This window comes from Bufo gargarizans, chromosome 2 (assembly GCF_014858855.1).
Source record: "Bufo gargarizans isolate SCDJY-AF-19 chromosome 2, ASM1485885v1, whole genome shotgun sequence".
Taxonomy (NCBI): Eukaryota; Metazoa; Chordata; class Amphibia; order Anura; family Bufonidae; genus Bufo; species Bufo gargarizans.
In genome coordinates this window covers 185952528-186077730 of record NC_058081.1, presented here as the reverse complement: position 1 = coordinate 186077730, position 125203 = coordinate 185952528, and the positions used below count along the sequence as shown (strand labels likewise).

The window sequence follows — 125203 nt, the reverse complement described above, 5'->3', positions numbered from 1 at the left end:
TTGTAAAAGAGCACTGGGGCTTTAAAATCAACCAATACAAATATTCTTATACATGTACAGTCACACGTTGTATACATGCATTTAAATATAAACTCATAGAAAACAGATGGTATAAAACCTGAAAACAAATGACAAGTGCAGTAAGATAAGATAAGATGCCTTTATTGTCACTGTACAATACAATGTAATACAATGAAATGTTGTTTGGAGCAATCCTAGATGCCATGGACAGAGGAACAAGAACTGACATTTAAACTAAAGCATTACACTAGAAAAAAAACAAAACATTGCACTAGAAAGCATTACTATTCACAGTTCACAGCATATATATAACAAGAGCAAAGTAGGAAGTGCTTGTGAGTATATATACACACTGATTCAGACACCACTGCAGACAAGAGGTCATCATGGGGACATGAATGCAGCAGTCACTTTCAGTCTGTGGTAGTTTCTATCCTAGGAAGGGGCAATAATCTCCGAACATTTAGGAGACTGATTTCTTTGGGGTAAAAGCTATTCTTCAGCCTAGTGGTGCGGGCATGTAGGGCTCTAAGACGCCTACCAGAGGGTAGGGGGGGTGAAAAGGCTGTGGCTGGGGTGAGTTGGATCCCCGCAGATAATTTTTGCCCTGTTGCTGCAGTAAGCAGTGAAGATGTCATCCAGTGATGGTAACTGAGTACTAGTGATTCTTCCAGCCATTCTGATGATGCGCTTGAGAGTCTTCTTGTCCTCAGAAGAGCAGCCGAGTACCACACTGTGATGCAGTATGTGATAACAGATTCTATGGTGCACCTGCAGAAATTGACTAGCAGCTGTTTTGGGAGTTGTGCTTTCTTCAGACTCCTCAGAAAATATAGCCTCTGAAGGCCTTTTTTGGTAATTTCTGTTGTGTTTTTTATCCATGACAGGTCCTGACTAATATGAACTCCCAAGAATCTGAAACTTTGAACTATCTCCACGTTTCCACCATTAATGCTAATGGATGGTGTCCATTTTGTTTCTTCTTCCTAAAATCCAGAATTAGCTCCTTTGTTTTCTTGGTATTTAGTATGAGGTTGTTGTTCTTACTCCATCTCTCTAGGTTCTCAACCTCTTTCCTATAGGCCTCATGCACACGACCGTTGTGTGCACCCGTGGCCGTTGTTCCGTTTTCCGTGATTTTCTGTGGACCCATTCACTTTCAATGGGTCCTTTGAAAACTCGGAAAATGCACCGTTTGTCATCCGCCTCCGCTATCCGTGTATCCTGTCCGTCAAAAAAATATGACCTGTCCTATTTTTTTGGCGGACAACGGTTCACGGACCCATTCAAGTCAATGGGTCCGTGAAAAAACACGGATGCACACAAGATTGGCATCCGTGTCCGTGATCCGTGGCCGTAGGTTACTTTCATACAGACTGATCCGAAGATCTGTCTGCATAAAAGCTTTTTACAGTATATATATGGGGACACTTCAAGTTAGAATATACTACGAACTGTGTACATGACTGCCCCCTGCTGCCTGGCAGCACCCGATCTCTTACAGGGGGCTGTGATACACACAATTAACCCCTCAGGTGCCGCACCTGAAGGGGTTAATTGTGCGTATCATGGCCCCCTGTAAGCAATGCGCCGCACAGACCTGTCACTTACTAGTAGGAGGAGCTCCCGGCTGGTCACAGACAGCGCAGCAGGTAAGTATGATGCTTCTAATATTGCTAAGTAACCATGGCAACCAGGACTGCAGTAGCGTCCTGGTTGCCATGGTTACCGATCCAATTAAACTGGGACTCCGATCGGAACTCTCCGCTGCCACCAATGATCGGGGGGGGGGAGAGGGGAGGCCGCACACTGTGCCACCAATAATATTAATACAATAGAGGGGGGGGGGGGCCGCACACTGTGCCACCAATGAAAATACAATAGAGGGAGGGCCGGGGGGGGCGCACACTGCCGCCAATGATAATACAATAGATGGAGGGGGGGGGCCGTACACTGTGCCACCAATGATAATACAATAGAGGGAGGGAGGGGGGCCGCACTGGCCACCAATGATATTCAAACTGGGGAGGAAGGGGGTCTGCCCCCTGCTGCCTGGCAGCCCCTGATCTCTTACAGGGGGCTATGATACGCACAATTAACCCCTTCAGGTGCTGCCAGGCAGCAGGGGGCAGTCATGTACACATTTAGTAGTATATTCTAACTTAAAGCGTCCCCGTCACCATGGGAAGGCCTCTGTGTTAGAATATACTGTCGGATATGAGTTTTCACGATGTAACTCAAATTCAATGGTATATTGTAACATAGAGGCGTTCCCATGGTGATGGGGACGCTTCAAGTTAAAATATACCATCGGATTGGAGAAAACTCCGATCCAATGGTATAATAGGGACTCCTGACTTTACATTGAAAGTCAATGCGGGACGGATCCATTTGCAATTGCACCATATTGTGTCAACGTCAAACGGATCCGTCCCCATTGACTTGCATTGTAAGTCAGGACGGATCCGTTTGGCTCCGCACGGCCAGGCGGACACCAAAACGACTTTTTCCTTTATGTCCTTGGATCCTCCAAAAATCAAGGAAGACCCACGGAAGGAAAAACGGATCACGGAACTACGGAACCCGTTTTTGCGGACAGCAAAAAAAAAAAACGGTCGTGTGCATGGGGCCTTAGGTTGTTTCATCATTGTTGGAGATTAGGCCTATCACGGTCGTGTCATCTGCAAATTTTATAATGGTATTGGTATTGTGAATAGGTTTACAGTCATTTGTGAAGAGGGAGTAAAGGAGAGGGCTCAACACACAGCCTTGCGGTACCCCAGTGTTTAGTGTTAAGGATGAAGAAAAGTGCTTGCCCATGCGTATGATTTGTGGTCTTTTTGTAAGAAAATCCAGTATCCAGTTGCACAGGTGTGAGCTGAGACCCAAGTTGTTCAGTTTCGTTGCCAACTTGTTGGGAGGGATGGTGTTAAAGGCCGAGCTGTAATCAATGAACAGCATCCGCACATAGCTGTCTCTCTGCTCCAGGTGTGACTGCGCAGTGTGAAGGGTAAGTGAGACAGCATCCTCAGTTGACCTATGTGCTCTGTAAGTAAACTGGTATTGGTCCATGGAGGTGCAGATCTTGCTCTTCATGTGCCTGAGGACAAGTTGTTCAAAGCACTTCATAGCAATAGGAGTGAGAGCTACCGGGCGATAATCACTTAAGGTCTTCACCCCGGCCTGTTTTGGAATTGGGACAATTGTGGAGGACTTCAGGCAAGTGGGGACAATGGCCTGCTCTAGTGAGCTGTTAAACATACTGGTAAACACTGTTTTCAGCTGTTTAGCACAGTTTTTTAGGACTTTTCCTGGACTTTCATCAGGGCCAGCTTCTTTGTGGGGATTAATGTGGTTTAAGGCCCATTCTACCTCATGTGCTCTCAGCATCAGGGAACATGATGGAGCCTCTTGCTGGGCTAATTTGATGATAGGCAGCTCATTGTCTTTGTCAAATCGTGCAAAAAAATTATTTAGGTCATCAGGAGAGAAAGAATTTCCAGTGTTGATAGAACAGGTGTTGCTCTTATAATTCGTAATGGACTTAATACCCTACCACATGCGTCGGGAATCAGAGCTTGTAAAATGATGTCGTATTTTTGTTTTGTAGCAGTGCTTCGCCTCCTTAATGCCCCTCTTCAGATTGGACCTGGCTGTTTTGTACTCCTCTGGGTCTCCCTTTCGGAAAGCAATGTCACGTGCCTTCAAAAGGTTTTGAACATTTCTGTTTATCCATGGTTTCCCATTCTCCACAGTATATAATACAATGGAGAATGCTTAGACCATAAAGCTGCACCACTATCCTCTATAAATGCATTGTGCTCACGAGGTAAAAGGAAGCAGTGCCGCACCCTCATGTCCAGTTTTGGGATGTTATACTCTACTGTTATGGCTCTTAAGTGCACAGGCTTTCAATACCTGGGAAAAAGTAGGGGAGTGTGCGCTTTTAACTAGTGTTGAAAAAAATTCATACAGAGTTGGCCACTGCGATCTTGATTGAAGATCCAGTCGAAATCTTGTGCACGGTAATGTATTACATCACCATTCTGCCCAGCTTGATGACATCATCATGCACCTTGACAGATTTCGTGCTGAATCTTTAATCAAGATGTCCGTAGCGGATTCTTCGAGAGCAAATAGATAAGGTGACAGCCCTCAATAGTCATCTCAGATGCCGCGATCAGCGATGAACACGGCACCATCGCCATTTCCCATCATTGTGCCTGCTACTCACAAAGAAATGCGCTACAAACTATGTTAACTATCTGCAACCTGACACTGCAGCTGCATGCATACTACCACCCCAACTGCCCTGTATGGTTGGTTGTGTACTTATTTCTATTATTAGAGATGAGCAAATCAATAATAAACTAATCGAATTTAAATTTTGGTGATTAAATTCGGGTGAATTTTGTAGAGAGAGGGAGAAAGAGAAAAAAAGTATAAACAAATTTTCAGGCCACTTTCGATTTGGGTAGAATTGATTCAGGCCCAAATCAAAATGGTAGACGAATCAAATCCAAATTGAATTTTTTGTGATTTACTCATCTCTATATGGAATAAGGGAGAGTTATCAAAACCAGTATTTTGTGTGCCAGCCTTGACTCCCCTTGTGCAGCCAGCTTTGTCGCATCCTTCCGCTGGCCATGCAACAGACTTAAAGGGAACCTGTCATGTGGATATTTGATTATAATCTAACTAATTATATACAATCATTAACTACTAAAAAGTACCTTAGATGTATTCACTTACTGGTGTGACAGATGGTTACCTCATAATATACACACAAAGATGCCGCATGCTGCATGCTAATGAGCTGATTTGAGTCCAGCGTGATGTCATTGAGTCCAGTGTATATTTAATTCAGAGCTATAGCCACTCCCCTGCCCACCTGCTGCTGATTCCTATGGAAAATAACTGTCATTCAGCAGCAGGTAGGCGGGGAGAGTCAGGAGCTCATAAATATTTAGGACTCATCATTATCAGCAGGAGATTTTCAATACAAGATGTTGGCAGATTGACTGGGTCAATTAAAGAAAGTGACCCAGCATTTTGAAGAGAATCAGTCACTTATTTATGTTGCCCTTAGTTAGGACACCATAAAACTGGTGACAGGTTCCCTTTAAATCTATGGCAGCCTCCTGTCCCTCTATTTGTTTTATGACATTATCTCTAAGATTTCTTGGTCATTCAATTCCAAACCTTTTGTTAATCTTTGATGTTCATACTCAGATTCTCCTTTTGCTTTATTAATATACTCATCTAGTTTCTTTATTTTCTTTTTTTGAACGTCCAGATTGTTTTCTGTGCTATATGCATTGTCCTCACTTATAACATTATCTTCGCCCACTGTAATGTCTTCTAATGGTTTATCAGTAACTTCTTCATCTGTTCTTATGTCGTTTCGATTTGTCAATTGTAGACTTTTATCTTTTGATAGTAACATGGGATAGTAAGAATTATTGACTTTCTTAGTCTTACTTTGGTTAGGTTTTTCAGACTTTGAAGTCTCCTTTAGAGCAGGAGGTTTTTCATTACTTCCTGTTTGCTGTTCTTGTATTAGCATATTATTAGATAGGTCTTCTTCATCAGATGTTTCATTATTATTTCTGCCCTCTTCGGCTTGCAATTTAGAGATGTACTTTTCTGCCTGATTCCTTGTGTCCTCCAGTTTCATAATCTCTTCTTCATTATCTCTCATACCATTTGTCTTGTTTAGTTCTGAAAACAATTCTTGTAATTCCTGCATGGCCTTCAGACTTTGTGTTTCATTACCTAGAAGAATGTCCACAAATGTATTATTATAACGTTATCTACAACCTTATTAATAATTGCTATATAAAGCAGTCTTTTCTTAGTAGCTACTTTTTCTCTGAAAAAGAAAATATGTTTTACATTTTGGATAAGAATTTGTACATCTTTTGCTGTGCTACTAGTTTAATGTCTTTATTCTTGCCAGTGACACATCAAAACACATTTATTGAATAACTAGATTGACGATTGATAGATAAATAGAAAGAATTGACATTGAGAAACATTGTGTGATCCCAAAAGGAGTAGTCCCCTCCTTTTGCTTGAATTTTCACAGTATTTTCACATAACTTTGTATAAATCAGTTTTACAGGTGGCTATAAGAAACTTTGCAGTATATGTTAAAGAAAAATGTCTTGTTCTAAAGTTATCAGCTCCACATTTCCTTTTCCAAACTAGCATTGTTTCATTAACTCTTTGAACACCGGAGGTTTTTTAATTTGCGTTTAAATTTTTCTTCTCTAACTTTATCTTATCTGTTCACATACCCCTATGATGGCTTGTTTTTTGCGGGGCATTTATTATGGCATACAATGAAGTGGAAAAAAAATTCTAAATGGGGTGGAATAAAAAAAAAAAAAAACACAATTTGCCACAGTTTCACAGGTTTTGTCTCTACAGCGTCCCCTATGCAGCAAAACTGTGCCCTTTATTCTCTGGGTCAGTACGATTACAATATTTATAGTTTTTCTTGTGTTTTAATACTAAAAAAAAACTATGAAATTTTTTTTTTCTTTTCATTGTCATATTCTGACCCCCATTCATTTTTATAGTAATGTCTACGGAGCTGTATATAGGGTCATTTTTTGCAGGACAATCTGTACTTTTTATTGATACCATTTTGGAGTGTATGTGACTTTTGATAACATTTTGTTAAATTTTTGCGGTATGGGATAAATATTTTTATATTTTAATAGTACGCCTGTTTTGGGACACAGTTATGCCCATGATCATTATGTTTTTTAATTTTTAATTTTCAGTCTGGGGAAAGGGGGTAATTTAGATTTGTATATTTTTTTTATATTTTTGAAAACTTTTTAAAAACTTTTAAAAACTTTTCTTAGCCCCCCCAGGAGGCTACAACATGAAGCATTCTGATTTATTCCAGCTTAGACTGTAATTCAAAAGAACTTCACCTGGAAGTTTGTGAATATGGTCTTTGGGCATTTGGATGGTGGTCATGCTTGACTATGGCATCTAAAAGGTTAAATGTATGCAATTGGCATTATTGTCGGTCGCATACAGTAGCCTCGGGTCTCTGCTGATTGAAGTACCATATTTAAAACATGTACTTCCCCATACATATACGTTGGCAGTAATCAAGAGGTTAAAACAAAAACTGACTACGTGTTCACTGAATGATCAGATTCCATCATCCCATAAAAGTTTATGAAGGGGGAGTAGGAAAGAGAGAACTCTCTTCAGCAACTAATAGTAAGTGTTATATCTCACCCTAAGTTCTTTATTGAAATCTATACAGTTCAGTACTTCCCTGTAATGTCCTATGTGATGATTCTGAGTGAAAAAAAAAAGTTAGGGCTCATGCACGCAACCGCTCACTATTTTGCACTCCGCAAATTGCAGATCTGCAAAACACAAATGCCACCCTTGTGAGTTACGCAATTTGCAGAACATGATGTGTCGCCCATAATAGAAACATGTTCTATTTTTTTGCGGCCCCACGGAACGGAGCAACAGATGTGAAAAAGCACATGGACCCTTATGAAGCATGTATATGTAGTCTATGGGCAGACATGATGAGCAGCTAATCTCTACCCACCAGCTCAGGGACGATAAAAATTATAGCTATAGCAAATATAGAAGAAAACTGTTAAAAATGGCAGATACAAGACATATAATTGTCAAATATGGTGCTATCACTCATGTATGCACATATGGAAGCTTATTCTGAAAAGTTTAGTTAAGCATTCTTTTCAATAAAATATCTTTATATTTCTTCTTTATATGTACGCAGTTGAAATGTTTACACTAGGCTGATCACGATTTAAAGATACGTCAGAGCCATTTTATACTGACACATAATTTAGATGACACACTGCCACCTTGAGGTAAATTACAAGATGAAAATATGGTGCTTAAAAATGCTGGAGGTAACACAGCAAATGTGCGCTAACTTGTACATATCCCTAATGCTTTTACAGGATATGGTAATAAAGGTACTGTATGTAGTGTTTTGCATTAAATGTATATTTCCAGCTTAAGTGAAATGTACATTTAACATTTCCACTACTAGCAATTAGATAGTTTGGCACTATTGAATGCTATACAGCATTTTGATTATTTGTAATATTTATATCTTAATGTCTCTATGGTAGTATTTCTCTGACCTCCATCCTCCATTTTTCATATTTTTTTAACTTTTGACAGAAGTGTATATATTAACCCTTTCAGCCCCAGAGGTTTCTTGTTTTTGCGTTTTCATTTTTCACTCCCTGCCTTTCTGGGGCTATAGCCATATGAGGGCTTGTTTTTTGCGAGACAAGTTGCAATTCTACAACAGTTTTATGGGTTTTGTTTTTATGGCATTTCCTATATGGTAAAACTGACCAGTTACTTTCATTTCATGGGATATTTATTTTTACATTTTAATAGTCGGGGCGTTTTCGCAGGCGGCGATGTCTGTGATGTATTTTATTTATTTTTAATGTTTTTTCATTTTCATTCTGGGGAAACATATATATATTTTTTATACTTTTTATAGTTGCCATAGGAAACTATAACAAACAATCATTAGATTGCTTCTTTCATAGACTCCAATGTATTAGCCTTGGTGTCACAGATGAAGTATAGGAGGAAACACCAAACTGACAACCAGGAGGGAAAGGGAAAGCCACTAGGCCTCAACGCTAGGGAAAGGAAAAGGTCACCTCCTAGTAACCCTACTCCTGGTCCTGACTCCTACCCATATGTGCATCCCTTTAAGGTAGAAATGCCCATACCTTGTGACCTGGGACCCTGGAGACCCTAGAGAGTCCTAAGAATATTGTCAGGGCTGAGGCAACCTGTTCCTTCCCTGATGAAGGAACAGGCTTCTCCCTGAGGCCTAGTAACAACAAGCAAGGAAGGGAAAACAAAACACAAACGCGACACTTCTGTAGTGATGGACGAGCGGGAACACCAGAGATGACCTCACACCAACTCTGCCAAACCCAAATGAAGCTATCTACCGCACAGTAAGAAGGGTGGGGCAACACTAAATAGGGTAGAGTTATGAGTACTACGATGCACCTGAAACAGGGGATGAGGTCACAAACAATCACTGAATAAAGAGTAATCAAAGAGGCTGTTAGATTCCTCCACGCTCCGCCAGTCTCCTTGATCTCCTGACATCTGTCAGAGAAGGGACCGTGACACTTGCAGTCTATGGCGATTATACTATGTTCCTATGTATCCCTGCCACAGGCAGGAGCTCAATAGAAACTAATGTGCAGCAGCCTCCTGTTACACAGGAGGACAGGGCCTGCCTCATTGGGGGGAGCCAGAGCACACCAAGAATCTCGCGCTTCTAGGTTTTAGCGTGTCCAGATGCCGTGGTCATATTTGACAATGGCATATAAAGGGTTAAAAGTCTGCAACCAGCATTACTGTATGAAATAGCAGGCACCCGGTGGCTATGGCAGCATATTGTGCTGTCTAATCAAACAATAATTCAGTATGACGACAAGCGATGGCATTAGCGATCGCTCCTCCCCCTACTGCTGAGGAGATCGCTGCATGTAATAGCCCGGAATGCTTCCCTCCTGACAATTGCCTTGCTGACCTGCTAGTGTAATACTAGCCTTAAATAAGTGTTTATGACTGTTTAGTAATTTAGACATAAGTGTTATTAGATGACTGGCAAAAGTGAAAGTACGATTCATACAGCTAGACAAACAGTTAACTCGTGACAGAACAGCTCAATATTTTAAATAAAGAGTATTTGGAAACATGATTTTTAGCCAAAAATAAATAAAATGCAATCATAAAAAAATTTGCCCCAAAGGTGTACATAGCCTTTAACTATTGATGATAAAAAGTTACTAAATGTATTTCTGGATATGTCTCAAGCAAGTTGCTATTTTATTGCCAAATAAAAATTTGCTTTGTTGGCTTGTTATATTGTAACGAATGACATCACCTTCCACAAAGTGGGCCCTGAAGCAGTTGGATGCAAAGAACCTTTCTTAAACGGTTTGTCCAGCCACATTACATTTTTTAAAACAACTTATAATGCCTTAAATACTTAAATAGCAAAAGGAGTATCAGAACCAATCCCCTGATGCCCCCATACCGATACTTCCCAGATTCTCCACTATGAGAGTGGCAGAAGACCAGCGAGATGAGTTATTTTGTTATTTTATGGCATTTTCAGCTACAGTACAGGCAAAACAAATAATGTGGCTGCACAACCCCGTTAAGATTGTGTTGGCTCCTCATAGGGTCTACAGATTATTACTGAGAGGGAGAGATCATCTATACTACCTCAAGTTTTTGTTATTGTTGAATATATGCCAGAGTATGACCATTCAGGCCATTCAATTCTAAAAGAGAGCAACCTAATGTCAATGTGTAATGACCGGTGTCACGCACAGGGAGGAAAACAGGGAAAGCCCTGCCTAAGGGAAAGGTGGTGACCCCTAACTCACCTTGCGGCTGGCACCTGACTGCCCTGACGTCCCTAGACGGGTTCCTCACCCGTGCGGCGATCACGTGCCTAAACCCTGGCTTTCCCTGAAATGAGCCCTGGATAGTGAACGGGCCGGTGGGATCGCTAGTCCTCACCACTGCACTAAGAGGGAAACACCAGGGAGAGGACAGACAAACACAGACAAACACAAACACCCAGGTGGACGACAACAACTGTCCACAAAGGTCCAACAGGGATCCGGAGGGTAGCGTTCTGAATCAACAGTCAGAGAACGCAGCAACACAGCTCCAGTGGGTCAGGATAGATGTCCAGGCAGGAAGCTCTATCTCTGGCAACCAGAGAAGTGTGAGAGAGGAATATAAGGAGGTTTGGGAGTGCTGGACAAGGAACAGCTGAGGAGAAGGAGCTACGGATCCCTGAGTGAGCCAAAAGGGTTTGCAAAGCAAACCCAGAAAGCTACTATAAGGAAAACAGCCCTATCTTAAATAGAGCGTGCAGCCAACAGCTGCGACTTCCTGACCCCGGGTATAACGGTGTCAGGCGTGGTTCTCGATACCCTCGTGACAGTACCCCCCTCTCTACGAGGGGCCTCCGGACACTCAGGACCAGGTCTCTCAGGATGAGAGGCATGAAAAACCCGAACTAACCTGTCGGCGTTTACCTCAGACGCAGGAACCCACATTCTTTCCTCGGGACCGTAACCTCTCCAATGCACCAGATATTGAAGAGAGCGGCGGACCCGACGAGAATTAACAATTTTGGATATCTGAAATTCTAGATTACCATCCACGACAACAGGAGGGGGTGGCAGCGGTGATGGTTCTAGAGGTGGAACATATTTTTTGAGTAACGACTTATGAAAAACATTATGAATTTTAAAAGTCTGAGGTAACTCCAGGCGAAAAGCCACGGGGTTGATGATGGCTACAATTTTGTAAGGGCCAATAAACCTAGGACCCAGTTTCCAAGAGGGAACCTTCAATTTAATATTCCTAGTAGACAACCACACATAGTCATTCACTCCTAGGTCCGGACCTGGCGACCGTCTCTTATCAGCCATGCATTTGTATTTACCTCCCATATTTTTCAAGTTAGCTTGCACCTTCTGCCATACCGATGAAAGAGATGACGAAAAACGTTCCTCTTCGGGAACCCCAGAAGACCCCCCCTCTTTGAAAGTACAGAATTGGGGATGAAAACCATATGCACCAAGAAATGGTGACTTGCCAGTGGATTCCTGACGACGATTATTTATGGCAAACTCAGCTAACGGTAAATATGATGACCACAACTCTTGGTTTTCAGACACAAAACATCTTAGATATGTCTCAAGGTTTTGGTTGGTTCGCTCAGTCTGTCCATTCGACTGAGGATGGAAAGCTGAGGAAAAGGACAAGTGTACCCCCAAACGGGAACAAAAAGCTTTCCAAAATTTAGAAATAAACTGGGTACCCCGATCCGAAACAACATCGGAGGGGACCCCGTGAAGCTTCACGATTTCACTGACGAATACCTGAGCAAGAGTCTTAGCATTAGGTAGTGCGGGTAACGCAATGAAGTGTACCATTTTGCTAAACCTGTCCACTACTACCAAAATCACTGTTTTACCCGCAGACAAAGGTAAGTCAGTGATAAAATCCATTGACAGATGTGTCCACGGTCTATTGGGAATGACGAGTGGTAATAGAGACCCTGCAGGACGTGTATGTGAAACTTTTGCGCGCGCACAGGTAGAACAAGAAGACACAAAATCCAATACATCCTGACGCAACCTTGGCCACCAAAAACGACGAGACAATAGCTCCAAGGTTGCTTTACTACCCGGGTGCCCAGCAAGTGCCGAATTATGATGTTCCTTTAATAATTCGAAACGTAGGTTCAACGGTACAAACAATTTCTCTGAGGGGCAAGAGACCGGGGCGTCCCCCTGGGCCTCTAACACCTTCCCCTCCAAAACAGAGTGTACCGCAGAGACAACCACTCCTCTTTGTAGAATGGGCACCGGATCACTCACATTACCCCCTCCAGGGAAACAACGAGATAGTGCATCAGCCTTGGTGTTCTTTGCCCCAGGACGATAGGTAATAACAAAGTTAAACCTGGTAAAAAATAGCGACCACCTAGCCTGTCTAGGGGGTAGACGCTTAGCTGATTCGAGGTACAGGAGATTTTTGTGGTCCGTAATCACAGTGACGGGGTGGACTGCCCCCTCTAAGAAGTGGCGCCACTCCTCAAACGCAAGTTTAATAGCTAATAGTTCCCTATTGCCAATATCGTAGTTCTTTTCTGCTGCAGATAGTTTTTTCGAAAAGAAAGCACAAGGACGCCATTTGCCAGGAGACGGACCCTGAGACAGCACCGCCCCCACTCCCACCTCTGACGCATCGACTTCAACAATAAAAGGCTGAGAGACATCAGGTTGGACTAGTACAGGTGCTGAGGTAAACCTCTCTTTTAGAGAGGAAAAAGCAACTTTAGCGGCGTCAGACCATTTAGAAAAATCAGTCCCCTTCCTAGTCATGTCAGTAAGCGGTTTTACAATAAGTGAATAATTTTTAATGAATTTCCTATAGAAATTCGCGAAGCCCAAGAACCGTTGTAGTGCTTTGAGGTTCTCAGGAAGATCCCAATCTAAAATTGCCTGGACCTTCCTAGGATCCATACGGAAACCTGAAGCAGATAAAAAATAACCCAGGAATTGTATTTCCTGAACGGCGAAGACACATTTTTCAATCTTAGCATATAATTCATTCGTCCGTAGGACCTGCAGTACTTGTCTGACATGCTCCTCATGTGTTCTCAGATCAGACGAATAAATTAAAATATCATCTAGGTATATTACCACAAACCTGCCGATTAGATGACTAAAAATGTAATTAACGAAATGTTGAAAGACGGCAGGAGCATTGGTCAGACCGAAAGGCATAACTAGATTTTCATAATGCCCCTCAGGGGTGTTAAACGCTGTCTTCCACTCATCCCCCTCCTTAATACGAATCAGATTGTAGGCCCCCCTAAGATCAAGTTTGGAGAACCACCTAGCACCCGCAATCTGATTAAACAGGTCAGGAATGAGAGGAAGAGGGTATGGGTCTCGGATGGTTATCCGATTTAATTCGCGAAAATCTAAGCAAGGACGCAGGCCCCCATCTTTCTTTTTAACGAAGAAAAACCCTGCAGCCACGGGTGAAGAAGAGGGCCTGATGTGTCCCTTAGCCAAGCTCTCGGAGATATAATCTTTCATGGCTTGTCTCTCTGGACCCGAAAGATTATATAACCTGGTCTTGCGCCGGGAATAAGGTTAACCGGGCAATCATAAGGACGATGAGGTGGTAACTTCTGACAACCCTTTTCAGAAAAAACATCCTCAAAATCCGAAATAAATGTAGGTAGGGTAGTTATGGAGGCAACTAAGCAATTGCTATTTAAGCAATTTTCTCTGCACTGCTCACTCCACTCCAATATCTCCCTGGCCTGCCAATCCACTACTGGATTGTGCGCTACCAACCAGGGAAGACCCAGCACCACCGGAGTGGGAAGCCCCTCCAGAACATAACCTGAAAGCATCTCGTTATGGTGGTCCCCTACCCGAAGGTGTATATTATGAACAATATGGGTGAGGTTTCTCTGAGACAGGGGAGCAGAATCAATAGCAAATATGGGAATGGGTCTCTGTAACGTACAGAGAGACAAACCCGAAAGAAATAGTCTCCGTCTTATCACCAAAAACAATAACCGCTGGCAACACAAATTGCGATGTACGTATGGAGGAGACGTATACCCCCCAGCTGACATCCTCCACACAGCCTGGGGTTAGTAGTTTTTCCGACGGTCTTTTGTTTCTGAGGAAAGAAAGACAGACATTAATGAAATGACCCCTCTCCCCACAAAAAAAACAAACCCCACGCCTACGGCGAGCCTCAGGAGGACGGACCTGACGAGTAGTTCCTCCTAGCTGCATAGGCTCGTCTAAGTCCGTACAGACTAACTGCTGCTTGAGAGGAGTTACCAATTTCTCCGGTTCTTTCAACCTGTCCCTAAGGCGTCTCTCTATACGGATAGAAAGGGACATAACCGCATCAAGGGAAAAGGGGGTCTCATATAATGCAAGCGCATCCTTAACCCTTTCGGATAACCCAGAGCAGAACTGACTCCTGAGAGCCGGGTCGTTCCATTGGGTATCCGTAGCCCACCTACGGAATTCAGAGCAATACTCCTCTACCGGCCGTTCTCCTTGTAAGAGTCTCCGTAATCTTGATTCAGCCAGTGCTACTCGGTCAGGGTCGTCATATATGAGACCCAAGACCCCGAAAAACTCATCCACTGACCGAAGAGCCTGGGAATCAGTAGGTAAAGAGAACGCCCAGGACTGCGGGTCCCCCTGCAGCAGGGAAATAACAACCCCCACCCGCTGATCTTCATTACCAGAGGAGTGAGGGCGCAGTTTAAAATATAACTTACAGGCCTCACGGAATGCCAAAAACTTGTCCCTTCCCCCAGAAAATCTGTCAGGGAGAAGGACCTTGGGTTCCGCAACAACCTGGTTACCAGTAGCAACCGCTGGGCTTGCGGTCAGTTGTAATTGCTGCTGTTGCTGGAGGACCGACGCCTTCAATCCTACCACCTCCAAAGACAGGCCATGAAATTGTTTGGACAGAGCAGCAATTTGATCCATACTGGATTCTAAGTAGGTAAAAAAAAAATAATAATAAATATTTTTATTTTTTTTACCTACACAAAATAAGGGCCAGAGATAATGTAATGACCGGTGTCACGCACAGGGAGGAAAACAGGGAAAGCCCTGCCTAAGGGAGAGGGAAAGGTGGTGACCCCTAACTCACCTTGCGGCTGGCACCTGACTGCCCTGACGTCCCTAGACGGGTTCCTCACCCGTGCGGCGATCACGTGCCTAAACCCTGGCTTTCCCTGAAATGAGCCCTAGATAGTGAACGGGCTGGTGGGATCGCTAGTCCTTACCACTGCACTAAGAGGGAAACACCAGGGAGAGGACAGACAAACACAAACACCCAGGTGGACAACAACAACTGTCCACAAAGGTCCAACAGGGATCCGGAGGGTAGCGTTCTGAATCAACAGTCAGAGAACGCAGCAACACAGCTCCAGTGGGTCAGGATAGATGTCCAGGCAGGAAGCTCTATCTCTGGCAACCAGAGAAGTGTGAGAGAGGAATATAAGGAGGTTTGGGAGTGCTGGACAAGGAACAGCTGAGGAGAAGGAGCTACGGATCCCTGAGTGAGCCAAAAGGGTTTGCAAAGCAAACCCAGAAAGCTACCATAAGGAAAACAGCCCTATCTTAAATAGAGCGTGCAGCCTTCCGCTGCGACTTCCTGACCCCGGGTATAACGGAGTCAGGCGTGGTTCTCGATACCCTCGTGACACAATGATCCTTTAAATGTTAGTAAACACTTTTTTCAAATTTTTCATGGGTAGGTTTAGTAGTTGTGTATTGTCACGTACACACATCCAGCATGTGTATTGTAGGTGTGCCTCTTATATTCACCTCCCCTTAGTTTGCAAATTGAGAACAAATCACACTGTAACACCGTCCACACAACCCAGATATACAACTCCCTGGAACCACTATAAATGATAAGTCCAGACTTGTCACAGTGTTCTCCACTAGTCAAAGGGTTAAGTAGGGTTATGCAAGGGATGTATATTTTTTAAAGCATTCAAGGGTCAAACTTATTGAATTTTTAAGCTTGAAAAGAAATGGTACAGGAGTTACAAAAAAAAGCAGCGTAGATGAGGTACCAAACAATCGAACAGTTCAATAAAGGGTAGAAGGAACATTGGATACACACTTCAGACATCAGAAATTGCCTCAACCATATTTTTATTCCTGCAATTCTGGGTTAGATTTCCACAGCTAACAATAAGTTTTTTAGGCAAATGCATTGTTTATGCCTAAACAGTGAGGTGATAAGGACAAATAAACTGGGATATTAAATAATAAAGTGCGCCGTTTCCCATCATTGTACCCCTGAGATGCTGATCGCGGCATCTGACAGTAATAACACAGTGTAAAATTAAAAAAATAAAATTATAATAACCATTGCCACCATTTTGATTGTAGAACCTGCACGAAATCTTGCATGGCCCGTGATGTCATCACATTGGCTGGCGTGGTGACGTCGAGATTTTGTGCTGGATCTCAAGTCAAGATGGCGGTGGCTGTCTCTCCGTGCTCAAACGGATGAGATAAGTATGATTTAAAAAAAAAATTTTACCGCCATCCAATGAAAATTGATTCGGTATTACGAAGCATGGGGAAATTCGGCTTTGCGGCGAATCAAATTTTCCTTAAAATGCAGATCAAATTCCACTTTGTGGACTTCGATTCACTAGGCAAAGGCTTCTGCCTAGCAGTGATCCCAGTGACGTCACTGCCAATAATGAGTGGTCTATAGCACTACCCTAAGCTGTTTTACCGGCTAGGGCAGCGCTAAGACACTAGTCACCAGCACCCATTAGTGCTGGTGACTAGTGTTGATCGAGCACCAAAGTGCTCAGGTGCTTAAGTAGAACACCTAGGGATGCTCGGGTGCTACCGAGCACAATGGAAGTCAATAAGAGAACCCAAGCATTAAACCAGGCCCCCCCTGCTCTGAAGAGGGGAGGGTGCCTGGTTCACAGGAAAAGGTCAGAAATTGATGGAAACACAACCGAAATGGTTCAGGAACAGCATGGGTAGGATTTCTGGATGCATCTTGGACTCCCAGGTTGCTGCTGGAAATGATGCTGTCCGAGTAGTACGCCAATTATACAGACAGACAATAATACGCACCAAACCGAAGATAAAAAATTTTGGAGGAAAAATTGTTAGGAAATATTTTTTCCTGTATATTTACTTGTATATAAAGGGCAAGTGCTGCCAAAAATTACAAGAGGCACTCCGATACAACCTGTATATCACATAAAGGAGGGCCTCATTCTCATTGTGGTACAATTGTTCAGGTAGTGGGACTCCTACACTCATAAAGCCTATGCACTAAGTGAAACGGCTGCCAAAAATTACAAGGAACCGGCACTCCAATACACCCTTTATTACACATAAAGGAGGGTATTATACACAGCCTTGAACAATTATGATTGATGGCCTCCTGGTGACCCTCAAAAACTATTGGAGCAAGGGCCTGCTGGTGACCCTCTAAAATATTAGGGGAGAGGGCCTGCTGCTGATCTGACTATCTAAAACATTAGGGGAGAGGGGCTGCTGCTGAGCTGACTCTCTAAAATATTAGGAGCAAGGGCAGCCTAATAAGCATGTTGATATGATGGAGGAGGACAAGAAAAGGAAGATTGAACCATATACCCTTTTTTGTGGTGGAAGGGGTGCATGGGAATACAGTGTATTCAATACAGCATAAAAGCCACATTTAAAGTCCCTTTACAGGTGAAACTCGAAAAAATTACAATATCATGCAAAGTTCATTTATTTCAGTAATGCAACTTTAAATGTGAAACTAACATATGAGATATAATCATGGAAGATGTGGGATACGCTAAAATGTAACTTTTATTGGTATATCAATAAAATCGGGAGAGGAACAATGTGACCTAAAAAATCCCTAATAGTAGGCAGGTGGGGTGGCACTAACCAAGTGCTCAAACAATTGTGGCATGTGAACCCACCATGTGTGTAGTGTGGCCACCTCCACTCTGTAGCCAAAGGGATATGAGAATGTGTCCCAAAATCAAATCGTCTCCATAGGCCTGGACAGGTATCCAGGTACAACTATGGAGAGGTGTGATGGGAATCACATGCAAGCTAATCAACCACAGCTGATGCTAAAATAGCAGCATGAGAGCCAGGAGACAAGAGTGTACTTATCTACAATGTCCCAGCGCTCTTAGACCAGCTGTGGTGATTAAATTGGGAAGAACAGGGTTAGGTGCAGATCAGGGTGCCCTGGTAATGCGGCATCCTGATGCACTGTATCAAGCATGGATCACCTCTGTGCTGTATGATTCAGGGTGTAGCAACACAGCTGTAGGTATCCTGCAAGATCGCACCCAATCCTACTTCCCAAGAGGACTGTCATCTAGCTCATGCTATCGCAGTAATACTAGCTCAACGCATTTCTTCTATGTAAGAGTCATCAGGAGCCAAAATAATCTCATTCATTCAGAGCAACAGCATAACAGCATATCCGGCGCTAGTACGGCCGGATGAATCTTAATATAGAGGAAACGCGTTGAGCTAGTATTTCTAGTGTTCGCGCCCCTTCTCATTTTGGTATGGCACAGGTTGCAAATGACAATTCTTTTATCGTCCACACTTTCCTCAAAAAAGTGCAAGGCTGAGGAACACCTACCCCTTGGCAAGGGATATTGTTGCAAAGGGGTGTTAGGGGAACAGTTGCGAGCCTGTTTGGTGTGGCCCGCCTTCTCCATTTTGCCACCCCACTGCCTCTTGCAGCCTGTTGCAGTTCTGTGGATCCATCCCCCTCTGTACTGCTGTCCTCGCTCGGCTTGCCAGGTTGGGTCAGTGATTTTATCATTCACACCTTCTCTTCCACTGCCTCACTCTGGTCATCCTCCTGACTTGTTGGCCTAACAACAACCTCACTTATTGACAACTGTTTCTCATCATTATCATCCACCTCGTGAAACACTAATTGCCGTTCCCCACCGTCATCTTCTTGTGACTGTGGATGCTCAAGAGTTTGGCTATCGGTGCACACAATCGCCTCATGTCCTTCTTCAAGCAGGCTTGGCGAGAGGCCCAAATCAAGGAATAACGATGAAAAGAGCTCTTTGGAATATCTAAGTGTGGGATCACTTGTTTGGCAAGACTCTCCATGGTGGTAGGAAGGAGGATCAGGGTGAGGATTCTGTTGACCAGACTCTTGGCTACTGAGACTGGACTTTGTAGAAGACAGGGTGGTGCTTAACCAACTGGAAGCATTATCTGCTGCAATCCAACCGACCACCTGGTCGCACTGGTATGACTTCGAGAGTGGTGTCCTGCGCCACCCTGCAAACTTGGACATGAAGCTAGGTATCGTAAATGAGTGTGTTTGTTGTGCTCTGGCAGCAGGCACAGTTTCACCGCACCCAGGGCCATGGCCTCTGCGTGCACCATCCGCAGCGCGACCACTTCCCCGTCCCTTACTGCTCGTCTTCTGCATATTAAATGGTATATATACTTGCAAGTATGTTACATGTATACTAGTGCAGGTTTTGTAAGTGTATGTGCAAATAAATTAAACTTAACGTTACTGATATTTAGGTAATGTCGCTGTCACCAGCAGCTAATAAAACATTTCTTGGAATATCACTAATATTTATGATGCGCAAAAGTTATACAGGAGATGTAGCGCAGGTAATGTCGCTGCCACCAGCATTGAAAAAATTAGACTGAATGTCACTGATATTTAGGATGCGTAAACGTTATACAGGAGATGTAGCGCAGGTAATGTAACTGTCCGCAGCGGACACCGTCTACGTAAAAAGTACACTGGATGTCACAGATATTTTTAGAATGCGCACACGTAAAACAGGAGATGTAGAGCAGATAATGTCGCTGTCTGCAGCGTCTATGTAAAAAGTACACTGGATGTCACAGATATTTTTAGGATACGCAAACGTTATACAGGAGATTTATAGCGCAGGTAATGTAACTGTCCGCGGCGGACACCGTCTATGGAAAAAGTACACTGGATGTCACAGATATTGTTAGACTGCGCACACATTACACAGGAGATGTAGCGCAGATAATGTCGATGTCTGCAGCGGCCAAACAATTGCAAGCTATTTAGCGCAGGTTGAGCTAAAAATATATATTGCTGCCAGATACAGCAATAGTCCTTAAACAGACTTTTGGGTCTCTAACAATTGCACGCAATTAAGCGCAGGTTGTGCTAATAATATATATTGCTGCCAGATACAACAGTAGTCCTTAAAAGGACTTTTGGGTCTCTAACCGCAATCAATTTTGCGCAGGTTGCGCTAAAAATATATATTGCTGCCAGATACAACAATAGTCCTTAAAAGGACTTTTGGGTCTCTAACACCAACCCTGCCTAACCAAAAAATAAAATAAATAAAATTGAATTCCCTATCCTTCAATTCAAGTCCCTTCTACAGCACAGCTCTGGCTGAACCACGTGTCATCGCGCTTCGGCCAGCCAATCACTGTAATGCTAGTAACCAACATGGCTACGGCATTACAGTGAGTGGCAGTACTTACCTGAACATTTATTGGCTATGTAGCAGCCAAAAAACGTGCAGAGATGAGACTCGAGCATCACGCTCGAGCACACGTGGTATTCGGCCGTGGTATTGGTCACCGGAAGATGCACAGTTCTCATAGACTTGGTGCATCTTCCTGCTGGCCTTGCAACAGTCTCAGAGCTGCCATATATTTCTTTATTGACACCAGAAAACTGGCATGAATAAAGAAACATGTGGCGGACCTGCTGCAATGTCTCCTTCCTGCCCTCGCTATGCCCCTTTTCTTGCCACTTCTGAAAACTGTCAAGAAGGGGGAAAGTTGCAGCTTTTTTACTCCACTGTTGTGGTGTAAATCACATAGTACATTTCCCCCTAAATGTCTTAGATCACACTCTCTCATCTTCAAATGATAACCCCTGAACTCTGACCTGCCTGGTAACCAGCACAACCACAAATTGCAATTACATGTTGGTCAGACCAAAGGGTTCATTCAATTTACAAAAGTAACTACTGGATGCCAAATGCATATAGTTATGTTTACATTTTTATCAGATAAATGTACAGTTGTGAAATATCAGTGACCTCTAACTCCTACTACTATACTACTTCAACTCCTATTGAAGTTAAATGGAGCAATGCTGCAATAATCAGTTCTATCCATTACATAATGGTACTACTGCAGGAGAGCTGATTGGCAGGGAGTGGGTTGTTGGACCTCTGCCAATCAGATACTGAGGTTAGACCCTCAATATGAAAGTATCTGAAGAACTATTTGTAATAAATTCATCCAACCATGTTACAATTCTAACATGCTTCAACAAGTCTAATTTTCCAAAAGTCTTACCTGAGTCCATTGTGGTGTCCTTTGTAGGTGTAGTGGTATTTAATAGTCCTGTGTTTTTTTTCTTTTCAGTTTTGCTTGATTGTGTTTCATTTTGCTTTGTAACTTGTGCTATTTTTCGGATCACTTTGTCTTTATTACACAGCTTACTTATCATATTAATGACATTCATACACTGAGTCCTACAAGGAAATAAAACATCCTTTTTACTAAAGCAAGACAAAATTTAATTTAAATATATAAAATATATTATACTCAGCCTCTTACTTAACTTCAGCGTATTCAGCGCCACTTCTAAGTGTAAGACAGCTAGGAGGGGCCAGGAGAGTAGAAAACACTTTGTTTTGAAACAGAGAATTTAGCTCCATTGAAGACATCATAACTAGGGATGATTGGACCGCTAGATGTACAGGTTCGAGGGGTTCGGCTTAACTTTGTTTCAAAGTTCGGTCCAGGTTCCGAACTTGACCCCGAACTACAAACCCCATTGAAGTCAATGGTGACCAGAACCTTGGGGCACTAAAATGGCTGAAAGTCATATAAAGGGCTAGATGACTGCAAAAGGCTCCAAAGAGGGCATAAGAGCAGTACAATTGCCCTCAAAACAAATGTGAATAGGAAAATGACTTAAAATAACATAAAATACATTAAAAGTAAAAGATAACAATCTTGAACCAAGAGGCGGAGGTCCAAATGGAGTAGGAAGTTAAGAAGGCTGTGCACTTGGCGGTGTATTTGGAAGAGGTGGAGGAAGAAGCCAACGCTGTCTTTTTTTTTTTTTTTATGTGTCTGTCAATTCTGTGTAGACCTTTTGCCATTTTTGGGGGGGGTGGCCGGCATACGGTATTTCTCTACTCTGCCAAGACACAATCGTGAGCCAGGAAGTGAAGGTCCGAGTGAAGAAGGCGGACGTGGAGGTGTAGGTGGAAGAGGTGGGGAGGAAGCCAACACTGTTTCTGTTAGTTTTCTTTCCATGTGACAGTCAATTCTGTGTCAGATTGCTAAGGGTCACGGCGTAACAGTTTGGAGCTTATATGTCCTAGGTTAAAACTGGGTCAAACATTTCTTCTTTGTTTAAGATCTAATGCGTCCCCTATAAACAATTTTTCTCCTACTACAGTAAGACTGATGCCCAAGGGGTGTTTTAATTTTTTTTTAATTGCCAGAGTGTCACAGACACACTCCACAGAAGAAATTCCTCTCCTACAACAGTTAGACAGATGAAGGGAGTGTTCCTAATTAGAGATGAGCGAACCTCTGTTTTAAGTTCGGCGTCTAAAGTTCGGGTTTGGATTAGCGGAGAATCCCGATCTGGAACCGGATATGGATTCCGACTTCCGTTGTGGTCCGTGGTAGCGGAATCAATAATGGCCGATTATTGATTCCGCTACCACGGACCACAACGGAAGTCGGAATCCATATCCGGTTCCAGATCGGGATTCTCCGCTAATCCAAACCCGAACTTTAGACGCCGAACTTAAAACAGAGGTTCGCTCATCTCTATTCCTAATAAAAATAAATAAAAAAATCATGACTTTCACAGACACACTCGGCAGAAGAATTACGTCTCCTACAACAGTTAGACTGATGAAGGAGGTGTTCCTATATTTTTTTTTTAAACTATGACTTTCACAGACACACTCCACAGAAGAATTTCCTTTCCTACAATAGTTAGACAGATGAAGGGAGTGTACCAATTTTTTTTATTTTTTTAATTCATTACTTTCACAGACACATTCCACAAAAGAATTTCCTCTCCTACAACAGTTTGATGGATAAAGGGGGTGCTCCTAATTTTTTTTTTTAAATCATGACTTTCACAGACACACTCCACAGAAGAATTTTATCTCCCACATTAGTTTGATGGATGCAAAATATCTTATTAAAATTCTTAATTTTTTTGTTTGTTGGTAACTGTCAACAACCAAACATTGGGTGATGGCAAAGAGAACGCACAAACTGCATCGCAGTATAACAATGGCTGGGTATTGCCAGTATACTTCTCTACTTTGCCAGTATAAGACATAATAATATTGAGCCTGGGGGCGGAGGTACCAGTGAAGGAGGAGGTGGATGTGGTGGTGCAGGCGGAGAAAGTCACCAGCTTTTTTTTTCTTTCAATTTTTTATTTTTTGTTTGTTTGTGGAGGCCCCAAAGCATTGGGAAAAGGCAAAGAGAATGCACAAACTGCGCTGGAGTATAACAATGGCTAGGTGCGGCCAGTATACCTCTCTACTCTGGCTAAGGTATGGACAAGTCCTGTGGGATCTATGCCTGATTCTATGCAGTGACAGGTTGAGAGCCAAAAGCATGCACAGGCGGCGCTCACTTTTTGCAGCAGCTCTGAAATATTGGGGTAATTCTTCAGGAACCCCTGTGCCACCAAGTTCAGCACATGCGCCAGGCAAGGGATCTGCGTAAACTGGCCAGGCTTGAGGCTCACTGGCACCAACCACTCATCGGCCTGTTGTTCCATGCCCGTCCACAGCACCTGCGCAGTGTGGGGGTCTTTCTTCCAAACATTTGAGTTTCAGAACAGCATGCTGTCGTTTCCCCCTGGCTATGCTGAAGTTGGTGGTGCGGGTGTTGCGCTGACATGATAGAGAGGTGGTAGACGAGGAACCAGAGGAGGAAGCGAAGTAGGAGGAGGAGGCAACAGGAGGCACCGAGAAATGTCCAGCATTCCTCGGTGGTGGTAGGACATGCGCCAAACCACTGTCAACCTCAGGCCCAGCTGCCACTACATTTACCCAGTCAGCAGTTAGGGAGATATAACGTCTCTGCCCGTACTTACTGGTCCACATGTCGGTGGTTATGTGGACCTTGCCACTAATGGCGTTGTGCAGCGCACACCTGATTTTTTTCTGCCACTTGTTAGTACAGGGCAGGGATTTCATGCCTGGAAAAGTTGTTGCAGCTGGGAACCACGTACCGTCGGACAGCTGCTGGCATGACATTTTTAGGACTCTCCGTCTCCACCAGACAGAATGGCAGCATTTTAAAGGCCAGCAATTTTGAAAGACAGGCATTCAGGACCAGGGCTCACTAGTGGGTAGGGGGTACTTCCTCTTTCTCTCCAGTGTTTGGGCGATGGACAGCTGAACACTTCCATGGGACAGTGTGGAGATGCTCGGTGACAGTGGTGGTGGTGTTGCTGCCACATCCTCTGTTTGCGGGATGGCAGGTCCGACTGTCACTCCAGAGGGGGAGGAAGATACCAAGACCACAGCAGAAGATGGAGCAGGAGGACGGATCCGGTGAAATACCAGATCTATCTCACCTGGTATCATCCGGAATAACAGATCCAATTTTTTTGAAAGATCAAAAGGGAAACCCGCTCCTCCTATATCCCGACGGATGCGCAGACCGGAAAACCGGATCCGGAGATGTGGCAATTTCCGGAACACTTGGTACCGGATCCGCATTTAATGCAACTCTATGGAAATGAATGCCGGATCTGGCAAGTGCGGTATTGTTCTGGGATTTTGTCCAGAAAAAATACTGTACAAGGGACAGAACGAAAGACATCATGATGCATACTGAACAGATCGCTTTCTATTCAGAATGAATTAGGACAAAAATGATGTGTTTTTTTCTGGTATTAAGACCCTTTACCGGATTTCAATAACGGAAAAGAATAGCGCTAGTGTGAAAGTACCCTAACAGGTGTGGATACACTAAGAAACAGAAGATTGTATAAAAATTTGAAGGAGTAAAATGCCCTTTGATTACCATTTCAATTAAAATGTACAGTCTGCTTAGTTATTGATGTTTGTCCAGTGGTTGCTGGTGTCAATAATAGCAGCATTATTATTTTTTTATGTAACATTTTCTAACTTACGACTGAGTTGAAAATTTTTCCAGAAGTCGTGATTGATTCTTTTCAAACTGCGCCATTACAGACTGAAGATGTTCAAAATGCCGCTTCAAATGTTTGTATCCAGCTGGAGCATAAAAAAAAAAAGAAAAAAGCATTATAAATGTAATCTCATGAGAATATCTCCACTCCTGAGTGCCACTGATAGGAGAAAGTATGTCAGTGACAGGGAGGCGGAAGAGCTGGAAACTCCTTGGCGCACGCTGTGTATTGAACAGTTCTGGTGCTGGAGCTCTTCAATACAGATTTTTTAAAAATGACTGGGTCAATTCAAGAAAGTGATCCAGCATTTTGCTAAGGTTATCTATTAGGGATGAGCAAATCGACTTCGGATGAAACATCAGAAGTCGCTTCACATAAAACTTAATTAGAATACTGTACGGAGCGAGCACTCCGTAAAGTATTAGAATGTATTGGCTCTTATGAGCCGAAGTTATTGCTTTGCGAATTCTCGTGAGACTTCGGGTAATAACTTCAGAAATAAATTTCTACTGTAAAAAACCGAAACTTGGAACCGAACCCGAGCTCGGTAAAAGATTTTTAACAGTAGAAACTAATTTATGAAGTTATTACCCGAAGTACCACGAGACTTTGTGAAGTAATAACTTCGGCTCATAGGAGCCAATACATTCTAATACTGTACGGAGCACTCGCTTCGTACAGTATTCTAACGAAGTTTTATGCGACTCGACTTCGGATGTTTCATTCGAAGTCAATTTGCTCATCCCTTATGTTGCCCTCACAGAGCAGAAAACTGGGGACAGGTTTTCTTTAAGTAACATAAGCCTATATATGACTTTTTATTCTTTTTTTTCATCAACACGTCTTTAGCCAAATGTCTATAGATTTGTATAATCTAGCATCAGTTAGAATGTATTCCATATGTGACCACTTGTATTTTTTTTTACATGTGTAAGGCTGTATCATATAGTACTTACTGATCAGTCTTCGAACCTTGAACCTCAGGCCAGGTTCTCTCTTTAAGGGGTTTTGCCGTAAACTCCTTCACTCTTAAATGTATTTTCATTAATTACTCTAGCTCCCATTCCTCTTTGGATAGTTTTTTTTTTTTTTTTCAAATCTACCTCTTGTCTTCCATGTTTGAATTCTACTTCCTGATTTGTCATGTGACTGCTCTCCCATCATTCCTTAGAGCAATGACATGTCTTGATATCAGTAGATCATGTGGCACTAACCACACCCCTTCTTCTTACCAATGAGCAGTTACCTGCATAAAGGAAGGGTCCAAGCCACTTTGTGGACTCTTGCTCTTTCTGTTTCTACTGCTACCCCTCCCTCTACTTCTTGATTGACAAGACCAGGCAAGATGATTATGCAGGAACCTGCTACTGTCATTCAAGAAAGAGAGGAAGGGGTGGTCAGAGGAACCAGTAAGCGCGAAGAATGAGCAGAATGAGTTGGGTCCACCCTCAGTGCACTTAACTGCTCATATGTATATAAATTTAAAGTACTTTTTCTCCAGAAAGAAGCAACTGATTGCTAAGTGAATGGTATCATTACATTCTTCTGAGCTAGCACTGCAAGACATTGTACCTGACATGCTTTAACAGTTAATTTCATGGTGACAGATTCCCTTTAACCCTTAAGCTCCCAGCGCCATATGTGTACGGCACTGGAGGGTCTTTAAATATGGCGCCTGCTCACTCATACAGCGGGTCTCTGCTGTTTCAAACAGGAGAAGCCTGCGGCTCATGTCTGTGACCGGCAAGAATGCTGATTGCAGGCATTTAAGCCTTTATATGGCATGGTCAAGCACGACCACGGCATCCAAATGGTGAAAAATCCAGAAGTGAGCTCTTCCAGGTTAAGACCAGCTCCCCTGCGCAACGATTGAGGAAGTCAGTCATTAATTCTAATTGGCTCTGAAGAGACCCAGCATATTAGAGCGCCAATTCCTATGTTGGCCAACAAAGGATAAAATCTATTTGAGCTTATACTGTAGTTATATGGAAATACAGTATAAGCCATTAAAAAAAAATTGTGAATATTGTAGCATCCTAGAGGGGCTACAAAAAAGGAAACAATTGTAAAAAAAAAAAATTAAATCACCCCCCTTTTCCTAGAATAAAAAAAATAACATAATAAAATATATAAACATCATGGGCATCACCGCATCTCAAAACCCCCATAATAATAAAATAGTAAAATAATTATCCCATACGGTGAATGGTGTAACAGAAAAAATATAAAAATGCCTGATTTGCCATTTTTTCATTGCTTCTCTTACCCACAATTTGGTGTTTATGGTATCAATAAAACTGGTGTTTATGGTATCAATAAAAAATACAGATCTGCCCTGCATAAATGAGCCCCCCACACAGCTCAGTAGACATAACTATCAAAAAGTTATGAAAGATGGTAATGTAAAAAAATATATATTTTCAAATTTTTTTTTTTTTTTCAGTATTTAAACACAAATAAAACCTACAGATATGTGGTATTGTTGTAATAATACTGACCCAGAGAATGAAGGGCATAGGTCAGTTTTTCCACATAGAGAATTTCATTTGGACAAAACCTATAAAACTGTGGCAGAATTTTTTTTATTCCCCTAATTCCACCAAATTTGGATTTTTTCCCCACTTCCCACTACATTGTATGCCATATTAAATGGTGGTATTAGAAAGTACAACTTCTCCCACAAAAAAAACAAGCCCTCGTATGGCTACATGAACGAAAAAAAAAAAAGTTATGGCTCTGGGAAGACAGGGAAGAAAATACAAAAAACAAAAATGCTCCAGTATCCAAAAGGTTAACCCTGTATACTATAGCTGTATAGCCTGATACTTTATCCATTTTTCATATATAGTAGCCGTCAAGAGATATCATGTTATTTAGCTATATTATGGATCATGTTGTACATTTTTTTTTTACAAGAATGAGAAACTGCAAATATGAAAAAGCAGTAAAGGGTTAAACCACTATGACATAGATTGTATTCATTTATGGTCACAAATACAGCAGCTGAGTCAATATATTGAGATGTCAGTAAGGATAGGCTTTTGCTTTTAAATAGATAGAATTTGTTCTCAAGCAGAAATATCTTTATATAAATAGCAACAAATGAGCACTGTCTACTATGATTAGATAACTGGGGTTTTAGACTGGACGTACAGTCATGTTTATCCTGTAAATGCAATATGGTTCTAATTGCAGAAAGCAAAATCTGGGTGACTAGGTGATATCTTACTCTCTGTGTTAGGGTCGCTTCACACAGCTTTTTCTGTCAGTTTTTGATACAATTCTTTGAGCCAATTTCACAAGTGGGTTGAAAGTGAATGAAAAATATAAATGAAGTTCTTGTGCTTCTCCTTCCTTCTCGCTCAATAAAAGCAATAAAAAACTGTCACAAAAGCTGCATGATATCAGCCTTAGAAGTATTTATTCCAGTTCCCACAAGAGTATTGTTCTTTAGCAATAAGCAATGCTTATAAGAAAGAAGACACATTTCTATGTCTAATATTTGGGAAGACTAAAGCTCTTCCCATTTCTACTGCTTTTTCTTTATTCAAGAAATGTAGATTTTTAGTTACTGTCTATTTCCATTACAGGTCAAGAAAATATTGACTTCGACCCTAGTTATTAAAGTCTGATGTTTGTACAGCTTGCAGAACATTCATGTGAATGCAAAGTAAGCTAGGAAATTCAAAGTGCTCTGAGTAATAAAATATTTATACATCTGTAATTATTGTGGTGATACAAATGGGACCCTCAGCCCTATTTTAAAAGCTTTCATCAATGTGATTTGAAACTTAAAAAGGAATTACACCTTAGTATATTTCCTGAGGTGTCAAATACTTATGTCAGGAGATAACATCACTGAGCCAATTCTCCACAGATCCTAATGTATTGGGTCTCATGGCTTGAAAGGGAGGCTGAACCATGCCTTTTCCCAGTCCTCAAGAGCCACCAGACTATGCCAGCATGGAAGATGTTATTTGGCTTTGCAGAGAATAGTTATTTCCTTACAACTGGTTTTCTGGAAGTCTTGGAACAAGTCTTTTGTTGCATTGGAAACTGGAGGAGGGCCCTCACACCAGCAGTTCAGTGCTGGTCATCGGGTGCTTTCACATCTAAAAAATGTACTGTCTTTTTGACATGTGGTAAATTACCATTTGGCACAGCACAAATTGTGGTTTTGCAATTCTTTTTTTGCTTACTTTACTTTTTGACAAAAAACCTTGTTTCATCTGTCGCCAAGAAATGCATTACTAAACCTCAAGAATTCATGGTAAACGTGCGCAGTTTTGCCGAGCAGTAGTTGGCTGTGCATTCAAAAAAACTAAGCCATTTGCCTGTTAAATAGGTGCAATTACATTCCAGGAGCACCCTTGTTTACATTATCATCCTTTAAAATACAAATTTATGAGGTGTGACAACTCTGGGTCACTTAGCTCTCTTGTCACAGGTAATGGGGAGGGGATAACACCAAATGACACATGGAAGGAATAGACCAGAGTCTAGGCCTCAAAGCTAAGGGAGAGGGTTGGTGACCCTAGGAATCCCTAGACCTCTTCCTGACTCCTGCCAGTATGAGTAGACCCTGGAAATACTCATACACCGGAACCTAGGCCCTGAAGACCCTGGAAGGCCCTAGGAAGGAACCAGCATCTCCCTGAGGCCTAGACAACAACACACACAAGTGAACAACAAAATGCAAGACAAAATGCACTTAGCTTAAAGTAGAATGGAGGAGCAGGAGATCCAAAGGAACAACACACTAGCTCAACCAACTCCAGCAGGAAATATCAACCGCATGTTAAGCAGTGTGTCATAACTAAATAGTAAGCTGCATCTGACAAGATGTGTGGTCATTACCCAACACAACACTGAAAGGAGAAAACAGATAGACTGTCAGATATCCTCATATGCGCCAGTCTCTCCGATCTTCTCACCTCTGTCATGGGAAGGAATGTGACATCTCCAGGATCACAGTCTTCTCACCTTGGTGAGATGGTTGGCACACCTCAAGAAGCCACTTCAACACTGCAGATTTGGGTGCAAACTGGCCGCAACCAGCTTTTACAGGCATCAAACCATAATACATTAACATAAATCTTTGGCCGTCTGGCCACTGACTACACAGTGTTTTTCCCTCTCTATCGGGATCTGGGTCTACCACCCAGCTCCTCAAAACACCACACAGGTTTATAGGGTCCCGCCTCACACAGGCCTTGGCACAGCCTGTTTCTTCCCCAGACGGGAAGCCCCGATTGAGGAGCCCAGCCCATACTTCACCAAGCTCCTCAGATGGCTGCTAATTTCCTCTTATTATCAGCCTGGCTGATACAGAGGTGGAAAGACACTATTTTCCCAGCCTTTCTTCTTCTTATCCAGCTTCCTCTGGGTGAGATACACCATTTTAATGGCCCTCATCTGGCCCTCTGGCTGCTCCACTGCCACAGAAGGTAGCATTAATTTTGTAATTTATTTATTTTACCTTTATTACTCCTATCTTCTGTTCTGGGCTGTAGTCACGTGACCATGTCCATTAAGCTTTCTCTTATTCCTGTGATGTTATGTCCATGGGCATGTCAAAGCAGCAATAGGGGCAGTGATAGTGGAGTGTCTATATAACTAGCCTGGTGAGAGAAGCTATAAACTAGCTAGCCATTCTTAGGGGCAGAGCTTCAGCTGTGGCAGAGAAAGGAGACGTGCATTATGGGTTTGGCTGGATGCAGCAACAGGAAGTGTTATATTCAGGATTTAAAGAAGGCAATAACCTTTGTAAATAATGTAGTAGTAGTGTAAAATAAAGCAAACTCCGGTACATCCATCAATGGCATACAATTGTGTTTAGTGATGAAAGCAGGTTCTGCCTTGGTACTATTGATGGACACATCAGAATTTGCAAGAGTAATGGAGAGCTCCTACTGTCATCATGCATAGCGTGGAGGCACACAGGAACAACACCAGGTGTCATATTGTGGGGTCCATGATAATGCCTGCCTACATATTGCCTGTGCTACATAATGTGCTCTTCAGGGTATTCAGCAGGTTCCCTAGACAGCTTGATCACCAGGTCTCTCCCCCATCGAGAATGTTTGGAATGGATGGGGTGATGGATCTTTCATGCACAGCAGCCAACAACCACTTTTGCTGAACTATGTGCACAAGTTAAAAGACATACCACAGGAGGATATTCAGCATCTGTATTATCATTATCATTACTGTGCCAGAGTGGCAGCCTGTATTAATATGACCCTGCCTCATCATATACCCTGCTGCAAATCCCAAAATAAAGGGTGCACCATCTTGGTTGTGTGATCATTGATCAAATATCAATAGCACTTTATACTCTGCCAATCTCAGCTCAATCACATTACATTTTTTAGGTGTTTTCCTTCATTTTCCAGTATTTAATTTAGAATATTGCATCTGAATTTACTTTGTATATCCGTGGCCTGTATGCAAGCACTTGATCTGCTTGATATAGTTGCTCCATAGATATTTGCATCATTTACAGTAGAAAACTATATTTATAACAATCACATATAAACATAAGCTGACATTAGAAATATGCAAATATGTATAATGTATCACAGACTTCACAAATGAGTTAGATGTAAAATTATCTTTAGTGCCTAAAATAAATAAATACAATGCATTCGCAAAGTCTTAAAGCCTCTTCACTTTTTCACATTTTGTTGTTTTACAGACATGTGCTAAAATAAAAATAAAAATAAAAATGTTCTCCCCAACATAGAAAAAGGTCTGAATAATTATGCCCTTTCAATTTTAGTTTTTTCTTTTTTAATAAATTTGCAAACATTTCTAAAAATCAGTTTTCACTTTTATTTTATTTTATTTTAGCAGAAGGCGGCAACGTAACAAAATGTGAAAAAAATGAAAGGGTCTGAAAACTTTCTCTTTGCATTCTATCTTTATGTGAAAGAATAAAAGATCATTTGCAAAAAATCTTACTTTGCACTTCAGTTAATGTATAATTCTTTGATGAAATAGTCTGTAGTAGATTGTTCTGCAAGAATAAAAGGAATAAGACAAGGTTGATATATTGGCATGTTTAATCTACTGATTTTGCCAGCTAATCTAGATGCTGAAAATACAAAACAAAATACACTTTAGAACAGGGCCTCCAAAGTGAACAAGGTTGCACCACACAAACTTGACCACCCTCCGTGGATTTCTATGGGAGCGCCAACTATCCTAGCGATATGCCACCAATGTTTGAGATGGGCCAACCCCTTTAAGAAACACAGCAGCATTTTGAACCTGTTCAAATAAAACAGACAAGACAAAACAAAATAGTGAACACTGACTTTAACCCCTTCCTGACCATCAATGCACATGTTTGGCGCAGCTACGCAGGTCTCCATCTTTAAAGATGGCATCTGCTCCTATAGTTCAATGCATTCTATGTAAGCAGTGATCAGATGATCACATGTTCAAGTCCTCTAAGGGAACTTAAAGAAAAGTAAAAAAAATAATAATAATTTTTTAAAAATATATTTTTTAAAATCTTAAAATTCAAAATCACCTCTCAAATCAATCTCTTTCCCATATTAAAAATTTTAAAAAAGATTTTTTGCAACATGTCCCAAAACGCCAGAACTCTAAAAACATAAACATAGTTATACCATCAAAATGAATGATTTGGCACTTTTTCAACCCCCCTAAAAAATGTAATAAAAATTGATCTAAAAGCATTTCACACACCTAAATGGTATCAATAGTACTGATTACCCTGCGAAAAATGAACCCTCACACAGCTCTATAGACATAATTACAAAAAAGTTTAGTTTTTTTGTCTTTTTTAAAAAAAATATTACACAAGAAGGGGCACACATCTGGGCATAACTATTATGAAGGGGCACATGTGGGCATAATTACTGTGAAGAAGTCACATATATGGGCATAGCTACTCTGAAGGGGGCACATATCTGGGCATAGCTACTGTTTAGGGGCATAGGTACTTGAAAGGGCACCTCAGCATAGCAAATGTGAAAGGAGCACATCTGAGCATAGCTACTGTGAAAGGGGTACCTGTAAGTATTACTAATGTGAAGGCGGCACATTTGGACATAACTACTGTGAAGGGGCACAGTGAGGGCATTACTACTGCTGCTGGGGAGTGGCGGCAACTGAGCTGTGAGCACTGGAGGAACCAGGTAAGTATTAACTGTTTGGGTTTTTTTGTTTTTTTTTTTCTTGTGAAGGGGGAACATATCTGGGCATAAAAACTGTAATGGGTGCACATATCTGGGAATAACTACTGTGAAGGGGCTCATATCTGGGCATAACTACTTTGAAGGGGGCACATCTAGATTTAATTACTGTGAAAGGGGCACATATTTGGGCATAAGTACTGTGGAGGGGCACATCTGGGCATAACTACTGCTGCTAGGGAGTGCCGGCAACTGAGCTGCAAGCATCGGTGGTACATGTGAGCATTACTAATGTGAAGGCAGCACATATGGGCATAACTACTGTGAAGGGGCACAGTGTGGGCATTAGTACTGTGTGCCGGTACTAAGGGGGAATAATTACTATGTGGGGTGTAGGAGAGTACCTGGGGTGGTGGTAGACGGGAAGTACGTGCCACCGGGGGTCCTGGCTCCGGTGGAGTAAAAGCCGGAAAAGTGCATTTTGCAGCGGTTATGCTGTTAACACAGCGGATCCGGGCCGGCTCTTACTGGGAGCAGGCAGAAATACGGGTGGGTGCCTGTCTCCCCACGGTCCAGGCCAGGTTTTGCAGGGAAGGGTTAAAACCCGGCCAGCAACAAGGGTGTGTTGTGCAATGTGGAGGTTTTTGTTCTCTGGCTGTGAGAGTGAGAGGTAGAGGTGAGCTGGGCTGTGTGCTGAGGCCTGTAAAGGACTGTGCGGGGAACCGCAGCTGAAGCCAGGAGGGATCCGTGTTCCGTGGCTAGAAGCCAAACCCAGGGACTTACTTCACCAAGGAGAAAAAGGTGACATTACTCCTGGCTTTAAATAGATTTCGCTTTATGTGACGGAAACAGGCCTCAAGTAGCCTGCAGCAGGTTTGGGGCCAATTCAGGGACTTGCTGTGATTGAACTATTATTTTGCTATTGTGTGTGAACACCCTCCCTATGAACTGCACCGCCTTTAACTTGTATGCACCATGTGAATAAACAAAGCACCGTGTTTTACACCAAGACCAGTCTGTGTAGCCTCTATACTGCACTCGCTACCACTGCCTACCAGAGCGGATCCCCACAGGGGGCATTAAGGGGACGGTGTATAGTTATGCTTTGGGCAGAGTAACGGAGTGGCCTAGTTTGAGAAAAATTGATACACGCACCACACACATTATCCCTCTTTGTGATTTTCAAAAGTTTTAAGGTTGGTATGGTTAAAAGAGATAGGATAAGGGATAGGATAGGAGATAGGGGTTAACTGTGAGATCTATGGGGATCCTACCGCTGGGACCCCCACCAACTACAAGAACGGGCACCTCGTACCCCCTGCAGCCCCCTGAAATGAACAGAGCACCCCATCGGCCATGTGTGCACCCTCTCGTTTCATTTGTATGGGCATTCCGGAGATAGTGGAGCGCTGTACTCTGCTATCTCTAGATCTCCCATTGAAATTAATGGACCGACCAGACCAGTTCATTTCAGGGAGCTGCAGGGGGTACAGGACCGAAGTTATTGTGATCAATCGAGGTCCCAGTGGTAGTACCCCCGCCAATCTAATAGTTACCCCCTATCCTGTGGATAGGGGATAACTTAATGTAACCCCATTAAGGCTTCTTTAACATGGCCGCAATATACAGTTGCAAGAAAAAGTATGTGAACCCTTTGGAATGATATGGATTTCTGCACAAATTGGTCATGAAATGTGATCTGATCTTCATCTAAGTCACAAAAATAGACAATCACAGTCTGCTTAAACTAATAACACACAAAGAGTTAAATGTTACCATGTTTTTATTGAACACACCATGTAAACATTCGCAGTTCAGGTGGGAAAAGTATGTGAACCTTTGGAATTAATAACTGTTTGAACCTTCTTTGGCAACAATAACTTCAACCAAATGTTTCCTGTAGTTGCAGATCAGATGTGCACAACGGTCAGGAGTAATTCTTGACCATTCCTCTTTACAGAACTGTTTCAGTTAAGCAATATTTTTGGGATGTCTGGTGTGAATCGCTTTCTTGAGGTCATGCCACAGCATCTCAATCGGGTTGAGGTCAGGACTCTGACTGGGCCACTCCAGAAGGCGTATTTTCTTCTGTTTAAGCCATTCTGTTGTTGATTTACTTCTATGCTTTGGGTCGTTGTCCTGTTGCAACACCCATCTTCTGTTGAGCTTCAGCTGGTCGACAGATGGTCTTAAAGGGAACCTGTCACCCGGATTTTGTGTATACAGCTGAGGACATGGGTTGCTAGATGGCCGCTAGCACATCCTCAATACCCAGTCCCCATAGCTCTGTGTGCTTTTATTGTGTAAGAAAACAGATTTCATACATATGCAAATTAACCTGAGATGAGTCCTGTCCCTGACTCATCTCACGTACAGGACTCATCTCAGGTTAATTTGCATATGTATCAAATTGATTTTTTTTAAGCAATAAAAGCACACAGAGTTATGGGGACTGGATATTGCGGATGTGCTAGCGGACATCTAGAAACCCATGTCCTCAGCTCTATACACAAAATCCCGGTGACAGGTTCCCTTTAAGTTCTCCTGCAAAATGTCTTGATAAACTTTGGAATTCATTTTTCCTTCGATGATAGCAATCCGTCCAGGCCCTGATGCAGCAAAGCCGCCCTAAACCATGATGCCCCCACCACCATACTTCACAGTTGGAATGAGGTTTTGATGTTGGTGTGCTGTGCCTTTTTTTCTCTACAACTTTGGTTTTATCTATCCACAGAATATTTTACCAGTACTGCTGTGGAGCATCCAGGTGCTCTTGTGCAAATTGTAAACGTGCAGCAATGGTTTTTTTTGGACAGCAGTGGCTTCCTCTGTGGTATCCTCCCATGAAATCCATTCTTGTTTCGTGTTTTATGTATCGTAGATTCGCTAACAGGGATGTTAGCACATGCCAGAGACTTTTGTAAGTCTTTAGCTGACACTCTAGGATTCTTCTTCACCTCATTGAGCAGTCTGCGCTTTGCTCTTGCAGTCATCTTTACAGGACGGCCACTCCTAGGGAGAGTAGCAGCAGTGCTGAACTTTCTCCATTTATAGACAATTTGTCTTACCGTGGACTGATGAACAGCAAGGCTTTTAGAGAAACTTTTATAACCCTTTTTCAGCTTTATACAAGTCAACAATTCTTAATTGTAGGTCTTCTGAGAGCTCTTTTGTGCGAAGCATCATTCACATCAGGCAATGCTTCTTGTGAAAAGCAAACCCAGAACTAGGGCAGGGCAGCTGTAACCAACACCTCCAATCTCATCTCATTGATTGGACTCCAGTTGGCTGACACCTCACTCCAATGAGCTCTTGGAGATGTCATTAGTCTAGGGGTTCACATACATTTTACACCTGCACTGTGAATGTTTACATGGTGTGTTCAATAAAAACATGGTAACATTTAATTATTTGTGTGTTATTAGTTTAAGCAGACTGTGATTGTCTATTGTTGTGACTTAGATGAAGATCAGATCACATTTTATGACCAATTTGTGCGGAAATCCATATCATTCCAAAGGGTTCACATACTTTTTCTTGCAACTGTAGTTGCAGTTTTAGCTCCCACTGGTTCCTTGAGGAGTTAGCTCAACAAGGCAACATTTCTTGTTAGGGATTTCCTGATGTTTTGACCAGAGGAAGCAGCCAGCATGTCCACATATAACATAGTTGTCCCATCTGGACGAGTCAGTATTTGTGACAACTACTTACACACACACACACACACACACACACACACACATATATATATATATATTTCCCTCTTTATTACCCTTTCTTGTTCACAGATTGAATTTTGCTTCTCTAGTTGAAATGCATGCACATCTTTCAGCCTCTTCATCTCGTTATTCCTATTTTCTATGTGTGCTTGTAATAGAGTTGCCTTGTGTTCTATAATCGATCTCTCTGCTTCAATATGTTTTGCTTGTCTTTCCATCATTTCCTGAAATAAAAAGGATGAAAACAAAATGTCATTAACTTATGTAGCTTATGAAGACTAGGGCTATAGCCAAATTTTTATCCTGTTTACCAGTCCATAAGATTGCACTTCGCCATTAGACTACCTCTTATTCATGTGACTAGACTAGTGCAACTGGATTTTTCCAGTCACGTGACAAAATATCACTTTGTATAAAAATCTCACCCAAATCTCTTGAGATAGACGTGTATGTCTGATGTGTTACAATTAGAGATGAGTGAAGTTTTCGATTCGGCTAATTCGCCAAACTTCGACAAGAAATTTGATTACTTACGAATTAATTCCTCATGAATCACTATTAATCAGGTATACCCAGGCCTCTCAGTGTGAACGGTTGGAAGTTAACCCTTTCCCAACCACCGACAGTATATTTACGTCAGTGACATTTAAAAATGGGGCCCACTGGCATGTGCAGTGGGCTCCATGGCCGCCAGGTGTCTGCTGTTTTAAAGAGAAGACACCCGACACTAATGTCCAGGTCCAGTGGTAATGGCGGTCGTGGATTTTTAACTCTTCTGATGCCGTTAACCCATACCAGCAACAGCCCCTGTTTGGTTACCATATTATATGGCAGCTACTAGTTTTCAGGCTCCCGTCCCTTATGGAAATAATCCAGCGACCGTGTTTCATCCAACCGCTATGTTCTGCCCATCAAATTTCAATTCTAATACATTTTGAAAGCAAATTTCGCTAACAGAACGTGTTAGCTAGGTATGATGAATTTGGGTCCAGTTGGTGGAGCGATTTGTTATAGTTCCGACCATAAACAATTACAATAACGATGCAGACTCATTTTTTCGCAAAAGAACTTATTAGCTACGATGAATTTGGGTCGAGTTGGTGGAGTGATTTGTTCATTCCGATAACCAACGAGACTCCTCGTGCTAAGTAGTTATTTGTGGTGTTCAGAAATAACCGGTCTGTGATTCCCTTAGATGTACGGGGCTGCATGTGCGCTACACTGAAGGGATCACCGTGTGTCTATCCTTTGCCAACAGGTGCGGGTAATCCACTCAACGCCGTTCGTCATAGGGATCAGGGATTGCAAAATGGATGCAGAATAATTTTTTTGCTAACAGATCGTATTAGTAGCGATGAATTTGGGTCCACTGCACACTTTTTTTTAAATTGATTATCTTTATTAATTAATATATCAAAAACACTACAAATAGAAATAGAAAAAAGGATGCAATTCCCCCCCAACCCCGATTCCCTAACCCCTCCCCTCCTACCTGTGATGCGTCAAAAAAAAAAAATAGAAATAAAAATATCGCAGCTGGTCAGGTCCTCCAACCAGCCCATATCTTAATCCACTTCTCCTCAGCTTCCCTCTGTCTATACATGATTTTCTCATAATTTTTTACCTTATTAATTAAATTTATCCATGTATTTATATCTGGAGTATATCGAGCAAACCAGGTCCGACTGATCAGCACTCTGGCCAACATCAGTATCCTACTCAGGAGGATCTTTTGATAGTTATGATTATTTAGTTTGGAAAGATCATTAAGCACAAGTACTTGTAATTCAAAGGGGATTCAAATTTTTAGTTTATACATAATACAATTATTTATAGCATTCCAATATTTTATGAGTTCTGGACAAGTCCATATCATATGAAGAAAATCCGCTCCTGCAGTGTCACATTTAGGGCAGTTAGACGTGTCTCTTAATCCACACTTATTCATCCATAAAGGAGTGATATATAATCTATGGCAGATATAGAATTGTACTAAGACATGGTTAAAGTTCTGGGATAGTGAAGCTAAGTTCCCAAAAATATTCTCCCACCCTTCTAATTGTAAATTCGGACAATCCGCCTCCCACGTTCTTTGTCCTGGTGACTGTGTATCACTAAACCGTGCCTTAAGTAATAACATATATATTTGAAATTTTTATTCTAGACAGTGTGCCCCCTACCCAATCATTCAAAAAGGATAAATTATCTATATCCAACACCAGTTTATCGTCCAGACTGGATAGTACTGAGCGCAATTGAAAATACCTAAACCAGGAAAGGTTTTCTATATTATGTGTCATCTCTATAAATGGTTTAATATCTCTATCCTTAACTACCTGTGAAATATACAGAATTTTATTCTTCTGCCAAAATGTGTCGGCTGCAATATCATCCAGCCTTTGTAGATGCACATTATACCAAAGAGGCGTAAATGTAAGTGAACCCTTAACCTTCACCCATGTCCTAGTTGTGGCCCACGCCTTCAGGAGTAATTTTATAGCCTCTCTATAGCCTCGCTCATAGCTCTTCAATAGCCCAGATTCCAACAGGGTAAAAATATTATTATGGGCGTGACTAGATACCAACTTCCCCAGCAGTGCGCTGTTCTCTGATTCATAACACCTCAATAACTGGGCTGCAATAAAATACCCTTTGAAGTAAGGGAGATTTAGGCCCCCGCACTCCACTGATTTGTACAAATATTTCAACTTTATTCGAACTCGCTTTCTTCCCCATATCAAATCATTAATTATTCTTTCCATGAGTTTAAAATACTTATCTTGTATCCAAATAGGTGTATTCCTGAGCACATAAAGAAATTGTGGTAGTATCACCATTTTAACCAGTGAAACTCGGTCAGCTCTGGATAGGGGAAGTCTCAGCCAAATCCCTATTTTAGCTCTACTCCTTACCATTATGGGAATCAAGTTAAGTTGTACAAAATTTTCAACCCGAGGTGATATAGTCAAACCCAAGTATTGAAAGGTGTCAACAATGTCCAACTGTGTCACAGGAACCTCTTTCTGTGGCAGGGGGTCTATTGGCATCAAACTAGTCTTTGCCCAATTTATAAGAAGACCGGAAACCTCACCAAATGCTTTAACTATTTGAATAATCCTAGGAAGAGTAGTTTCCGTATGGTCTATAAAAAAAAGAACATCATCCGCATATAAGGAGATACGGTCTTGTGATCCTAGCGTACCAAATCCTTTAACCTGATCATCCTGCCTGATAGCCATCGCAAGGGGTTCGATATAAATATCGAATAACAGGGGAGATAATGGACAGCCCTGCCGCGTGCCTCTATATAAATCAATACTACTACTCAGGATTCCATTAAGACTCAATTTTGCCCTTGGAGATCTATACAACAGCCTGAGAGTACCTATAAACTTTTCCCTAAAGCCCATCCTTGCCAGGACCTTCCAGAGGAAGCGCCACTCCACCCCGTCAAAGGCCTTGGAGGCATCCAATGACAGGATGGAGCGAGCGGTCCCCCCAGGGGCCTGAATATTAGAAAAAAGTCGATGTAGATTATGATGTGTGCCCTTGTTTTGAATAAAGCCACTCTGATCCGGATGGACAATAGAGGAAATAACCCTAGAAAGCCTTGTAGCCAGGACCCTCGCAAGAAGCTTTACATCTGCATTAAGCAGTGAGATTGGTCTATAGGATTCTAGATCTAAAGGGTCCTTGCCTTTTTTTGGAATTAATGTTATTACAGCTTCCATCATTGAGTCTGGCAGCTTCCCTTCCTCCATTGATTCAGAGAAGACTTCCAACAATCTAGGGAGAATACAGTCCCCATATTTCCTATAAAATTCATATGGGAGTCCATCTGAACCAGGAGTGGAGTTGGCTGAGCATAATTTAATAGCTCCCTCAAGCTCCTGAATTGAGATCTCTAATTCAAGTGTTTTCTTTTGCGCCTCAGTAATAGTTGGAAAGACGATCCCATCAAGGTAGAAATCTATCTTATCATCTGTAATCTTAGATTCGGCTTTATATAAATCAAGGAAATAGTCAACAAAGGCCTTCTCTACCGGACCCTGTCTAGTGACCGTCCTACCATCAGTCAGTCGAACCTTATCTATATATTTTTTGGATTGTTGGTTTGAGATTACTCTGGACAAAAACCTACCGGGTCGACCTGCCTCCGTGAAGTATTTTTGCCCTTTAAAAAAAAGGATCTGTTGGGCCTTGTCCAATAGAAAATTAGAGTATATTTGTGTTGCTCTTTGCATATTTTCCCTATTCTCCTCCGTCCTATTCATATAAAAGGATTCTGTCGCCAGTGATACACGTTCTTCTAGATTTTTCTGTTTTTTCCCATACTCCTTTCTAAGGTTCGCGATGTTACTAACCATCAATCCCCTCATATATGCCTTGAAAGTGTCCCACACCACTTGTATTTTTGCTGAGCCATAGTTATTATCCCAAAATCGGCCAATTTCATTTTGGATTGTTTCATGTGTCTTTATAACTGATAGCCAATAAGGATTTAGTCTAAAAGGAGGTTTTTGTATGTATCTTTCCTGGGATAAGCAGAGTTCAAGTAGTAACGGAGAATGATCCGATATTGACCTCGTTTCATATTTCATTCGCTTTACCAGTTTCACATGTTTACTACTTATCAGTGCAAGATCTATTCTAGACATCGATTTACCTGCTTTACTAAAACATGAAAAAGCCCTTTTCCCCTGTCCTAGATATTCCCAAACATCTTCAAAACCAGCCTCCAGACAAAACCGTGCCAGGGGAGACCCCTGAACCAGACTATCACTCCTGACACTCGTAGAGACTAGAGTTGAGCGAACACCTGGATGTTCGGGTTCGAGAAGTTCGGCCGAACATCCCGGAAATGTTCGGGTTCGGGATCCGAACCCGATCCGAACTTCGTCCCGAACCCGAACCCCATTGAAGTCAATGGGGACCCGAACTTTTCGGCACTAAAAAGGCTGTAAAACAGCCCAGGAAAGAGCTAGAGGGCTGCAAAAGGCAGCAACATGTAGGTAAATCCCCTGCAAACAAATGTGGATAGGGAAATGAATTAAAATAAAAATTAAATAAATAAAAATTAACCAAAATCAATTGGAGAGAGGTTCCATAGCAGAGAATCTGGCTTCCCGTCACCCACCACTGGAACAGTCCATTCTCAGATATTTAGGCCCCGGCACCCAGGCAGAGGAGAGAGGTCCCGTAACAGAGAATCTGTCTTCATGTCAGCAGAGAATTAGTCTGCATGTCATAGCAGAGAATGAGGCTTCACGTCAGCCACCACTGCAACAGTCCATTGGCATATATTTAGGCCCAGCACCCAGGCAGAGGAGGGAGGTCCCGTAACAGAGAATCTGTCTTCATGTCAGCAGAGAATTAGTCTGCATGTCATAGCAGAGAATGAGGCTTCACGTCAGCCACCACTGCAACAGTCCATTGGCATATATTTAGGCCCAGCACACACACAGGCAGAGGAGAGAGGTCCCGTAACAGAGAATCTGGCTTCATGTCAGCAGAGAATCAGTCTGCATGTCATAGCAGAGAATGAGGCTTCACGTCAGCCACCACTGCAACAGTCCATTGGCATATATTTAGGCCTAGCACACACACAGGCAGAGGAGAGAGGTCCCGTAACAGAGAATCTGGCTTCATGTCAGCAGAGAATCAGTCTGCATGTCATAGCAGAGAATGAGGCTTCACGTCAGCCACCACTGCAACAGTCCATTGGCATATATTTAGGCCCAGCACACACACAGGCAGAGGAGAGAGGTCCCGTAACAGAGAATCTGTCTTCATGTCAGCAGAGAATTAGTCTGCATGTCATAGCAGAGAATGAGGCTTCACGTCAGCCACCACTGCAACAGTCCATTGGCATATATTTAGGCCCAGCACACACACAGGCAGAGGAGAGAGGTCCCGTAACAGAGAATCTGTCTTCATGTCAGCAGAGAATCAGTCTGCATGTCATAGCAGAGAATGAGGCTTCACGTCAGCCACCACTGCAACAGTCCATTGACATATATTTAGGCCCAGCACCCAGGCAGAGGAGGGAGGTCCCGTAACAGAGAATCTGTCTTCATGTCAGCAGAGAATTAGTCTGCATGTCATAGCAGAGAATGAGGCTTCACGTCAGCCACCACTGCAACAGTCCATTGGCATATATTTAGGCCCAGCACCCAGGCAGAGGAGGGAGGTCCCGTAACAGAGAATCTGTCTTCATGTCAGCAGAGAATTAGTCTGCATGTCATAGCAGAGAATGAGGCTTCACGTCACCCACCACTGCAACAGTCCATTGGCATATATTTAGGCCTAGCACACAGGCAGAGCAGAGAGGTCCCGTAACAGACGATCTGGCTTCATGTCAGCAGAGAATCAGTCTGCATGTCATAGCAGAGAATGAGGCTTCACGTCACCCACCACTGCAACAGTCCATTGGCATATATTTAGGCCTAGCACACAGGCAGAGGAGAGAGGTCCCGTAACAGACAATCTGGCTTCATGTCAGCAGAGAATCAGTCTGCATGTCATAGCAGAGAATGAGGCTTCACGTCACCCACCACTGCAACAGTCCATTGGCATATATTTAGGCCTAGCACACAGGCAGAGCAGAGAGGTCCCGTAACAGACAATCTGGCTTCATGACAGCAGAGAATCAGTCTGCATGTCATAGCAGAGAATGAGGCTTCACGTCACCCACCACTGCAACAGTCCATTGGCATATATTTAGGCCTAGCACACAGGCAGAGCAGAGAGGTCCCGTAACAGACGATCTGGCTTCATGTCAGCAGAGAATCAGTCTGCATGTCATAGCAGAGAATGAGGCTTCACGTCACCCACCACTGCAACAGTCCATTGGCATATATTTAGGCCTAGCACACAGGCAGAGCAGAGAGGTCCCGTAACAGACAATCTGGCTTCATGTCAGCAGAGAATCAGTCTGCATGTCATAGCAGAGAATCAGGCTTCACGTCAGCCACCACTGCAACAGTCCATTGTCATAAATTTAGGCCCAGCACCCAGGCAGAGGAGAGAGGTCCCGTAACAGACAATCTGGCTTCATGTCAGCAGAGAATTAGTCTGCATGTCATAGCAGAGAATCAGGCTTCATGTCAGCCACCACTGCAACAGTCCATTGGCATATATTTAGGCCTAGCACACAGGCAGAGGAGAGGTTCATTCAACTTTGGGTAGCCTCGCAATATAATGGTAAAATGAAAATAAAAATAGGATTGAATGAGGAAGTGCCCTGGAGTCCAATAATATATGGTTATGGGGAGGTAGTTAATGTCTAATCTGGACAAGGGACGGACAGGTCCTGTGGGATCCATGCCTGGTTCATTTTTATGAACGTCAGCTTGTCCACATTGGCTGTAGACAGGCGGCTGCGTTTGTCTGTAATGACGCCCCCTGCCGTGCTGAATACACGTTCAGACAAAACGCTGGCTGCCGGGCAGGCCAGCACCTCCAAGGCATAAAAGGCTAGCTCTGGCCACGTGGACAATTTAGAGACCCAGAAGTTGAATGGGGCCGAACCATCAGTCAGTACGTGGAGGGGTGTGCACACGTACTGTTCCACCATGTTAGTGAAATGTTGCCTCCTGCTAACACGTTGCGTATCAGGTGGTGGTGCAGTTAGCTGTGGCGTGTTGACAAAAGTTTTCCACATCTCTGCCATGCTAACCCTGCCCTCAGAGGAGCTGGCCGTGACACAGCTGCCTTGGCGACCTCTTGCTCCTCCTCTGCCTTGGCTTTGGGCTTCCACTTGTTCCCCTGTGACATTTGGGAATGCTCTCAGTAGCGCGTCTACCAACGTGCGCTTGTACTCGCGCATCTTCCTATCACGCTCCAGTGCAGGAAGTAAGGTGGGCACATTGTCTTTGTAGCGTGGATCCAGCAGGGTGGCAACCCAGTAGTCCGCACAGGTTAAAATGTGGGCAACTCTGCTGTCGTTGCGCAGGCACTGCAGCATGTAGTCGCTCATGTGTGCCAGGCTGCCCAGGGGTAAGGACAAGCTGTCCTCTGTGGGAGGCGTATCGTCATCGTCCTGCCTTTCCCCCCAGCCACGCACCAGTGATGGACCCGAGCTGCGTTGGGTGCCACCCCGCTGTGACCATGCTTCATCCTCATCCTCCTCCACCTCCTCCTCATCCTCGTCCTCCTCGTCCTCCAGTAGTGGGCCCTGGCTGGCCACATTTGTACCTGGCCTCTGCTGTTGCCAAAAACCTCCCTCTGAGTCACTTCGAAGAGACTGGCCTGAAAGTGCTAAAAATGACCCCTCTTCCTCCTCCTCCTCCTCCTCCTGGGCCACCTCCTCTTCCATCATCGCCCTAAGTGTTTTCTCAAGGAGACATAGAAGTGGTATTGTAACGCTGATAACGGTGTCATCGCCACTGGCCATGTTGGTGGAGTACTCGAAACAGCGCAACAGGGCACACAGGTCTCGCATGGAGGCCCAGTCATTGGTGGTGAAGTGGTGCTGTTCTGTAGTGCGACTGACCCGTGCGTGCTGCAGCTGAAACTCCACTATGGCCTGCTGCTGCTCGCACAGTCTGTCCAGCATGTGCAAGGTGGAGTTCCACCTGGTGGGCACGTCGCATATGAGGCGGTGAGCGGGAAGGCCGAAGTTACGCTGTAGCGCAGACAGGCGAGCAGCAGCAGGATGTGAACGCCGGAAGCGCGAACAGACGGCCCGCACTTTATGCAGCAGCTCTGACATGTCGGGGTAGTTGTGAATGAACTTCTGCACCACCAAATTCAGCACATGCGCCAAGCAAGGGATGTGCGTCAAATTGGCTAGTCCCAGAGCTGCAACGAGATTTCGCCCATTATCACACACCACCAGGCCGGGCTTGAGGCTCACCGGCAGCAACCACTCGTCGGTCTGTTGTTCAATACCCCGCCACAACTCCTGTGCGGTGTGGGGCCTGTCCCCCAAACATATGAGTTTCAGAATGGCCTGCTGACGTTTACCCCGGGCTGTGCTGAAGTTGGTGGTGAAGGTGTGTGGCTGACTGGATGAGCAGGTGGAAGAAGAGGAGGAGGAAGCCGAGAAGGAGGAGGTGGCAACAGGAGGCAAAGAATGTTGCCCTGCGATCCTTGGCGGCGGAAGGACGTGCGCCAAACAGCTCTCCGCCTGGGGCCCAGCTGCCACTACATTTACCCAGTGTGCAGTTAGGGAGATATAGCGTCCCTGGCCGTGCTTACTGGTCCACGTATCTGTGGTTAGGTGGACCTTGCTACAGATGGCGTTGCGCAGTGCACACTTGATTTTATCGGATACTTGGTTGTGCAGGGAAGGCACGGCTCTCTTGGAGAAGTAGTGCCGGCTGGGAACAACATACTGTGGGACAGCAAGCGACATGAGCTGTTTGAAGCTGTCTGTGTCCACCAGCCTAAATGACAGCATTTCATAGGCCAGTAGTTTAGAAATGCTGGCATTCAGGGCCAGGGATCGAGGGTGGCTAGGTGGGAATTTACGCTTTCTATCAAATGTTTGTGAGATGGAGAGCTGAACGCTGGCGTGTGACATGGTTGAGACGCTTGGTGACGGAGGTGGTGGTGGTGTTGGTGGTACATCCCCTGTTTGCTGGGCGGCAGGTGCCAACGTTCCTCCAGAGGCGGAGGAAGAGGCCGAGGCGGCAGCAGCAGAATAGGCCGAGGCGGCAGCAGCAGAAGAGGTAGCAGGGGGAGCCTGAGTGACTTCCTTGGTTTTAAGGTGTTTACTCCACTGCAGTTCATGCTTTGCATGCAGGTGCCTGGTCATGCAGGTTGTGCTCAGGTTCAGAACGTTAATGCCTCGCTTCAGGCTCTGATGGCACAGCGTGCAAACCACTCGGGTCTTGTCGTCAGCACATTGTTTGAAGAAGTGCCATGCCAGGGAACTCCTTGAAGCTGCCTTTGGGGTGCTCGGTCCCAGATGGCGGCGGTCAGTAGCAGGCGGAGTCTCTTGGCGGCGGGTGTTCTGCTTTTGCCCACTGCTCCCTCTTTTGCTACGCTGTTGGCTCGGTCTCACCACTGCCTCTTCCTCCGAACTGTGAAAGTCAGTGGCACGACCTTCATTCCATGTGGGGTCTAGGACCTCATCGTCCCCTGCATCGTCTTCCACCCAGTCTTGATCCCTGACCTCCTGTTCAGTCTGCACACTGCAGAAAGACGCAGCAGTTGGCACCTGTGTTTCGTCATCATCAGAGACATGCTGAGGTGGTATTCCCATGTCCTCATCATCAGGAAACATAAGTGGTTGTGCATCAGTGCATTCTATGTCTTTCACCGCTGGGGAAGGGCTAGGTGGATGCCCTTGGGAAACCCTGCCAGCGGAGTCTTCAAACAGCATAAGAGACTGCTGCATAACTTGAGGCTGAGACAGTTTCCCTGGTATGCATGGGGGTGATGTGACAGACTGATGGGGTTGGTTTTCAGGCGCCATCTGTGCGCTTTCTGCAGAAGACTGGGTGGGAGATAATGTGAACGTGCTGGATCCACTGTCGGCCACCCAATTGACTAATGCCTGTACCTGCTCAGGCCTTACCATCCTTAGAACGGCATTGGGCCCCACCATATATCGCTGTAAATTCTGGCGGCTACTGGGACCTGAGGTAGTTGGTACACTAGGACGTGTGGATGTGGCAGAACGGCCACGTCCTCTCCCAGCACCAGAGGGTCCACTAACACCACCACGACCATGTCCACGTCCGCGTCCCTTACTAGATGTTTTTCTCATTGTTATGGTTCACCACAACAACAAATATATTATTTGGCCCAATGTATTGTATTCAAATTCAGCGGGATATAAATTTGAGGCCTAGTATTTAGGCGCTGGGTGACCGGTATGGATTTAGTGACAGAATTAGACTTGGAAATGCACAGAAGCGTGTGTGTGTGAAGTTATTCTGAATGACCCAATGTGCACCTTGAATATTATATACCCTTTTAGGGATAGATTTCAAATAGCTCTGATATAGCAGAAACCACTAAATTATGAAATTGATAAATTGGGAATTGTATTTCAACCCAGAACAAAAAATGTGCTTTGACGGACACTAAATAACTTTCCCAGCCACAACAGGACAGCGTTAACGAGAGATTTAGCAGGATATAAATTTGAGGCCTAGTATTTAGGCGCTGGGTGACAGGTATGGGTTTAGTGACAGAATTAGACTTAGAAATACACAGTAGCGGGTGTGTGTGAAGTTATTCTGAATGACCCAATGTGCACCTTGAATATTATATACCCTTTTAGGGATAGATTTCAAATAGCTCTGATATAGCAGAAACCACTAAATTATGAAATTGCTAAATTGGGAATTGTATTTCAACCCAGAACAAAAAATGTGCTTTGACGGACACTAAATAACTTTCCCAGCCACAACAGGACAGCGTTAACGAGAGATTTAGCAGGATATAAATTTGAGGCCTAGTATTTAGGCGCTGGGTGACAGGTATGGGTTTAGTGACAGAATTAGACTTAGAAATACACAGTAGCGGGTGTGTGTGAAGTTATTCTGAATGACCCAATGTGCACCTTGAATATTATATACCCTTTTAGGGATAGATTTCAAATAGCTCTGATATAGCAGAAACCACTAAATTATGAAATTGCTAAATTGGGAATTGTATTTCAACCCAGAACAAAAAATGTGCTTTGACGGACACTAAATAACTTTCCCAGCCACAACAGGACAGCGTTAACGAGAGATTTAGCAGGATATAAATTTGAGGCCTAGTATTTAGGCGCTGGGTGACAGGTATGGGTTTAGTGACAGAATTAGACTTGGAAATACACAGTAGCGGGTGTGTGTGAAGTTATTCTGAATGACCCAATGTGCACCTTGAATATTATATACCCTTTTAGGGATAGATTTCAAATAGCTCTGATATAGCAGAAACCACTAAATTATGAAATTGCTAAATTGGGAATTGTATTTCAACCCAGAACAAAAAATGTGCTTTGACGGACACTAAATAACTTTCCCAGCCACAACAGGACAGCGTTAACGAGAGATTTAGCAGGATATAAATTTGAGGCCTAGTATTTAGGCGCTGGGTGACAGGTATGGGTTTAGTGACAGAATTAGACTTGGAAATACACAGTAGCGGGTGTGTGTGAAGTTATTCTGAATGACCCAATGTGCACCTTGAATATTATATACCCTTTTAGGGATAGATTTCAAATAGCTCTGATATAGCAGAAACCACTAAATTATGAAATTGCTAAATTGGGAATTGTATTTCAACCCAGAACAAGAAATGTGCTTGAACGGACACTAAATAACTCGCCCAGCTACAGCACTAAGGACAGATTTAGCTGGATATAAATTTGAGGCCTAGTATTTAGGCGCTGGGTGACAGGTATGGGTTTAGTGACAGAATTAGACTTGGAAATGCACAGTAGCGGGTGTGTGAAGTTATTCTGAATGTCCCTATGTGCACCTTCAATATGATCTACCCTTTTAGGGATAGATTTCAAATAGCTCTGATATAGCAGAAACCACTAAATTATGAAATTGCTAAATTGGGAATTGTATTTCAACCCAGAACAAGAAATGTGCTTGAACGGACACTAAATAACTCGCCCAGCTACAGCACTAAGGACAGATTTAGCTGGATATAAATTTGAGGCCTAGTATTTAGGCGCTGGGTGACAGGTATGGGTTTAGTGACAGAATTAGACTTGGAAATGCACAGTAGCGGGTGTGTGAAGTTATTCTGAATGTCCCTATGTGCACCTTCAATATGATCTACCCTTTTAGGTATAGATTTCAAATAGCTCTGATATAGCAGAAACCACTAAATTATGAAATTGCTAAATTGGGAATTGTATTTCAACCCAGAACAAGAAATGTGCTTGAACGGACACTAAATAACTCGCCCAGCTACAGCACTAACGACAGATTTAGCTGGATATGAATTTGAGGCCTAGTATTTAGGCGCTGGGTGACAGGTATGGGTTTAGTGACAGAATTAGACTTGGAAATACACAGTAGCGGGTGTGTGTGAAGTTATTCTGAATGACCCAATGTGCACCTTGAATATTATATACCCTTTTAGGGATAGATTTCAAATAGCTCTGATATAGCAGAAACCACTAAATTATGAAATTGCTAAATTGGGAATTGTATTTCAACCCAGAACAAGAAATGTGCTTGAACGGACACTAAATAACTCGCCCAGCTACAGCACTAAGGACAGATTTAGCTGGATATAAATTTGAGGCCTAGTATTTAGGCGCTGGGTGACAGGTATGGGTTTAGTGACAGAATTAGACTTGGAAATGCACAGTAGCGGGTGTGTGAAGTTATTCTGAATGTCCCTATGTGCACCTTCAATATGATCTACCCTTTTAGGGATAGATTTCAAATAGCTCTGATATAGCAGAAACCACTAAATTATGAAATTGCTAAATTGGGAATTGTATTTCAACCCAGAACAAGAAATGTGCTTGAACGGACACTAAATAACTCGCCCAGCTACAGCACTAACGACAGATTTAGCTGGATATGAATTTGAGGCCTAGTATTTAGGCGCTGGGTGACAGGTATGGGTTTAGTGACAGAATTAGACTTGGAAATACACAGTAGCGGGTGTGTGTGAAGTTATTCTGAATGACCCAATGTGCACCTTGAATATTATATACCCTTTTAGGGATAGATTTCAAATAGCTCTGATATAGCAGAAACCACTAAATTATGAAATTGCTAAATTGGGAATTGTATTTCAACCCAGAACAAGAAATGTGCTTGAACGGACACTAAATAACTCGCCCAGCTACAGCACTAAGGACAGATTTAGCTGGATATAAATTTGAGGCCTAGTATTTAGGCGCTGGGTGACAGGTATGGGTTTAGTGACAGAATTAGACTTGGAAATGCACAGTAGCGGGTGTGTGAAGTTATTCTGAATGTCCCTATGTGCACCTTCAATATGATCTACCCTTTTAGGGATAGATTTCAAATAGCTCTGATATAGCAGAAACCACTAAATTATGAAATTGCTAAATTGGGAATTGTATTTCAACCCAGAACAAGAAATGTGCTTGAACGGACACTAAATAACTCGCCCAGCTACAGCACTAAGGACAGATTTAGCTGGATATAAATTTGAGGCCTAGTATTTAGGCGCTGGGTGACAGGTATGGGTTTAGTGACAGAATTAGACTTGGAAATGCACAGTAGCGGGTGTGTGAAGTTATTCTGAATGTCCCTATGTGCACCTTCAATATGATCTACCCTTTTAGGGATAGATTTCAAATAGCTCTGATATAGCAGAAACCACTAAATTATGAAATTGCTAAATTGGGAATTGTATTTCAACCCAGAACAAGAAATGTGCTTGAACGGACACTAAATAACTCGCCCAGCTACAGCACTAACGACAGATTTAGCTGGATATGAATTTGAGGCCTAGTATTTAGGCGCTGGGTGACAGGTATGGGTTTAGTGACAGAATTAGACTTGGAAATGCACAGTAGCGGGTGTGTGAAGTTATTCTGAATGACCCTATGTGCACCTTGAATATTATATACCCTTTTAGGGATAGATTTCAAATAGCTCTGATACAGCAGAAACCACTAAATTTTTAAATTGCTAAATTGGGAATTGTATTTCAACCCAGAACAAAAAATGTGCTTTGACGGACACTAAATAACTTTCCCAGCCACAACAGGACAGCGGTAACGAGAGATTTAGCGGGATATAAATTTGAGGCCTAGTATTTAGGCGCTGGGTGACCGGTATGGATTTAGTGACAGAATTAGACTGGGATATGGCCAAAAAATAACCACACTATTGCTGGTTAAATGCACTTGGTGATGGGCGCAGCTTGCCCCTGATGTAGTATATGGCCAAAAAATGAACAGACTATTGCTGGTTAAATGCACTTGGTGTCACAGCTTGACCAACCACACTACTGAGGGTTAAATGCACTTGGTGACGGGCGCAGCTTGCCCCTGATGTAGTATATGGCCAAAAAATGAACAGACTATTGCTGGTTAAATGCACTTGGTGACGGGCGCAGCTTGCCCCTGATTTAGTATATGGCCAAAAAATGAACAGACTATTGCTGGTTAAATGCACTTGGTGTGATAGCTTGACCAACCACACTACTGAGGGTTAAATGCACTTGGTGACGGGCGCAGCTTGCCCCTGATGTAGTATATGGCCAAAAAATAAACAGACTATTGCTGGTTAAATGCACTTGGTGTGACAGCTTCACCCTGATGTAGGCTTTAGCCAAAAAACAAACGCACCATTGAGGGTTAAATGCACTTGGTGACAGGCGCAGCTTGCCCCTGATGTAGTATATGGCCAAAAAATAAACAGACTATTGCTGGTTAAATGCACTTGGTGTGACAGCTTCACCCTGATGTAGGCTTTAGCCAAAAAACAACCACACCATTGAGGGTTAAATGCACTTGGTCGCAGCTTGTGCTGGCGCACCACAAGACACAAAATGGCCGCCGATCACCCCAGAAAAATGTGACTGACAAACGGTCTGGGCAGCCTAAAAACAGTGAGCAATTGAGGATCAGCAGCTCAATGATCCACAGCTGCAGATCGATCAGTTAATCAAGTCCTTTGGAGGAGTTAATCTGCCTAATCTCGCCCTACTGTCGCAGCCGCAACCTCTCCCTACGCTAATCAGAGCAGAGTGACGGGCGGCGCTATGTGACTCCAGCTTAAATAGAGGCTGGGTCACATGGTGCTCTGGCCAATCACAGCCATGCCAATAGTAGGCATGGCTGTGATGGCCTCTTGGGGCAAGTAGTATGACGCTTGTTGATTGGCTGCTTTGCAGCCTTTCAAAAAGCGCCAAGAAAGCGTCACAAAAGCGCGAAGAAAGCGACGAACACCGAACCCGAACCCGGACTTTTACGAAAATGTCCGGGTTCGGGTCCGTGTCACGGACACCCCAAAATTCGGTACGAACCCGAACTATACAGTTCGAGTTCGCTCATCCCTAGTAGAGACCCTATCACGTAGAGGATCAATGACACAGTTGAAATCACCAATAATCAGTGTTGGACACTCTGGCCATTTATCCATAAATAGTACCAAAGAATTAAGAACCGAAAAGGAAAATGGCGGTGGAATATAGACAAAGGCCAAAATGCATATCTTCCCCCTTAACCTACAATATAGAAAAATAAATCTCCCCTGATGGTCGACAAAGGATGCCTCGCAAACGAAATCAATAAGTCTATGTATCAAAACAGTAATACCTCTTGAGTAGTTGGAGAAAGTAGAATGATACGTGTCGCAGCCCATCCCCTGTCGACCACCCTAGAGGTCTCTTCAGTGAGATGGGTCTCTAATAAGCATACTATTGCTGGTAAGTGGACCTGAGTCAAGTCAAAAACCGCTTGTCTTTTACCTCTATCCCCCAAACCGCGTATATTCCAGGCAACAATTCTAGTCAACATTATTGACAGCGGTTAAGTGGGATAAAGAAAAAAATAAATAAAAATTGTATATATTTTTGACGCACCACAGCCCAACCCCAATCCCCACCCCCCAGTCCCCCATACAGATAATCCACCACATTTGTGGTAGATTTCTCTCCTATGACCATCCCTCCCACACTCCCCCCCGCTCAGCCACCCCTATTAGGAAGCGAAGAGAAAGAAATTTAGGGGTGTAGGCCCCTAATAACCATTATTGTTCCCACCACATCCTAAAACAATTAAATCATAGATTGTTTCGTTCAAGCCAGTCCGCGGCTTCTTCCGAGGTGTCAAAAAATAAGATTTTGTCATTGAAAATAATCCGCAATTTTGCTGGGAACATAAGAGAATATTTAATATCCCTTTCTCTTAGCCTCTTTTTGACAGTCATAAATAAGCGTCTCTTTTCTTGTATGTCTTTTGAAAAATCTGGAAAAAAGGCCAATCTATTACCATTATATACAACTGGTGAACATTCCCTCGCCCTTCTCAAAAGGATATCTTTGTCCCCTGTGGCCAATAGCTTGACGAGAAATGTCCGAGGTTGTCTCCCTGGAATTGGCTTACCCCCTGGGACCCAATGAGCTCTTTCTATCATAAAAAAAGCGGAAAAAGAATCTTTCCCAAAATTCTCAAAGATTAGCTTCTGTATGAATTGGGTTGGGTTCTTCTCTTCCGCACCCTCTGGAATCCCTATTATTCTCACGTTGTATCTTCGTGACCTATCCTCCAGGTCCACCACCTTTTTCTTCAGAAGATTACACTCTAATTTAAGTGCGGAGACTTCAGTGTTTATTTTTTTGGATTCATTCTGTATCAGGGCAACGGAGCTCTCGAGGTTATTAACTCTGTCTCGCATTTTGGACAAGTCGTCTTTTATTAGTCCCACATCGACTTGGATAAACCCAAGTTGGGTTGTGACAGCCTGTATTAAATCCCCATTTTGTTTAACCGCTAGCAGTATTTCTTCTAGCGGAGAGGAGTTGTCATTAGGGATAACTTCCCCCATTATACCGTCTTCCTCTTCGGGGTATCTGACAGGTTTTTGTGATTCTATTGCAGTCACCTCTGAGTCATCATTTTTTTTTGTGACAAGTTCCTTTTGTCCGCCCCTCGTATTAACCCTCGGAGATCTCAAGAACTGGTCTATTTTTGTTGTTTCAAAAGTCCACTGCACACTTGAACTGGGCAAAATATTAAACTAACTGTATCCTTAAAATAATGGACTAACTCTGAATGTCGGTGCAGTAGAATGTGATGCACACGACGACATATTACACCTGCAGCCGCAGTAATTAAAGCTCTAGCATATATTAAAGATTCAAGAAGCTCATAGTTTTATCTTTAACCATGGTCTAATACTGACAGAAGATGTTCACTATTTATTATATGCATTTATATAGCGCTGCTATATTCCGCAGAACTTTACAGAAAATTAGCATTAACCACTTCAGCCCCGCTAGCTGAAACCCCCTTCATGACCAGAGCACTTTTTACACTTCGGCACTACACTACTTTCACCGTTTATCGCTCGGTCATGCAACTTACCACCCAAATGAATTTTACCTCCTTTTCTTCTCACTAATAGAGCTTTCATTGGGTGGTATTTTATTGCTGCTGACATTTTTACTTTTTTTTGTTATTAATCGAAATGTAACGATTTTTTTGCAAAAAAATGACATTTTTCACTTTCAGCTGTAAAATTTTGCAAAAAAAAACGACATCCATATATAAATTTTTCGCTAACTTTATAGTTCTACATGTCTTTGATAAAAAAAAAATGTTTGGGCAAAAAAAAATGGTTTGGGTAAAAGTTATAGCGTTTACAAACTATGGTACAAAAATGTGAATTTCCGCTTTTTGAAGCAGCTCTGACTTTCTGAGCACCTGTCATGATTCCTGAGGTTCTACAATGCCCAGACAGTAGAAAAACCCCACAAATGACCCCATTTCGGAAAGTAGACACCCTAAGGTATTCGCTGATGGGCATAGTGAGTTCATAGAACTTTTTATTTTCTGTCACAAGTTAGCGGAAAATGATGATGATTTTTTATTTTTATTTTTTTCTTACAAAGTCTCATATTCCACTAACTTGCGACAAAAAATAAAAAATTCGAGGAACTCGCCGTGCCCCTCACGGAATACCTTGGGGTGTCTTCTTTCCAAAATGGGGTCACTTGTGGCGTAGTTATACTGCCCTGGCAATTTAGGGGCCCAAATGTGTAAGAAGTACCTTGCAATCAAAATCTGTAAAAAATGGCCTGTGAAATCCGAAAGGTGCACTTTGGAATATGTGCCCCTTTGCCCACCTTGGCAGCAAAAAAGTGTCACACATCTGGTATCGCCGTACTCAGGAGAAGTTGGGGAATGTGTTTTGGGGTGTCATTTTACATATACCTATGCTGGGTGAGAAAAATATCTTGGCAAAAGATAACTTTTCCCATTTTTTTATACAAAGTTGGCATTTGACCAAGATATTTTTCTCACCCAGCATGGGTATATGTAAAATGACACCCCAAAACACATTCCCTAACTTCTCCTGAGTACGGCGATACCACATGTGTGACACTTTTTTGCAGCCTAGATGCGCAAAGGGGCCCAAATTCCTTTTAGGAGGGCATTTTTAGACATTTGGATCCCAGACTTCTTCTCACACTTTCGGGCCCCTAAAAAGCCAGGGCAGTATAAATACCCCACATGTGACCCCACTTTGGAAAGAAGACACCCCAAGGTATTCAATGAGGGGCCTGGCGAGTTCCTAGAAATTATTTTTTTTTTTGCATAAGTTAGCGGATATTGATTTTTTTTGTTTTTTTCTCACAAAGTCTCACTTTCCGCTAACTTAGGACAAAAATTTCAATCTTTCATGGACTCAATATGCCCCTCACGGAATACCTTGGGGTGTCTTCTTTCCGAAATGGGGTCACATGTGGGGTATTTATACTGCCCTGGCTTTTTAGGGGCCCTAAAGCGTGAGAAGAAGTCTGGAATATAAATGTCTAAAAATGTTTACGCATTTGGATTCCGTGAGGGGTATGGTGAGTTCATGTGATATTTTATTTTTTGACACAAGTTAGTGGAATATGAGACTTTGTAAGAAAAAACAAAAACAAAAACAAACAAAAAATTTCCGCTAACTTGGGCTAAAAAAATGTCTGAATGGAGCCTTACAGGGGGGGTGATCAATGACAGGGGGGTGATCAATGACAGGGGGGTGATCAATGACATGGGGGGGATCAATGACAGGGGGGTAATCACCCATATAGACTCCCTGATCACCCCCCTGTCATTGATCACCCCCCTGGTAAGGCTCCATTCAGACGTCTGTATAATTTTTACGGATCCATGGATCGGATCCGCAAAACACATGCGGACGTCTGAATGGAGCCTTACAGGGGGGTGATCAATGACAGGGGGGTGATCAATGACAGGGGGGTGATCACTCATATAGACTCCCTGATCACACCCCTGTCACTGATCACCCCCCCTGTAAGGCTCCATTCAGACGTCCGCATGATTTTTACGGATCCATGGATACATGGATCGGATCCACAAAACACATGCGGACGTCTGAATGGAGCCTTGCAGGGGGGTGATCAATGACAGGGGGTGATCAGGGTGATCACCCCCCTGTCACTGATCACCCCCCCTGTAAGGCTCCATTCAGACGTCCGCATGATTTGTACGGATCCATGGATACATGGATCGGATCCACAAAACACATGCGGACGTCTGAATGGAGCCTTACAGGGGGGTGATCAATGACAGGGGGTGATCAGGGTGATCACCCCCCTGTCACTGATCACCCCCCCTGTAAGGCTCCATTCAGATGTCCGCATGATTTGTGCGGATCCATGGATACATGGATCGGATCCACAAAACACATGCGGACGTCTGAATGGAGCCTTACAGGGGGGTTATCAATGACAGGGGGTGATCAGGGTGATCACCCCCCTGTCACTGATCAGCCCCCCTGTAAGGCTCCATTCAGACGTCCGCATGATTTTTACGGATCCATGGATACATGGATCGGATCCACAAAACACATGCGGACGTCTGAATGGAGCCTTACAGGGGGGTGATCAATGACAGGGGGTGATCAGGGTGATCACCCCCCTATCACTGATCACCCCCCCTGTAAGGCTCCATTCAGATGTCCGCATGATTTTTACGGATCCATGGATACATGGATCGGATCCACAAAACACATGCGGACGTCTGAATGGAGCCTTACAGGGGGGTTATCAATGACAGGGGGTGATCAGGGTGATCACCCTCTGTCACTGATCACCCCCCCTGTAAGGCTCCATTCAGATGTCCGCATGATTTTTACGGATCCATGGATACATGGATCGGATCCACAAAACACATGCGGACGTCTGAATGGAGCCTTACAGGGGGGTGATCAATGACAGGGGGGTGATCAAGGAGTGTATATGGGTGATCACCCGCCTGTCATTGATCACCCCCCCTGTAAGGCTCCATTCAGATGTCCGCATGATTTTTACGGATCCATGGATACATGGATCGGATCCACAAAACACATGCGGACGTCTGAATGGAGCCTTACAGGGGGGTGATCAATGACAGGGGGGTGATCAGGGAGTGTATATGGGTGATCACCCGCCTGTCATTGATCACCCCCTGTAAGGCTCCATTCAGACGTCCGCATGTGTTTTGCGGATCCGATCCATGTATCCATGGATCCGTAAAAATCATGCGGACGTCTGAATGGAGCCTTACAGGGGGGTGATCAATGACAGGGGGGTGATCAGGGAGTGTATATGGGTGATCACCCGCCTGTCATTGATCACCCCCTGTAAGGCTCCATTCAGACGTCCGCATGTGTTTTGTGGATCCGATCCATGTATCCATGGATCCGTAAAAATCATGCGGACGTCTGAATGGAGCCTTACAGGAGGGTGATCAATGACAGGGGGGTGATCAGGGAGTGTGTATGGGTGATCACCCCCCTGTCACTGATCACCCCCCCTGTAAGGCTCCATTCAGATGTCCGCATGATTTTTACGGATCCATGGATACATGGATCGGATCCACAAAACACATGCGGACGTCTGAATGGAGCCTTACAGGGGTGTGATCAATGACAGGGGGGTGATCAGGGAGTGTATATGGGTGATCACCCGCCTGTCATTGATCACCCCCTGTAAGGCTCCATTCAGACGTCCGCATGTGTTTTGCGGATCCGATCCATGTATCCATGGATCCGTAAAAATCATGCGGACGTCTGAATGGAGCCTTACAGGGGGGTGATCAATGACAGGGGGTGATCAGGGAGTGTATATGGGTGATCACCCGCCTGTCATTGATCACCCCCTGTAAGGCTCCATTCAGACGTCCGCATGTGTTTTGCGGATCCGATCCATGTATCCATGGATCCGTAAAAATCATGCGGACGTCTGAATGGAGCCTTACAGGAGGGTGATCAATGACAGGGGGGTGATCAGGGAGTGTATATGGGTGATCACCCCCCTGTCACTGATCACCCCCCCTGTAAGGCTCCATTCAGATGTCCGCATGATTTTTACGGATCCATGGATACATGGATCGGATCCACAAAACACATGCGGACGTCTGAATGGAGCCTTACAGGGGGGTGATCAATGACAGGGGGGTGATCAGGGAGTGTATATGGGTGATCACCCGCCTGTCATTGATCACCCCCTGTAAGGCTCCATTCAGACGTCCGCATGTGTTTTGCGGATCCGATCCATGTATCCATGGATCCGTAAAAATCATGCGGACGTCTGAATGGAGCCTTACAGGAGGGTGATCAATGACAGGGGGGTGATCAGGGAGTGTATATGGGTGATCACCCCCCTGTCACTGATCACCCCCCCTGTAAGGCTCCATTCAGATGTCCGCATGATTTTTACGGATACATGGATCGGATCCACAAAACACATGCGGACGTCTGAATGGAGCCTTACAGGGGGGTGATCAATGACAGGGGGGTGATCAGGGAGTGTATATGGGTGATCACCCGCCTGTCATTGATCACCCCCTGTAAGGCTCCATTCAGACGTCCGCATGTGTTTTGCGGATCCGATCCATGTATCCATGGATCCGTAAAAATCATGCGGACGTCTCAATGGAGCCTTACAGGGGGGTGATCAATGACAGGGGGGTGATCAGGGAGTGTATATGGGTGATCACCCGCCTGTCATTGATCACCCCCCTGTAAGGCTCCATTCAGACGTCCGCATGTGTTTTACGGATCCGATCCATGTATCCATGGATCCGTAAAAATCATGCGGACGTCTGAATGGAGCCTTACAGGGGGGTGATCAATGACAGGGGGGTGATCAGGGAGTGTATATGGGTGATCACCCGCCTGTCATTGATCACCCCCCTGTAAGGCTCCATTCAGACGTCCGTATGCATTTTGCGGATCCGATCCATGTATCCGTGGATCCGTAAAAATCATACGGACGTCTGAACGGAGCCTGACAGGGGGGTGATCAATGACAGGGGGGTGATCAATGACAGGGGGGTGATCAGGGAGTTTATATGGGGTGATTATGGGTGATCAGGGGTTCACAAAGGGTTAATAAGTGACGGGGGGGGGGGTGTAGTGTAGTGTAGTGTTTGGTGCGACTTTACTGACCTACCTGTGTCCTCTGGTGGTCGATCCTAACAAAAGGGACCACCAGAGGACCAGGTAGGAGGTATATTAGACGCTGTTATGAAAACAGCGTCTAATATACCTGTTAGGGGTTAAAAAATTTGGATCTCCAGCCTGCCAGCGAGCGATCGCCGCTGGCAGGCTGGAGATCCACTCGCTTACCTTCCGTTCCTGTGAGCGCGTGCGCCTTTGTGCGCGCGTTCACAGGAAATCTCGCGTCTCGCGAGATGACGCGTATATGCGTCCAGGAGGAGTAAAGCAACCACCTCCCGGACGCATATCTGCGTACAGCGGTCCGGAGGTGGTTAAGCTGACCCAATGGGGTTTACAATCTAATTTTCCTATCAGATTGTCCTGGGAGTGTGGGAGGAAACCAGGGAGAACATACAAACGCCATGCAGATGTTGTCCTTGGTCAGATTCAAACCCAGGACCCCAGTTCTGCAAGGCACCAGTGCTAACCACTGAGTCACTGTGCTTACCATGATAAATTTGGCTCCACTGATCATTTGAACAGTGCAAAATATTTAACTGTGTCCTTATACTGGCGCTACTAGAGATGAGCGAAGTTTAGAAAAATCTGATTTGTACGATTTGCTGAACTTCTTCAACAAATTTGATTTGTTCCTATTTAATTGGTCATGAATCACTATAAATCTGGTATACCCAGGCCACTGCCTAATCATATGCATCCCACTTGGTGGCCCATTTCATTGTGAAGGCTTGGAACATAAACTACAGAGACAGTGGAGGGAGAGGGTATCATCCTGTGCATTACATTCTAGTGCACCCACATTCATAGTTAATCCGTTCTGTAGGTACTGTACCATCAGTATTACAGGCAGCTGTAATTTATCGCCGTCTACACCAATGTGCAGGGCACCAAGATTCATAACTAATCCCTTCTGTTAGTTGTGGAATTACTGTGCGTCAGTATTACAGGTCAATAAAATTACCAGGTCTAATTTTTCGCTGTGGGCTTAACCATGCAGGGCCCTAAGATTCAAGATTCAGAGTGGGGACAGTGGCAGCAGCAGTAGTGGTATTAAGGTTGTGTTAGTATCACTGTATCCCTCAGAAGTACATAAAACAAAAACAAAAAGATCCTGTATTTTCAACATTCATAAAGCCTCTTTCAGATGGTCAGCATTTTGTCAGTGTTTTGCATCAGTATTTGATCAGTAACTGTAAACCAAAAACAAGAGTGGGCCCAAAACATAGATAAAATGTAATGGAATCATTTGCATCTCAACTGTGTGTTGGACAAAACACTGGCCAAACAACGACTAAAAGAACATATTAGCTACGATTAATTTGGGTCCAGTGCGTGGAGTGATTTATGTGGTTCATTCCAATAAGCAACGGCGCTCCTCCCGTATGGCAATAATCCAGCTGCCATGTTTGATCCATCTGTAGTGTCCCACTAGGTAAAGGTGGGCATTACACAAGGGTTAACAGGTCTATTGCATTAATGTGATGTTAAATGTTCATTTTCCTGTATTATCTGGGTGTCAGGCCTGTTAGGGTGTAGTTCAGCCTCCCAGACGTTAGAGGGAGCTAGAGAGCACTAGGTATATATAGGTAGGCCCAGACAGGGAAGAGTTAGTTCAGTCCAGGTGGCTAGAAGTGTAACCTAGTCAGCCTGAAGCTCCTGAGTCTAAGTTTAGCTCAGTAGAGTCACCCCAGAAGAAGAATTTGCCTCCTGGGAGCAACCTGCAGCAACCCAGCAGAGCCAGTACAACCAGCTCAGATAAGCAAGCTGATGGGCAGAGGTACTACAAAATAAGAGCAAGGGTCAATACGGGAGGAAGATTAAGTCCCAAGGATTAAAGCCAGCATTTAGGCATCTGGGCCTTGGGATACAGCCAGCCAGAATAGCTGTGGAGATAGGGCAGCCTGGGCTGTGAAGCATTAACTGTTTACCCTCCAAGTATCTTGCAAGATTATTACCTGCCAGTATTGAGTTAAGCCTGCTTGTGGAATATTGTTATAAGGGACTGCATCATCATTATCAACTGTATGTACAAAGTTGGACTGTTACCAAGTAAAGCAGCGTTTGGTTCACCATACCATCTGTGTACCTCAATTACTACTGCTAGAAAGCGGTGTGCCACCGTTACAGGCACTGGCGTCACGATCCGACCTTGCCCCAGGCACTCAAAACACCTGCAACATCCAGGACACCTCGTCCACCATCAGGCCAGGTCCCTATATCCAGAGTGTGCCCCAGAGGAACTAGTGTCTGCCTCTCCTTCACTGCCGCATGCCTGACCAGGGTTCTCCTCCAAACAGTGAGTAACCCTCGATTGCCCATAACCGTGACCTCACTTCGCAATACCCTGCAGGTCTGGCGTGCTGCACATCCAGCAAGTTCGGCCCATCTGGTTTTAATCCTAATACATGTTGAATGCAAAATACCATTAAGTTCATAGTTTGGAGGGATCACGGATCTTATGGAGAGATCCACATGGGCAAAAATTGTAATATACTGCACAGTGATGTAGAATTTGTTTGGCTGTAAGAGTGACACTGAATATAATTTTCCATCACAAAACGTGGTAGCTAGGAATGATGAATTTGGGTCCTGTTGGTGGAGCGATTTGTCTGGTAACATCGTTGTAGTTCCGACCACTGTCTGTGCAGTCTCCCTAGCCAATATTCCATAATCAAAGGCTTCTTGAACACTGTTCCTAGTGCTTGTCACAGCACAAAATGAGGCTTTTATAGGGCTGTGACCTTACAGGGGCTGGCTAGCTGCTGATTGGCTATCTGCATGGCATTATGGGTGATCTCCTCTTCTTGCACTTCTTACTTTCACTTTGTAACATGCAGCAGCCATTTTAGAAATAATCCAATTTGTTACCATGGAACGTGAGGAAATTCAGATTCGTGGCAAATAGACGTTTTCCTAAACTTCAAATTTCACTTCTGATGCTTTGATTCTTTCAACACTAAATGCAACAGAATGTATTCGCTGTGATAAGTTTGGCTACACTGCAAAGTTGAACAGGATGAAATATTTAACCGTGGCCTGATACGGACGCTATGTGACACAACAGCTAACATGCATTCACTATGGTAAATTCCGCTCCAATGTACAGTTGAACATGGCGAAATATTACACCGTCCTGGAATATGGACACAACATAACAGTTTCACTAGCATAATAGATTAAGGGTACTTTCACACTAGCGTTTTTGTTTTCCGGTATTGAGTTCCGTCATAGGAGCTCAATACTGAAAAAAACTGATTAGTTTTACCCTAATGCTTTCTGAATGGAGTGTATTCCGTTCAGGATGCATCAGTTCAGTCCCTCTTACGTTTTTTGGACGGAGAAAATACCGCAGCATGCTGCAGTTTTATCTCTAGACAAAAATACCGATCACTTGCCGAAATGCCAGATCCGGCATTAATTTACATTGAAGTGTATTAGTACCGGATCCGGCATTAAGTGTTCCGGCAAAACGGATCTGGCTTTCCCGCCGGCGCATGCGCAGACATTAAAAAATGCAAAAAATAATTTATGCTGGATCCGTTTTTTCCGGATGACATGGATCCAGTATTTCAATGCATCTGGATCCATCTGACAAATGCCATCAGTTTGCGTCTATATTGACGGATCCAGCAGGCAGTTCAGGCGACGGAACTGCCTGCTGGAATCCTCTGCCGCAAGTGTGAAAGTACCCTAACTCTGAATGTGGGTGCAGTATAACTTGCTGCACACGGCGATATATTACACCTGCCTTATATACTGAGGCACACTGGGAAAGAGTTATCAAAACTGCTGTAAAGGAAAACTGGCTTAGTTGCCCATGGTAACCATTCAGATTCCACCTTTCTTTTTCCAAAGCTCTGCAAAATTAAAATTGGAATCTGATAGATTGCCCCCACTAACTGTATGAGTAAAAAAACTGATTAAATCTTAATATGGGTGCCGTAGAATATCATGCACACGATGATACACTCAAACACCTGAGCTTGTGGATCTTGCTTAGAAATGGCTTCTTCTTTGCACTGTAGAGTTTCAGCTGGCAACGGCGGATGGCACGGTGGATTGTGTTCACTGACAATGGTTTCTGGAAGTATTCCTGAGCCCATTCTGTGATTTCCTTTACAGTAGCATTCCTGTTTGTGGTGCAGTGTCGTTTAAGGGCCCGGAGATCACGGGCATCCAGAATGGTTTTACGGCCTTGACCCTTACGCACAGAGATTGTTCCAGATTCTCTGAATCTTCGGATGATGTTATGCACAGTTGATGATGATAGATGCAAAGTCTTTGCAATTTTTCTGCGCAACATTGTGGGAATTGGTGATCCTCTACCCATCTTGGCTTCTGAGAGATACTGCCACTCTGAGAAGCTCTTTTTATACCCAATCATGTTGCCAATTGACCTAATTAGTGTTAATTGGTCTTTCAGCTCTTCGTTATGCTCAAATTTACTTTTTCCAGCCTCTTATTACTACTTGTCCCAACTTTTTGGGGATTAGTTGACACCGTGAAAATTTGAATCAACGTATTTTTCCTTTAAAATGATACATTTACTCGGATTAAACGTTTGATCTGTCATCTACGTTCTATTACAAATAAAATATTAACATTTGCCATCTCCACATCATTGCATTCAGTTTTTATTCACAATTTGTTTAGTGTCCCAACTTTTTTGGAATCCAGTTTGTACTTTAAAACTCGGAACTGAACTCGGGTACCTTGGAACCAAAGCCGAGTTCAGTTCCAAGCTTTAAAATGGTTTTCCACTTTAAAATTCAACAAAATTCTGCATGACTTCGCGGATAACTGACTTCAGCTTATTGGAGCCCTTGCATTATATACTGAACATAGACGGATCTCTGTACAGTATTAATCCGAAGTTTTGAACAAAGCAACTTTGAATGTAGCATTCGCTAATCCCTAATTGTTACCCAGAACCAGGAGTGGAAGCTACACAGATATATGGTATAATGGAAATATTCTGTGTTTTTGACCCGCACCTGGTTTTGGCTCACAAGCTCGGAGGGAAATCGCTGATCAAACAATTGCCAAATACTGACTGTGTGAAAATAGCCTTAAATGCGGTCTGTCAGCAGTTTTTGCAATGCAAAACTGTTGACAGCACTACGCAGGGGCTGAGGAGAGCAGGACAAACATACATGTAGAGCTTTTATTATCAGGAGTAGTGTAAATATGAACTTTAATTCTGACAGATTCTGCACCTGCAAGTGTCCAGGAGACGGTGCTTCACTGTTAGGTGCCCTCTGCATTAAACTGCTTCACAACCTATTCTCTTTGCTGTGAGAGACAGCTGTAGTGGTTTCCTGGTTGAATGCTACAATTGTCAGGCAGCTCAACGCATAGAAGAGAGCGCCATCTTTTGGGCATCTGAAGTTCTGCAGGGTCCACAGGTTGAGATATTAGAAAGTGTGTAGAAATAGGAACAAATTATATTGACACGCCCCTGCAAAGTTACAGCTGAACTTTTGGCCCTTGGAATGCACACAACCGTAAATGTTTCGCTGTCTGCAAAGCACAGATACCAGCCGTGTGCATTCTGATTTTTCCACTAGAAAAGTTTATTCTTATCTGCAAACTGGACAAGAATAGGGCAAGTTCTATATTCCATGGAAACCTTGAGAAATGAATGGGTCCATTGCGAGCCGTAAGAAATGCAGATTGTCTGCAGATCCAAATTATGGTCATGTGCATGAGGCCCAACAGTGCAGTTCTCTCCCCTGAAATGGATAGAAGCCATGGTGTGTGGTGTGGTGCTAGCCATACATCACCTTGTTCATGTCTCTCCAGAAAATCCTTCACTGCTGTACAAATTTGCCAATTATTGTAATATGACTATAAAGGAATGTAATGTAGCCCCTTCCAAGTGATCGAATAGAGAGAAGAAACAACGACTTGTAGTCATCATCTCTACAGCAGGGCCCCTGTGCGGCTCCACAGGTCACACATAATATGCATATGTATTTATATATCTACAGTATTTGTATATACTATATACTATATACAAGCTGCTATAACTATGAAGGAGAAAAACCTGTTAAAAACCTTTTACTCTACATGTTATAAGTATAAAGTGTGCCATAAAACACGGCAGATTTTGTTGCAGAAAATTTCCGAGACTGAAAATTAGTTCCTTTCATCTGAACGGAGTTGGTTTGAATTTTAGCTAGTCCCATTCAGATGATGGAGTTCAATTACCGTCACATATATTTTCTGCAGCAAAGTCTGTCGCATGTGAAGGCATCCTGAAGATGCATGGTTCCTTACCTGAAGTTGGATCCTTTGATACATCTCATTGAGGTAACTAAACCCAAGTAATACTGAACTGACCACCAGAAGTAAAAAGATTGCATGCACAGATCGGAGTTTGTAGTCTGTCCTCGGTATTTCCATATTAACCCAGGTACTCTGAAAACAGGAAACTGGCATGAGTGAATGCAGTTAGAGGTTTTATCCTGTGCATTATATGGCTCCACCTTTTTCAAAACCACATATAGAGGTTTTGTTATAAACAGCACACGGTTAGAGGGCTGGGGCCAGGTTTTCATGTTTCCCCTATTCACAGGATTGGGTGAGTCCCCACCGATCCCTTGATCCTGATGAAGCAGCAGGCCACAATTGTACCCTACTGCATTCATTCTCTATGGGACTGCCACAGATAGCCGAGTACAGCGCTCATCTATTTCTGATGCTCCCATAGAGAATGAATGGAGCAGCAGAGCACATGCGCTGTCTGCCACTCCATCAGGATGAAGGAATAGGACCTCTGTTCTCAGGGCTAGATCCAGGCTCGGACTGGCCTACAGCAATACAGGGGAATCCCCTGGTGGGCCCTTGAGCAATGTGGGCCCCTAGTCTCCCACTCCCTACACAAGTGGCACATAGCACATTAGACTTACTGTGCTACATACATATATTCACTGTACAGCACCTCAACCAGCCTATGTTGAGATTATTTATTATATTTGAATCCATACGGTGGGCTCCCAAAATAAATTTTACTGGTGGACCCCAGGTACCCCAGTCCGACACTGGGTAGACCCACACCAATCAGTTTGTTATCTTCAACTCTGCGGATAGGAGATAACTTGAAATCTTGGTACAACCCTTTAAGCACTGAGCAGTTTAAAATTTCTATGATTTCCAGATTTTCCTGATTTGTTATTAATATACTTTTACTTCTCTTTCTAATATAACGCAAACATATTTTATAACACTTATATAGGCATTATTTTCACGTGCTGTCTCCAGTGAAGGTCCCTATCAGTCTTTGGAGTACAGTATGTGGAGGAAGCCCATGCAAACACAGGGAGAACATACAAACTCTGAGAGTGGCACCCAATGTTCTGTGCACAGCATCGTATGTCATTCGTTTTGCAAATGCATTGTGCCACTATAATTCACATGAAGTTTTATAGGTTATCAGTATAGATGTTTCGGAAAATTCAGTTTGGCCCTTTGTAAGTGGTCGGTGCGATGACAGGGAGCAGTGACTACGCTGATTGCGGCATCTGACATTAATATTAAAGTGTCAAATAAAAAATAAATAAAATCATACTTACCTTATCTATTTGATCATGAAGAGCCGGTCGCCACCATCTTGAGCGGTCCGTGATGACGGCACCACATCGGCTGGGGTGGTGACCTCATACATCACCGCGCACGGGATTTTGCGCTGGATCTTCAATCAAGATGGCGGCAGCTGGCTCTTCGTGCTCAAACAGAGGTAAGTATGATTATTATTTTTTAACCAGGGAAAATGTATTCTCTACCACAAAGCATAAAGTCTTCTTTGTGGACTTCAATTCACTCAACACTAGTTATCAATATACTTGAATAAAATCCACAATAAATCAGCCACCATACATGAGATCATTTTCAGAGTATAACATTTTAGCTGTAGCGTGAAAATACATATAAAAAGATATATCTATATAAAAACAATACATTTTCTTCCTATGCTGACAGAAAATACCAAATACCATTACTACAAACAATTTAGTAACTTCATACTATATTACCACACTAGATTCCATAGCTTGGTCTAGTAAACTTAGAAACATGACGTACCCAATGTTACTAGCATTTTCTCATTTGTAGCACAGTTTAATCACTTGTAAACATATTATGAAAGATTTTAGAAAGAAAGATGAGAAATTCAGATAAATATTTAACAATTGTCAGAAGTGAATGCCATACCATGAAGGTGTCTAGATGTGCTCCTCTCTCTTTTGCATGGTAATGTGGGTTACTACAGCTGCTATACTGTCATCTTGACTAGTATAACCAGTATGTTGAAATAGAAAACAATATACATTTCAAGTCAGGTTTTGCAGGTTTGCAATATGAAAATAGCATGTCAGACTGCCCTAGGAAAAAATGTAGCCAGACAATGAATGAATAACATCATTCTGCAATTCTTAGAGAAACAGTAGACCAGGATGGTTGTCAGTGTAGATTGTTAAGTATCCATAGAAATGTGTAGCCTACTTACACTTGATAAATACATTATATACATTAATAAAATTCAAATGAAATGGATTAAAAGCTATTGACACCTTTGCTTTATTTTTTATTGTTCATTTACTTTCTGACTTCAAAATTAAGCAACTTTCTAAATAGCCACAAATGTAGATATCTGGCATGGATTGCAAATCAACATTTTATGCATTTGTCTACTGCTGCTTTCTATGTACTCTTCAATATAAATTTCCTACCATTTTCTACCGTGCGTTTAAGTCCTTCACTTAGCTGCTGGTGCTTCTAAGAGGCAGTTTATGTTGCTACCTGCACCGGCAGATGGGATTCTCAACTTACCTGCCGGTGTCTGGTTGCCAGGGGGACAGTTTGATCTCTCATGTGAGTTATTCTGACGTTATAGGTCACGTGAAGCTGGGAGTGTCACGTGATCAGGCAGTGCATCATGTGATCAGAAGGTGCTGATCGAGCACCAAAGTGCTCGGGTGTTCGGGTGCTCTGGCCGAACACATCGGGATGCTCGGGTATAATGGAAGTCGAGCATTAAACCAGGCACCCCCTGCTCTGAAGAGGGGAGGGTCCCTGGTTCATAGAAAAAGGGTCAGAGATTGATAGAAACACCAACAAAATGGTTCGGGAACAGCATGGGGAGGATGTCCGGATGCATCTTGGACTCCCAGGTCGCTGCTGGGAACGATGTTGTCTGAGTAGTACGCCACTTTTACAGACTGACAATAATATGCACAAAACCGAAGATAAAATCGATTTTAGAGGAAAAATTGTTAGGAAACATTCTTTCCTGTATATTTACTTGTATATAAAGTGCAAGTGCTGCCAAAAATTACAAAGAAGAGGCACTCCGATACAACCTGTATATCACATAAAGGAGGGCCTCATTCACATTGTGGTACAATTATTCAGGTAGTGGGACTCCTACACTTATAAAGCCTATGCACTAAGTGAAAGGGCTGCCAAAAATTACAAGTAACCGGCACTCCAATACACCCTTTGTTTCACATAAAGGAGGGCATCATACACAGCCTTGAAAAATTATGATTGATGGCCTGCTGGTGACCCTGAAAAACATTTGGAGCAAGGGCCTGTTGATCTGACCATCTAAAACATTATGGGCTAGAGCCTGCTTCCATTTTGGTGACTCTAGATACCTGGGCCTATTGCATGTCCTAGTGACGGCGACGGTCTATTCGAAAGTCTGCCCGATCAACTTTCGATGTTATTTTCAGCGTAAACCATGGTAACCACGGGTAACTGGGAATCATGGTTCAATTCCGGAGAGGGAGCCTGAGAAATAGCTACTGCTACCACATCCAAGCAAGGCAGCATGCGTGCAAATTAACTATTAGGTATAATTAGGTGAGGGCCTGCAGGTGAGCTGACCCTGTAAAAGATTTTAGGTGCAGACCTGTAGGTGAGCTGACCCTGTAAATGATTTTAGGTGCAGGCCTGCAGGTTAGCTGACCCTGTATAAGATTTTATGTGCGGACCTGCTGGTGAGCTGACCCTCTAAAAAATTGTATACAAGGGCCTGCTTGTGAGCTGACCCTGTAAAACTTTGTAGGTGAGGGCCTGCTGGTGACCTGACCCTCTAAAAAATTATATGCGAGGGCCTTCAGGTGAGCTGACCCTGTAAAAGATTGTAGGTGAAGGCCTGCTGGTGAGCTGACCCTGTAAAAATTAATATGCTAGGGCCTTCTGGTGAGCTGACCCTATAAAAAGTTTGAGGTGCGGGCCTGCTGGTGAGCTGACCCTGTAAAAAAATTTAGGTGCAGGCCTGCTGGTGAGCTGACCCTGTAAAAGATTGTAGGTGAGAGTCTGCTGGTGAGCTGACCCTGAAAAGATTGTAGATGAAGGCCTGCTGGTGAGCTGACCATGTAAAAAATTATATGCGAGGGCCTGCTGGTGAGCTGACCCTGTAAAAGGTTTGAGGTGCGGGCCTGCTGGTGAGCTGACCCTGTAAAAGATTGTAGGTAAGGGCCTGTTGGTGAGCTGACCCTGTAAAAGATTGTAGGTGAGGCCCTGCTGGTGAGCTGACTGTAAAAAATTATATGCAAGGGCCTGCTGGTGAACTGACCCTCTAAAAAGGTTGTAGGTGAGGGCCTGCTGGTGAGCTGACCATCTAAAACATTATATGCAAGGGCCTTCAGGTGAACTGACCCAGTAAACAATTGTAGGTGAAGGCCTTGAGGTGAGCTGACCCTCTAAAAAATTATATGCGAGGGCCTGCTGGTGACCCTGAAAAACATTTGGAGCAAGGGCCTGTTGATCTGAACATCTAAAACATTATGGGCGAGAGCCTGCTGCCATTTTGGTGACTCTAGATAACCTGGGCCGATCGCATGTCCTAGTGACGGCGACGATCCATTCGAAAGTCTGCCCTATCAACTTTCGATGTTATTTTCAGCGCAAACCATGGTAACCACGGGTAACTGTGAATCATGGTTCAATTCCGGAGAGGAAGCCTGAGAAATGGCTACTGCTACCACATCCAAGCAAGGCAGCATGCGCGCAAATTAATTATTAGGTATAATTAGGTGAGGGCCTGCAGGTCAGCTGACCCTGTAAAAGATTTTAGGTGCGGGCCTGCACGTGAACTGTCCCTGTAAAATATTTTAGGTGCAGGCCTGCAGGTTAGCTGACCCTGTATAAGATTTTATGTGCGGACCTGCTGGTGAGCTGACCCTCTAATAAATTGTATACGAGGGCCTGCTTGTGAGCTGACCCTGTAAAATTTTGTAGGTGAGGGCTTGCTGGTGAGCTGACCCTGTAAAAAATTATATGCTAGGGCCTTCTGGTGAGCTGTCCTTATAAAAGGTTTGTGGTGCGGGCCTGCTGCTGAGCTGACTCTGTAAAAAAATTTGGGTGCGGGCCTGCTGGTAAGCTGACCCTGTAAAAGATTGTAGGTGAAGGCCTGCTGGTGAGCTGACCCTGTAAAAAATTATATGCTAGGGCCTTCTGGTGAGCTGACCCTATAAAAAGTTTGAGGTGCGGGCCTGCTGGTGAGCTGACCCTGTAAAAAAATTTAGGTGCAGGGCTGCTGGTGAGCTGACCCTGTAAAAGATTGTAGGTGAGAGTCTGCTGGTGAGCTGACCCTGAAAAGATTGTAGGTAAGTGCCTGCTGGTGAGCTGACCCTGTAAAAGATTGTAGGTGAGGCCCTGCTGGTGAGCTGACCCTGTAAAAAATTATATGCAAGGGCCTGCTGGTGAGCTGACCCTGTAAAAGATTATAGCTGAGGACCTGCTGGTGAGATGACCCTGTAAAACATTATATGCAAGGGCCTGCTGGTGAGTTGACCCTCTAAAAAATTATATGTGAGGGCCTGCTAGTGAGCTGACCCTCTAAAAAATTATATGCGAGGGCCTGCAGCTGAGCTGACCCTTAAAAAATTATATGCGAGGGCCTGAAGGTGAGCTGACCCTGTAAAACATATGCGAAGGGCATATATGCGAGGGCATTATATGCGACGAGTAAACATGTTGATATGATGGAAGAGGAGGAGGAGGAGGAAGAGAAAAGGAAGATTTAACCTTATACCCTTGTTTATGGTGGAAGGGGTGCATGGCAATACAGTGTATTCAATTCGTTATAAACAAATTTAAAGTGCCTTTATGTTCAGCCAATTTCCTCTGGTGGAGTCGAGAAGTAATGGTCAATCCAGGCCTTGCTCATTTTTATAAGAGTCAACCTGTCAGCATTTTCAGTTGACGCTTATCTGTTATAATGCCACCAGCAGCGCTAAATACCCATTCAGACAAAACACTGGCAGCAGGGCAGGCCAGCACCTCCAAGGCATAGAGCGCCAGTTCGTGCCACGTGTCCAGCTTGGACACCCAGTAGTTGTAGTAGTTGTAAAGAACCAAGGAATCATTGAGGACGCTGACTGTCTTCTATGTACTCTTTCACCATCTTCCAAAATGTTTACCTCCTTTTCAACAAGTATCTTCTGGTATTGCACGGGTTTTGCTCATCCTCTCCACAAGAGGAATGAGAGATGAGAAGTTCTCTTTGTAGCGGGGGTCAAAAAGGGTGAACAACCAGAAATCAGTGTTGTCTAAAATGCGTATAACGCGCGGGTCTGGCTAACATGAAGTCAGCTATGTGTGCCAGAGTACCAACAGGCAAGACTTTGCTGTCGTCATCAGAAGGATCACTCTCAATCTCCTCATCCTCTTACTCCTCTTCTGCCCACCCACGCTGAACAGATGGGATTAAACTTCCATGGGTACTACCCTCTGTAGCGGAGGCAACCGTCTCCTGCTCCTCCTCCTCTTCATCGTCCAATTCGCGCTAAGAAGACGAACTGTCGGTGGTCTGGCTATCACCCTGTGTAATATCTTTCCCCATTTTCACCTTTTCCACATGCAAAGCGTCGTCCTTAATCGTGAGCAGCGAGCGTTTGAGTAGACACAGAAGTGGGATGGTTACGCTGATAATAGCGTTATCACCACTCACCATCTGTGTTGATTCATCAAAGTTTCTTAAAACCTCCCAGATCTCAGACATTCATGCCCACTCCTCACTTGTGAATAGCGGAAGCTGATTGGAAAGGCGACAACCATGTTGCAGCTGGTATTCCACTACTGCCCTCTGCTGCTCACAAAGTCTGGCCAACATGTGGAATGTTGAGTTCCAGCGCGTGCTCACGTCGTACAACAGCCGGTGAGCTGGCAATTTCAAGCACTGCTGCAGCGTTGACAGACCGGCTGAAGCTGTCGATGACTTGCGGAAATGTGCACACACGTGGCGGACCTTCACCAGCAGCTCAGGCAAATTAGGGTAGGTTTTTAGAAACCGCTGAACCACTAAGTTTAAGACGTGGGCTAGGCATGGGATGTGTCTGAACTTGCCGAGCTCCAAAGCCGCCACCAAGTTATGGCCATTATCAGACACAACCATGCCTGGTTCTAGTTTGAGTGGCGAGAGCCACATCTCAGTCTGGTCTCTTATCCCCTGCCACAGCTCTGCGGTGGTGTGCTGTTTGTCCCATCAGCATATCAGCTTCAGCAGGTCCTGTCTCCACTGCAGTGCTAAGTGCGCATGATGCGCTAAAAAAATATATTGCTGCTGTCACACATTAGTCCTTAAAAGAACTTTTGGGTCTCTGAAAAGTTTTTCTAATAATAATCTTCCAATAACACTCCCTACACTCTATCCCTTTCTATGCACAGCTCTCCCTCAGACTGAGCAATTTAGCACAGGTTGCGCTACAAACATATATTTATGCTGTCAAACACAATAGTCCTTAAAAGGATTTTTGGGTGTCTGAGAAGTTTTTGTATTAAAAATCTTCCAATAACACTCCCTACGCTGTCTTTCCATTCCTATGCTCTGCTCTCCCTGACTAAGACTGAGCCTTACACGTGTCATCGGGTACTTTATAGTACCCGATTATGCGTTCCGGCCAGCCAATCACTGTAATGCTAGTAGCCAACATGGCTATGGCATTACAGTGCGTGCCAGTACCTGCATAGCAGCCATAGTGCGTAGCAGCCAAGAAACATGCGGGGAGGAGACTCGAGCATTGCGCTCGAGCACATGCGGTAATCGGCCGAGTACCACCATGTACCGAGCATCGAGATGCTCGAGCCGAACAGGTGTTCGGCCAAGCATGCTCGATCATCACTAGTGCCGAGTATTTAAACAGGCAATCTGCTGGTTGCAGATTGCCTGTGAATGGTTCTACTGTATATACCTCGCCAGCACTTGTTGATTGTTCTGACCTCCTGACTTCTGACTTTGGCTTCTCCTTTTGACCCTGACTCTTGGATTCTAATTTGGCTTTTTTGTTTCTCCTGGTTTGACCCTGGCTTGGTTCTTGGACTCGCATCTGCCTGACGTATTTGGAGCTGGACTTGACTACTCATATATGAATTTGGGTTGGTCTTGTTTAGTGATCTGCTTTCTGATTTGGACTTCATTGTTCTCTCTTGGTTTTGATCTGGTACGTTTGACTCTGAGTACTTTGGTTCTGGGGTTTTCTAAGTATTTGTGCGCTTGCCTGTCCCTTTGTTTATAGTTTTTTCCCTCTACTTTTTCGTGGTAATCCCCAACACGTAAATAAGCATGGACTGACGACCAGTTGTGGTACACCACTTAGGGCAGTCGGGCAAGTAGGAAGAGACAGAAGTGCGGGTGGAATGTCATCCATGTGCTCTCCATTTATTTTGAGGACCCATAGAAATGAATGGGTCCATGTGCGATCAACAAAAATGTGGATTGGAAACAGACCACAAATATGCATGTGTGCATGAAGCCTGAGGAGGGAAAGAATCCAAGGAGGGAAGCTTACACAGGCTGTTGATAGGGAAGAAAGTACAAAGGAAAGGCTGCAGAACTCTGAAAACACAAATCGACAAAAACACAAAAGGGCAGAAAAAAACACAACTAAGAACCTTTTCTGTGTTTATAACGTGGTTAGGTGGTTAGTCCAGGGTCCAAGGACAAGATAGAAACTAGTAGGAAGTGTATTAAACAGTCTGGAATGTGTCTTTGTGCAAGTTAATGAATGAGTAGGTATATCTTTATTGGATTTCAACAATCAGAGAAAAAAAGGCTGGGCTGCAAGCCAAGGCCTTAGGCTAGGAATTTAAATAAAATAAACCTTAAAGTGACAATGTACTTTAATTAAACTTAAGTATGGATCTGTGGGGTTCATTTGTTTTCTTCCCTCCACCTAAAAGTTTATAGGTCACATTAAAGGTGGAAAAAGTTCTGAAATGATTTATCTTTGTCTCATCACAGAAACCTGACATTTTAACAGGGGTGTGTAGACATTTTATATCCACTGTATGTTCTGTAGTTCTGTATGAAATGTTTTCAAAGTATGTCTTTAAAGGGGTTGTCCGCTTTTTTTTTGTACCAGCACTGCCTTCTCTACTCTGTTTACCTGCTCATCACTGCAAATGCTACGGGGAGCAGGTGAACAGAGCAGAGAAAGCATCTCTCATATGACCACTGCCCTCTCTTTAAACAGCTGATCGTCAGAGGTGCTGGAGGACCCCAGCCGATCTGATATTGATGACCTATCCTGAGGCTGAGGATAGGTCATCAATAGAAAAAAGAGGAAAACCCCTTTAACAATAGGACTGGAGAGAAGGGGTTAGGTTGAGAATTTGGCATGTTTTATTTTTTTATTTTTCAATATTTGCAGAAAAGCTAGGTGCACCAGCGCTGAGTGAAGGGGGGGGGGGGGGGCAAGCTGAACTCTTGCACGAGGGCCCATGAGCCTTTAGCTATGCCCCTGCATTACCATAATTGCACTGACCTGTCACACAGCGAACACCATAAAAACGAATTGCCTGTCCTATAATGGTCAAGACCAGATAGGCAAAGATAGTGAAGCACTGCAATGAGATTTAATCATAAACCAGCATTTTTTATTCTCACAAACATGCAAGGTATATAGGCATATAAAACAATTCGACTGACTTCCCGTCTATCACCCGGGTTTCACCTTTGCTTCATCAGGGGTCAGACATGCACCCCTGACGAAGCAAAGGTAAAACCCGGGTCGGGTGATAGACAGGAAGCCGACCGAATTGTTTTATACGCCTAAATCCCTCGCATGTTTTTGAGTGGAGCTTCTGGTGAGCAGCACGGTTTTAACATTGTTAACAGGACCCACCACACCTGTAACCTGTAGCGCTCAAAGTAGGATTGACTATTCGGAATTGACTTTTTTATTTCAACCGGAAAAACTAAAATGGTGGAATAATGATTTCAATAAATAATTTTTTACAGTTTCCCAGTACACATTATTGAGGTTTAAGTGAGGTCATTGAAAGACAGAACCTGTTCTGCACAAAAAGCCGTCATGCGGCTATGTTGATTGACAAATCACTTTGTGCAAAGTTCATTTATTTCAGTAATGCAACTTAAAAGGTGAAACTAATATATGAAATCGACTCATTACATGCAAAGCAAGATATTTCAAGCCTTTATTTGTTATAATTTGGATGATTATGGTTTACAGTTTATGAAAACCCCAAAGTCTCAATCTCAGGTACCCTTTGCTTAGGGGGTATAGATTAATTAGCTGACTAGAGTGTGACACTTTGAGCCTAGAATATTGAACCTTTTCACAATATTCTAATTTTAAGTTGCATTAATGCATTACTGAAATAAATGATCTTTTGCACGATATTCTAATTTTTGGAGTTTTACCTGTAAATGTTATGGCTCTTGGAAAGCTTAGAGAAAAAAAACTAAAATGTTTTGGCCAAAATTGCCTTGGCCCTGAACGGGTAAAAAAAAAAGTGATATGGACATGCAGTATATTTGCAACTTCTGTATATAACCTGTTGTATTTATGACTTTGAGGGGTAAATGGGGTGGGGTAGCAGTGTTCTGCTTAACAATGGTATCTATCAACTAGGCGAGCTTGAATGTCTACATTACTCTCTCATTATTATGTGACTGCACCCTCAATGATAAAGGACAAAGAACTATATTAGTTCACAACATGCAGCACTCAAATTTTAACTCTTCCTATTAACATTCAAAAACCTGTTAATTTTGACTGTTTAACATAAGAAATCTTTAAATTGGTTGATTTTGACCATTCCTTTTTTCGAGTGATTTGAGTCCTGCAGCAGAGGCCACAACAATAAGCTGTAAACTGGCAGGGAACCCAACAGTAAATATTTCATTCTCTGAAATCAATGGGCTGACACCATGATATACATTATAGGCAACATGCTGTGTGAATCTTTTTTTCAACACTTCAGCCTTGAGAGAGTTATTGCAGGATTTACCAGAATATGCATTTCTTCCGAATATTCCCTGTACTGGTATATTGTCCTCCCTAAAAGGATTTTACAGTTAAGACGGTCGAGAGAGATAGGACTGTCTGGATTTGTTTATTAAGGCCTTTTTAAAACATTTATTCAAGACCAGATGTCACAATTATTCCACACCCCAAAATTCAGACTCCAATCTAGACTTCAAAACTCAGATCCTATAATTCAGACTCAATTCCTAATTCAGACTCAAGACCAAACCTCATAATTCAGAACCCAAACCAGACCACTTAATTCAGGCCCAGATATTCAGACCCTAATATTGAGACCTCAGACCATACCCCAGACCAGTCACCATAATTCTGACTCAATATGCCAAAATTCAGACCCCAAATCAGACTCTTTTAATTGCTCACCTATTTCTGCTACAGCCTCCTCTTCCCTAGGCACAGCTGCTTATCATCTTCAGGTATCACTACACATGATGTCCTGACACCGAATGGTAATAGCCAATAAAAAAAAAAAAAAAAAAAAAAAAAAAAAAAAAGTGCAGTCACTGGATTTGCAGGGCTGTGCCCAGGACAAATATTTGTCAGGATTTCCTCTTCGACATCTTCATATTTATAACAGGCAAAGGTGTCTATTAACCAGGAAAGCTTAAAGAGTTGCTATACTTTCACACAATTTCATTTCATTTCATAGAGAATGGTGTAAGGGTACTTTCACACTTGCGGCAGGACGGATCCGACAGGCTTTTCACCATGTCGGATCCGTCCTGCGGCTATTTTGCCGTGCACTTTCGCCGTGCACCGCCATGCTGTGCTGGAGCTCCGACCCATCCCCATTATAGTCAATGGGGACGGAGCGGCGGTCCGGTGGCACGGCGAAATAGCCGCAGGACGGATCCAACATGGTGAACAGCCTGTCGGATACGTCCTGCCGCAAGTGTGAAAGTACCCTAAAAAGAAAATTTCAAAATCACTTCCTTAAAAATAAAAAAAATAAACAGCTTTTAAGTACCCTAAAACAGCTTTTAAGTACCCTAAAAAGAAAATTTCTAAATCACTTCCTTAAAAATAAAATAAAAAAACAGCTTTTAACGTGTGAATGTAGCTTCGTAAATCTACTTCAAGGTGCTCATAACCGATAATGGATGATATAAAGCAAAGTTAAAATCCAGTAAAATCTTCTTTACCTGTTAGTTTGTGTACCAATGCTTTCAGCCTGACTGAAGAAGAAACACAATACAACCTCCTCAAAGTACAGTATGTTCTAAAGAAAGGAAAATCTTTTTGACATTTCACCTCACTACCAGGGTGTGGTAGGAGGATGAGCATATGAGCGTAAAGCTACCAGTAACTGGGTCAAGTATTGCACAGTGCTTTGTAAATAGGTTGAGTTACTAAACAGTATTATACCATGGGCATGAAGTGCTAATGTGCTCAGAAAGATAGCAAATGGTTTTGCTAAACATATGAGGTCATTTATTAAACTGGTGTAAAGTAGAACTGGTTTAGTTGCCCATAACAACCCATCAGATTCCACCTTATATGTTTGACAGTTTCTTTGGAAAATGAAAGGTGGAATCTGATTGGCTGCTATGGGCAACTAAGCCAATCTTACTTTATACCAGTTTGATAAATCAATCCAATAGTCCATAGTCATTCATTTGAATTGTCAGTGCTTATATACCTCAATGTCCTCTCCTCCCAATCTGATATCAGCACTTAAGGTGGATTTATACCTTGCAATAATCGGGCAGATTATTGGGAACGAAAGAACGTTCCTGCGACTGCTCATTCCCGACAATCTGCCTGTGTAAAGGTGCAGCAGATCACCTGATGAATGGGCGAAATGCTCCTTTATCAGGTGATCCTGTTGTTCAAGCAGGCACCTAAGTGATCTGTTTCTGGGCAGCAGATCATGCTGTCTAAGCAGTGATCTGCTAGCCAGAATTAATACAAATCTATGAGAACAAGTGATCATGATAGCGATCCCTAATCCTCATACTGTGAAGGAGATCACTGCTTGTAAATTCAGCTTTACAGTTGTCTCAGTAGATGCAATGCTGATGGAAATTAGTCCTTATCAGTAGAAATGAGCGAAGTTTTAAAAAATTTGATTCGGACACTATGCCGAATTTGATTCAATCCAAAATTAATTTGTCACGAAGTGTGTTATAAATCAGTTATTTCCTGGCCTACAGGGAGAGTGTATCTCACTGTACATCATTGTGCAGTGCAGAAACATGCATAGCTAGTCCACTGTGGTAGTGACACGCAGATGACAGACGTCACTCTTAGACTCATTCACTTATTTGGTCAGTTACGGGTCAAAAACTAACCAAATAACTGAAGTGTGCACTCAGCCTTTCAGGCCAATGTTAGTATCAGGTATAACCGACTTAACCGTGCAGTGGCCCAAGATTCTACTACAGAGTAAAAGAGCGCACTCCTTTTACACCGTCCGCTGATTCCACGTAGATTGCTAGAGAACGAGTCCTGTTACACGCTGATACAAGAAGTGGGCCCATGACAGAGTGGAGAGGGTGTCAGCAGTAAGTTTGTATTGACGTCACTGTTTATTTTTCCCTTCTGATCTGTCAAAAGAACAAGCCCCAAAAAATTAACCCTGTCTTTTGAGCATCCGCCTTCACATGGTCAGTATTTGATCAGTAATTTATCAGTATTGGTTAGACTAAAAAAAACAGGGGTGGGTCAAAAAAAAGAGGTAACGTGAAGGAAAAATATTTGCATGTGTTTAGGACCCACTCCTGCCTTTGGCCTCCAAGTCATGATCAAATGCTGATGCAAAATACTGTGTGATAGAGGCCTTATGGATGCTCCAAAAACAGAATCCGTTGGGTTTTTAATTTTTTGTTTCATAAATAGGGTTGAGTGAACCCGAACTGTAAAGTTCGGGTTCGTACTGAACTTTAGGGTTTTTTGTAACTGGACCCGAACCCAAACATTTTCGTAAAAGTTTGGGTTCGAGTTCGGTTTTCGGCGATTTAATGGCGCTTGTTGAAAGGCTGGTGCGCCCTTAGAAGCCATCACAGCCATGCCTACTAATGGCATAGCTGTGATTGGCTAGTGTAGCATGTGACCAAGCCTCTATATAAGCTGGAGTCACGTAGCGCTGCACGTCACTCAGCTCTTACTAGTTGTAGGGATAGGATTCTGCTGCTGTGAGGAAGAGATTAGGAAAGACTCTGATATCTGCGCTTGGTGTGAAGTCAGCGATCTACAGCGTTTTTTGTTTTGGAGGTGCAATGCAACAATTTTGTACCCTGCCCTGAGCCCAGTGAAACTGAAATCCGTCTGTTAGTTATGTGGGTGTCGGCGGACATTTTGTGAAACAGCAGTGCAACAGCACTGCATATGTGCCAGGGACAATCATTTAATCCTGTTCTTGATGTTCAGTGGCCAACATATACCCGATTTTATAATGCACCTGCTCTGTGTATGTGCCAGGGGAAGGGAAAATAATACCGTCTGTGAGTTCAGGGACCCAGGGGGTGACATATCCCCATTTTTTTCTGTAAAGTACCTCTGTGCTGCATTTCTGAGAGTGAAATATAATCAGTTAAAGCCATTTGTTCCATTGTGGGGTGACATATTTACATTTTTGGGTGTAAAGTACCTCTGAGGCCTGCACATGTGACAGGCAGGCACATAAAGCTTTGTCAACACACCACAACAACCAGCACCACCAGCTGGTATGGAACGTCTTAGCAGGAGGCAGCATTTCAGCAACATGGTGGAGCAGTATGTGTGCACACGCCTACATGTACTGAATGATGGGTCTGCCCCCTTCAACTTCTGGGTCTCCAAATTGGGCACATGGCCTGAGCTTGCCCTTTACGCCTTGGAGGTGGTGGCCTGCCCTGCAGCCAGTGTATTGTCTGGACGTTTGTTTAGCACAGGAGGAGGCGTCATCACAGACAAGCGCAGCCGCCTGTCCACAGCCAATGTGGACCAACTCACGTTCATTAAAATGAACCAGGCAGGGATCCCTCAGGACTAGTCCGTACCTTGTGCAGAAAATACATGTATACCGGCCTCGCCCAGCCATTGTTGTACTCCAGCGCACTTTCTCTTTGTTTTATTTTTTATATTTCCCAATGTTTTGGGGTCTACCCAAATTTGAAAAAATAAAAAAAAACAGTGTTGGCTACTTCCTCCTCCTCCCTCGCCGCTTATTCCTACACTGCCACATCCACCGCCTCCTCAACCGCCTACTCCATATGGACCTCCTCCTCCTAGATCAAGATTATAATTTTTTATTTTAATTTTATTTTAAGTAATTTCCCTATCCACATTTGTTTGCAGAGCACTTGCCATGCTCTTAACCACATTTTGCTTCCTTTTACAGCCCTCTAGCCCTTTCCATGACTTTTTTAGAGCCATTTTAGTGCTCCAAAGTTCGGGTCTCCATTAACTTCAATGGAGTTCGGGTTTGGGGTCAAGTTCAGGTCCCGAACTCGAACCTTTTTGCCAAGTTCGGCCAATCCCGTCAAACCCGAACTTCCAGGTGTCCGCTCAACTCTATTCATAAATTTAAAAACAAGTGCAGAGAAAAGGCGACATCAACCAGAGGAAAACACAATGGAAATGGTTCATATTCGTCCACAGAGAAGAAATCCAGATAAGGCTACTTTCACATTAGTGTTTGAGGCTACGCTTGTGAGTTCCATTTAAAGGCTCTCACAAGCGGCCCCGAACGCATCCGTACTGCCCCAATGCATTCTGAGTGGATGCGGATCCGCTTAGAATGCATCAGTCTGGCAGCGTTTGGCCTCCGCTCCGCTCAGCAGGCGGACACCTGAACGCTGCTTGCAGCATTCGGGTGTCCGCCTGGCCGTGCGGAGGCAAACAGATCCGTCCAGACTTACAATGTAAGTCAATTCGGACGGATCCGTTTGAATTTGACACTATATGGCTCAATTTTCAAACGGATCCGTCCCCCATTGACTTTCAATGTAAAGTCTGGACGGATCCGTCTGAAGCTACTTTCACACTTAGAATTTTTTCTACAATATAATGCAGACGGATCCGTTCTGAACTGATCCCATCGTCTGCATTATATGAGCGGATCTGTCTGTGCAGACCCCAGACGGATCCGCTCTGAACGCAAGTGTGAAACGTCATGTGAGATCACGTATCACATGGTGACGCAGGCAGATTTCGCAATGTAGCATTGCGAGATCCATGCCGGCGGCATCCAATCATGTGCAATAATATATAATCATGATGTATTATTTAATTCATTTTTCATCATTATTGTGAATTATTTTCTCTCTTTTCTTTTTTATACACCTTGTGTGTTGTAATCACGTAATGATTAGCACGTTGACATATTATTGTCATATAATTGCATATATATATTCTTTATAATTATGTATATTTTTTATACTCATGTAAATTTTGAATCCCGTTTTGTGCTTTTTGTGATTGTATTATTTGTTTGTTATTATGAATTATGATATTTAATCTGTTATAATCCATTTTAGGGCAATGCCAGGCCTGCGCATGTGTATATATTCAATGGATGCCACCGGCATGGATCTTGCGATGCTGCCATCGCAAATCCTGCCTGCGTCACTATGGGATACGTGATCACGTGACAGATAGTTCACGTTACGTTTCACGTCACATTTGTATGGTCCGTGTGATCCTATATTCATGTGCATTAATAATTGAGCTATTACTTGGGTTGGAGAGCTATGATTAGTGGATGTGGCTATATATTGTGTGTCCCTTGGTGATGATGCCACCCCCAGATGAAGGTCGCCAAAACACGCATAAGGGTTGGCGCCATCCTGGAGGAGTCACATTATGGGTAACTGATTTGTGTCCTGCACATATTTATTCATTGTCATTTATTCCACTTGCACTTTATCTGGATTTATTCTCTGTGGACGAATATTAACTATTTCCATTGTGTTCTCCTCTGGTTGTGTAACACCACAGAGTGGTGTTACCACTACTGCACCCGGCTACTTTATTGGTCTAACCTCATGTCATCTTATGCATTTATTTCTAGGTCCTCCACACTGTGCATTTCTAATCTGTTTGCAACTGTTATGTGCATGTAATATGCCTGGTTCGCCAGCAGGTGGCAAATATGGCAGAGCTGTACTTAGAGAGAATGGAACTCTCCGTTCCATTCTAACCTCCCTCTGGAGAGAAGTGGGCTAGCCCTACTTCCTTCAGGAAGGGTGGGGACCAGTTAGGTTTAGTTTAGGTTTTCCCTAGACAGGCAAAGTGTGTGCAGGGGCACATCTCTGCTGGAGATGCCAATGCCAGCCAGAGCACCTTAAGCTCTGCTGGCCATGGAGGCCAAAGCTTGAAGCCTCAGGAGCCAGGAGGAAAGTTCCCTGGCATAACATAAAGTCAGACAACAGAGAAGAAGTGCAGCATACAGAAAAAGCTGAGTTATACAGCCAGCCTGTCAGTACAGCAGAGTCAGGGAGAAACAGAGACATAGAAGAGTTCAGTTTGCCTGCCAGTTTAATGCTAAAGCCTGCTGGAACCAAGACAAAGCCTGTAAACTGTTTTGGAGAAATGTTTATTCAAAGTAAAGCTGTCTTTGAACTTCATCTCAAAGTCTGGACTCAAGTTATTCTTTCAAATCCCTCAATTATTTCCCCTATTTATTTCTTTGGAGCCAAAGCCTGGGGTCCAGCCGTATCCAGGTAGGAGCACCGTGACACACATAAAGAGACATTTAGGCCGCGCTTCATACCCCTCAGCATTTCCTACACCTGGGACGCGTTATAGAGGGGGCCCTGGGCAGAGGTGGTAATTGATGTCGCCTTTTCCCTGCACTTGTTTTTAAATTTATCAATTTATTATCAATAAAATTAACATTGATTCTAAGCGGTATTTAAAATGGCATCGGTGGTAAAAATGACAAACATCAAATAAAATACAATGATTAAAACAGTATGATTGTAATTACAACGGTCGACCGTATATGGACACTGATTCACTTGGCACAATAGAATGTAGGGGGCTCATTCGGCATAGATTAATTTTCCCAATAGTGTCCTGATAAAATGGTGAAACCAATAGTTGAGTACACAAAAGTGGTAAATAAATAGTGTTAAACGATCTTACTAGCAGGATAATAAGATAAAAATCATGAACATAATCGTGATAAATATGTGAAAAGTGGTGAAATAATTAAATAAGAGGACACTGAAATAATTAAATAAGAGGACACTGAAATAATTGAATAAGAGGAAATGGTTTCACCATTTTATCAGGACACTATTGGGAAAATTAATCTATGCCGAATGAGCCCCCTACATTCTATTGTGCCAAGTGAATCAGTGTTCATATACGGTCGACCGTTGTAATTACAATCATACTGTTTTAATCATTGTATTTTATTTGATGTTTGTCATTTTTACCACCGATGCCATTTTAAATATTAATTTTTAATCATTAAAATCTGAGTGTTGCCATAGAATTGAGTGCTCGCTTCCTTACCTTTTATTCTACTCATTTAATTGAGGTGGGGCGTCCTCAATTATTAGTTTGTAGCACCATACCACCCACTAGCAGCAGTGAACCACTCCATTCAATTAACCATTGATTCTAAGCGGTCTGGCAGTTTTTGTATAGGTTTTTGTATTATGTTGCTGCCATAGGCTTATGCTCAATCCAGCAATACATGATTTATTAGTAGTCAATTTTTTTCTCTTATCTATTGTTAGAAATAAGTTAAGCCCTCTTTTGGTTTTGTTTCCCTTCTGCTGAGGTGGTGGAGCTCTAACTACTGGAGAAGGGGTGGGGGCTGCTGGTAGATGCATCAGGCTGTACCACTACATTAGCACCACCGTTTTCCCAGGCCACTTTATGGTGACGCTCCATGTGTTGACGCAGGGCCGTGGTGCCAACATTGGCACCCAGGCCGCATTTCATCTTCTGCCTACAGATCCTACATACAGCCAATCTGATATCCTCCACCGACTTGATGAAAATTTCCCACACCAGCAGAAATGTCATTTTGCCCCCACTACTGCATGACGAATGCCTTCCTCTGCCGCTGTGAAGCTGTGCACCACTAGTTGTTTCCAGACAGGTAGGTGTCTGAGTAGCTGACTGTCTACTCCAGGCACATTTGGCTCCAAATCTCATGCTGCTGCCACCCTGCTTGCTCACAGCCACACTTGCTCCCTGCTTGCTCTGTGGAACGCTGCCATCCTGCCACTGTCTCATGGGCAAGCTGCCACCCTCACCCCCTGATGATGATTATGAAGCCCCCTCTTCACCCAGCTCCCACGTACGATCTGGTACATTATCATCCACTCATGTATGCTCATTACTTATGTCACCCTCACCAGTCTCATGGCCGAGCAACACCTGCTCCCACGTGACTCTCTTCGTCGCTACTTGCATGCCTGCAGGCGGAAGCAGTGAACCTCTCCTTCAAATCTGGGCAGTAGCTGCTGACTCTACTCAGTAATATCTTCCTTGCTGAAAAGCAGAGCAGAGATGGCAGCATACATCACTTGGTTATTCACCCCAATATGAGAATCAAGGCCTAATGGAATTGCTTATTTATGAAATCAGTTGGGCCCCCCAATAACAGTTATATTACACACAGTTATATTACACAGGTTATTCACCCCAATATAAGAATGAAGGCAAAATAGAATTGATTATCTATTACACAATGTGGACACGCCAATAACTGTTATATTACACAGGTTATTCACAATAATATGAAAATCAAAGCCTAATGGAATTGTTTATCTATGAAATAAGGTAGACACCCCAATAACAGTTATATTACACAGGTTATTCACTCCTATATGAGAATCAATGTGTAATAGAATTGCTTATCTATTATTTATTTACTTATTTCATGCACTTATAGCGCTGGTATATTCCGCAGTGCTTTTTAGACATTAGCATCAAGCTGTCCCCAATAGGGCTCACAATCTAAGTTCCCTATCAGTATGTCTTTGGGAGGAAATTGGAGTACTCAGAGGAAAGCTATGTGAACACAGTGAGAACATACAAACTCAATGTAGCTTTTCTCCATAGTCGGATTCAAACCTAGTATACCAGCGCTGCAAGGCACCAGTGCTAACCACTGAGACACCTTATTAAACAAGGTGGGCACCCCAATAACAGTTATATTACACAGCTTATTCAGCCCAATTTGAGAATCAAGGTGTAATGGAATTGCTTATTTATTAAACATGGTAAACACTGTTCAATTACACTGCCTGTCCCCCAAAAAATGTCACCACCTGCATTTAACTAAGCAAATAGTTATGAGCCTCCTATTGGATAATTACTGCATGGGCGATTGTCTTTCAGCTGGCAATAAGTTACTTAACCCCAACTGGTGCAATGAGTTGCTTCTCATTTCTTAAACAACCATGTCGAAAGACACATCTCGTGGTCATGGAAAAGATGTTACTCTGTTTGAGAAGGGTCAAATCATTGGCATGCATCAAGCAGAGAAAACATCTAAGGAGATTGCAGAAACAACTAAAATTGGGTTAAGAACTGTCCAACGCATTATTAAAAACTGGAAGGATAGTGGGGACCCATCGTATTCGAGTAAAAAATGTGGCAGGGAAAAAATCCTGAATGATCGTGATCGCCAATCACTTAAACGTTTGGTGAAATCAAATCAAAGAAAAACAAAATTAGAACTCAGGGCTATGTTTAATAGTAAAAGTAAGAGCATTTCCACACTCACTATGTGAAGGGAACTCAAGGGATTGGGACTGAACAGATGTGTAGCCGTAAGAAAACCACTAATCAGTGAGGCAAACCAGAAAAAAAGGCTTCGATTTGCTAAGGAGCATAAAGATTGGACTCTGGAGCAATGGAAGAAGGTCATGTGGTCTGATGAGTCCAGATTTACCCTGTTCCAGAGTGATGGGCGCATCAGGGTAAGAAGAGAGGCAGATGAAGTGATGCACCCATCATACCTAGTGCCTACTGTAGAAGCCTGTGGGGGCAGTGCTGTAATCGGGGGTTGCGCCAGTTGGTCAGGTCTAGGTTCAGCAACAGTATGTGCTCGAAGAATGAGGTCAGCTGACTACCTGAACATACTGAATGACCAGGTTATTCCATCAATGGATTTTTTCTTTCCTGATGGCACGGGCATATTCCAAGATGACAATGCCAGGATTCATCGGGCTCAAATTGTGAAAAAGTGGTTCAGGGAGCATAAGACATTGTCACACATGGATTGGCCACCACAAAGTCCAGACCTTAACTCCATTGAGAATCTTTGGGATGTGCTGGAGAAGGCTTTGCACAGCAGTCTTACTCTACCATCATCAATACAAGACCTTGGTAAACAATTTATGCAACACTGGATGGAAATAAATCTTCTGACATTGCAGAAGCTTATCGAAACAATGCCTGTCACGGAATGTGTACAGGTAACAAGGCAAAACAACATGCATAAATGACTCGCTGGATCCAAAAGCTAAGGAACGAAAGGGAGACCCCTGCAGAAGACCTGGCACTTTCCCTGGCTGCTCAGCCTATGCATAGATCCGAATGGTGGAGGTATGCATATCCACGTACCTTGACTATATAACCCCTGAGCACCCTACAATAGTGAGGGGACACGACCACCGGCTCCCTACACCAGACACGGAGGGAGTCAGGGTCACCTGGGATCCAGCAAACAGAAAATAACAGATAACAGTTTAACACTTAACTTTGTAGAGGAGAGGAGAACCAGATGGGCATGCACACATACTCCAGGAAGAAATATAAGCCGCCCAGAAAAGCCTTCTGGGGAAGAATTTAAAGGGAAGCAATTAGTCCAACACATGACAGCTGAGAGAGACTAACGAGAGGAGGAGCTAAATACCACAACACAGAAACTCAAGGGGGAGGTTCTGAAAGGCCTCTGTCAGAGCTTCTCAGCTGTCTGGTTGTGACAGTACCCCTCCCTCTACGAGTGGACTCCGGACACTCAGAACCCACCTTCTCAGGATGGGACCTATGGAAAGCCCTGATGAGACGAGAGGCTTTAATGTCCTTCACTGGGACCCACATCCTCTCCTCAGGACCATACCCCTCCCAGTGAACAAGGTACTGAAGAGAACCGCGGACAAGACGAGAATCCACAATCCCAGAGACCTGAAATTCAAGATTCCCATCAACCATAATCGGAGGAGGAGGCAAAGGCGAGGGTACAATGGGTTGAACATAAGGTTTCAATAAGGACTTATGAAAAACATTATGGATCTTCCAAGTCTGAGGAAGATCAAGACGGTATGCAACATGATTGATGACAAACAGGATTTTGTAAGGCCCAATAAACCTAGGACCCAACTTCCAGGAGGGAACCTTCAATTTGATATTCTTGGTAGACAACCACACCAGATCACCAACATTCAGGTCCGGACCAAGCACACGTCTCTTATCAGCCACACGCTTATATCTCTCACTCATGCTCTTTAGATTATCTTGAATCTTTTGCCAAATAGATGACAAAGACGAGGAGAATCTGTCCTCATCAGGTAAACCAGAAGACCCCTCTCCCGAGAAAGTCCCAAACTGTGGATGAAACCCATATGCACCAAAAAAAGGTGACTTATCAGAGGACTCCTGACGACGGTTATTTAAAGCAAACTCAGCAAGGGACAAAAAAGAACACCAATCCTCTTGATTCTCCGCCACAAAACAACGCAGATATGTCTCCAGATTCTGATTGACGCGCTCTGTCTGGCCATTCGACTGCGGGTGGAAAGCAGAAGAGAATGACAACCGAACCCCCAAGCGAGAACAGAAAGCCTTCCAGAATCTGGAAACAAACTGCGTGCCCCTATCAGAGACTATGTCTGAAGGAATACCGTGCAATTTGACAATGTGATCAACAAATGCCTGCGCCAGCGTCTTAGCATTGGGCAAACCAGGAAAAGGGATGAAATGCACCATTTTGCTAAAACGGTCCACCACCACCAGAATCACAGTCTTCCCCGAGGAACGAGGCAGGTCCATTATGAAGTCCATGGACAGATGTGTCCAAGGACGGGAAGGAATGGGTAAGGGAAGGAGAGGACCTGATGGCCGTGAATGAGGGACTTTGGCACGAGCGCAAGTCTCGCAGGCTGCCACAAAACCCTCAACCGACTTACAAAGCGCAGGCCACCAGAATCTCCGAGCGATGAGATCCAGTGTGGCTCTTACCCCCGGGTGCCCAGCAAGGACCGTATCGTGGTGTTCTTTAAAAATCTTGTGTCTTAAAGCGAGAGGCACAAACAACCTCCCAGGAGGACAAAGATCAGGAGCCTCTGACTGGGCTGCCTGCACCTCTGCCTCCAATTCAGGAAAAAGAGCAGAGACCACCACACCTTCAGCCAAAATGGGACCCGGGTCTTCAAAATTCCCGCCTCCCGGAAAACAACGTGACAGGGCATCTGCCTTCACATTCTTAACTCCAGGGCGGAACGTGACAACAAAATTAAACCTAGAAAAGAACAACGACCATCTGGCCTGTCTCGGGTTCAGACGCTTGGCTGACTCCAAGTAGGCCAGATTTTTATGGTCAGTAAATACGGTAATAGGGTGTCTGGCTCCCTCTAGCCAATGGCGCCATTCCTCAAAAGCCAACTTGATGGCCAACAATTCCCTATCTCCCACATCGTAATTTCTCTCTGCGGAGGAGAGTTTTCTTGAGAAAAAGGCACACGGTCGCCAATTGGCAGGAGAGGAACCCTGAGACAAGACCGCCCCCACACCCACCTCAGAAGCATCAACCTCAACTATGAAGGGTAATGAAACATCAGGTTGCACCAAGATGGGAGCGGAAGCAAAACTCTCCTTGATATCAGAAAAAGCCTTACGCGCCTCTACTGACCAAGAAGAAAAATCTACCCCCTTTCTGGTCATATCAGTGAGTGGTTTAACAATAGAAGAATAATTCAAAATGAACTTCCTGTAATAATTGGCAAAGCCCAAAAAACGCATCAGCGCCTTTTGATTCTCAGGAAGCTCCCACTCAAGCACAGCGCGGACCTTCTCGGGGTCCATGCGAAAACCAGAAGCGGAGAGAAGAAACCCCAGAAATTGAATTTCTGGAACCGCAAACACACATTTTTCCAGTTTCGCATATAATTTGTTCTCCCGCAGAATGAGCAAGACCTGACGTAAATGTTCCTTATGAGTTTTGAAATCGGGAGAAAAAATCAAAATGTCATCCAAATACACCAATACAAATTTTCCCATCAAATGATAAAAAATGCTGTTCACGAAATGCTGAAAAACGGCTGGGGCATTCATCAAACCAAAAGGCATAACCAAGTTTTCAAAATGGCCCTCAGGGGTATTGAAGGCCGTCTTCCATTCGTCCCCTTCTCTGACCCTGACCAGGTTGTATGCCCCTCTTAAATCTAATTTGGAAAAGACTTTAGCCCCAACAACCTGGTTAAATAAGTCCGGGATCAGAGGAAGCGGATAAGGGTCACGAAGAGTGATACTGTTCAGCTCCCTGAAATCCAGACAAGGTCTTAAAGAACCATCTTTTTTCTTAACAAAGAAAAAAACAGCGGCAACAGGTGACTTCGAGGGTCGTATGTGTCCCTTTCTCAGACTCTCAGAGATATAAGCACGCATAGCGATCCTCTCAGGTTGGGAAAGATTGTATAAACGAGATTTAGGCAGCTTGGCGTCTGGGATGAGATTAATAGGGCAATCGTACTCCCTGTGCGGGGGCAAATCCTGAACTCCACTCTCAGAGAAGACATCCGAAAATTCAGAGAGAAAAGATGGTATAGTCTTAGTAGCAACCTCAGAAACAGATGTCGTGAGGCAATTCTCTCTGCAAAAGTCACTCCAACCATTTATTTGCTTCGCTTGCCAATCAATGGTGGGGTTATGCTTAGTGAGCCAGGGCAGCCCCAACACCAGAGGGGGGGGCAAACCGCTAAGGACGAAACATGACACATCCTCAACATGAGCATCACTCGCAATTAAACGGATATTGTGAACTATGCCCTTTAATGATTTCTGAGAAAGTGGAGCGGAATCGATAGCAAAAACAGGAATATCCTTTCTCAAAGCGCACACCTGGAAACCATGAGTTATCGCAAATTGATTATCAATGAGATTGACCGCTGCTCCACTATCCACAAAAATCTCACAAAAAATGTTCTTGCTCTCTAGCGCCACCCTAGCCGGCAGGACAAAACGGGAACTACAAGCAAACGGAAAACCTTCAATTTCCGCCTCAACCCTGCCAATAGTAACAGACGGAACATTTTTCAAAGATTTTTTCCTCTTTGTTTCTTTATTATACCCAGAGAACTGCCTGAATCTCCTAGAGGGACAAATATTTGCCAAATGATTAATACCTCCACAACAAAAACAAACCGTCCCATGCGGGCTGAATCTTCTATTGTCAGAAGCAATCAACCCCAGCTGCATGGGCTCCTGCTCAGAAGGGGCTGACAGCGACTGAGACCCCTGCGCACAGAATGGGACCGCTGCACAGTCCTGGGACCGAGTATGACAGGAAGGAGAGATCTCTCCTCTCTCTCTAAGACGCCTGTCAATACGAACGGCCTGAGACATAGCAGAGTCCAAAGAAATAGGCCTTTCATGAAAGGCAAATGCATCTTTCAATCCCTCTGAAAGACCATGGCAAAATTGACTTCGGAGTGCAGCATCATTCCAACCAGTATCAGCTGCCCATCTCCGAAATTCTGAGCAGTATATTTCTGCGGATTGTTTACCCTGGCATAAGAGACGTAGTCTTGACTCCGCCAGAGCAATACGATCCGGATCATCATATATCTGACCCAGGGCTAAAAAGAATTCATCCACTGAACGGAGAGGCCGTGCCCCCTCCGGCAGCGAAAAGGCCCAGGACTGAGCGTTACCTCTGAGCAGCGATATAATGATCCCCACCCTCCGTTCCTCATCTCCAGAGGAAAAGGGAAGAAGGCGAAAATGGAGTTTGCAAGCCTCTCTAAAACGCACAAAATTCTCACTACCCCCGGAGAACGTATCCGGGAGCGAGATCTTAGGCTCAGAACAAGCTCCATGAACGCAAGCTGAACCGGTCACTTGAAGCTGAGAAAAAGTCTTACGGAGGTCAGCTACCTCCAATGAAAGACCCTGGAAGCGTTCAGCCAAAAGTGAAACCGGATCCATGCTTAAGACGGTTTTGGCGGCTTATAATGTCACGGAATGTGTACAGGTAACAAGGCAAAACAACATGCATAAATGACTCGCTGGATCCAAAAGCTAAGGAACGAAAGGGAGACCCCTGCAGAAGACTTGGCACTTTCCCTGGCTGCTCAGCCTATGCATAGATCCGAATGGTGGAGGTATGCATATCCACGTACCTTGACTATATAACCCCTGAGCACCCTACAATAGTGAGGGGACACGACCACCGGCTCCCTACACCAGACACGGAGGGAGTCAGGGTCACCTGAGATCCAGCAAACAGAAAATAACAGATAACAGTTTAACACTTAACTTTGTAGAGGAGAGGAGAACCAGATGGGCATGCACACATACTCCAGGAAGAAATATAAGCCTCCCAGAAAAGCCTTCTGGGGAAGAATTTAAAGGGAAGCAATTAGTCCAACACATGACAGCTGAGAGAGACTAACGAGAGGAGGAGCTGAATACCACAACACAGAAACTCAAGGGGGAGGTTCTGAAAGGCCTCTGTCAGAGCTTCTCAGCTGTCTGGTTGTGACAATGCCACAGCGAGTGCATGACGTAATCAAAGCTAAAGGCATTTTTGGGACAGGCAGTGTAGATATCTGTCTGCTATGGGTCCCTTCAGCTTGCAGAGCCTGCACTGTGCTGCAGTCTCCCAAGGCTCTCCTTATGCTCTCCCTATGACCTCCCTATAGTCTTTAAAAACTCTTCCTACAATCTCCCTACACTGTCCCTATCCCAGATTATACTATTAAAAGCTTTGTAAAGCACTAGCACTTGTTACATCTCTCCCTATGCTCAGTTCACTGTAAAGTGGTGGAGACCGGGCAGGATAAGACTTTTTATAAAGCTGTAACATCACAGGGCTGGCTATCTGCTGATTGACTGGCTGCAAGGCATTATGGGTGATCTGTCATTCTTGGTATTCTTACTTTCACTGTGTAATGTGCAGCAGCCATTTTAGAAAATAATCTGCTATATTACCACGAAGTGCGAGGAAATTCAGATTTGTGGCGAATCCATTGCTCACTACCTATCGTATGTCATGTCCAGCAGATATTTCAATAGATTTAAAGTTTTTTCAGGAGTTTAGCCTGTATTAGATTGGCCGACTGTCAGTCAGATCATTGCTGATAAGCATTTGTACTAACGCTCATTTTTTTTTTAAATCAGATTTTTTTTATTGAGATTTTCAAGTCAGTTTACGAGACAAACAAAACAGTCCCCCCCCCCCCCCCCAAACCCATGCGTCCTAGATCCAGGTAGAGCCCCTCCATAAGTCCATTCCATTGAGAGTCCAAAACAGAAAAGCATTAGTTATACAATATAGTTGGACATCCGGCACATACTCCCCAAGCACATATTACATATCATTAATCCGAATATATCAGTACATTACATTGCAGCATAACGAAACATATATACCACTCCACACCCGAGTATACAACACCCCATGCCCTTTGGGAGCACACATCCCGCCTCTCCTCCCAGTAATCCAAGACACCCTTGACTCTCATGTGCGATCCTAGAAAAAATTATGAGTAGAGCCGGGACAGTGTGGATTCCAGTATCTACGTAGTTAGCATTAGTCTACAATATTGTGGTATTGCCTCCACCTTCCCCAAATCTTCTCATACTTTTTACTGTTATTTCTCTTCTGGTACACAAAGTTCTCCATTTGTAGCAGTGTATGCACCTTTTTTTTTTTATTTAATATTTTTTTTTTTATTAATATATCAAAACATTACAGAATAGAAAAAAGGATACAGTTCCCCCCAACCCCCCCCTCCCCCCCTACCTGTGGTGCGTCAAAATAAAACCCCTATAAATAAAACCATTTGACCTCAACTAATCAATCCTCCAACCACCCCATATCTTAATCCACTTGTCCTCAGCTTCCCTCTGTTTGTACATAATTTTCTCATAATTTTTTACCTTAACAATTAAATTTATCCATGTATTTATATCTGGAGTGAATCGAGCAAACCAGGTCCGACTGACCAAGACTCTAGCCAACATCAATATTCTGCTCAGGAAAATCTTTTGATACTCCTGTACTAACGCTCATTAGCGATGATCTGGCAGTGTAGTACTGCTGCCAGTTACCCGATGAATGAACAAACGCTCATTCATTTGGTAATCCAGATTTTTAAGCAAGTGTAATATATCGCTGTGTGCATCACGTTCTAGTGCATTTACATTCAGAGTTAATCCATTATTTTAGTAATACAGTTACTGTGCCTCAGTATTAAAGGCCGGTGTAATATATCGCTGTGTGCATCATGTTCTAGAGCATTGACATTCAGATTTAATCCGTTATTTTAGTGATACAGTTAGTCTGCCTCAGTATTAAAGGCCGGTGTAATATATCGCTGTGTGCATCACATTCTAGTGCACTGACATTCCCAAGCCAGACTTGGAGGAGAGGTCTTCTTTACGTGTACAACTACCAATGATAACAGCCAGGTGAAGAGGGGGCATGATAATCATCAGACTCAAAGTTCGCAGCGTGCCCATGAGACAGCAGGGTGGCAGCGTGCCCATGAGCCAGCAGAGTGGAAACGTGCCGTGAGGCAGCAGGGTGGAAGTAGTGGGAGATCTGGAGCCATGCACGGGAGGGGTACATCGTCTACTACTCGGGAGACTACTAGTAGTGCATGTGTTCATAAAAGCAGCGGCAGGCAGGCATGACACAGTCACTAAGGGATTGTTAGCGTGGAGTTATGCTGGATGTGTGGGCAGAAGGTGAGGCACAGCCAGGTTGCTAATGTTGTCATGACGGCCCTGCATTGACACATGGAGCTTCACATAAAGTGGCGTGAGCTCTGCATGGCGCATGACTTCAATCTTGTTGTCACTTGGTTTCTCAAGTCTTCCTCTGAACTGCAAGCAAACTGTGCATGCACTTCAGCCATGCTTATCATGCAAAAAACACCCTCCTTGAGCTGCAAAGGCAAAATTCTCTTCCCCAAAATCACCTGATAAGCGATGCTTCCACCCATTAGATCGCCATGCTCAATATGTTAGACTGCCTGTACGAACAGAGGAAGGTAGTCAACGATTTCTTAATGCTGCAGACGGACTTGCTTACTCCCTGGTGTAACTTCCTTCTTAACCGTTAGCAACTTAAGAGTGACACGTGCCATTTGTTCAAGCCCTTTGAGGAGGCCACTTTATTTGTCAGTTGGCAGAAATATTGGATGAATGATGTCATTCCATACCTTCACATTCTGGAGGGGATGCTGAGAAATCTTATAGGCAAGGGGACTGAAGAAGTGGCACCTACATCTCATGGCCACCTGAGCTCTGAGGAGGATGAACTGGCAGAGGAGGATGCGCATGTCTTCTCTTCCCACAGCTGATCGGCGGGGGTGCTGGGTGTCGTACCCTAGCTGATCTGATATTGATGACCTATACTGAGGGTCAGGGTGTTATTCATTTTTTCACATTACGGGCAGCTTTTACTACAAATATTTTAATAGTTTACTTTTTTGAACTTGACAATACCCTATATGTATTTTTTATTGTTTATATATTTGTATATGTAAAATTGGGAAAGGGAGATGATTTAAACTTTTAGGAGGTCATTGATTAAGAAATACGCCTATATCAGGAGCAGATTGCGGCACAACTAGTTGCATCGCAATCTGCGTCTTTTCCCCACTCACACCAAGTCTAAAAAAGTGGTCGTGGTGTGGGCGGGGAAGGGGACATTTAGAACTGGTTTAGGATCCACGGCGCCTGTTCATAACTTTGGCAGAACCACCGCCAGCTTAGGGCTTTATTAAAACTGGCGTCTAGAACATGGGTCTTAATAAATATACCCCATAATGTTTTTGTTTTTTTTAACACCCTTTTATAGCCCCCTTAGGGAGCAAAAACCTGGGATCTTTTGATCCCTTGTCCTATTCGCCCTAATAGAGATCTCTTAGGGTAAATGGCATTATACTGCGTTTCCTGCTGAACTTTGCCTTGTGTGCAGCGCACCATGGAGCTTACCATGGCAGGCATGGAAAGCTTCAGAAGAATCCAGACTGCCATGGTAACTGATCAGAGTCACACAATTTCACTGTGGGGACTCTGATCGTAAGGCAGAGGGAGCCGCATCCCTCTGCCTTACCTGACAGATGCCACAATCTGTGTTGATTGTGGCATCTGAGGGGTGTAGGAAGGCACAAGGGGCAGTCATTGATGAAAGGTATGTGTCACCGAGATTCTTGGCCTCGGTCAGGTAAGAGCTGGTAGTTTTAAGTGTTAGCGGAAGCTAGTGCTGACTGACACGGTTTGTTGTTAGTATGGCTGTAAAGCCATCCTAGCCAGCTCTTACTGGGAGTAGCCAAAGTACAGGGTGGGTGGCTTCTCCCCAGGCTCCAGGCTGGGTCTTTTTTGGTCTATATAAAACCCAGCCAGCAGTCTCAGCGGGGTGTGGTTTATCCTCCATCTGACTGAGAAGCTGGGAAGTCTCTGTGTTTTGGGACCTGTGAATTTGTGCCGTGCTAAAGGGCTGAGAGCCGCATGCCGGGAAACACGCCCCTAAAACCTACTCTGGACTGCGGGTGGAAAACTGCTAACCAGGTGAAGATTTTGTTCTATGGACATTGCATGGTGGGAACAAACACCAAGATTGTGACTGGTCATTTTGTGTGTATAAACACCGAACTGTTTAAGTTAAAGACTGTGATTGCCTCTATACTACTGTCTACCAGAGCAAAACCCCACAATTGGTGTCGGATGCGGGCAAACGCCGTTAGGCAGGCTTGAAGGGCGAAAAGATTTTTGGTTTTCCCGGGCACAAGTGCATGTCCTATATTAAGCCATCAAGGTTACAATCCTTGTCCCCTGACAAAATGGAGGTGGTCGTGAAAGCCCTCGTGGAGGCTAACTTGCAGCAGCGGGAGGCTAACAAGCAGCAGCACAAAACTAACCAGCTGTTATTACAACATGTAATGGCGTTGCAAGCGGCCAGAGTGTCCCAGAAGGTCCACGATGCCCGGAAAGCTGTCCATGCAGCGATCCCTAAGATGTCCCCCTCGGATGACGTTGAGACCTATCTGGAGATGTTCGAAAAGGTGGTTGTGATGGAGAAGTTACCCCGAGACCAGTGGGCTGAGGTCATCACTCCGTTCTTGGCGTCTGGACCCCAGCAAGTGTTTTTTGATCTCCTCGATGATCAAGCGGCCGACTACCTGACCGTGAAAGGTGAGATCCTGGCGAGACTGGGGGTGAATGTATTGGTCCGGGCTCAGCGGATGCACCAGTGGGAATTTAACTCAGCTGAACCCGCCAGACCACAATATTATGACCTGCTACACCGGTTGGCAGTAATGGCTGCAGCCTGACATATTGACTTCCACTGCTATGCTGGAACGTCTGTTGGCGGATGTGTTTTGGAGGGCTTTGCCGTACCCTCTCAAGCACTGGATCGGCCAGGTGTCTCCTGGTAATGCCTTAGAGCTGGTCCACCTGGTGGAGTGCTACGAGACCACCAGAAATCTGTAGGGGGGTTCTTTTGGGAGGGGGCCAGTCAAACCCGGAAATCTCCATCCCAGACCCAGCGGCCGGTGCCAGCCGAGCTCGCCCGGGAAATATCCCCTGCAGACCCAGCCCAGGTAGTTTGCTGGCAGTGTCACGAGCCTGGACACATAAGGGCCGACTGTCCCCATTGGGGTGAATCCATGGATACCAACTATGGCTACCTCCACTCCTTGTATGCCAGGAAGCGGTGTGCCATAGGTACCTCCGAGACTGTAGACAATAACCACCTGTGCCAGGTGGAAATGGGGGACACTCTGGCGGTGGCACTGCTGGATTCAGGGAGCCTGGTGTCCCTGGTAAGAGCTGCCCTGGTGCGGCCCGTCGAGTATACTGGCCGAAGGGTCGGCGTTGTGTGCATTCATGGGGACTTAAAGGACTATCCCACCACCCTGGTCTCTAGCGGTAAGGGTGACTGCCACTTTGGTGGAAGAGGGGGACAACCCCGCTAAGTGTTATGGTGAGAGACATGGAGGACTTGCCGCCAGTTCCGGAGCTAGCCGACCTCAATGTCTCCGGGGATAATTTTGGTACTGCACAACATTGGGATCCAACCCTATCCTGAGCCTGGGAAAATGTAATAATAATAGATGGGGAACCACAACAACCGGTGGGCAGAGTCAGTGTTTCCCCGTTTTGTGGTTCATCAAGAGATGTTATATCGAGTAAACCAGCTGCGAGGTGAATCCATTGAACAGTTGGTGGTGCCCCAGGCTTATCGCAAAATCGTGTTAGAGTTAGCCCACCAGCATGCTCTCGGGGGCCATCTGGGAATGCAAAAAATCCAGAGGTTTTACTGGCCTAGTGTGTTCAGAGAGGTAGAAGAATATTGTCTTGCTAAACCTGCCAGATAACGAGCCCCCAGCCACATTTCTGTAGTCCCCTGGTACCCCTCCCGATTATCGAGGTCCTGTTTGAGTGAATCTCTATGTATCTCATAGGCCCGGTACCGAAGTCTGCTAGAGAACACCAAAACATCTTGGTTGTCCTCAACTACGCCACCTGGTAGCTGGAGGCGGTGCCACTGCGTCATACATCAGCCAAACTCATAGCTAAGGAGTTAATGGAGATGTTTTCTCGCATGGGTCTGTCTGAGGAGGTTTTGACTGACCAAGGGACCTGTTTATGTCCAAGGTCACGAGGTAACTCTGTAAGTTGCTCCACATAAAACAGCTTCAGACATCCGTGTATCACCCGCAAACGAATGGCCTGGTAGAGAGGTTTAATCAAACATTTAAAAATATGCTAAAAAGAGTGGTCTCTAAGGATGGGAGGGACTGGGACCTTCTGCTGCCCTATTTCATGTTCGCAGTGTGAGAGGCGCTCCAGGCATCTACTGGGTTCTCGCCCTTTGAACTGCTATACTGCAGACACACTAGCGGTCTGTTAGATTTGGCCAAAGAGGTGTGGGAACAACAACCCACACCGCACAAAAGTGTTGTTGAGTACGTTACTCAGATGCAGGGACGGATAGAAGCAGTTTTACCTCTGGTTAGGGAGCATATAGAGGCAGACCAGAGTAGGATTTATAAATCGGCAGGCTCGGGTCCGAACCTTTAACCCAGATGATTGGGTATTGGTTCTGGCACCAACCACAGACAGTAAGTTCCTAGCTAGGTGGCAGGGGCCCCGCGAGGTGCTTGAAAAAATTGGAGAGGTAGATGACAAGGTACACCAGCCAGGGAGGCATAAGCCGGAGCAGGTGTACCATGTGAATCTGCTCAAACCCTGGAAAGATAGGGAAACCTGTACGTAAGACAGCCCACGACCAGGGTTCCTAGAGGAAGCAGTTTCCTCCCCTCTGTCTGAAGCAAGGGAAGTGGCTGCCACAGTGAAAATTACTGGCAGCCTCTCCTCTAAACAGCCTCAGGAAGCCAGGGAGTTCATTAGTCGGAACACGGATGTTTTCTCTGACCTCCCTGGATGCTCTTCCATAGTCCGACATGAGATTATCACTGAGCCTCAGGAAAAAGTCTGGTTAAAACCATACCGGTTACCCGAGTCTCGGCGACAAGCCATCGCAGAGAAAGTGCAGCTAATGCTCCAGCTAGGTGTCATCGAGGAGTCAAAAAGTGAATAGGTCAGTCCGGTAGTCTTAATATCCAAGCCGGACTGGACATTGCGGTTCTGTAACGACTTCCTTAAACTGAATGAAGTGTCCAAGTTTGATGCATATTCCATGCCCCGAGTGGATTAGTTTATTGAGAAGTTGGGCCAAGCCCGGTATTTTTCTGTGTTGGACCTCACCAAAGGGTACTGGCAGGTACCCTTGACGGAGGCTGCCATGAAAAAACAGCTTTAATCACGCCAGAGGGGTTGTATCAGTGCAAAGTATTAACCTTTGGTCTACATGGCGTTTCCGCCACGTTTCAAAGGCTAATGGACATTGTACTCTGTCCACATCGTTGGTACGTTTCAGCGTACCTGGACGATATCGTTATCCACAGCACCGACTGGGAGAGTCACCTACCTAAAGTACAGGCTGTAGGGGACTCCCTTAGGAAGGCTGGCATAACCGCTGACCCAAAAAGTGCAGCAAAAGGGTTAGAAGAGACCAAGTACCTGAGGTATGTAATTGGGCGCAAAATTATCAAACCTCAGGTGAACAAAATTGAGGCAATTAGGAATTGGCCCCGACTTGTCGGAAAGTAAAGTCATTCCTGGGTATGTGGGGTACTATATGAGGTTTGTCCCCAATTTTGCTACAGTCGCCGCACCATTGACAGGCCTTTTGATGGGACGCAAGTCAGTGACTGTTCAGTGGAATGAGCAGGCGGAAAAGGCTTTCTCCCGTTTGAATCGTAAAAGAAATCAGCCGGCACTCACTCTATGAGCACGCCGCATGGGATAGGAAGCGTCTCCACGTGTAATCAAGGAAAAAATCCCAGCAGTCGTGTCTTGTATATACGTGATGTTTTATTGCATCAAATCAAAAGATGTCCTCAATCCAGGATGCGTTTCGGCAAGCATGCCTTTATCAACAGATACAGGTATACTAAAATAACTAGGTATATATAATAGGATAACTCCTCCCCTTATGACATCATGACTACCTCCCATCCGTTCAACAGGTGATGGGAGGGGTAAGTAATCAAACAAAAATATATCAATCCATATATCAGAAGCTGACAAACAAAGTACATGTCTCCAACTCAAAATACATCAAAAGTATGACTATAACTATCACAGACCATATTTTCAGGTGTATGAGATCCCTCAATGGATAATTGATGTCTGAAAAATAATAAAAATAAGGGTTTACTGACCCTTTATGCAAGCACACTGTTGTTGCCTGTTGTTATGGCAACATGTAGCGATAATGCTTAAAAAGGGCGGCGCAAATGTACACGCTGACGCACAGCCAGATGAATCGCATGTTGCTCAAAACAGCCGCCACTGTTTGGTGCGTGTTTTGAATGTCTGTCTGCCCCATGCCATATCTTCACTCCAAGGAATAAAGCATTGATACAATACACTGGTGAGTGCTGCTGACTATTTTCTTCTTTGCCACTGTTTATTTCTAATAAAGACCCTCTATTGTGGTCACAGTAGTGATAATGCGGCCAATAGAGCCCTTAGTAGATATAATGGCCACCTGTAGTGCCCCTAGTAGTTATAATGCCCCTTGTAGCACCTCCAGTAGTTATGTGATCCCATTTGTGACCCAGTAGTACAAACGAGGCATGAAGGAGGCCATCTACGTAAAAATGGAGAAGCCAATCTTGAATAGAGGTGGGGGGGGTTAGACATCTATTGTCTGCCACATACAATGCTGTCTTGACACCTTTTTCTGGGAAGTCTTTATCACCTACTAACTCCAATTAGGACAATGGAATCAACACCTTTGACCCAATGTTGGGTATAATTACCAGATGTGGATTCAGTTACATATTTATTCCCAGAATTTTTGTACAATCACTGAGAATTGAGAAAGCTCGTTGGAAGAACGAGTGAAACGTTTTCAAGAAATCTACAGTACGTCCAGTTGCCTTGATTTATTCTTTGCAGATATATACCATGACCTGGATAAATGAGAACCTTGACAGACACGATGAAAAGCTCTGTTTGTATTGGGCCGGGCAGTATGGTAGAGGCTGTATGGCAGTATGAAGAGTTTCTTGCTCTGTAATTTGCATCCAAAATGCGTTCTGTACAAATCTATTGGTGCAATATTATAGCTCCATACAGCTTAGGGTCTGTACATAGTCATACTACAGCTATGAGCACAAGGCCATGGGCTGCCTGTATGTGCATATTGAGATTTTGTAATGTAGTCTTGAAGCTAAAACCAGGTGTGGGTTTACAAAAGAGAAGTAGAAGCTGCTTGTTATTGTAAGAGGGTGAAACAGCCACCATTGCTTAAATACGGTTTCAAATACTGTTGATGTGAAGTTTTACTTGTTAGAGTTGTCATTGTGCAGTTTTACCACTAGAGGCCGGTGTTTCCCCACACAGTTAAAGGGAACCTGTCACCAGTTTTATGGTGTCCTAACTAAGGGCAACATAAATAAGTGACTGATTCGCTTAGCACAATGCTGGGTCACTTTCTTTAATTGACCCAGTCAATCTGCCAACATCTTGTATTGAAAAGCTCCAGCTGATAATGATGATTCATGAATATTTATGAGCTCCTGACTCTCCCCGCCCACCTGCTGCTGAATGACAGTTTGTTTCCATATGAATAAGCAGCAGGTGGGCAGGGGAGTGGCTATAGCTCTGAATTAAATATACACTGGACTCAATGACATCACGCTGAACTCAAATCAGCTCATTAGCATGTGCCATGTGACATCTTTGTGTGTATATTATGAGGTAACCATCTGTCACACCAGTAAGTGAATACATCTAAGGTACTTTTTAGTATTTAATGATTGTATATAATTAGATTATAATCAAATATCCACATGACAGGTTCCCTTTAAGTTTTGCTAAGTATTTGACTATGCATAAGAGGTGGAGAAGCAGGAAATGGTGAGCTGAGCAGACATGTCTGGGCAGAGACTGGAAGAAAGCATTGTGTGCCCTCTTCGCGTCAGTGGGACTTGGAGTGGCCAGAGTCACTATTGGAAGTGACTGATGGCTCTCAGCGATCCATATGGCATCCAGGAGAGAGAGGTTCGGTTCCCGGATAGCTGGAAGAGCCGTGAAACGGTCAGGGCTGCCATAAGAGGTGAAGTTACTCAGCCTGGAGAAGGAGCAGTCTGCCATTTTGTGAGCTGTCTGAGAGAACCGTGTGGATCCAGATTCTGTTCCTAAGGATGAGCATTGGTGTCAGGAAGCTGATGCAAAACAGGGGGTCAAAGTTACAGGTCCTGCAGGATCACATGTTGTGGCAGGGACTTGCTATTCAGTTTGGAGCAATCAGCGGATACAGTATATACTCAGGTCAGTGACTCAGAGGCACGGTATTGACTTGTAGGCTCTGCCGTGTGCGCCATCAGTCAGGTCTGTTCCCCTGTGGCACAGTATCGACTTGCAGACTCTGCTGTGTGTGCCGCCATGTTAGCGTTGTTCAGTTGGACAGGAACAGTGACTCTGAGCCTGGAGTATCTTGTGTACTTCTATATTGCTGTGTTTGTTGCTACTGTTATTGCTGTGTTTATTACTACTGTTAGTAAAATTTAAATTTTTGCACAAATGCTGGTGTCATTGTCGCTTTTCTCATCTGTGACTTCGCTTTATCCTGGGGAGCCCTCCTCGGTTCACGGTCTTACAACTTGGCGTAGTCGGCAAGATACAGCAACCGCTATGGAAGGGAACGCGGCAGGAGATGTTCCCCAGGTGCCAGTGGCATTGGATCAGGACCCAACTCAGGGGGCACCGTTGCACCATCTTCTAAAATGTGATGGTAGAAACATGATGTTGCAGGATTGGACTGAGAGGGTGTTCTCCCCACAAGAGATAGTTCAAGGAGGGCGTGCCAAAGCAGTACAGTTGCTGATAGTGGGGTGGAATGTAAGAGGGTGAAACAGCCACCATTGCTTAAATACAGTTTCTAATACTGTTGATTGTGAGTTTTTACTTGTTAGAGTTGTCATTGTGCAGTTTTACCACTAGAGGCCGCTGTTTCCCCACACAGGTAAGTTTTGCTAAGTATTTGAATATGCATAAGAGGTGGAGATGATGACTCATGCTGCTGCTGCTGTGAAGAAGCAGGAAATGGTGAGCTGAGCAGACATGTCTGGGCAGAGACTGGAAGACAGCATTGTGTGCCCTCCTCGCGTCAGTGGAACTTGGAGTGGCCAGAGTCACTGTTGGAAGTGACTGAAGGCTGTCAGCAATCCAGATGGCATCTAGGAGAGTGAAGATTGGTTCTCAGAAGGCTGGAAGAGCTGTGGAATAGTTGGGGCTGCCATAAGAGGTGAAGTTACTCAGCCTAGAGAAGAAGCTGTCTGCCATTTTGTAAGCTGTCTGAGAGGACTGTGCGGATCCAGATTCTGTTCTTAGGGATGAGCATCAGCTTCAGGAAGCTGATCAGAACAGAGGATCAAAGTTACAGGTCCTGCAGGATCACATGTTGTGGCAGGGACTTGCTGTTAGGTTTGGAGCAACCAGAGGGTATAGTATATACTCAGGTCAGTGACTCAGCTGCATGGTATTGACTTGTAGGCTCTGCCGTGTGCGCCATCAGTCAGGTCTGTTCCCCTGCGGCACAGCATCGACTTGCAGGCTCTGCTGTGTGCGCCGCCATGTTAGGGTTGTTCAGTTGGACAGCAACAGTGACTCTGAGCCTGGAGTATAGGGTATCTTGTGTACTTCTATATTGAACTGTAAAATTTTAGTTTTTGCACAAATGCTGGTGTCATTGTCGCTTTTCTCATCTGTGACTTTGCTTTATCCTGGCTAACTCTTAATGATCCCTTATTCCCTTTAGGATCCACACCTTGTCTTGGCTTCAAAAACTGCATCAGAAAACTGGTCAAGACTTGATGTGTACAGGCAGCCTAATAGAAAGTGAAAACGCAGGATCAAAACGTAAGCACACAAAGTGGGTGGAATAGTTCTTTACGGCCAAGTGAATCAGATGAGATGTCACAAAATACATGCATATTATGCATACAGCCTTTGCGTCATAACTGGGAATTTAAGATCATTTTAGAAGGTTTAAGTTTCCAAAAATAAGACATAATAATACATTTAACAACTGTTTGGCTGTTTTCTTATTTAGCAGAACACAGCACTAATTTGAGTTCTTCTGTCTCTTGATAAGGATCATCAAATTAGCCAGACTAATGAAAATACCTCTGTTACATTTTGCAACATGTTTTCATGGAAATTACTGCTCCATCGTGACTTCTTCTGTTCAAGCACAAGTCATTTAATTTAATAAATCTCTTGACGACACATTAAGAACCCTTGGCTCCCATCAGCAGTGCTGTCCTTGGAGGCATAGTTAGATTACATCTGTATGCTTGTGCCACACGGAATTTGTGTAATACTAATTGATGTAAATCAGAGAACATCCCTATGGATTCATTATAACAAAGTTACCGGGCCACGGATGAAAACAAGCACAACCTGAACATTGTTTAAGACTGAACACCATTCATCTATTAATTATTAACTGAATTTTAGAGCTGGTTGTTAGGGAAAGTCAAGGATAAAATATATTATTTTTGTTTTATAATATCCGATAAACCTTTTATTTTTAATTGGTGAGCATCCTTGTTCTAAATTATTTTCTTAGCTCTCTGTGGTCATAGACATTAGACAAATGTTAGCTTAGGCTATGTTCACAGACCCAGTAACATTCTGATATCTGGAAGCTTGTTCTGGTAGCCCAGCTTAAATGCCGGCTGTTGGCCTGACAAAAACTGCAGCATGCAGTGGTATTTGTCCAGCTGAAGCCTGGCATTTATGCCGGAAAGCAGCCAGATCACCGCTGGATCCCTTTATAGTGAAGAGGGATCAGGCAGTGAACAACAGTATCCGGTAATGCTGGATAGGGTGAATTCTGGTAGGCTCTTCTCTGCTGCAACAGCCTGCTGGCTTTTGTAGCACAGATGTGAACATACCATCATTAATGTTGATCGAACACCGTAGTGTTCGGGCCGAAAACATTGGGATGTTTGGGTGCTCGAACGACCACCCAAGTATAATGGCAGTCAATGGAAGAACCTGAGCATTAAACCTGGTACCCCCTGCTCTGAAGAGGGGAGGGTGCCTGGTTCATAGGAAAATGTCATAAATTGATGGAGACACCAACAAAATGGTTCTGTAACAGCATGGGGAGGATGTATGGATGCATCTTGGACTTGCTGGTTGCTGCCTGGAACTATGTTGTCCAAATGGTACGCCACTTTTACAGACTGACAATAATATGCACAAAACCAAAGAAAAAATTTGATTTTAGGGGAAAAATTTATAGGCAAGATTCTTTCCTTTATATTTACTTGTATATAAAGTGCAAGTGCTGCCAAAAATTACAAGAAAGAGGCACTCCGATACAAGCTGTATATCACATAATGGAGGGCCTCATTTACATTGTGGTACAATTGTTCATATAGTTGGACTCCTACAGATAATAATGCCTATGCACTAAGTGAAAGGGCTGCCAAAAATTACAACGAACCAGCATTTCAATACACCCTTTGTTACACATAAAGGAGGGTATCATACGCAGCCTTGAAAAATTATGATTGATGGCCTGTTGGTTACCCTCAAAAACATTTGGATCAAGGGCCTGCTGATCTAACCATCTAAAACATTATGGGTGAGGGCCTGCTGCCGCTTTGGTGACTCTAGTTAACCTTGGGCCGATTGCACGTCCCCGTGATAGTGTCGATCCGTTCGGTTGTCTGGCCTATCAACTTTCGAAGTTATTGTCAACGCAATCCATTCTGACTATGGATAACGGGGAATCAGTGTTTGATTCCAGAGAAGGAGTCTGAGAAACAGCTATGGCTACCACATCCAAGCAAGGCAGCAAGCGCGTAAATTACATATTGGGTATAATTAGGTAAGGGCCTGCAGGTGAGCTGACCCTGTGAAAGATTATAGGTTTAGGCCTACGGGTGAGCTGACCCTCTAAAAAATTAAATGCAAGGGCCTTCAGGTGAGCTGACCCTGTAAAAGATTTAGGTGAAGGCCTGCTGGTGAGCTGACCCTCTAAAAAAATTATATGTGAGGGCCTGCAGCTGAGCTGACCCTCAAAAAAATTATATTTGAAGTAGGGCATATATGCGAGGGCATTTTATGTGAAGAATAAGCATGTTGATATCATGGAAGAGGAGGAGGAGGATGAGAAAAGGAAGATTCAACCATATTCCCTTGTTTGTGGTGGAAGGGGTGCATGGGAATACAGTATTCAGCCGCTTTCCTCTGGTGGAGTCGAGAATTCATGGTCAATCCAGGCCTTGTTCATCTGTCAATCTGTCATCATTTTCAGTTGACAGGCGAATAGGCCTATCTGTTATAATGCCACCAGCAGCTCTAAATATAACGCAGGCCAGCACCTCCAAAGAGTAGAGCGCCAGTTCGGGCTACGTGTCCAGCTTGGAAACCCAGTAGTTGTAAGACACTGAGGGATCATTGAGGACGCGGACATGGTCTGCTATGTACTCTTTCACCATCTTCTAAAATGTTTTTCTCTTTGTGACAGTAGGCCGTGCATGAGGGTGAGGGTGCTGACGGGGTGTCATGAAACTGTCCCAGGCTTTGGAGAGTGTTGCCCTGCCTCAGTTGAATCTGCTGTGTGTTCCCCCTGTCTCCCCTCCTCGGTTGGCCAAGGAACTACGGACTCTGCCGCCAGCGTTGTCAGATGGAAATTTTTTGAGCAATTTTTCAACCAGGATCTTCTGGTATTGCACCGTTTTGCTTTGAGAGATGAGTCTCTTTGTAGTGGGGGTTAAGAAGGGTAAACAACCAGTAATCCGTGTTCTATAAAATGTAACGCGCGGGTTGCAGGAAAGGCAGCCTAACATGAAGTCAGCTATGTGCGCCAGAGTACCAACAGGTAAGACTTTGCTGTCATCATCAGGACTATCACTCTCAATCTCCTCATCCTCTTCCTCCTCTTCTGCCCACCCACGCTAAACAGATGGAATTAAACCTCCATTGGTACTACCCTCTGTAGTGAAGGCAACCGTTTCCTGCTCCTCCTCCTCTTCATCGTCCAATTTGCGCTGAGAAGACAAACTGTGGGTTGTCTGGCTATCACCTTGTGTAATATCGTCCCCCATTTCCACTTTTTCCACATGCAAATCGTCATCCTTAATTGTGAGTAGCGAGCATTCAAGTAGACACAGAAGAGGCATGGTTACGCTCATAATAGAGTTATCGCCGCTCACCATCTGTGTTGATTCCTCAAAGTTTCCTAAAGCCTCACAGAGGTCAGAAATCCATGCCCATTTCTCGCTTGTGAATACCGGAAGCTGACTGGAAAGGCGACGACCATGTTGCAGCTGGTATTCCACTACTGCCCTCTGCTGCTCACAAAGCCTGGCCAACATGTGGAACGTGGAGTTCCTGCGCATGCTCACGTCGCACAACAGCCAGTGAGCTGGCAATTTCAAACGCTGCTGCAGCGTTGACAGACCGGCTGAAGCTGTCAGTGACTTGCGGAAATGTGCACACACGTGGCGCAGCTTCACCAGTAACTTAGGCAAATTGGGGTAGGTTTTTAGAAACCGCTAAACCACAAGGTTGAAGACTTGGGCAAGGGATGGGATGTGTCTAAGTTTGCCGAGCTCCAAAGCCGCCACCAAGTTATGGCCATTATCAGACACAACCATGCCTGGTTCTAGGTTGAGTGGAGAGAGCCACAGCTCAGTCTGGTCACTTATCCCCTGACACAACTCTGCGGCGGTGTGCTGTTTTTCCCTTAAGCATATCAGCTTCAGCACAGCCTGTTGCCATTTCCCCACTGCAGTGCTACACTGCTTCCAGCTACCGACTGATGACTGACTGGTGCTGCACGTAAATAATTCGGAGGTGGAAGTGGAGGCTGAGAAGTGGGGGTTGGAGCCACTAACGTAGGTGCTGGCGAAAACCCTGATTGTCGTAGGGCCCGCAATCTTTGTCGTCGGTAGCACGACCCGACCTCCACAACATTCAACCAGTGTGCCGTCAGGGAAATGTAGCTTCCCTGGCCAAATGCACTTGTCCATGTGTCCGTGGTTAAGTGGACCTTCCCAGTAACTGCACAGGGCACGTGTGATGTAACGGGACACATGTTAGTGTAAGGCAGGCATAAAAAATAGTGGTGGCTGGGGACTGTGTAACGCGGGATGGCTACTGACATCAGGCTGCGGAAGGCCTCAGTGTCCATCAGCCTAAATGCCAACATATCCAGGGCAAGTAATTTGGAAAGCTGCGCATTTAGTGCTATGGCCTGTGGGTGGGGGACTAGGTATTTTCACTTGCGTTCAAAGGCCTGGGGTAAGGACATTTGGACGTTGCGCTGGGACATGGAAGTGGAGGTGGTTGCTGATGGTGCTTGTGAAGGTCCAGGTGCAGGGCGGGAGGCATGGATTGATCAGCACAAAACATAGGGGAAGAGGAGGCAGTGGCGTGAACCGCAAAAACAGATTGTGGACCAAGGCGTTCGTTCCACTTATTACGGTGCTTGGATGCCATGTGGTGGATCATTCTGGTGGTGGTGAGGTTGCTAGTGTTCACACCCTGGCTCATTTTCGTATGATACTAGTTGCAAACTACTATTCTTGTGTCGTCCGCACTTTCTTCAAAAAAGCGACAGACTGCAGAACATCTACCCCTTGCCATGGAAGATTTCAACAAGGGGGTGCTCCGTGGAAAAGTAGCGGGCCTGTTCGGTGTGGCCCGCCTTTTCCCTTTTTTTTACCCCACTGCATCTTCTAGCCTGTTGTGGTACTACAGATTCCTCCCCCTCTGTACTGCTCTCCTCGCTCGGCTTGACACCTTCCCAGGTTAGGTCAGTGACCTCATCATGCACCACCTCCTCTTCCACTTCCTCACTCTGATCATCCTCCTGATTTGTTGACCTAACCACAACCTCAGTGATTGCCAACTGTGTCTCATCCTCTTCATCAACCTCTTGAGACAATAATTGTGGTTGACTCATTTTGAACTGTGTCTCATCATCATCCACCTCATTAAACATTAAGTGCTGTTTACCACCGTCATGTTCTTATGACTGTGGATGCTCAAGAGGTTTGGGAATCAGGGCACAAGATCTCATAACCCTCTTCAAGCGTGCTTGGTGAGAGGGCCAAATCAATTAATGGCAATGAAAAAAGGTCCTCAGAATATCCGAGTGTGGAATCACTTGTTTGGCCAGACTGTAAATGGTGGGAGGAAGGAGGATCATGGTGAGGATTGTGTGGACCAGACTCCTAGCTACTGACACTGGACTTGGTGGAAGACAGGGTGGTGCTTAACCGACTGGAAGCATTATCTGCTGCAATCTAACCAACCACCTGCTCTCACTGAGCTGACTTGTGTCCGCAGTGGACACTATCTACGTAAAAACTGCACTGGATGTCACTGATATTTTAGGAATGCGCACACTTTAAACAGGAGATGAGGTGCGGATAATTTAACAGTCCGTAGCGGACACTGTCCACGGAAAAAGTGTACTGGATGTCATGATATTTTAGGGGTGCGCACACTTTAAACAGGAGATGTGGCGCGGATAATTTAACTGTCCGCAGCGGACACCATCTATTGAAAAACTGCACTGGATGCCACTGATATTTTTGTGATGCACATACACTTTAAACAGGAGATGTGGCGCGGATAATTTAACTGTCCGCAGGAGACACCGTTTACGGAAAAATTGCACTTTTGGGACTCTGAAAAGTTTTATGTATAAAAATCGTGCTATTACACTCCCTTCACTGTCTGTCCCTTCCTATGCACAGCTCTCCCTAACACTGAACAATTTAGCACAGGTTGCGCTACAAAAATATATTGCTGCTGTCACACACAATAGTCCTTACAAGGACTTTTGGGCCTCTGAAACGTTTTTGTATACTTATATTATTCAATTACACTCCCTACGCTCTTTGTCTCTTCCTATCCTCAGCTCTTCCTGACTTACTGCTATATAGCACCCAACATGAATACTGGCATTACAGTGATGGCAGTACTTACCTGCACGTTTATTGGCTGCTTAGCAGCCGCAAAACATGTGGGGGGGATACTCGAGCATTGCGCTCGAGCACATGCGGTACTCGGCCAAGTACTGCCATGTGCTGAGCATAGCGATGCTCGAGCCAAACTGATATTCAGCCGTGCATGCTCGCTCAACACTAACCCTCATCCTTTGAAATTTTTGTGCGACTAGCCGATAGACCCACAGAGTATGGGGCAGCCCAACCAAAAGTCAGGAGAAAGTATTTTAATATGTGCAACCTTTTGTTGTCTTAGAGGTAAGTACTGCATTGTAGCTACTTTGCCTGTTAAAGGGGTTGTCCGGGTTCAGAGCTGAACCCAGACAAATCCCCTTCTTCACCCAGGCAGCCCCCCTGAGATGAGCATTTCATGCTCCGATGCTCTCCTTTACCCTGCGCTGAATAGTGCAGGGCAAGGGCTTTTTCTGCAGAGCCGATGACGTACAGAGTCTCTGCTAGACAGAGGCTTCCACCTAGCAGTGTTCCCGATGATGTCACCAGCACTAATGGGTGGGCTTTAGCTCTGCCCTGGTCTGTAAAATAGGCTAGGGCAGTGCTAAAGCCAGCCCATTAGCGCCAGTGATGTTACCGGCAACGCTGCTCGGTGGAAGCCTATGCCTAGCAGTGTACAAATGTAAGCATGCTCTGATGCACATCTCAAGGGGGCTGCCTGGGTGAAAAAGGGGATATGTCCATGTTCAGCTCTGAACCCGGACAAGTCCTTTAAAATAAAAAGTTGCACATCATGATATGGTGATAAAAATCTTTTTACAAGTTTTTTTTATCGTGCAAAAGTAATAAAACATGAAAGCACACATATTTGTATAGACCCATAGAATAAAGGTAATGTGTTATTTATCGTGAAACAGCAGTATTGCTGTTTTTTGCTCATTATACCTCCCCAAAAATATAATAAAATAGCAAAAAGTATTCACCCCAAAATGGAATCAGCAAAACATCAACTCCATATAAACCAAGCCATTACACAGCTCTGTCTGGAGATGGTGATGCAAAAACAAACATTTTTAAAAGTGTTTCTATTTCGCAAAAAGTATTACATCAGAGAATGATGAATTTATGCTGCATAAAATTTGCAAGTGATGTTTCAGTATCAATTGTGCAAGTGATGTTTCAGTATCAATAAAAATTCATCAATCATTTATATGCACCCCAAAATGGTGCCGTTAAAAAATACACCTCATCCGGCAAAAACCTAGCCCTTACACAACATTGAAAAAATAGAAAAAAAATGCTTTGGGGGAAATTTCTCATTCCCAAATGCTGCTTTTTGTTACTTTTTAAATGCCACCTGCAACAAATTTAGTTGCAGGTGACATTTCTTTGTTGCTCTTACCATTTTCCCAAAAATAGCATGAAAAAGTTGGGGCATTACAAGGGCAGGGAGAGGACGGGGCAAGCGGCCCCAGCACATTTATCGTCAGTTTTCTGGTGTACATGAAGACAGAAATCCACAAGAGATTTTGACTGTTGGAGAATACGCCTAATTTATGACAAGGCCTTCTGGTCATAAATTAGTCATATCCTCTGGCAGTGCAGGCGATATTATAGACCAGCGTAAAACACCTGACTATTGCTACTTTCACACTAATGTTTTAGTTTTCCGGTATTGAGATCCGTCATAAGGGCTGAATACCAAAAAAAAAAAACCAAACGCTTCAGTTTTGTCCCCATTCAATGTCAATGGGGACAAAACTGAACTGAACAGAACGGAATGCTCCAAAATGCATTCCGTTCCGCTTAGTTGCGTTCCCATACCGGAGAGCAAACCTCAACATGTTGTAGTTTGCTTTCCATCCTGGGATGCGGAGCAAGACGGATCCGGCATGACCCCCAATGCAAGTCAATAGGAATGGATCAGTTATTTCCGCCCCAATCTGCCACAATAGAAAACGGATGCGTCCTCTATTGACTTTTAATGGAGTTCATGACGGATCTGTCTTGGCAATGTTAAAGATAATACAAACGGATCTGTTCATAACGGATGCAGATGGTTGTATTATCAGTAACGGAATCGTTTTTGCTGAACCCTGACGGATCCATCAAAAAAGCTAGTGTGAAAGTAGCCTTAGGGCTCTTTCAGACGAACATGTGAAGCCCATGCCCGTGCTGTTGTCCGCAAATTGCGCTCAGCAATGCATGGGCACCGTCCGTGGGGCAGGCGCATGGTGATTGCAGACCAGAGGCGTACATAGGAATCACTGGGCCCCATAGCAAAAATCTGAATTGGGCCCCTTAACCCCGCCCACTACCCACCATGGCCCCTCCCACTTCCTGACCTTGCTCCTCCCATGCCACACCCCCATTAAATAAATTTATACATGACCTACAGAAACTGTTAGGGGTTTCCTGGGGGTGACCTGTCACATGGGATATCTGCTGCAGCCTGCAGGTCTCCTTATTTGGGGTGCCATGTTAAAGGGAATCTGTCACTAGCAATTTATGTCTGTCTTGTTCTTTTGATTGTGAGTCTTGTCATTTCTTCAAAAAATCGATTCTTATGATATGCAAATGACGCTGTAAGGAGCCCAGAGGGGCGTTATTCTTTCTCCACTGTGCCCAGGAACGCCCCTCTGAAGTGCCGTGCCCGGCTAAATTTGAAAACTAATAACGCCTCCAAGTTCATCTAAATCGCCTCCCAGAGGCGCGGCTAAGTGCTCAACACCCCCCCTCCTCAGCGCCGCGCTCTGCGGCAAACACCCCGATCCTCCTCTCGCCGGCATCCCAAATCCCACGCAGGCGCAGTGACGTCAGACATCTTATCATTGCGCAGGCAATCGCCGGCACTGCGCCTGCGCGGGATTTGGGATGCCGGCGAGAGGAGGATCGGATTTGGGAGGCGATTTAGATGAACTTGGAGGCGTTTTTAGTTTTCAAATTTAGCCGGGCACGGCACTTCAGAGGGGCGTTCCTGGGCACAGTGGAGAAAGAATAACGCCCCTCTGGGCTCCTTACAGCTTCATTTACATATCATAAGAATCGATTTTTTTAAGAAATGACAAGACTCACAATCAAAAGAACAAGACAGATGGAAAAAAGGTACTCTGTTAAACATGGATTCATGAAAAAAAAAATAAAATGGTAAATTGCTAGTGACAGTCAGATTCCCTTTAATCGGGACATCTGCTAGATTTTTGGGACCTGTCACATGGGACATCAGTGGCTGTACATTGTGGCTTGTGCTATAATATATTCGGAATTTGGAGTAGTCGGCCGGGCCAGGCACTGCTGCAGAGAGTGCAGCAGGCAGTGACACAGCAGGGACCAACGAACAGTACTTCACTTAAAGGGAATCTGTCACTAGCAATGTTGAAATTTTTTTTTTTCATGGATCCATGTTTAATAAAGTACCTTTTTTCCATCTGTGTTCTTCTTTTCCATGTCAGTCTTGTCCTTTCTTCTAAAAATCGATTCTTAGGATATGCAAATGACGCTGTAAGGAGCCCAGAGGGGCCCCTCTGAACTGCCGTGCCCGCCTAAATATGAAAACTACTAACGCCTCCATGTTTAGCTGAATCGCCTCCCAGAGGCGCGGCTAAGTCCTCAACACCCGCCCCCCTCCTCAGCGCCGCGCTCTGCAAACACCCGATCCTCCTCTCGTCGGCGTCCCAAATCCCGCGCAGGCGCAGTGCCGGCGATTGCCTGCGCCTGCGCTCTGATAATACGGCTGAGGGCAACAGCTTCAACATCGTCACTGGGCTCGGCGCATGCCCAGTGACGATGTTGAAGCTGTTGCCCTCAGCCGTATTGTCAGAGCACAGGAAATCGCCGTCACTGCGCCTGCGCGGGATTTGGGACGCGGACGAGAGGAGGATCGGGTGTTTGCAGAGTGCGGCGCTGAGGAGGGGGGCGGGTTTTGAGGATTTAGCCGCGCCTCTGGGAGGCGATTCAGCTAAACATGGAGGCAGGGGGGCGGCACGGCGATTGCGGAGATTGCGGAAGATGAGTTGATTGATGTTGGGGCTGGGCCCTGGGGAGAAAAGCAGCCGCATAGCCGGCTGCAGGTCATGAGTGGGCGGGGCCAAATAGTGTGGGCAGGGCCTTATCTGCGCTAGGCCGCGGGCCCCATAGCAGTGGCATGGTCTGCCTCTATGGGCACCGCAAGTTCTATCTTTTTGCGGTGCAGAAGCACGGAACGGAACCCCAGAAAGCACTCCATAGTGCTTCCAATAGTGTTCCATTCCGTTCTTCCATTCCACACCGTTCGGAATGGTGCCTGTGTATTGAGGATACGCAATTGCGATCCGCAATACGGCGAAGTGCATCACACGTTCGTGTGAACGAGCCCTTAGATAAATGTCCCCTTGGTCCTTAAGACCTGAATAGCCCTGATCATTAAGAGGATTAAACACATGTTCTGGCACTTCTTAGTGTTTTTTTTTTTTTTTTTTATTATTCCCCCTCAGAAGGTTAACCTAACATCTCCAGTGCTGACGAGTAATTCTTGCTATAGCACATAGCACAAACTTAAAAGTGTCTTCTTCTCATCACTGAACGCCTTAGATGGATATCCTGAATAGGAATCACCATAACATGCATATAACTGCAGTGTTAAAGGGGTTCTTCATGAATGATAAAATGGCTGCCAGTAACCTGTTCTAGAATGTGATCAGGACTGGTTGCCTCTGCTTGCAGAGCTGCTTAAGCAGGTGAGGACGCAAGTGCTCACTACACACTACACTGCTGTATAAAAGATGATGATGCTGATGCGATCCTGCCTATGATATGTCATCATGGCTGAGCAGCCTGACAGGAAAACTCATCAATATGTAGTATATGTAGGTCCTAGTGCATAGTGTGTATTGGGGCCCACACCCCTAGGCATCTCTGAAAGTGGAGGCAACTAGCCCTCCTCACATTCTAGGACAGTTTTTTGCAGCCATTTTAAATCCTTCCTGGAGAACCCATATAAGAGACAGGAACTTTTTTTCACTTATTCCAATTGCAAAAGTTTTTTTTTATCTGAAGTAATCTATTCTTTAATAATGGGTCAACCCTTTTAATTACATTTATAAACCAGATGCATCAATTGAAAAATTAAGCTGAATAATGAGCATAATCTGAAAATATCCATGCCTTCTAATCTTTGATTTGTAAGCCAGTTGTAGGGCCTGGAACACATCAAAAGCTTCACTTTTTGGTGAATTTGCTAATTGCCTTTTTTTTTCATAAGCACGTTTTTCTTCTTTTTCTTCTTACATGTTGCATAAAGTAATACAGTGCACTGAAAAAATGATACGCCTATAGTGACCTCTGCTGGATTTACAGTTAGTGGAAAATAGATAACATCTTCAAGTGAACTTGTATTTGATTGTGAGTCATGGCTTTTCAATTTTAGAATGTATTACCTATTATAAGGCACCTGGCATCAGCAATCTTACTTTTAAATCAGGGAGAATGCCTATCAGGGCTGGCTCAACATAATGTAATCATGCCTTTTTTAAGCACTCTGATGCTGAGTTGTTGAGAAATAAGCTATTTTATTCATTTTTAAATAGAAACATAGAAACATAGAATGTGTCAGCAGATAAGAACCATTTGGCCCATCTAGTCTGCCCAATATACTGAATACTGTGAATAGCCCCTGGCCCTATCTTATATGAAGGATGGCCTTATGCCTATCCCATGCATGCTGAAACTCCTTCACTGTATTTGCAGCTACCACTTCTGCAGGAAGGCTGTTCCATGCATCCACTACTCTCTCAGTAAAGTAATACTTCCTGATATTACTTTTAAACCTTTGCCCCTCTAATTTAAAACTATGTCCTCTTGTAACGGTTTTTCTTCTTTTAAATATTCTCTCCTCTTTTACCTTGTTGATTCCCTTTATGTATTTAAAAGTTTCTATCATATCCCCTCTGTCTCGTCTTCCTTCCAAGCTATACATGTTAAGGTCCTTTAATCTTTGCTGGTAAGTTTTATCCTGCACACTGAGGAAAGACCCAAGTCACTTGGTGCACCCTAGCTCCACTATCCAAAGCTTCTGTATTGTCATTAAAGGGGGTTTCCAGTTTACGACAACATCCTATGATTTTTTATAAGGTAGCTTTAATTTTGTAATGTATTTTTTTTTAACATTTATTCTTTCTATCCTTATGTTCTGGGCTTTGGTCACATGACCATGTTCATGCAGAGAAAGGAGAAATGCATCATGGTTGTGGTTGGCTAAAGCAACAGGAAGTGCTATAGGATATAAACTAATGAGAGATTTGTTTACATAGTGAAAATGGGCCAGGAGAATAAAATAACCATGGGGGAAGATGTATAGGAGGTAAGCAACTTCAGTTGTGCCTGATTTAAATTCCTTGCCTAGTCCTCTGATTGGACACCGGTCTAAATGCCTTATCGGCTCAGCATCCTATCTGTCTGATAGGCTGACCAGCCATTTCTTGGCTAGTCAGCATGGCAACCTTCCAGTGATGGCCATGCACTACTCCTGATCTCTCCCAGCACTGTTGTATGGACTGGAGCAATGGCTGCTTGGTGGAGAGACAGACAATGCTAGATAGTGGCCAGGTTAAGTACATGACACATATTCGGCAATTTATAGTGCTCTAAAATTTGGATGCAATTAATTCAGATATAATTTACAGTATTTGTACAGTCAAATGATAAACCAGGAATATAACATTCCATAGTAATTTGAAATATGCCACTTAAAGGAAAAATGTCAACAACTTTTTTTTTTCCTGCCAGTTTAAACTAGATAGCAACATGTACAGTATCCTTTTTTTCTAATCTGTTTTTACACTGAACAAAAATATAAACACAACACTTTTGGTTTTGCTCCCAAAGATCTGAAACATTTTCTACATACACAAAAGACTCATTACTCAAATATTGTTCACAAATCTGTCTAAATCTGTGTTAGTGAGCACTTCTCCTTTGCCAAGATAATCCATCCCCCTCACAGGTGTAGCATATCAAGGTACTAGACAGCATGAATATTGCACAGGTGTGCCTTAGACTGCCCACAATAAAAGGCCACTGTGAAATGTACGCTGTTTTGCCTTACTGGGGGGTTCAGAAAACCAGTCAGTATCTGGTGTGTCCACCATTTGCCTCACACAGTGCAACACATCTCCGTCGCATAGAGTTGATCAGGTTGTTGATTGTGGCCTGTGGAATGTTGGTCCACTCCTCTTCAATAGCTGTGCGAAGTTGCAGAATATTGGCAGGAACTGGAACACGCTGTCGTATAAGCGATCCCAAAAATGCTCAATGGGTGACATTTCAGGTGAGTATGCTAGCCATGCACGAACTGGGATGTTTTCAGCTTCTAGGAATTGTGTACAGATTGTTGCAATATGGGGCCGTGCATTATCATCCTGCAACATGAGGTGATGGTCGTGGATGAATGGCACAACAATGGGCCTCAGGATCTCCTCACGGTATCTCACCGGCACCATGGGCCACACATGCTTTCTGCCATCTGCCCTGAACAGTGAAAACTGGGACTCATCCGTGAACAGAACGCCTTTCCAGTGTGCCAGACACCATCGAGTGTGAGCATTTGCCCACTCAAGTCGGCTACGACGACGAACTGCAGTCAGGTCCAGACCCCGATGAGGAGAACGAGCACACAGATGAGCTTCCCTGAGATGGTTTCTGACAGTTTGTGCAGAAATTCTTTGGTTATGCAAACCGATTGTCTGGGTGGCTGGTCTCAGACGATCATGGAGGCGAACATGCTGGATGTGGAGGTCCTGGGCTGGTGTTTGAGGCTGGTTGGATGTACTGCCAAATTCTCTGAAACGCCTTTGGAGAAGGCTTATGGTAGAGAAATGAACATTCACTGCACAGGCAACAGCTCTGGGAAACATTCCAGCGGTCAGCATGCCAATCGCACGCTCCCTCAAACGTTGCGACATCTGTGGCATTGTGCTGTGTGATCAAACTGCACATTTCACTGTGACCTTTTATTATGGGCAGTCTAAGGCACACCTCTGCAATATTCATGCTGTCTAATTAGCACCTTGATATGCGACACCTGTGAGGTGGGATGGATTATTTCGGCAAAGGAGAAGTTCTCACTAACACAGATTTGTGAACAATAATGGGTCTTTTGTGTATGTAGAAAATGTTTCAGATGTTTGAGTTCAGCTCATGCAAAATGGGAGCAAAACTGAAAGTGCTGTGTTTATATTTTTGTTCAGTGTATAAACAAATATATTCAAGAAAATATACTTTGGACTACCCCTTCAGGTTGGCAATCCTTTTATATCCAGGGAGAGGCTCATGGCCCTGTTTCCTCCTGGATTGTGTAAAAATGTATGTTCTAAGGACTATATGTATTGCATTTTAGAACATTATAATAAGTGACATTGTTTAATAATTATATTTTATTCAAATTGATACATATTTGATTTAATATCATTGTATAATAAACTATTGCTAGAATAATATAGGGAATTATTTTTATCAATATATATTATACCCTCATATATTCTCAAATGAAAGTGTCTTGAACTGAGTATTTAAAAAGATTTGGAAATACATTTAAAGGGTGAGGAAAGAGCCACACAAACCCATTACTCAAACAGGGCCATTCCTTCTATAAGCTGTAGATAACTAAAACCAATATATATATATATATATATATATATATATATGTTTGTCTGTCTCTATCAATGCTAAATAAACATTTAGAAGAATAGGTGCACTACTGTGGTGGATACAATCAACAAAATCTAGCTAAACCCTCACACTGATGTTAAAAATGAGACTTTAGCCAATATATCCTTATATGAAGGACATACCGGAGCCCGAGCACCACGTCAAGGTATCTCAGGTGGCACAGAACCTAACACTAACCTACCTGCGCCATATGGGCAGTACCAGGGGCCAGTGGGCGAATTACAGAAGCGTAAGGTCCGACTCACAGCAAACAGCTCCCAGTTGCCTCCAGTGTGAAACCACACATGCAATGGGAGGAGGGAGGAGGCTGTGAGTCCCACCCAGAGCTGACTGATATGATGCAGGCTGACAGGTGCACCGAATGCTGCCTATAGATGAAAATCAGGCACATTCAAATTTGGAGTTTATACACCTCCAGACGTACATATACAAATTACATAATATAACATGGTCTCAAAAAGCAGGAAATGCTCAACTCCATATTCAGTTGTGCATTTATAACCGGGGAAAAAAATCCTGCACTTCTGGTCCATTGCTAATGGGGATCCCCAGCAAGAAATGCGTACAATGGAGGATGCCTGTAGCAGACCAGAAGTGCCACATAGACATCCTACACCGGATAGCAAAATGTGTAGATGTAATTGAATATATCAAATAAACATTTAGAAGAATAGGTGCACTACTGTGGTGCATGCAATCAACAAAATCTGACTAAACCTTCACACTGATCTTAAAAAGGAGACTTTAGCCAATATATCCTTATATGAAGGACATACCAGAGCCCATGCACCATGTCTAAGTATCTCAGGTGGCACAGGACCTAACGCTAACTGTGGCGAAACCAACCTCGCCACTGGGTTTTGGAGAGGACTGTTTAAAAGCCTCTTGCCTCAGGATTATGGCCCATAGTAACTGTAAAGGAGAAGACAGACCGGCCGCACAGCTTAAATCTGTCTGTAGAATTGTATTTTATGTTATTATGCGTTCGGTTAAATTGTATGTTATGTGAGGGCACCCAGATAGCTAATATTATTGTATTCATGTATTCTGAGTGCCAGTCACCTAATGATATGCACTCAGACTTGAGCTATCTGGGGATATGTTAAATGTCTGTGTTTGCTGTGGGGGTGTGCCATTGTGTGTTTGGGTGGTGATTCCTGTCCTATTGTCTCCACATGTGTATTGGTGATCTCCCCTTTGTCCTGAGAGATAATTGGATTGTCTTTGGTCGTCTCCGGGACAGAGGGGAGGAAACCATGATGCATTGTGGGGATATGTTGTATCTGTCCTGTATTTGCAACAACTAATAAAAACCAGGCTGGGTGTGCCAGCACTTGAGATCACTGTTTGACCCTCAACACGGAGCCTTGTCTCGTTATTGGGGGATTCCCTGTATGCTGTTGGAGACTGATTGCCAGGAGTGTAAGCTGACTGATACGCTTTTCCTGTTCGTCTGACTGACAGCTACTTGTGAGGTTCCAGTTTGGAGTGCTATTTTGTATCCAGTTCGGGAGTTTGGTGTTCTGCAGTAGCTGTGCCTGTCTCTCGGAAAGGGGCATATAGCCTAAACGGATTTTAACCCCTTGTCCGCTGAAACGGTGCCGTTACATTGGTGGCAAGCAGCGGGATCGTTCCTACAGCCAGAAGGACAGCTACAGGAGACACCATTTCTTTGGATTTTACAACTTAAGGGCAACGCATGTCTCAGTACAGTGACCCTAAAAGCACCAGGATGGAACCAGCAGTGGAGTACAGATACTCTGTGGAGGAATTTGACCGTATGATGTGGTTGCGGCTGAACTTCTTCGGACCCAATCCAGCTGAGAAATACGTGAAGTTCGTGAGGAATCTAGTGTCTAAGACCCTACTATACCGGGCAGAAGGTGACGGTCAGCTGCCACGTTGGGTGGACCTCCATCGGAGGTTACGGTTGCGGGACAGTGGGAGCCTAGTCTCCATTCCCCAGCGACAGTGTGAAGTGCAGGGAGAGGAGAGCAGCGGCCTCCCTCCCCAGCGGCAGGCTGAGTTACAGGGGGCAGAGGTAGTTGTTCCTGCCCCCCAGCAGCAGCATGATTTTTTGGGAATTGGGAGCCGAGTCTCCATTCCCCAGCGGCAGACGGAGTTACAGGGGGCAGAGACAGTCGGTCCTGTCCCCCAGCGGCAGAGTGTCCTACAGGGAATAGAGAGCCCAGTCTCCTTTCCCCAGCAGCAGGACACTGTATTGGGAGCGGAGGCGGTCGGTCGCCCTCCCCAGCGGCTGGAAGTATGTATGGGAGAGGAGCTCGTTACCCCCTCTCCCCAGCGGCAGCTTAACACACCAGGGGGAGACAGTAAGCCCCACAACAGTGCAGATGGGACCGTGGTCTCTGCACTTACAGCACAGGGGGTAGGGACAGTCGGTCCTGTCCCCCAGCAACAGGGCTGTTTAGCCAAAGGGGAGACAGTCGGTTTCCCCCTCCAACAGCCAGACTCCAACCAGGCTTCTTCCATGGTAGCGCTGGTACCAGGGCAGAGTCCCGCTGATCCCTGCCCACAAAGCAACCTCCACTCCAAGCCAGGGAGCAACACAGAGACCGGGAGTACCAGCTTCCAACATAACCTTGGTGGACTTACTGGACAGAGACAGGCTACGAAATTCAGCAGGTCCAGTATTGGGTTGTGGGTGGGCTGCCAGACTAACTCAGGTACCGACCGGCGTGAGGTCAGGTATCTGGTTAGTCTTCCCTGGGGGGGGGAGATGTGTGGCGAAACCAACCTCGCCACTGGGTTTTGGAGAGGACTGTTTAAAAGCCTCTTGCCTCAGGATTATGGCCCATAGTAACTGTAAAGGAGAAGACAGACCGGCCGCACAGCTTAAATCTGTCTGTAGAATTGTATTTTATGTTATTATGCGTTCGGTTAAATTGTATGTTATGTGAGGGCACCCAGATAGCTAATATTATTGTATTCATGTATTCTGAGTGCCAGTCACCTAATGATATGCACTCAGACTTGAGCTATCTGGGGATATGTTAAATGTCTGTGTTTGCTGTGGGGGTGTGCCATTGTGTGTTTGGGTGGTGATTCCTGTCCTATTGTCTCCACATGTGTATTGGTGATCTCCCCTTTGTCCTGAGAGATAATTGGATTGTCTTTGGTCGTCTCCGGGACAGAGGGGAGGAAACCATGATGCATTGTGGGGATATGTTGTATCTGTCCTGTATTTGCAACAACTAATAAAAACCAGGCTGGGTGTGCCAGCACTTGAGATCACTGTTTGACCCTCAACACGGAGCCTTGTCTCGTTATTGGGGGATTCCCTGTATGCTGTTGGAGACTGATTGCCAGGAGTGTAAGCTGACTGATACGCTTTTCCTGTTCGTCTGACTGACAGCTACTTGTGAGGTTCCAGTTTGGAGTGCTATTTTGTATCCAGTTCGGGAGTTTGGTGTTCTGCAGTAGCTGTGCCTGTCTCTCGGAAAGGGGCATATAGCCTAAACGGATCTTAACCCCTTGTCTGCTGAAACGGTGCCGTTACACTAACCTAATCAGATGTTTGTGGAGGCCACAACACTGTAAGTGCTACGGCCTCCTGGCAGCTTACCAGGTACAGAACCGCCCTTTGCATAGCAGGTGTGCTTGATATTGCAGCTTCGGCCCATTTGCTTGAATGAGACAATGTCACACTTCGGTATGGTACAAAAAACACCACACCGAGCATAGGAGAGAAGGGGGGAACAGTGAATCAGGTCTAAGAACTAGGGAAGGAATATGGACACCTCCTAGTGAAAACCCTAACCAAAATCCTGACTGACGACAAGTATGAACAGACCCAAAGGTAGGTGAGTTCATACGCAGGAATACCTAGAGTCCTATCTGGCCCTATAGGACCCTGGTACTAATGGCAGGGACGAGACTTCCTGTTCCTCCAAAAGGAAGGACGAACAGGAGTCTTCTACAGGCCTAATACAAACAATAGGGAAATGCAACACACAGAACCCAAACAAAATGCAAAAGGGAAATGAAAAACTTAACTTCAAAGGGGCTATAGAAGCACCAGGAACTCAGCTGAGATCCAACCACAAACTATCCACAGGCACAGAAGCTATAAACCACACAGCATTGTGGGAGAAGCAACTATAAATAAGGTAGGTACAATGACAACATTAGCAACACCTGGAAGCAAGGGGTGTTGCCATTACCAGAAACAACACAGATGCCTATTGATCCACAAGGAAAACCTGTCAGATCAAACCACGTGTTGCCAGTCTCACAGATCTCCTGCCACTTACTGTTGCCGGGAGGTCCATATGTCTTGGTATGTCCGTGACAGACAAAGCTGTGCATGTGCCATGTGACTGATGAACATAATTAGTGTGTGAAGCGAGCTTTGGATCATAAATCTAAATTCACTTTGGTTAAAACTTTGTTTGAATGTTGTATCCATCTCCGTACAGCATTCAAATGTATAGGCTCAGCCGAGGTGAAATTTGTTATCGCCGAAGAGTCTCTTGTGAGACTTTGGTGAATAACTTTAGACTTCGATTTTACAACTTGCAAACAATTTTAGAACTGGGATCTGAAGTCGGCTTTGGTACCTACTGGTACCAGGGAATAATCGATGTCCAAGATTATTCAATGAACTCTTGGGTGACTTCAGAGGTAATGAATTTCACCTCGGTGGAGCCCATACATTTGAATGCTGTATGGAGATGGATCTCTGCACAACATTCAAATGAAGCTTTGACCGTAGCGACTACGGATCTATGATCAGAAGTTCGCTTCTCTCAACACTAAGCATGATGTCATCAGCCTCTTCAAAAAGCTACTTAGCTAAGTTCAGTTCATTTCAATGAGTGTCAAGGACATGGATTTCTGTAAGTCCCATTCAGGAGAATGGAACCGATTTTCAGTCGTGAAAAATTCTGCAACAAAATCCACAGCAATTATTATATGCTTTGAAAGGACATGCAAAATTAGCTATATGAAAACCGAAGTAGATGTTAGAGCCATATTTCACATGGAATCCTCAGTGCCTTCTTTAATTTTAGAAGTTAATTAACCATAGGTCAACAATAATTCTTTGCCTGAGTAGCTGCTGCATATTTCGTCTCACTTCTTTGTTCCTCAAGCTGTAGATGATAGGGTTTAACATTGGAATAACCATTGTATAGAGCACAGAAGCCA

General features: G+C 44.1%; 1 protein-coding gene across 1 annotated transcript; it reads right to left on the bottom strand.

Moving 5' to 3' along the window:
• Nucleotides 1-5037: 5037 nt before the first annotated feature.
• On the bottom strand, nucleotides 5038-68574 carry LOC122929683 (early endosome antigen 1-like). The gene is made up of 7 exons (XM_044283322.1): nucleotides 68551-68574; nucleotides 66619-66759; nucleotides 37318-37488; nucleotides 32344-32398; nucleotides 25363-25465; nucleotides 21525-21703; nucleotides 5038-5796 (listed from the first exon to the last, which is right to left on the bottom strand). The coding sequence occupies exons 1-7, from the start codon at nucleotides 68551-68553 to the stop codon at nucleotides 5180-5182; spliced, it is 1269 nt and encodes a 422-aa protein (XP_044139257.1). The 5' UTR covers nucleotides 68554-68574; the 3' UTR covers nucleotides 5038-5179.
• Between the last annotated feature and the right edge of the window lie 56629 nt (nucleotides 68575-125203).

Coding starts and splice junctions, on each gene's coding strand:
- LOC122929683 (XM_044283322.1), bottom strand. Junction 37,489..66,618: donor ATCAAAGGATCCAACTTCAG/GTAAGGAACCAT, acceptor TTTTTATTTCAG/GAAATGATGGAAAGACAAGC. Junction 25,466..32,343: donor TACATTAACTGAAGTGCAAA/GTAAGATTTTTT, acceptor TTTATGCTCCAG/CTGGATACAAACATTTGAAG.